Source organism: Micropterus salmoides, unplaced genomic scaffold (assembly GCF_014851395.1).
Source record: "Micropterus salmoides isolate LMB-PRFRI ecotype aquatic unplaced genomic scaffold, ASM1485139v1 Ms_hic_scaffold_2, whole genome shotgun sequence".
Classification (NCBI taxonomy): Eukaryota; Metazoa; Chordata; class Actinopteri; order Centrarchiformes; family Centrarchidae; genus Micropterus; species Micropterus salmoides.
Window position 1 is genome coordinate 26335640 of NW_024041150.1, and position 144179 is coordinate 26479818.

Consider the following 144179-nt stretch of genomic DNA (forward strand, 5'->3'; position numbering starts at 1 on the left):
GAAGAAACTGCATCATCAAAGACGAAAACGTTGCTCTTTCACCTCTTTCTGCTCTAAAACCACACCACTTGTCTCTTATCCTTTCACACATTTCCCCCAATGTAAGAGGCTACTACGTCCTGCTTGAAACAATCCAATCAAGTCAGCCTGAAGCTTATATTCCTCTCACCTCTAGCCAATCACTATTCACCAGCTGCCTTTATACCACTTAGCTGCACCTGCAGTGTGCAGCAACCAGCTCCTGATGGTGATGTCAACATCCAACTATAAAGGCAAAATAAAACATAACGCTACATGTATTTGTAGCATCCTATATATGTTTAGCTTATGTAGTGATGTATCATCTTATGCTGTGCTATAAATGTGGCTCCTCTATCATCACCAGCATCAAGAAGCACCATAATGTGTCACTGACAGGTGAGTAGGTTCAAAAACGTGTGCTCACTTTATTAAAGGTATCCTAGTGGTTTTTTGACCACTAGTAGCCTAGCGCTATGGGGCAATGCTTTTCATGTAATGGGTCCACGTTTTGTGCATGTGTGCAAGGATGAACACGCATGTGGGCAATGTGACGCACATTCTCAACGGTGAGTGACTTTGTGCTATTCTTATTCAGTAAACATGCCTTTTTCTTTTTTTACAAGAAAACTCCACAGGGCGCCTTTAACTGCCTTAATCATTTTTACTTGACTAAAGGTCAATATAAATGACATCCTTCTAAATTATGACACATTTAAAGGAAACTACACAGTCTGTACTCCCTGTATGTGTGAATGAAATGGTACCAGCACCATGTTGTCAATGTATTAAACGTGTAAAATAGGTTCTCCGCCAGATTGTAAAACCTTCGCCTCCATCTGGTCCTCCATTCATATTCGCAGAAGAGTCAGACCCTCTGCTCTGATTTGAAATGTAATTATTTAGCAACCCTACCTGTGAGCACAGTTAGTGTGATCACTTAGTACCTCTCAGGTAATCACTTTGAACTGCAACATTTGTCATATGAACATTTAACTGCTGGAGAGCCCGTGATAAATGTAGAGAATGTGCATCTTTTCCAATTGCAGTATGGCTGAAAAGCAGAAAATATTATCACAGTGATATTCTATCAGGATGTGAAGAAAACTCATATATATGTTCTTCTGTTTAGCATAAAAGCAATTCAGCTGTACACTGACTATAACATGGTTAGATTTAGATGGTAACTTGCCTTTAACAATGCAACTGATCATTTAAATACCTCCATTGTCACATCAGTGGTCGACATTAATTTGTTTTGACAGCCAAAATAATTGCAACTTCATTGTGCAAAATGCCTTAAGCATTAACTCATTAAGGACAGGCAGACATTTCTTCTCTCTGTCATATCTGACAAACATCTAAGTTTTACATTTTCCCTTCCTACATTTCATTAATGCTTCTAGACTGTCTATGGGGCAGGAGCAAAACAAGCAAAACTAAGACAGAGGTAAACATTTAAAGATGAGCAATCTGAAGCTATGTCATTTTGAAATCCAGTCATTACCTAACATTTGCATTTTTAAAATGCAATGATTCAGTCAGAAAATTACTGTTTTTGGGGTGTGTGTGTGTGTGTGTGGGGGGGGGGGGTGCTGAATGATGTATCATCGCTTATCAGAACTTGTTTTAATTTTGTGCCATCAGTCATTGTGTGGGAGTGTGAATCACTTTATTGAACATCTCGTTTTCAAAACACCTCGTTTTCACTGATGAGGTCATTTTGACAGCGTCGAGTGCTTTCCCCGGCATCATTTTAGACCACTCATCCACTTCAGAGCAAGATCGATGCTACACACTAAACTATGATAATGATTTTCAGTGATGATTTTGGCCTTGATCCTCATGGTTCTGATAGTAAACACTGTCTCTGAATCGCCTACAAGGTCAAGTCCACATTGTATCTGGTTATTCCAAAGGCCTTGGGACATACAGTTATTAATTATTGTTATTTCTTGTGAGTCTCCTTTGATCCAGTGTTTTCACGCTGGTTGTTGAATATGAGGCTGTTAAGAAAGAACTATGTGCTGAATGTGAATCTTTAGATGTTTGGATTTTATTTATTGACTTTAGGGTTGATTAGACTTGAACTCTAATAGACTATAATAAACTCTAGCTCTTTTTTAGCTGGATGTCACTATTTGTTATAATTTGTGTATCCTTTGTATTTTTTTATTTCATATGCACATCATTTTGTACACACAGCTGACAATTGTAAGGTAAACATTAGATTATTATGTCTAACACTGTGTGTAAGAGTAACCCATATTTCAAATTGGGTAACAACCCAAAAGTGATATAACACTGACACTGGGGTCAAAACAATCCACTGGTATGAGTAACCCAGTATTGAAAATTGCTACATTGTCCCAAATTGTGGTTGGTTTATGTCTATTATAACTGTATTCCTCGTGAATTATATTTGTAATGATGTTGGTTAAATTACATAACATTTTTATTATTCAGAGGAAAGGCTGATGAAAATTTTCTATTATAATTAGTGATAATTGAAACTTCTTCCCTACATACTAACCCACTATATATTACCTATAATAAACCATTATTGTTTATCTTGTTCTTATTACTATTTTGTATTACAAAGCTATTTTTTAGAGAAACGAATTGACTACATGATGAAAACAACACGTCTAACATGTACTAAGTGGATGAATTTACCCTCTCTCTGATGCACTCCTACAGCCTTTTCGGAGGGTTGATTTTAATTTGACGATAGAGGGCGCTAGTAAGCAAGGATAAAGCCACTGCTGGTATTCAGACAACCGTCTGAGAAAGATACAGCTGCTGAGACTGGCTGCCTCCCCTCCTCCTTCCTATCCCTCCCTCTGCCCCTCTCCGTCCCTCACTCTTTCACTCACTCATAACACTAATCCGCTGTGTAATTTCAGACACATCGCCGCACTGTCCCTATATTAAAACAGGAGAGCATCCCTAATTCAAAGTTAAAGGAGGATCCCCTCATGGACGCGGATTCAAGCACAAGACCCAGAGTTTCTTTTTTTTTTTTTTGCACTTAACACAGCAGTGCAAATGCGCATACGTGCTATAGTGAATGTACGCAATCACCACACATGTGCTCGTTTGCCTGCCGTACACTGTGCGCCCTTGGGAGAATTTAAGCATGGCCAACATCACACTAATGTTTGCTCAACACTGTACTCATCGCAAGTACTTGGATGGCAGCTGTGGTAGGACACACACCGCGCACGCTAATCTCAACACGGGGAGTATGTTTGCGCAGTGGCCAAATAAAAAACCCTTGTTCAGATCGTCTGAGGGGGCATAGAAGAAGGGATTGCTCTCTTTATTCCCCTTTGCGCAAATGAATTCATGGCCACAGTGTCAGATTCCTGGATACTGAGTGGACTGAACGGCGCACAGGCGAAAGACACCGAGCCTGCTGCGCCGGAGAGCACAGCCACTGGGACCACACGCATTCATATTAGTAACCAAGGGGAAACCACAGCAATGCGCACACAGCCAGCCCCGTCCCGTCTCACCTGTCCTGCAGCGGCGGTGTCGCGCGCTACTGGGCCGGGATTTGGAACAGTTTAATATCATATTTAAAAAAGAAAGGAAGACAACTTATGGTAACGTAAGTGTGCGTAAAAGTTACGCTTTGATTTTGCGTTTTCTTGTCACACATAAGGAATCTCTTGCGGCAAAAGCCAACATTCCCACATCACACTGCACCAGCTATTAAACGTAATAACACTACTATACAATTCCTATTATAATGTAAAAGACACTTAAAAAAATATTTCTTATCGTATATCTCGCCATATGGCCAACAGGAACATAAGGCATACGAAGCATCCGAACTGTGCTCATAAAGTGCCGAGACACGTTTCAAGAAAATAAGGCTGAAAACGACAGTATTAGAACATCTCCCTCCTCTGTCCCTTTTTGTCAAATATTGTCTGCCGGTGTCTGGACCCGACTATCAAGACCAAGTCCGACCCTGTTTACGTGTGCTGCTGGGGGAGAAGAAACCGGAGGGGGGTGGAGAGGGAGAGAGAGCAAGAGAGAGAGAGGGGGAGAGACAGACTGCAATATCATTTGTGAATCCCTCTCACAGTGCTGCAGATACGGGCTGCCAACACATGCGGCGCGTCTGCAGGTGAGGGAACAGGCTGAATGTGCTGGACACAACTGAGGAATTCAACCAACGTTTCCTAAAAACTGCGTCGGATATATGTTTTTAAATTCTTTTCGTTTGTTTTTTTCCTCTGTAAAAACACCGTTGCATTTCCAATAGGTTGTGCACTGTGGAGTTGGCTCTCAAAAAGAGAGAGAGAACTATACTGGCTGCTGGCTGCAAGTGACTTGGCGGAAGAGAGCAGAGTAGGCAGCCGGACAGGTAATTTGCTGCATATTCACATCCTCAAGATCGGAGAGTTGACGGGCTCCGCACATTCAACACTCGCCGTGTGACGAGTTTGGAAACTGCGCGGGCATTTAAATGATCCTCTGACATATGTGGACATATCCTCGGACAGAGGATTATAGCAGCCTCACCCAAAAAAAGGAGATTCTAAGCACAAACTGTGAGTAAAACGGCGGGATAAGGGCTAAATCTACTTTCTGGTGATATGATGCTCGGACAATAATATTTTTGGCGTTTACGCGCATGAAATTAAACATTTTTGGCACCGCCCGGAGCGCACGAAGCCTCTCTTGTGTGTTTTTGATATATGCATATTTTTATTTTTACTAAAACAAGGAAAGAGCAACTAACATCCAGGTGTCGGAGTAGAAAAAGCAGAGAAGAGAGAAAGCCCGTGCACTTGCTGCTTTTCACTGCAGCAGGAGCGATGTAGGAAGTCGTCCGGAGGATGAAGTCTAGCGCATCCCGCAACAGAGGGCTTTGCTCTTAATGAAAACGATTTTCTTTTCCATATTCGGACTTTCAAGCAAATTCTTTTTATGGACATTTTTTTCCAAATCTAAGAGGACATTTTTCAGGGGAGAACAATGAGGACTACTGGTGCAGTGGACTATTTGTACTATTGCATGCTCATTCTGCAGCTTCTGCATCAGCCCGCTGCCAAGCAAGTGCTCCGGTACCGTTTGGCTGAGGAGGGACCCGCCGATGTTAGAGTAGGGAACGTAGCCGGGGACCTGGGCATTGTTGCCGGGTCCGGCGAGGTGACATTCACGTTAGAATCAGGCTCAGATTTTTTCAAAATAGACAACATAACAGGTGAGCTCACCACCAATGAGAGGCGCATAGACCGTGAAAAATTACAGCAGTGCCAAATGATATTTGATGAAAATGAGTGTTTTATAGATTTTGAGGTGTCCGTGATTGGACCAGCCCAGAGCTGGGTCGACCTCTTTGAGGGAAAAGTCATCATATTAGATATAAATGATAACACACCGTCTTTCCCGTCCCCTGTCCTGACACTGTCTGTGGAGGAAAACAGACCAATTGGAACCCTTTATCTGCTGCCCACAGCCACAGACAGAGATTTTGGCAGAAATGGAATAGAGAGATATGAGCTTATCCAGGACAATGGGGAAAACTCAAGGCGCTTGGGCTCTTCTGGGGATTCATTCTCAGGGAAGAGGAGATTTGAGGAAGGCGCAACCAGGAGCAGCGTCTTTGAACTGCAAGTTGCTGACACTACTGATGGAGAGAAGCAGCCTCAACTCATCATTAAAGGGGCCCTTGATAGGGAACAGAGAGACTCCTATGAGCTCACACTGCGTGTTAGGGATGGAGGAGATCCCCCTCGCTCTTCCCAGGCCATTCTTAGGGTGATGATCACTGATGTGAATGACAACAGTCCTCGGTTTGAGAAGAGTGTGTATGAAGCTGACTTACCAGAAAATAGCTCCCCTGGTGCCCCCATACTACAGCTTAAAGCGGCTGATGCAGACGTGGGGGTTAATGGTCAAATAGAATATGTGTTTGGGGCAGCCACAGAATCAGTAAGGAGGTTACTGAGGTTGGATGAGAGCACAGGGTGGCTGAGTGTGTTGCACCGCATTGACCGTGAAGAAGTGAGCCAACTGAGGTTCACAGTAATGGCCCGTGACCGAGGCCAGCCACCGAAAATGGACAAGGCCACTGTGGTGTTGAACATCAAGGATGAGAATGACAACGTTCCTGCTATAGAGATACGGAAAATTGGACGCATTTTCTTAAAAGACGGGGTAGCCAACGTTGCTGAGGATGTAGTGGTGGACACACCCATTGCCTTAGTTCAGGTGTCAGACCGCGACCAGGGGGAAAACGGCATTGTGACCTGCACTGTCGTAGGGGATGTGCCCTTTCAGCTCAAACCAGCCAGTGAGATGGAGGGGGAGCAGAATAAAAAGAAATATTTCCTCCACACGTCTGCACCGCTGGACTATGAGGCCACACAGGAATATAATGTGGTCATAGTGGCTGTGGACTCTGGAAGCCCCAGTCTGGCAAGTAATAACTCTCTTATCGTCAAAGTGGGCGACACTAATGACAACCCTCCTGTCTTCAGCAAGAACGTAGTAGAGGTGTCGTTTCCAGAAAACAATGCCCCTGGCGAGAGGGTGACAACAGTGGCAGCCATCGACGCAGATAGTGGGAAGAACGCTGAAATAGCCTATTCCCTGGACTCATCAGTAAATGGGATTTTCTCTATCGATGCAGACAGTGGAGACATCCGAGTAAACACCATTCTGGATAGAGAGCAAACGGAGCGCTACGAATTCAAAGTGATAGCCAAAGATAAGGGCATAAACACCTTACAGGGCTCTGCAACAGTGGTTGTCCTTGTGGCCGATAAGAATGACAACGAACCAAAGTTCATGCAGGATGTGTTCACCTTCTATGTCAAAGAGAACCTTGAGCCAAACAGCCCAGTTGGCATGGTTACAGTAATTGATGCAGATAAAGGCCAAAATGCAGAGATGAGTCTTTTCATCGAGGAAGAGGAAGAGATCTTTTCTATTGAGAATGACACAGGGACTATTTTCTCCACCCTGTCCTTTGACCGAGAGCAGAAAACTACGTACACATTCCGTGTCAAAGCTGTGGACGGCGGCGACCCTCCCAGATCCGCCACCGCCACAGTTTCGCTCTTTGTCATGGATGAAAATGACAATGCACCAACAGTCACTTTCCCAATAAACAGCTCCTACACCCTTCTCCCTCCCTCCAGTAACATCAGAACAGTGGTCAGAACTGTCATAGCCACTGATACCGACACCGGCATCAACGCGGACCTGAACTATAGCATCATTGGGGGAAACCCCTTCAAGCTTTTCGAGATTGATGGGGGCACTGGGGTCATTTCACTTGTGGGGAAGGTGGAGCACAAGCACTATGGCCTCCACAGACTAGTGGTCCAGGTGAACGACAGTGGCCAGCCTTCACAGAGCACCACCACACTCGTCCATGTGTATGTCAACGAGACTCTTTCCAACTCCACAGTTGTGGAGGCCCAGGTGGCTAGAAGCCTGAGCACGTCTCTCAACACCAACATTGCCGGTGACCCCAACTACGATCTAAGCAAACAGCGGTTAAGCATTGTGATCGGAGTAGTTTCGGGCATCATGACAGTCATCCTCATTATTCTAGTTGTTGTCATGGCCCGTTACTGCCGTCCCAAGAATAAGAATGGTTATGAGGCCGGAAAGAAAGATCACGAAGACTTCTTTACCCCACAGCAGCATGATAAGTCCAAGAAGCCCAAGAAAGATAAGAAGAAACAGAAGTCCAAACAGCCACTCTATAGCAGTATTGTCACTGTAGAGGCCTCCAAACCCAACGGGCAGCGCTACGACGGTGTCAACGAGAAGCTTTCGGACAGTCCTGGCATGGGCCGCTACCGTTCAGTCAACGGAGGGCCGGGAAGCCCAGATCTGGCCCGGCACTACAAGTCCAGTTCACCGCTCCCTACTGTCCAGCTTCACCCGCAGTCGCCAACAGCTGGTAAAAAGCACCAGGCAGTTCAGGACTTGCCCCCTGCCAATACCTTTGTTGGCACCGGAGATAACATTTCCCTTGGATCTGACCACTGCTCTGAGTACAGCAGTCAAACTATCAACAAGTACAACAAACAGGTAAGAAGACAAGTCTCCATGTTCTTCTTTCCCCCTCCACCACTCTTAAATGTCTTCTGTTTCTTCCTCTTAGTGTTCTCTCTACCATAATGCTTTCTGACAGGGCTAGTCTCAGTAGTCTTGTTGCCTTTATGGTGCTAATGTGTGTCAAGTTAGCGGTATTGATCTGTTTGGTTTGGAGTGCCATTCACATGTAATATTGAAAAGGAAGAGAAAGGTTTAGATTAGCTTATGAAGGGATAATGTTACCACTCAACCAAACATGTCAAACTTTTCGCTTTCATCACGGCTTTCATTGAGGCTGCCTTTTCTGTCAGGGGTGTCACAACCACTAACCTTTGCAAATATGTGTCGGAGGGTTGTAGACAGCGCACATAAGGGTTTGGTTTGCAGTTATTTTATCCCCGAGGGGAGCGAGGCAGGGGCTGGCTACATTCCCCTTAGCAATGTCAAGCCCTGCCCTGCCCTCTGTCTGTGACAAGGCTGCCTTGTCTTCTTGTGAATGGGAGAAAAAAACACAAAGCAGGACAAGAAGGAAAGGTAGATGTAGTGTGAATGCAGCACAAACATGGCTTTGTCAGGTTTCTGAGTCATTTTTACAGTCTCGGCTTAAGTAGGAACATCTGGCCAGGAGGTCCTATTAACATTCTTCTGCACATCGGGGTCTGCATCAATTCATTGACCTAGCAGTGAAATTGGACATTTTAATATCACCTCCCCTATTGTGCCTAAGTTTCTTTTACTCCCTTATCTCCTCATGTCCTTATTTATAAATGTCTGCCATCTTCTCCCTGACTTTCTTCTCTTCCACTGCCATCCACCCTCCAGCTAGTCTTACCTCCCTTCTGCTTTTGCTTTTCTTCATATTTTTCCCAGCTCAGTAACTCTTTTCTTCCATTTGCAGATGCTGGAAAACGGTGTAGGTGGCATGATGTGATATTCAAATTCCAGGAAATGTGTGCTTTTATCACTTCAGTCTTTATATATTCTGGCTGTTTCTGCACTGTTATGTGCAACAGCGAGAAACAAAGTTAATACATAATGAAGTCACCTAATTTGTGTTTTCAGGAAAAAGAATACTATTGTTTTATGTGTTTTCATGGCAGTCTAATGACATATTGATCTTTATTTTACTTGGTGTCAGTACTACTTCTTTAGAATTCGGGAGTGCTGCAGAACACAGCTGGATTGTTTCTTATTTTCATGTTTTTTTCTAGATATCTCTTTGTTCATATTTTTATATTCTAAGCCCACTGTCGCCTTTTCTCCCTCAAACTCTCTTTTGGCCCTGTGCAGTGTATCCTTGCATGCCTTCACCCACCCGTGCTGCCTGTTTTCCCTCTGTATTCCTCTTTCTCTCTCAGTTTTTTTCAGCCTTCACCATATCATACCCCTTACAATGGTGCTGTCCGCCTTTTTTCTTGCAGTGGTTTCTTTTTAAATCTCCACTCTCATCTCTCTATATCCTTCTCCCCTCCCTCTTGCTACTTCTTCTCTCAAATCATTTCACTCCCCTTTTACTTCTAGCCCTTCTCTTCCCCTGCTCTGTCTCTAACAGCTTCTAATATGGTGTATTCACTGAGCTGCTTCCCAGAGTGTGAGGAGTGCTGTTGCTTTCAGATGTCTCCTGCATAATTAAAAGGGCACTCTATTTGCTGCTGCGGCAGCAGCATGTATTGTGTGTCACTATGCTCCACTTATATAATTATTTATTTACTCTCTACATTAATGCTGCGGTAACTTTTATGAACTGTGCATTTGTTATAATACAGTGTCATTGACAAAACCCTTTTCTATTTTCCTGTGATTCTTGGGCACTTAGTTTGGATACTTGCATTGTAACAGAATAGTAAAGAAAGTATTCATTGGTCTGTTGGGCAATATCATCCACGTATATTGTGTGGTGTAGCCTGTTAGGTATTTAATATACAATAGCTAGCAGATATTCAAAGTGCCTTTTATTTCCCATGGGCTTAGTAAATACTCACTGTTGATACATTTGGTTGCGGTGAATAGGGTGTAATTTAATGGCTGAACAAGAGAGCTAATTGAAGAGAAGGTGTGTGTTCATGTGCTCCAATTATAGCGTTTAACAGCCACCTCTATATTAGATTAAGTAGTGAAGCAGTCATGCTCTTGATTTTCGGGACGCTGCATCTAAAAATATTCAGTTTTCACACAAATGACATTACAGCTAAAGACATAATAAAGCACTCAACAACACTTGTGGGCTTCAGTTAAGGGAACAATTTGTGCAAGATCTAGATTAGTGGTAGAATTTTATGATTCAATGAATACCCAAAACATTGTATTTTTATTAAATTATATACATTTCAAATAAGGTATTACATATACAAATATGCTATTACTATTTTACTTTTTGAGCTGTATTCATATTCATATTTAATTTTTCACAATTGGCCACAAATTACTTTGAACCTGTTTAAGCTGTGGATGGTCAAGATTTATGATTAGTGATGATAAGCGATCTTTATCATTGTGTGTGTGTGTGTGTGTGCGTGTGTGTGTGTGTGTGTGTGTGTGTACACGCCCTTACCCAAAAACACTTCTCTTTCACCACTCCCTCTCTTTTTGTCTGTCTGTGGGGAAGAGATAGAGACAGGCACAAGAAAGACGGCCCTGTTAGTGGTACAGAGAATGGCCCCTACTGTTTCACAAGGGACTTGGGGTCGGGTGGATAGATGGGGAGGGAGAGAGAGAGAATAGTGCTGACCATTGACAGTAATCTCTGAGGTATCGGGTTCCGTCATTCTCTCTCCTCGCCTAGCTAATCTTACAATAACTGCACAGGCAACCTGCTCGGGCAGGTAACCAGGCAACTGAGGGAGTTTATCGGTGAGGCGAGCCTTTCTTCTTAGCCCATCAGACATTTAAACAGTCATTAAGCTGAGCTAACTGTGAGGGGAAAGCCAGCGTGTCACCCAGCAGCTGTTGAGGGCTTGAACAGGAGGGGCAACAGACCTGACATTTCATCTCTTCCTGTATCTCCATTGATCGTGGCTTATGTTATTCATATTTTATCCTGTTTTTTTTCCAGATACATTAGACTTGGTTTATCAACTCCTCACATACCTGTCCAGTCTTTGTATATCTGAAGGCTGATGAGGTGTGCGTGCACTTAACAGAACACTTAACTTTATTACTTTTGGCAGTAGCTTCTGTTCTATCCAGTGCCAGAAAATAATGCTGTCCAACCGTAATGTAGTGAGGAATGAAATCACTTAGCCATCGAATTAGCACAAGCCATCAGCTTTTGTTTTATCATTGCACTTCAAAGAGCCACTCGTGCCCAGGTGGATCACTTTTAATCAGTGGTGAGCCACAGCAGCTTGTATCCTGTGCTCTCGCAGCGTAGTCCCTCAGGGCAGGCAAGGCCCCGGTCCACACGCTCATACCAGGTTATCCCGCCTCAGGGCAAGCATAACTGGACATTGCCCTTAACCCAGGCCCCTGTGTTCACCTCCCGTACTCTGGCCAGCTGTTCCTCCTGTGCCTTTCTCGTAGCTGCAACGTCCCCCAGCACATGCTGAACGTGGCCGGGAAGCATCTGATTTGCATAGGGCAAATCCTCACCCCGCCGCACTCATATAGGACAAACAATATCACCATGCAAATATGGGTCACCTGAATGGTGTATGCAGCCACAACATAGAATGTGATTGCCCTTCAAGCTCTAGACAGATCAGGAAACCAATATGGAAATGCAATACTTTGCCTCTGGGCTTATTTGTTTGAACATACAAAATGTAGCTGCCTAAACACCTATGAAAAGCCACAACTGACTAAATTGAATCTTAACAAAAAGCCCCAGTGACCCTTTGTGGTGTCTTCAGTTTTATATGAACACCTGTATAGAGGACTAAGCAGTCACGCAACCATTGTCTAGAAGTTTGTGTATTTCTCTTTCACAGCAATCACCAAATACACTGCAAGCAACAACCTACCCCAGTGACTTTATCTGTGGAACTGTTTTCTGTAAGCTCAATAAGGTCAGCTTCTTTTTGGCGAAAGCAAAGCAAGTAGCTGTTGCTTCCCAACAATTTGTGCCATAAAGACAACTCTCAAACTTTCCTTCATTATCATTACATCTAAGCATAGTAACTTCAAGTCAGGATAGGGTGCCAAAAAACACAATTTGGAAATCTCGCATTTGGTATGAAATGAGATTATGTGCAATGAGCTGGTTTGTATATTGCCACATTGTTATTAGCGCTTGTCCTTTGTGTGGTGCCGTGTACCGCTGACTGTGGCTAATTTTATCAAAATTGTTTTGGATCTATTACGGCTTAATTCAATATATGGCTGCTCAGGCTTTTGTTGTTTATGTTAAGAAATGAAAATGGAAGGAATAAGAACGCACAGTAATACTCATGAAATTGCAGCGGGCAGCATTTTCTGGTATAATTTGGTTTGGTGATTTGAATGCATTAGCTCTAAGGCAATTACTAATCTAAGGATTAGACTTACCTGATATGCCGGCAGAAATGGTGGGGCAGAGAGAAAGTCAGAGTGATTGCTACAGCTGGTCTGCATACTATGTTAATGCTGAGGCCTTTTTTTTCACCTATAGGGGAAACCATCAAATGAATTGCTCCATTTCTTTGTCTTCTTCTCCTCTCCTCCTCTCTACATGCAATAAATGTGCCACTGAGCTCAGTTGTCTTCACATTAAAAATGAAGCTGAAGAAGATGATAGAAGATGATAAGAAGCCAGAATATAGGCGAGGGTGGAGGGACGAAACAGAGAAAGAAATTTAAGACGCATGCCACCTTGATTGCTCTCCACGCTGCTGATTGTAAGTGGCAGTGTCGGGGATGCCACCTTCTTCTCGCCGCTTCTTTCAATTTGATGTCATCGAAAATGGAATTTCATTTCATACTCGGCAGCGATCGCATTAGATAGGGCTCACCAGGATAAAGCCGATTCATTTTTGCAGATTTGCCTTTCCTGTGGCACTATCAATCATTGCATACTCACTATATTGCAGACTTGCTTTTCACGGCAACTGTTAGGAGGAGTTTGTACAGTAAATTGACTTTTACAAGGCTCCCAAGGTCTATGATATGCCATGCTAGCCTTGTTGTTTTCTCCATAGCTGTCCTCTGGTATCGACTGGAGAAGCTAGAACCAACTAAATGAGAACATCACTTATCTCCACTGCTATACAACCCCGGGGAATAGTTCTCTGTCGATGAGCTGGATCACAACACGGATCAGACGGGAGGTTTGTTGTTTGTGAGATTAATAGGCAAAACAATAGTGTTTTGTTTACTGTGACACTGTACCTCATCAAGATTGCAAACATGTCTGGCAGAATCAGTCCTGTAGTAATGTGACTTTTTGTTGTTGTTGTTCTGCAGGAAAGGTCATAGGCCATTTGTTCTCTTGATGTTGATTCAAACAGGTGGCAGAGGGGTATTTTGCTTTTGTGCTTTTTTTTGCTGGATTCTATGATGAGCAAAGTTTCTGTTCAGTGTACGTTTACGTGCATTCGCGCCTCTCTCCCTCCGTTCCTCCTTTGCTGTGGAGGAAACACGGTGATGAATCAGATGAATCACTGCCTGTCAGTGTTGCTCACACGGGTCCAGGGTGTCAAGGGAACTGCCAGTGGCCCCCCCTTTAGGGGGCGGAAATTTAAACCCCATCCAGCATCAGCCACGTTGTCACACACGGCCTTCGTGAAAATGAGTGTAAGAACCATGAAAGCCAGACATGTTGATCCATAATTTGCCCCTAAGTGCCGCCTTTTGCTCTGGCGGCCAACTGTAAATCTCCTTAGTGCAAAGTTAACTTGTTTATTAAGCGGAGCTGACGTGTGAAGAAAAAGACACTTTAACTGACACATTGCCTCCCAGACGGACAGAGGAAAGACGCTGGACTTAGTGAGACGAAGGCGAGGTGTGTGTGTCTACACAGCGGTGTTGACAGGGGAAAACTTAACAAGTTCAATGTTGTAATCGAAGTGTATTTAATAGGTACAGCCTTCACCCTGGGTTCAGGTTCACATTGATTTTTTTAAAGGCTCTGACAGACATACACCTGTTGTAATTCTCTTTCCCCGTACTTTGACCTTCCTCTTTTGGATTGAGAAGCTGCTAAAATATTAAGATGCACTGAGATCTCCTGCCTGCGTAAGACACATTAAGAATTGTCTGGGATAAATAATGCATCCGAAAGCTTTGCGTTTTTTTGTGTCAAAGGATATAGCTTTTTATTAACGGGCTGCAGTCATACATATTTGCTAAGCAGCAGAGTATAATGGATATGACTTGGGAAGGGGAGGAATAGGACAGCTTGACTTCTTCTATTAGCCCTATTTTGGTGTGGCTCCCACCATGTGGCCCCCAAATGAGATTATCTGTGTATGAAACAGGAGGTAGAGCACTCACCAACCATCCATCAAAGCCTGGGGGGACCCGTGTGAAAGTTTGTGCATGTGTACTCAGCAGGTACACACACTGTGTGGATGCGTGTAAGGGTGTGATAAAGTGTGTGGGTGTACAGTATGTTTGTGTGTGTGTGTGTGTTTGTGCATCCTGTGAGGGCTGGAGAGGGGCCTCCACAGTTCAGCCTCTCCATCATCCTGCACGCCAGGCACACGCACGGCGACATGCCTGAGAGGGTTTCAATATCCTGTGTGCGCATGTGTGTGTGTGTGTGTGTGTGTGTGTGTGGTGCCTGTGCTGCTGTGTTTACCCAAGGAATGCAGTTCATTATATTTGTATGTGTGTCTGGTTATTACATACACTCTCTACACACATGCGTACAGAGGCAGATGGAGCCTGGAGGCTAGAGCAATACTTTATCTTCAACTGTTAAAAATCCCATGACAAGCTGGAGTATTCTGAGTGGATGAGATGACTATGACCTGGATGACTGAGAATCTTCATAGGTGACGCCTCTCAGTAACCCCGAGTGCCCTCGAGCAAGGCACTGGGAGCTCCTCTGCCCCAAACGGAGTTACTTATAGGAAACTGCTGTGACTACTAATGTTTCAACCCTGTCCACATGCGTGTACCACCTATATTAAACTCTGCAGACGTACGCAAAGAAGCAGAAACATTCATTAGCAAAGCGGTCGCAGGGGCAGGAGAAGCCTTTGTATCGATGAGGCCTTACCTGGCAGGGAGCAGGCTATTAGCCAGGCCCGATAACTCTTGTCAGAGGCTGGGAGAGTCTGGCTGCCTGCTGAAGAATGAAGGTCACGGGGCAGTTGGAGTTACGAGCGGCCTCGCAAGGTAGCTGCTATCAAATCAGCTGAAATATGAAGTCCAGCCAGGCTTTTTTTTTTTTGAAAATGCAAATTTTTCAATTTGCCTCTTTCTCGGTGTGTACTTCCTTCTGCTCGCTCTTTCATCACGCTGCGTAAGGCGATGTAGGATTAAATTGGAATATGAATAAGGTTACAGCCTTGGTATAGTTTGTGGTCACCACAAGGCAGATGATGACAGATGTGCACTGGCAGTACATAGACTTTCTACATAACATTGTTGTATTGAATATTCCTAACACATTTTAAACGTCTTTGTTCCTCAGTTATTAATTAAATGTCACATAGATAGGGTGGAAAAAGAATCCTCTAGATCTCCTTAAAAGGACCTGGGGCAAACTGAATTAAAATGGCACCGTCAGTAAGTTGGGACAAATCCACCTTTTGTTCAATGCTGCAATCTTCCTGGCATATTTTCACAAGTAACAGTTCCCATCATTTGGTCTATCCACACAGCCTGAGCTGTGTTAGGTGAGGGATTCCCTACAAGGTAAACGAAAAAACATTACCACAGTCGAGCGCTAGCAGGGACCTAGCGTTTTTTAACGGCAGAAATACGGCAGCGGGTGCTGTATATGGATCGCAAGTGCCCAACACTTTCAATTTGTGTCCATATCTATCTTTTTCTTGAGTTGAGAGGTGATCCAAATAAAACTTAACGGCTTTTGTGGCGTCTCTACGAGGGACTTGCGGTGTGAGCCGCAAACAACGGTGTGTTGTTTTGCCCTCCAGGTCACGTGACTGAAAACTATGAATAGCAGAGCTCTGTGTTCTTCTGCCAGAAAAACTGTATATAGTCTGACCCTCATATGCTATGTATTCCCATGGGCCTGCCCTGTTGAAAACTGCAAAATAAAGTGGAGATGACTGTAATGCTGGCTTTAGTCAGACAAATTCTACTGTGGATTGAGGCGCTCCAGACATTTAATATGGTTTCAGGTATTGATTTGCGGCACCTTACCCTATAGCCTGTTTATTATCTAGCTTTGGTTTCACCTTTTACTCTTTTTCTTTGCAGTATCTCAGGAGATGGAGTCCTGCTCCTTATTTCTCCATCTCCCTTACTAACAACAACGTTCTCAGTAACTACTACAAATATTCAATCAATCTGGCCACCGGCAAAGAACATCCACCATTTTGGTTTGTGAATGAGTGGGTGAACGCAGGTGCTTGAATAACAACATGTTCTGAGCTTTTGCTCAGTTTGCTGCAATTATGGAAGGAGGGAAAGGGGGGAGGAGTGTAATCAAGACTTGAAAGACTGGTCTTTGACACGGTTCATTTACTCTGAGTTGGTCCGATGCAACACTTGGGACACAATAGCCAATTGTAAATTACAGAGTGGATTCAGTGGTGAGAAGTGCCTTGAGGGGGAGCTAGCCCACAGAGGCGGGGAAAACACAGAATGTTGTTACATTCGTTGCCGCTTTTTTTCTAGGCTGATGAGGTCTGGGATTGGGGGAAAGGCAAGGATATCAATCAAACTGACATGTCTGGGGGCGGTAAAATGATTAGAATAATGGTAAACAAAGCCGCTTAAACACGATCAGGTTTTTCATATTTTTTAACTCAACTTTATTTCAAACCCCGCCCTTGCTTGATAAGCTTCACTTAACGTCAGATTCATCACATTTAATCCGTCTATAATGATATATTAATAACAGACTTCAGCGGAAGGAGGCGAACTGCTGGGAACATAAGTGCATAAAGAAAGCCTATCACACAGTGAAGAGCTCTTATGAACTGGTGACACGAGGGGAGCTCATAGCGGTTTTGACAAGCAGCTAAGTGCCTACACCGGTGACATTTCCAAGTGTGTGGTGGAGATCCCCAGCCGGACTTACAGGGAAGACTGTTACTTTCTGTTTAATCGCCATCAGAATTCTGCGGGTGCTGCAGCAAATGTTTGAGTAGCGCAGATTACTGTCCCCCGTGAAGACAAGTGCGGGCGATTGTTTGATGTCAACATGCAAACCGCTTTTTCCTCCCCTTCCTTGCTCTGCACATTTGAAAGATTTACGTCAGGGCGTGTGCATGTGTGCGTCTACTCTTTTGAATCACTTTGAATAAGCTATTCTTTGCCGAGGCAGCCTCTTCTCTCAGTGAATCAGGGACATGACATGACAATTGGGGACCTTGTAATTTATGTTTAAAAATGCCAGCGTTATCTGTGCCAGCATGATTGTGTTTGAACAAGGAGGCACACTGGTGAGGGTCCTCAGTCACTGTTTAAACCGTATGCCTGTCTTTGCTCAGGAATCCTTGGTGGGTTATCCATTGTTACTATGGCAATATACCTCCGCCGCGGCTCGCCACCACCGACTGCAACTTCCCTCATGGCCGTATGCCTGGAGTTTTTAAAAGGTTTTCACTGCTCTCTCATCTTGCTTGTTACCAGTAATTCAGACACATCACTGCCAAAAGCCGAGCTCAGGGGCAATGCGCCCCCCAAAAAAGTCTAAAGTATTCTAATGCCGTTGGCCCGGAGTTGGGTGAGGCGTGGGAACGTCATGTTCCACTAAACTCTTTTGATAAAGCCACCTGGGCAAGCGAGGAGCAGTTCAAAGATGAAGGTCCCTGAACACTAAATTGGCAGCAGTTGCTTCACTACAATGGGCTCATCTCTTCCCTGTGTCACAGCTCCTTAGGGACCCATAATTTACTGGCCTACCCACTTTGAGTTCTTGATTCATGAGATCAAATTAGACAGTGAGAGAGCATTGGTGGCTGCACAATACTTTGCTCTTTAACTCAAGGCTTGTGCTTTGGCACCACCTCAAGTCTGTTTACTGGTTCACTATTTCCCACGTCTGTTCCTGCCTGGGAAACGTGCTTAACATTCTGAAACTGGACGGAAGAGACTTTAAATTCAATATGTGCGGCATTTTTTTTTGAGCCAGGAAAGAAGAATGAGCTTGATGTGGCTAAACAAAAGCATTAAAAAAGATTTGAGTCACACATCCGCTCCTTTTGAGAAAAGACAAGGTCAAGTCTATTGATGTGATGCACCGTGTAGGAATCAAGTGTTTTAATACATTCCAGAGTATCCAATAGCCATGAATCTTAAAGACAGATGAAACAAGTCCTCTATATTTCATCCCATATCTGAGGAGCATGACGGCTGAAAAGCAATGAATTCATTCAGACAGATTAAAGGAGCTGGTGTCAAGGATCAAAAAGGAGGAATGTTGAATAAATACTGTAAGTACTCTTATGCATAAGGAATAAACCAAATGACCAAGTGTGTGTGTGTTTAGATTGGGAGGCAGTGAAATGCAGAGCACCCTATCGTATTCAGAGGTATGCAGGCGACTCATCAACCCTGCAGCTTAAAACCAGAGGCTTGAATGAACACTGAGAAGTGTGTGTTTGTGTGACTGTGTGTGTTCAAATGTAGCCGGAGTGTGTCTCTTCACTGTGATGACTCTTGGAAAGCATGGCGCTTTATGAAGTGGGACTTTGTGTGACGACATGAATGTGTCTGATTGCAAGTTGCTGCACAATTGGCCCCGAGATTGCCGGTGGCATTTTAACGTGTTGTGTTCTGTGTATTTACACACCGTAGCCATTTATTAACAGGTGGGATTTCGGTGTCATGCTCAGGGATATAAATTTTTCAACAAATGACAATTTTAATCAAACATTGAAATATTAACCAGCGTATATGGACCTCATAAGGCTTTGCCAGGCTTCAGTAGCAGCCTAGAGAAAATTCTTCAACTACAATATTCCCCACTTTGTTCTAAAGCAGGGACAGGTTGCCTTTAGCGACACACCGGGGCTCCTGTTTGATTACTAGCCTCAGCGTCTCTGTAGACTTTGTGTCAAAGCTCATAATGAACACTATGGGCAGTGAATGCTGTGTACTTCAGTGTGTGATAAAACGAGGGAGGAAAAGAAGGTGTTGGTGCATGTGGGCATGTGTCTCCTTGTATGTGGGAGATACGTTTCTCAGGCGCCAACCCCACTAACAGTCGCTACTGACTAAATTTTTACCTGCCTGCCTACTGTGACCGGGTCTGTTTTACGGCTTAGCGCGTACATGCAGCTCACTGCTTTCTTTATCAGCCAGGAGCTGTAAAGAGGTTGAGACTGAGGAAGACAGAGGTTAAAAAAAAATAAATAAATGATGTGGATCAACAAACAACCAGCACCACCGTTGAACTGACAAGGCAATGTGTACAATTTCCACATCCTCTCCTTATGTATTGCTGCAGCCATCGCCGCTTATTTACTCAAGTCATATTTTCTAGCATTCATGTGATTTTTCAACACCCACTGAAATGTGCTGCGCGGATATTGCACGCTGTCAAAATGCTGGTGCGAGAAGAAGAATAAAAAACCACACTGTCCCTCCCACTGTAATGTTTGTCGCCATACAATGTGATCTGAGAGTGATGCATTGTGGGGGGAAATGGACGACACTCGCCTCACGTGTTTACCTCGTATTGGCACAATGACAACAACAAAAGCGACAGCACTAGGAGGAGGCCCTTTGTGCAGCACAAGCTGATACACCGAAAGGGAGTGACAGGTTTGAAAAATTGGCAAACAGTGTTTGCTGGAAGGCTTCCTTGGGGCTTGGGTACCTTTGGAATCATGTGCGAATGCAGAGGAGTGTGAATGAAAAATAGCTGTGTGATCCTGCCATGTTGCTTCTGTCAAGAATGCGGAATTTTTTTCCCCTCCCACCACTTGCTGTCATCCTCATCATCTGCCCCTCAAAGCTTGATTTTTCTCTCTCCGCTTCTCATCATCTCTGTTTTAACACTCATTCTCTCACCAGCACACCCTCCTCCATCTCTCCTCTGTGTTTTGCTCTCTCTCATTCTCATTCTTACACTCCTCTCCTACCCCTCCTCTGTTCTTCCAGCTTAGCGGACGTGGTTATTTAAGGCTTAGAATCCATAAAACCCGCCTTAGGTGTGTTTGCTTTTGTTGCTTTCCCAAAATGGTGCATTGACAGCTACATTGTTAGCTGTTGATCCTTGTTCAGCCACTGCCCGTCAGAGGGGAGTTTCATGTGGTTTAGTGGTGACTTAAGCCTGGGTGGAGCCCTGCGAGCCCATCAGCAGGTTTTAAGTAGTGTAGCTGCCACTTAGTGGGGAAGTCAGGAAGACATTCTCAGGATACCTGTTCCTTGCCTTCCTTTTCCCTGAAGATAAACTGGCAGGGACCCACCCTGCATGGCTGTGGACATAAGCTCATAACTGCTAAGAAATATATGTACAGCAATACATGCAGCTCTGAGGACAATATATAAGAGAAATTGACAACACTGCTCTCTATACAACACGCTTGAATTTCTTGTTTTGCTTTTGTGCACCATATTCAACATAAGCTCCTTAACTGCTCCTGCTACTCCAGACACAGCATGTATGTGTGTGTGTGCGCGCGCGCACAGGAAGTTGTTTGAAACAATTAGTTCTTTTTTGTCTTTCTGGAATTGCGGGAATGTTTTTTTTTGTCGCAGTGTGATCCCTCCTGCACAACATCTGTTGCAGATTGCTCTACCCTTCCTAATTAAACCCTGTTTACCTCAACATTCTTAAAGCAGACTACTGACTAATTATAAGGCACAATTATAAGACTCCTCGAAGCCCCTGTTTAAATCTTGCGCACTGATGAGTGCTGGTGTCATAGCTGGTGAACGAGCATTAGAAATTAGACAGGAAAACCTAACAACAGTGTTTCCCCTCGGGCGTCCCCTCTTTGTGTCCATGGCCTTGATGATGCCAACTCCTCATCAAAATGTATTGGTGTTTCACACTGAAAGAAAAAAAAAAACTTTAATTAAAGCCCGGGAAGGCTCTGAACAGAGCTTAAACATTGTTTTCGTACATTCAACAGAAGGCAGTATAAAAGGAGAGAAAAAAAGGAATCTAGAACTTGCGGCAATTTCCAATCATACATTTTTAATGTTTATTCCACTGTTTCTTAATTAAATCCATGCATCTGAATATAGTAAAAAGCCCAGTGTCAGAAGTGGGTTTGGGGGTGGAGAGGAGACAAATTTATAATGCATAATTTCCCTGGGAATGTCCATGAGGGATTTTAATAGATATCTTCTGAAAGAGAGTCTTATGACTTTTTAGTGGAGTTATATATTTGCCCTCTGGGTTTTGGTTTTGAACAGGCATAAGGCCTGGTGGATTGTGTGTGCACGCAATATTCCCAATCTGTCCACGTCTGAAATATATTGGATGGTTATCTGAAGCGAGGGTCAGCTCAGAAAAACACATTTTAACATTTTAACAATTTTAAACCTGGTTTTCCAGAAGCCTTGCACACATACCTCCACACACTCTCTCTTTCTCACAGACACACACACAGAATTATCCTGGGCAGCAGCCTGATTCAATTAGTAGGAGGTGAGGAGCAGAGAGATGAGGGTCACATTTGCCTTTCCAGCCCAAATGGAGAGGCTTCCTGGGAGACCCAGCTTGTCTCTAAATTTGGCAGCTCCTGGGTCATTGTTTCATCACAGCCCAGAATGGCTCTCGGGTTCCACTGCAACTCTAGTTTTTCTATCTATACATCTAAAATGTACATTTCAATTTAAAAGCTCCTTCTCCCTTTATGATGCTGTTTTTGCTCTGCATTGTTGCTGTCACAACCCAGGACCCCCTGCAGCGACTAGGCAATGTGATAGTTTCTATGCACTAGCATATAAATGAGGCTGGAATTTTAAATTTACAGAGCTACAAGTTATGCACATATATATGTAGGCTTGGATTTTACAACTGAGAAATTGCTTGCATCCCAAGATTCTGACTAAAGGGTTTAAAAAAAACAACAGATGGATGGATGGAAATAATATATACAAGAAAGAAAACAGCAACCTCTATACAATCACTTATCCTCACCTACCCCTGAAGGAATAATGATAACTGCCCATGCTGCTGCTCCTCTGTTATTCAAGTTTTAAAATGAGCATGCATAATAAGAAGGGTATTAGATATAGATTTCCTGTAATGGTAGTTACTGAGAACGGCTGGCCCTCCCATCGAGGTGTAATGGACGGAGGGGGGGATCAATGGTGGATAAACACCAGGCCTTCGTATTTGAAAGTTATTCAAACAAGCGTCAGTTCCAATCTCTAATGGGGGTGTTTATAAAGAGCACCTGGCTCTGCGGCGCCTCCCTGCCCCCCCCCCCCCCCCCCCCCCCCCACCCTTGTCTAGACATCGCCTGTACCTCGTGATGGCTACCACTTGGCTCTAGGGTCTGATAGGACAGCAAAATGGAAGAAAAACGGGAAAAAGTAATTCTTCTTGCTACATGGTCCTGCTCTCGCCCGTGCGGACCCGTCTACCACGTGTCTCAACAGCACTTTATCGTACAAGTTCTGCACCCTTGCTCATGTTTGCTTGCCCTATCTGTGCTTTTAAGGACTTTTCCTTTGCCTCACTTTGTTTGCGGTGAAACATTCCTGACCTTTTGGTGGACCATCAGTCCAAAAAAGCTTTTCTGTAGCATTGTTTTCTTTATGTTTCTGAGCGGATCTGGATTTAATAAACAATAACTCAGGCCAGAAACGTCTCCGGGGAGGCCGCCGTCTGAGTTATAGTAGTTTAGCTCAACTCTTACAAGATGAAAAGTGAGGAAGATCCTCCAGTGGCAGTAAAGATAGGAAAGGTGCAACATTCTTCGAGTTTTTAGAACGTTTTCCCTGTTGATTGTTTTAACTTGATCAAATATTCAATATTAAAAATATATAGTTGAACGCTTCTAATCAAAGCCTTTTTATATCATGCATCTTCAAGATTCCGTCCCTCTGTTTGTGTCACCTCTGAGAGCGATGTATCAAAAGCACAGAGACAATGGCCTTTGAACACTTTTGGAAGCTGCCCAGGTATTGCTCTGTTCAGGATGACAAAAAGAAGCAGTGAGACATCAACAGCACCCGCAGGAATTTAGTGCCTCATTCTTTCCACAGACACGTCGGCTTTTATTAATAGCAAACGTCGCAGGTTGTAAATACACGGGCCTGAGTATCCAAGAGTTAACATTGTCTGAAGTCAAGTGAGTTTGGATTCGGCTCTCGGCTCTGAATCAAATTGCGTGTGAGGCATCTTCCCCTCAGGGGAGAAGGGGAAGACGGAGAGAGAAGCGAGGAGCCAAACAAAAACATGTCTTACTGGTTATTTTTGATTCCTCTCAGTGATCACTAATTACAGACTGACAAGGCTCTTGTTAAAAATGTACAAAAGGAGGGGGAAAAAACATGAAAAAAACATTAAATACCCAGTGTAATTACATTTATTGTGATAAGTTGGAACAAACACACTCCTCTCATCCTCCAGGGACTTTGTGTGTGTGTGTGTCTGTGGGGGAGTGGGGGTGCAAATGAATCTCTCTTATTTTATTAAACAAACAGTGATAGCTGACTAATGTGCAATAGGTCTTTGAAGTGTCAAAGTTAAGAGTGTTGCTGGGAGTTTGCAGTAATTTCCGAACCCCACTCAAAGACGCATTAGCATGTGATTTTGGAAAGGCGCACTGCTAAGTATGATGGGAATAAACAAGGAGGCTTTCATGTTGACAGAAGGGTGCGCTGGTTGCTGACAAGGGCACCGGAGGCCCTAACTAGGCCAAGCTCATTGCCAGGTTGAGCGTTGGAACTTCATAACCGTTAAACCCCATCGCATGCTCCACTGCCAGAACGCATGTCTCAACATACCTAGCTAAACTGGAAAGTAAGAAGGTGACTCAAATCTTTGTCTCTCTTTCCTCAGTGGCTCAAGGCACATTATTACTGCAACGGTTGTGATGTAATTTGGATTAATAACATAATTATCTATTGGATTCTCCGGTGAAAGGGCATACAGCCCGGAAATAGTTGGCCGTCAAGTTAATAGTTTTGTGTCAAGTTAGCTTTTTTTTTCTTAAAATCAATTCTTTAAAAAATGAAAAGGCATTCACCTATGCTACTGTTTTTGTGTTTGAGAGGGAGTGTCCATCCTGTTTTTGTGTCTTGGCGTTTAGCGTTAATGATGTGCTGTCAAAATGGAATTTTGCCTCAGTTCCTGTGTTGTGGTCTGAAAGTATGTACATGCTTAGTCCTAGTTATTCAGATATTTCCTCGTTCAAACTCTCTCTGCACAGAGTGTGTGTGTGTGTGTGTGTGTGTGTGTGTGTGTGTGCATCTTGTTGATATGTCTTGCGTCGGTTGCTGCTGCGTGCAATTCTAAGAGCACTCCTTTCATGAGCGCAACAAAGTCACCGCACTCGGCAAAGTTATTCCACTTCTGAGCCGCAGTATTTCGAGTAACTAGAATCAGTGAGGAGTTGAAAGCCGAGGAGACAGAACAGGCTGGCTGCTCATATCACAGTCTTTTTTTTTATTCCAGACATTTCCTTCGCCTTTGTAAACGTTGCTTCAAAATAAAAGGTACAGTCACAAAAGGAGCGTGAGTCACCTATAAATTTTTGGTGCTGCATATATTAGGTGAATGAAAATAATAGTATGAAATGAGAGTCAGCTTCCATATCCAACATCTGGACGACATGATATTTACCCCTGCAAAATAATTGTCGTTTATTTCTTAGCAAACATTTTAGAGGTTTCTAATAAATACTTAGATAAGACTTTATACATGCATTCAAATTGCTACATTTAGAATAATAGTGACCTTGCATATCCTGCTAATGCCTGACTTGAGATTTCATCTAACAGTGGTTCCTCACATTGACTCCAGAAAAACTAGAAATGCCTTTTATGAACTTGTGCTGAATTCCTCCACTGCAGGCGAATCTTCTTTTCAGCTCGTATCCTTACATCTCTGAGGCCACCATGGCACTCGGCTACCTGTCATGCCCCCCCCCCCCCCCATTTATGTGATGCTACAAGGTAGATGTTGGCTACTATATACAGTAATAATTCAGTTTGTGTCTGGGGCTCAGAGAAGCACCCGTCTGTTGCTCACGTTTCTAGACCCCTGGATCATTAAAATGCCTCTGGCAAAGCACTCCTCATGTAAGCTGTTTCTTGTGTTACACTTAGCTCCAACATCTCATTTTGGCAGGGCACTGTCGGTTCACCACAGAAAAGTCCAAATAAGGTGTTTTCTACACAAACACCTTTTTTCTCTCTCCACTCCTGTTCTTGCTGCCCCTCATTTTTCTAAATCTGCATTCTCTATTAAAACAAAGCCAAACAAGGAGCTGTAAGCGAGGAAACAAACTTAGGAAATTCATTAGTCAGGGCGTTGTTTTCACAAATTAAACATTAACTTTTCTTTCTTCTAGTTTTTTTCCCCTTTCTCTGCGCCTCGCATGAGACACGGTTGCCCGGGTGTTGTTTGTAGCGGTTTCATTCGCCTAGGATAATGAGAAAATTCTGCATATCAATATTAGCCGAAGAAATCTCATATCCATACCAGGATGAGGTTGGTTAATTTGAAATTATACCACGGGTGTACAGTCTCTCTGTACTTTTCAAAGAGGAAGGCAAAAAGAAAGGAAAGGGAAGGGGAAAAAAGGTCTGGTTAACAAACTTTATCAATGAAGTCCACATGGTTGACAACCTTTTGATGGCTTTTTGCTCTCTGCCTGACCGTATAGGTTCGGTAAATAAATTATATTTAAGCTTGTTGGTAGATTTAGAAGGGGGAGCTGCTGTGTGCCCAGTCATGATGTTCTAAACCAGGCTGAAAGCAAAGGATAGAGCCTCAGTCTTTGTCCCTGTCATGTCTCAGAGGAAGGAAGCAGCTGCCACTGCTTTGTAGCTGGTCTCAGCCAGTATTGGGGCCACCAATCTGGATACAGGTAGCTATAATTCTGTCTGTTTTTGTGTGGTTGTTTTTTTTTTTTTACTGTGGGTAAAATCTTGGGGTGACGTAACCTGAACTTAAATTGAAATATAGTTGTAACACTAAAGATGGCTGACTGGGAGGACCTAGATCCTGCAGCAGAGCCAGAGCACGTAAAGAGAACCCCTCCCCACTTATTAAAAAATGTAGATCAAAAATAGAGTAAATAAACAACATAAATAAATAAAAATATGCATTGATTTCAGCTTGGACATGTTTTTCAGAGGCCATCTGAACCAATTAGAGAACTAAAATATGTTGTACTTAGAAGTTACTGACACATCTTAGCACCTTTAATTATTAATACACCATTTTTGTTATACATTAGTAATACTCAGAACATACTGTTCTGTAACTATACTGTACAACTACCAGTGTTCATTCTGTAAAGTATACCATTTAAAAAAAAAAGAAGAACTGTATTGATGTCTATGGTGATGCCATATATCACCTGGGAATCCTCTGGATTGGTTACTTGCATACCAAGAGCACTGACACGTTTATCGATCACATTAATATTGCTTTAAAGATCAACATAGATTCTGCTCAGAGGTGTATCTGAAAGGTCACAGGATGGACAGCCGAATTTAAGTGCTGCGCTTAGAAAGGACTGGCATACCCACATTAAACCGCATTATTCAGCAATACTGTTTACACGTCCTGAAGCCCTGCTCATGTACCATTAGGTCGAGGCGTGCCACCAGCCCTGGCCGTCTCTAGCAAACACATAAATTGTAGCCCATCAGTCAGCCCTCATTTTCACTTCATTACTAGAGGTAACTGAATACATTAAGTTACCTCCGCATGCGGAAAATGTGTTCGCCTCAGCATTTTAATCCATGGAAGGCCCTTTTAATGAGGGGTGGGGGATTTGATACTACAGTGCATTATTCAATTAGAAGGAGGAGTGAAGAAAGGTCTGCTATGAAAGACCCCACCATGGGACACTCGCCAGGTGGCTGCAGGATCAGAGAAGAAGAAAAGGGCTGAAGGGGAAAAGAGGAGCATGACGGAGATGGTGTGATGGAGGAAGGAAAGGCGGCGAGAGATAGAAGGAGAGAAAGTGAATGAGCCACGCAACACACAAAGCAGGTTGCGTGAATACATTCAGTCCCGGCCAGCTTAATAATGTGAGCCCACCTACACACACACACACACACACACACAGGCAGCCATAGCCTTGCCAGCGGCAGCCGCACCAACCTGCATACGAAAGCAGAATGATAATACAATTTTTTGGCTGGATTGGTTTAGCATGCATTACCACTGATGACAGTTGTTGAATTGCAAATGTCCTCGACAGCATGTTCTTGCTTCAGTGGATTATTAACCCAGTTATTTAGCATTTTACTCAATGTCTCAGAGTGAGAAGCAAAATATTGAAAACTAACACGTTCCTGCGTTTGTCACAGAAAGCTCAAGACCCATTTTCTGGCTTCTGTTTGAGCTTGAACGATGAGGAAAATTGAAGTATGCAACATAGGGGACGTTGTACCTTTATGTTTTAACGCGTGCCATGTTTGTGTTCGGCGCTGGCAGAAGCACATTAAAAAGCAGACAGGTGCACAAACAAACGGGAGCGGCATAGAACAACACTTGTCTACGGTTCCTTCCCACTCTGTCACTATGTGAGGCAATGAGCTCTGTTTCTCAGGGTCCCTGAACAAATGAGCACTGATTGGGCCTGATGTTTTCAAAATGCTTCGGTGATTTCTCTTTCTCTCTCTCTCTCTATACACACACACACACACACACACACACACACACACACACACACACACACACACATACATACAGAGACATACATACACACAAACAGGTACTCACATACAGCCAGAGTTCGGCAAGATTACCAGATTGACCCTAACCTCACACAATTGGAGGCAGAGTGGGGGGGGGGGATAGTGAAAATCAGCCAGATTTGCCTCTAAACAGGAGCTGCCAGTTGGTGTCTGCCCGGCAAGATTCGGTGCAATTGCTCTCCCAAAACAATAACCAGGAATTGGAAAGGCAAAAGCTGGGACACAATCTCGCTTAGCGGCCAGAGTGGGATAAAAATACAAATGCCCGTTTTGTATGTGGGAGAGAAAGCGAAGCAGGCTGGGATTGCACACAAAGTCCTTCAAATCCTCGGAGGCGCTAGGGGCCGTCATGTGCCGAGCGGTAAATTGATCATGACATAGCACCGCTGAAAAAAAGAACCCAGAACGTACAAGCGTGTCAAAGGCACAAAAGATGAGGCAGTGAATGCAAGGGGCCTGAGAGAAAGGGAACACACACAGACCGCATCACTTAAACATCTTCGCTGAAGAGTGGCAGCAGAGCTTATGTGTCCGTGTCTTTATATTGACACAGACACACATGCATTTGTGCATTCGCATATGCAAAGATGCTGCAGTACCACACATTGAAGAGAAAAATCACCCCTCGCAGTTCCTTGACAGCTGCGCATTCAGGTGCTCACCTTGCCTCCTCTTGCAGTTTGGAGTTGAATTTGGGTTCATCGCCAAACCCTAGGCTGTGCACGCAGAATCAGATATACACACTTTGAAACCATCCATTTTACTGAATTGCTATATTTTCTAGGCTAAACACACCCTTCCTTTGAAGTGAATTTCTCTGTCCCAGAGCATGCAAGTATTATGCTCACAACCTTGAAATATTAAAGGCAGAGTGCTGCAAAGATATCTGGGTGAACCCTCTCTTTGCCTTTTATTGCATTTTTGGACTGTCACATAGTGGATAGTGACCATCTGGATAAACCATGTAGGATTTAGTAATATATCCAAATGGCCAAAGAAAGTAAATCTACCAGTGAAGTATTAGGTGGGAGGTCGGACAAGTTGCTGGCTAAACCCAAACAATCTGGCGTTCCGAGTGTGAAGGCACTGTAGGAATGTGGCATTCAACCTGCCTGCATTTAATGCTAAAATATTAATTGTGAAATGTTTTATTGTCCAAGCTGCTTTGTTTTGGTTGAGTGAGAGCTAAGGCCTTGGCACGATGACAACAGGTTTTTATGTCAACACAGTTTTGTTTTTACACTGCGGTTTTAATAGTTAATCAGGGGCCTTGTCACGGATGGTGGTGGGGGGGTGGTCGCTTTATTTAGACTGGAATGTCAAAGCAATGCTAACGATCACTTACTACGAAGCTCTTTCACAACAATTGGAGTTGAGCTTTTTTCTCTGGAAAGAAATGTGTCCTTGAGTGAACTGAGATGTTTTCACTAGTGTCACTGCATAACTCTTGGATTGGATTGATTTGGATTGTGGTCTAAAATGAGCGACATAGATCAAAATGTTTTAGATTTCAAAAGTAAGAGGAATGCAATTCAGCTTTTAGTCAAACATTCTGTTATCAATAGGCTTCTTCGAGTATGTTGGTAGACTAGTTAAGTGCTCCCCTTCGCTAAGCCATAGTGTGGCTTCCATACAGCTGGGCTGCCCCTTTGAAGTGATGCTTACTCTGAGTTTGCCCTTTGATCTGCTCAACTTGAACCCTCCCTTGAACTCTTTACTCAATGGAGTCCTACACTGCCCACTACACATAACACTGGAATTAAAGAACAGGCTGAATGAACAGGGACAAATGGAGGCCATGATCCCATCATTGTTACTCCGAGGGGTGATGAAGCATTCGCAAAATATTTTTGAGGAGTTCTTTTGTAGGCAAAATTTTGTCTTGCACAAGAACCTCCTGCTGAGGTTTAGACGGACTTCCCCAAACAGGTGCCCTAACAAATGGAAAAAGCACCATTGTATTGCGAAGAGTAAGTGCCTCTTTCTCCTGGCACATTTTCCTTTTGACCACAGAATTATGTTGGAATATTTCTGTCTCCATTCAGAAGACAGTCTCCCCTGTTCTGAGCAAGTGATTTGGTTAACCATTGCACACCTAGTGTTGAGTTTTTGTGACTCACGCCAACATCTTTTTCCCTCATCGCAGTGGGTGGGCTAGCACTTTGTCTTTTATACACCGAACAACAATAGAAAGTGCCGTTCAGTTTTATTCCCCCTTTGACATCAATACCGTTTTAGAACTATGCTGTTGAGGCGCAGCTACTGTGCAGCGGCGCTGGCCTCTTTCTGCCTGGGGCTAGAGACAACGCGTGCAGCATACCTCAACAGCGCTACACAGCTGAAGAACCTTCGCCCGGGTCCCTTCTTGTCTCCAGTCCCCTTCTCCCCTACTCTCCCAGCCAGTTACCAATTCTCTTTTGAGATACAATGACATTGAGGTTTGACAGCTGAGGGTTTTTTTTGTTGTCATTCAACTTTTTTCTCCTCCCTTCTTTCTCTTTCACCCCTCTTTTTCTTTCTCTCTGTCTACTTTTGAAGGTCTTTAATCTCGGCTCAAAGACAGGTGGGGTGGTTGAGCTGAGCACTAAATGAAAGCCTGCAGAATTGTAGTTGCCTCCATGACCTCAGGTTCTCCTTCCTCGAGAGCGGGCCTCGTTACTGGCAGCGGGATGTCACCTCAGTGCGAGCCAGATCAAAAGCCGTGTGAAGTGCGTGCTCGCGCGCATACACACGTCTGTGTGCATCAGCCAGAATCCTATTAGAACACCTGATAATGTCAAAAACTGACGGGAAAAGAGATAAAAACCCTTGACATGGACACATTTTAACAAACTTTTCAGGGTTCAAACTTCTCTGACAGACCCAAAGTTTTAGCCGAGGGATCAAATTCCCCTTGGTTGTCATTCTGGTTCTCCCGATAACCATCTTCAATTTATAACCTAAAGGTCAAAGTCTGCATGAGGAAGACTGAAGCTAATCCATCTGCTGAGGATAACTCTTTTTTGATGACACTTTGTGATGAGTATAGTGACATCCTGGTTTTGGAGAAGATCTAATATTTGCAACATGCTGTGTTATTGAAAATGAGATTTTCCATTGTGGATTGAAAAAAAGCCTCAATAGACAATAAAATAGTTTAAAAATTATTTATAGTATTCTTCTCCCTTAGCTGTCTTGTACTTTTGATATGTGAAGCAGCATCTTTCTCTTTTACCTCCTCTCTTTCCCCTGTTTATTTAGTTTCCTCTTCAGCCCACTCATTCAATCTTTTTTGCAATCTGGTGTTTCTGTCTGCTGGTGTGGGAACAGGTCAAGGGCAGGAAAATGATAACATTCGCTCATTCTCTGGTCAAATTAGGAGTGGAGCAACCTGCGCCCAAACAGGCGCGCACACAAACACACCTCGATGATGGATGAAAGGTCTCACGCCAGGGTTGTAAACATGATTCATGGCTCCTTTGTGGGTATTAGTCCTACACACATGTATGTGCACACACACTCTCAACTGTACTTGTATTTCAGAAATGCACTCTTTTGTCAACACGTTTCTTTATAATGCCAGATGGATTCCACCTCTGGCACTTCACTTGCAACAAAACCTACTACACTGTTTGAATGTCAACAACAAGGAAGAAGCAGGGAGCATTCAACACACTGCCTCCAGTCAGTCACGGCAGGTGGAAGCAGGTTCAAGGAGGTGTGTTTATACCCAGACACACACACACACACACACACACACACTCAGACAGACATTGAATGCCTCAGATAGTATTAGCTTTGTTTGCGCATACAGTCACACACACTTCAAGCAAAGTGACGAGGCAACTCTTTGTTGATGAATGTTATTTTCCATGTCTTAAACAACATCAGTCTTCACAGTCACAAAGCTGAGTGGGAGGAAAAGAGACAGAAAGAGGGAGCAAGAAGTAGAAGTAGGGATGAAAGGTAAGAGGACAGATGAGGGAAGAAAGAAAGGGGCAGCAAGTTTAAGGTATTCAGTGAGCATACGCCAGCATATTTGCCTTTTGGGAATCACAAATTTGGCCATACCCTACTCTGCTCTCTGCAGAAATGTATGCAGGGAACACTGGATGCAATCAATTAGCACTGCAAACCAGACTAAGAGTGTACAGCCATGATAGCAGCTCTGTGATGCTGTACATTGGCACAGCAATGCTTGGAGCTAAATACTAACATCAGTGTGCTAACATGCTGCTGTTTAGCAGGTTGAACGTTTTGACAGCAGTTTTACCACTTTTACTTGTTAGTATGCACTTGCTAATTAGTCCTAAAGAAGCAGGCCTACAGGTTAGGCTGATGCGCATCTATGTTTTGCACGTATTTATTTATCATTTATTAATTATTGAACAAGTTGCAAATTCCACGGAAGTCAATTAAACAGTTCCCAAGATGTTTCACACAAAACCAAAAATGTCAACATCATGGTGGCACTAGAGGAATGTCAGATGATCACCAAAGTCAGTAGCCCTCTATAAATGAAGTTGTTTTTTAGTCCGAGCACAAGTGGTGGACTGACTGAGCAAGCTAGAGCCACTAGTGTGGCTTAAAAATTGGGGATAAGTCCCACTGGTAACACACACACTCTTAAGACACACATCGGTCTATAAGCTCTGTAAGCTCCTTGGTGTTCCTCTTCTTCCACATCCCATGCTTTTTCATCTACTTTCCATTTCTTATATCTCATTCTTTACACCTACTTTATTCTTCTCTGTATCACTTTAAAGTCACCCCTCCAACCCCCCCCCCCCCCCCACCCCACACACACACACACACACACACACACGCACACACATAGACACAGACAAAAGTATTTTTTCTTCTCTGTCCTCCATGTAGTTTTATGTTTACACAGTGCAGAAGATGTTTTTGGATGAGAAAATCTGACCCATTTTTGCTGAAAGGAGGCCAAGAAAATAATATAAAATCCTTGCCACGTTATTTATTGTGAGTCCCTGCGAAAATTCTCCCTGTGCAAGAATTATTTAAGATGTCTGACCAAGTTGATATGGATAAATGTTCCCATCGTTACAAAGTAAAGCCCACTGCTCGTCTGTGATTTGAGACATCACTGACAACACAGCTATTTCTCAAAATTAATTTAAGTTAATGCTCGTGTACTTTTTCATCATTTGTCGCTGCATATAACTTACTACACTTTGCTCTTGCTATTTCTCTGAAGCTTATTTCTCCCAATTTTAGTTGTCTGTGACCATGGGATGGCTCATGGCTCACCCATTGGGTGCTGTCCAACGGATTTGATCCCCTGCTTTGGCCATGGCCATCTGTGTCTGTTGGCGTTGTAATGAGAGAAAAACGCCCGCTGGTCTCTCCTCCAATCCCCAGCCTTAGGCCTTGTGCATGTGCATGAGCTCTGGACAACAGTAATTTGGTATCAGCCTTTCATACCTTCGACCTCGTAGCCCTGTCTCTGCGCATGCTGGAATAACCTTGTGGATGATGAAAACCGGATAAAAGGATAAATATATATTCAGAAATGGAAAATGAGCCAGGCACAAACAAGTGCTATTTTGCTGTCTCTCTGCGCACTAAGGCTAAACAGATATGGGAAACATTCTGCTTATCCCCTGAGCTAATCCCTTCAGACAAACGTCCAATCCCTCAAAGCATGGTGCTCATTGCACTAGCCAATGTACTGTATTGTCAAATGATGATTGTTTACAGCCCTATATTTAAATATTACATTCTTTTGTTTTGATAAATCTAGTTCTCCTATCGTTTTTTTTACATTCACTTTCTTTTCTTGCCACGGGGTTTTGGCTTTGGACTTTTTTGGGGGCATTAAAAAATGTCAGTTATGTTTGATTGGTACAAAAGGTCACAGTCTGTACGAGTTGAACGCATTTATGGAGCTACTGCCAATTCACTGTGAATCCTAAAGTCTTTCCAACAGTACAAATAATTAAATCTGCACAAGAGCAGCAAGGGTTGTTGCTGATAATTTTGATTCCATAAATCCATAAGTGATTTTCATCCAATCCCCTTATGTTGTCAACAAGCCCAATAACATTTCTATATTTATTTGAGGCAATACTTTTTGGGGTAAAATTTACTTACGTGTTGAGAGTTAGATGAGAAAAACGATACCACTCTCATGTTGGTCCATTAAGTGTTAGGCTACAACATCAGCCGGTTAGCTTAACTTAGCTTAGCCTGAAAGACTGAAAGTAGCAGGGAAACAGCTACCAGAATTAGAAGCTTACTTATTTGCATGTTATATAAAAATCAAAGTGTTAAAATGACAAGGTTTTTGTGGGGATATATATTTGAATATTTTTTGGCCGGGAATAGTAACTTCCGTCAGTGTTGTCGTCGCCGTGTGGTAGCTCAAGTTACTGCACAAACTAATGAGGCAGATTTTGCTACCTTCGGATAGAGCCAGGCTGTTTACCCCTGTGTCCCCCCCCCCCTTTATGCTAAGCTAAGCTAACATGCTGCTGGCTGTACAGCCCTGTATTTGGCAGACATATACTAGAGTGGTATTGATCTTATGTAATGTATTATTTTACTCTCGGCAAGAAAGTATTAATTCCTAAAATGTTGAACAATTCCTTTCATGATTAAGAGAATTTAGTTTCAAATGAAAAAATACCTCAACATGATTGATGAATGGTCCAGTGATATGTAGCCTCAAGTCTTTAAATTGACTTGTACATATGAGTGTGTGTGTGTTTGGCTCTAAATCCCATAGTGGGTGCCTCCCCATAATAATGATGCTATTAAACCCTACGCATAAGCTGACTTTGCTTTCCTTTTCCCTCCTTCTTGATCCCCCCACCCTCCTCCATCTCTCTCACTCTCTTCACACCTCCTGCCCCCCCCCCACACACACACACACACACACACACACACACACTGTCTGAACGCTCACTTGATACCCCCCCACAACTCTCACCACCACCAACCTCTCCACCCCACACGCCCAAACCCTCCGTTTCTTCCCCCGCTGCATTATTAGTGCGTATAGCTCTCTTCTGGCTCTGCAGAAGCCATTAGCTGAGATTAGCAGCGGAGGAGCCAGGCAGCTCTCTCTTTCTCTCACTCACTTTCTTTCTTTTCTTTTTTTCAGGCTAGCCGTAGCTGCCATGCTCGCTGAATGATTACCATCCATTATAGGGCCTTATTGTGCTGACAGAGGCAACTTCAGGCCCTGGCCCCAGTCGTAAAAAAAAAAAAAGATAAAAGAGAGAGACTCATAATCTTAGACACACTCCCTGTAAGTGTAATGTGTGTGCATGTGTGTGTCTGGGAGAGAGAGAAAGAGAGATAATGTGAGTGTAGAGAAAGGAGGGAGGCTGAAAGGATGAGGAGGAGAAGATAAGGCGAAAGGGAACCAGGATGTTAGCGTAAGGGATTTGGAAGCAGGAAGTGGCTGTGGGGTGTGCAGCTATGAATGCGAAACCGGGGATAAATTTGGCTGTGATTGGTGCGGTTTATTGCTTATTTGTTGAGGTCTGTCGGATGCTGTGGCGACGTACGGTGGATGCCGGAGCAGCCACGTGCACGGCCGCACACACACATACGCACATAGGGAGCGATGTTAACCTTCTCAGCGAGGTATGGGGCTCGTGTCCCCCCCGGCTATGATCCCTCAGTCAGAGGCATCCACTCTCTGTCACACAGGTGGCACCCTTTAGCTGCGGGAGCCACATACAAGCACAAAAGCACGCGCATACACCAGCTCTCTCACACACACACACACACACACACACACACACACACTGAAAATACAGCAGAGAGGGTGACAAATCAACTGTCATTTTTTATTTAGAATATAAAAAAAAAGAAATAAAAAACTTCCATCAAAACAAAACAGGCTCATTTCCTGGCTGCTGGCTCAGGTTGTTAGAGAGACAGAGAGAGACAGAAAAACACAGTGAGAGGAATTTTGTCACTTGACTGGAACAAGACGGGGACGGAATATCAATCATTTCCCTCATTTTCTACCCTTTTGTCACAACTTCCCTCTATGTATAAAAGCAGAGGATGCTCCCTGTCGACTGCTGTTTTGGCCCACCAGGCCTGTAGTGGATAATGTACAGCTCAAACCCCTATCATAAATCAGTTTCTTGGAGAGGTAGCCTACTTTAAAAAAGGTTGTATTGGTGGTTGGAGGGGGGTTAAACCGTACAAATCTTTGTGATTTTGTATAATGTGTAGAGGGATTTTCTTTCAAGCATTAACACTCCTTTCTCTATCTATCCGTCTTCGTCTCTCTCTCTCTCTCTGCTTCTTCTCTAGTGGTTTGCTGAGCTGCATTTCAATGAGTCTATCGCAAAACGCCCTGTCAATATTCCTGACAGATCTTTAAAGCCCGATACTGTAAATGTGCAGAGAAAGGATAAGTGCTGGTAGAGTTTCACTTGGGTTTAAATCTATATTATGGGTTTTTATTTATATTATTTTTTTCAGGGAAAAGCACAAAGAAGATGGAGAGAGAAGTGTGTGTGTTTGTGTGTGTAGACAATGTGCTTCTGCCATTCATCAGCTCATGGTCATGACCATGTCTGTTGCCCAACCCTGGCCCTCTTTACAAGGTCTGGATTAGCATACTCTCAAATGGGCTCCACCCCTCTCACTTCACCGGCGATGCCTGAAAACCTATGCTGTAAAACAGTGTGTTTGTGTATGTTCTTGTCAGCATGTGCAAGTAAGCCTACATGTGAGTTCATATACAGTATAAGGTGACATGTTGTCACTTGCATATGCGCCATCTCCGGCATTAGTAAACATGAACTTCCTATATTTATACCCATACATTAGCACCTTCTATGATTGCATCCCCTTCATCTCTCCTCCACCCTCCCTCCATCTCCAGACGCATCACTCTGAATCACATCTGTCTCTCCGGCGCTCTCCTCCCATCTTCCCCTTTCTTCAGCCCCTTCTTCATTTGTAATCTATTTTCTTTCCTTTACTGAACCTTTTTTTTCCTTGCCAATACCCTGCTATCTCTTCCACTTCTCCCTCTTTTACTACTTTCAATCTCTCCCCGCTCAGCCATGCTATTCTCTTTTTTGTTTTCCATCTCATCTCGCTTACTCTCTCTCTCTCTCTCTCTGTCTCTCTTTCTCTGCCTGTGTTTCTCACCAGTCAATAATGAAAATTGCTTGCTACCTTGAATGGATTATGGGTGTGCGCAGGGGCCCTAGGTAGTTTGTTTGAAGGCGCAGCGGTGTCAAATGAAAAGGCCCGGGCCATTTTCTACCTGCCACAGGCCCTCTGCCTCCATCACACCGTACACGCAAACAAACACACACTGGGACACACAGGTGCAGAGACATACAAATAGCCACATGAAACACACACACATATACACGCACACACACACCTGATCAATGACAGCGGATCAAGCATTACCACCCCTGCCTCCAGACTCAAATGCTCTCCTCTACCTTTCTTCTCTCTCTTCCTCTCTCCTCCCTTCCCTTCCTCCCTCTCTCCCTCCGGTCATGTATTATGAATGTTGCCTAATTACGCAGCCCAGAATTCCTCATACGGGCTGGCACATTTATTTGTTTGCTTTGTATCTCTTTGCCTTTCTCTTGTATGCAAAATCATTCTGTGATAGAGTTGTTTGTTCTTTGGCTCTGCCTCGCTGAGATCAAACAATGAGCAGATTGAACGGGGACGGTGTGCGATTGATGGTCAATCCTTGGGTTGATACACACCGAGAGGCAGGAGGAAGTGGTAAAACATGTTAGCGGGGGTCTACATGCCTCTCTGCTTCTTGTGGAATGCAATCCAAAGCACATATGCTTAGACCGAGAAGCTAATCTAAAAATATGTTTTGGTTTTCTGTTAGCATGCCATCTTATTTACGCTGCCCAGTTTTGCCGCAAGAACCTGATCTGAATGTGTACATCTGAGATGCAACATACTGCCTCACTTTAGTCTTATGTATGATTTGGTATGATCTTTTTTATCTTCCTAATTTGTATTTTTTTTTGTTCCTAATATCACAGTAATTGCTTCTAGCGGTGACTCATGACAGCTATAGAGTGGACCCAACGAGTGGGAGTATGTTTTGAAATTCGGTCAAGCTCTCACTGACAGCATGCTGTGTGTCGTTATAGAAAACAGCCACATAAAGCTTTGCATATTGCATCTTCCACCAGCAAGTGTAAAGTAGCCTAGCTGCATCTGTTTGACAAATATGTTAAGACATCTTTATTTCAACGTCGATGTGGAGAGCGAGAGAGACAGAGGGAGCGCGTGATTCTGAACCTGCCGCAATCTGAACGGAGCGGCCTGTTTTAATGTCACAACCATTTAAACGCCACGTCCGTCGGCTGCGGGCGCATGGATGGGATTCTGTGTATGGGGGTGTGTGTTTCTATGCGTGGATGTACGCTTTTATTAATGTACGAATGTTCATGGATGTGGGCTCTTTCTAAAGATTCCCTGCTTATGTGAGGGGTGGCTTGTTCCTGAGCTGGCCAAGCTTCTTTTTTTTTAGGATAACGAAGGATCAAATAAAAAAACACAGCTGAGAGATGGAACCAGGCCACAGCATTAGAAAGAGAACAGTATTACTGCAGCCTAACCACCTTGTGGGAGTTGAACTTGTACAATTTCCATTCATTGACTTTAATAGTGGATTTAAATGTACGGCAAATGTTCTCAGTCCGTGGCCATAGTCTGCATAGCCAATCAGGATTCCTCCAGTGCATTGAGTAAATTTGCGTGGGATAAAGAGAAGCCTCCTAATCTCTGGGAACATACTATATCGAACTACTTCTTTTCTCTTGCTTACAGTAACAGTCTGAGGTAGTGGGAGACATCCGTGTGCTTACAATATCCGGTTTTTGGACAGAATAGCACTTCTCTGCCTCGTCCGTCCCTGCTTTCACTCCAGTATACATTTTTTGTGCAAAACAGAAAAAAAAAAAACACTCTTAAAGAAAAGCAATGGTGCTTTCTGACAGAAGCCTGTGAATGCAGGAGAAGCTTCGGGGCTAAGATTTCACAGCCACTAATAAGCATTCAGCCTCATCTCCTCCTCTGCCTTGTGGTGACTTAGCTGCTAATGTGTGACTGACAAGCCTCGGCTTCTGTGTTGATTGGGGCAGGATTTTTTTTCAGGTTGGCTAAACACACGGCTGATGGACAGATCTGGGCTGCGTGTGGGATGGGTGTGTCTCGCCTGGCGCACACCGGATCGTACGCGCCTATATCAAAGTTTCATCTGGAGTTGGCTGCGTCCTTACAAAAAAAGGTGCACGCTCCGCTCTGTCATTTTAATTCTGCGCTCACTGGCATGCATTCTAAGGGTTTTTTTGAGACTGTAACTCTGAGAAAGATTCAGTGGATTTTAGCCATTTCTCTGTGTGATGGCCTTGGTTGGCTGGCTGCAGCGGGGAGCATTGGTTTTTATTTTGCCAGATTGCTGGGCTGCCTCTCTTGTTTGCCTGCTTAAATTAGCCCAGCAGGGACCTGTAGTTGCCAGAGTGATTTTTTTTTTGGTCGTATTTTAACATTAATTCTGTCCATATTTCTTTTTCACTCTCTCCACATACTCCCTTCCCCAACAACCGATCAATACTTATTAGTTCTAAGCGGGTTAGCAAACAGGAAGGTCACAAGGTCAGGTATTAGAGTGCATTGCAGGTCAGAGCTCTGGGTGGTCATTGCTAATAATCACTGGTCCCAAATGACCAATACAGACTGAACCCACGATAGCAGCCATGAAAAGCATTAAACAGACCTTAAATGAAAACACTGCTTATTGTTTAGTGCTCTATAAAAGCATGATGAGCCCTTCTCTGTGTTTATGTAAAGTCCACTCAGTATCTTAAGAAGATAAAGGCCTAGTGATCCTTTTAAATCCATTCCAGAGCTGCTGTGTTGACTTCCTAGTGGAAAGAACAGCAAATGGCTCATTGATCACATCACTTATCATGTCCTACATTTGAATGGCACAACAATGCAGAATGGCGAGGATTCCCTCCCTTTACATCTACTCACCATTGACACCATCTTGTTCCGGTGTTATCGTAGATGTCAACATTATAAGACTAAGCATCCTATTGTTAAGCCTCCCAATGCCGTGAGGCATAGGGGGGGTTTTATCAGAGATCTTGCAATGAGTGACGCATTGTTAATCCAGTTCAGACACTGTATCTAGGGTAAACCCCGCACAATCCAGCGCACACGTAGGCCCCACACAACACACACTTAAAGCGCCTACACAGATGTCCTTTGCTGAGCGTGCATGTAATTACATACAAATAGAAAGAAAAGGTACACACCCGCACATTCATTTTGAAAACGAACAAATACACATCTGTCTGCACAATGATAATATATAATTTTCTAAATCACACAAACTGGTGTAAATGCTACTATAATTAGCCATGGCTTGCAGTTCATAGTGTCTCCAGTAACCATGGCGATATCATGTCCTTAGTTTCCTAAACTAGGGATTTGTCCGACACCATAGAGAACAGCTGTGGTCACTTCTTATTTAGCTGTGCAACACTTTAAAACGCAGAATGTTATTTTATTAATGTGGATTCGAAAGGGTCTCTTTGCTAAATCTGCCTCTCTGACTCTATCTCGATCTCTCTCATCAACCACCACCACCCCTCTCGGTCACTCGCAGTGATTGTGCCGTAAGAACTTCACCGAGGGCTCAAATTAATTTCAACTTGTTAATTCCCTTTGAAAAAAGAAAAGAAGAAGAAGAAGGAGAATTAAAAAAAAGCAAGCCAGGTCGCTGTTTGAGTATCTAATTGCCAAGGCCGGAATGTGACCTACAGATGTGAAATTCCCCACTTGATGAAATATTAACTAGATTGGAGGGCTAGACGGAGATCAGCTGCACTGTATGGAGGGAGAGAGAGGGGAGAGAGACACTGGAAGAAGCAGAGAGACGGTGGCATTGCAACTCGACACTGCTGAGGTTGATAGGGTCGTGTAAAGGAATGTGGGAATGAAATGGAACTCATTAGTGGAGACAGGGAGGAATGACAGAGACCTTTATCCCGCGCGTGTGTGTGTGTGTGCTTACGCATGTGAGCGCAAAGACACCAGGAAGCTCCCCCAAGGTCTATCATAGACTAGAAACTGAAATGTGAAACATACCGCTCACCTTATCTGGGGATGTATGACCCAACAAACCATTCGTCTTTCTCTACCTTGTTAGTATTGCGTCTCAGCTCCAAAGTACTGAGATAAGCAGAGCGGGAGACGTGAGAATTAGGGAGTGGATTGAGTGTGATGGATGACTTGGTGGGTAATATTCTTGACAGATGGATGAGAAATGAAAAGTTGTTGGGGCTGAAAAAACAAACGAGCTAATGGTGATGATCACATCTGGACGGGCTGATACCTGACACACGTCAGTTATGAAAACACAAACCCTAAACATAAATAGCATACACAACTTCTGCTAGAACACCATCAGCATTGTGATAGATGGTCCCACCATGTACCTAAGCAAGTAAAAGAGGCCATTTGCTGTGTACATAAGTGTGTGTGAATCAGCTGCTACAGTTGTCTTCAGATGTTACAGCACGATTATAATACTACAGAAGAACCAAAAACACTCAGCAGATCCATCTTGGGAAAAAGGGACAGCCACCTCACACCCACCGCTCTTCAAACCCACTCCCTTGGGAGTGCATGTCAGCAGTTAGAATTACTACAAAGGCAGCGCGTGCATATTTCCAGCACCTGAAATAATATTCAAAGACACATTTTGCCTCACAGTGGAGTTGTGTTTCATGCTAACAACTACGGCCCCCACTTAGTTATGGGTGTATTATACTTAGCTTATTGAGTTGTCATTTACGCCTGACCTGCTTTTCATTCTGGCCGAAGAAGAGGACCAGCGGCGCAGTGATGGGAGGAGAGAGAGTTGGCGGGGGGGGGGGGGGCAATGGAGGCAAAGTAAATACATGGGGAATAACAGAAACTGTAGCCTTCTAAATAACTACTCTTCCAATGCCCCAAATTCATAATAATGTGGTCTGCAGATAAATAAAACAAACCCAATTTTCTTGTTAGCATAGAAATATGGGCCAGGCGGCTGTTGTTTTTTTTTTCTTCTTCTTCCTTTAGAGATCTGATTATTGTTTTAAGCTAGAGCTGCTTCAGCTTTAGATGAATTGCAGCCCCCACTCCAACTCCCCCGCATGACCTCTACCTCTCAATTTACACTGGGGGGTTAAATTAGCCAGCCTGATGAGGGCCATCATTAGTGCGATGGGGTGCTGTGCTATGCTGCTAGCAGTTGGCTTTTGCTTTATGAAGTGTGTGAATAGGGAGAAAAACCTGTTCGGCAGAAACTAGGTATTGCAGAGCGCCAGGGTTTGGAGGCAGCCCAGTCTGCGGCAAATCCTGGGCATTGTTCTTAGATCAAAGAGAGAGAAAGTGGCAATGTAATACGAGCTCAAATTAAATGGATGTTTTGTCTTTTTATGTGACAGCCTCAATTCTGGCCTTGAGTTTTGATGTTGGGTTGTTTTTTCCAAGCGGTTCTGTTGTGGCTGGGTGGCAAGAGGGAGGTAGATAGAGCAAGTGAAAGAGAGGGAAAAAAGAGAGGTGGGAGATGGCGACCTGCTTCCCTCTTGTGTTTCTACCTGAAAACCCACAAGGACGCAGGGAAGCCTTCATAGCAGTCACAAACACACATATCGTTAACCCGACTTCATGCCTCCATATTGATCTGGCCCTTGATGATGCTGCACGTGATGCACTGCGCCGTTCTTACCGCTCATTGCTATTATCTGTCACGCTGATGTCGCTTTAAATCAATAACCATCTAGGAGCCCCCCCCCCCCCCGCCACATACACATACTTACTCACCACCACCAACAGCAGCTCTTTCTTGGAGTCAGAGAGCAGAACCGGTGCCGTCACTGCAGAGTGTGTGTGTGTGTGTGTGTGTGTGTGTGTGTGTGTGTGTTTGCATGAGCGCAGTCTGATGTGTCCACACGTCAGCTATCTTTCTCCGCTAGCTTAGGTTACTTCAATAGCAGCCATTCTTTCTCTGTTCCCCCTCAAAGCACCGTGTCCTCTCATTTCTGTCCTTCTCTTGATTAGAAGCACAGAGAGGAGGGGGGGGGAGGGGTGAGGGGGGTCACGCATACAGTTAGGTGCTTTCACCTGCATGGTGGGGGGAAAGGGGGCGGGGTACAGGATCCGTTCCATCTGCTAGCCCTGCGCACAGCCGCCACACTCTCCCACCCACTGTCCTCCTTCATCCTCTGCCTCCGCTGGCCATCACACTGACGATTCTTTTATTCCTAGGATACCAGCTGCCGGTAAGGTGATAGGTGAAACGCACACACACACACACACACTCATGCAGACACACACACACATACTTGTAGGTGGCATTGGTACGCTGGTACACAGCTCACCAGAAAGCAGGCACAGGTGTCCAGTAATCATGCCTGTTTGACCTTTCTCTAACCTTTGATTAAGGTGAAAAAAAGACAATATTTTCTGCATTCTGCCTGTTTACTTAACATCTTAACAAAGAGCTTCATTGTTGGCAATCTCCTATGTAACCTGACCATGTTTTTCCCCCCTTCTTATTCAATAAGGGAGAACAGCTTGCAGCTTAGAGACGACAAAAACAGGCCCAAATTGAACTACACATGAATTTCTTTTGTACTCCTCCTCCAATGTTTTTCTGCATTATTTTGACTTACTGGGCAGAAACACCAGAGGGAACAAACAAGCTGCACTGTTAATTGTGTTTTTCGACACTCCTGTGCCCCCTTAACAAAGTGCCACGGCAAGCTGAGTGCCAGAGAGCTGTGACAGTGGGGACCAAAACAACCTGACGCCATTATCAAATTTCCCATTAGCTGCCCAAAATGGCTGCCCAGTCAACATCTGAGTAATGAGATCTAATAGGGCTGTAGCTGAAAATGAGACCTCAAGACATTGTGGATCTTCCCTGCCTTTTTCCCCCCAGTTCGCAGGGAGTAGAAAAAGCAAGAATGAGGAAAGGATCAGAGAGGAGAGACACAGTTAGCTAAGTGCACTGGAAGAAGTGCCTTGGAGGAGAGGACTATTTTACATGAGGATTAGTGTGCATATCGCCGTCATCAGACAGTGATATGGGGCCTTGATAGACTGTCTATCTTTGATGCCTTCTGAGGCACGGGGCCTTATCCCTTTCGCCTATCTTCTGTAACACGCTCCTCCAACACACACACACTGATCCAGCCCTTTAGAACTGCTGAGATGGGGAAGATTGGATTGTAAGATACATGTGCCTGCGTGTGTCACTTTTGTAAAGTATATCATATGCCTTTCAAAGTCAATGCAAATATCTGACTAGGCACATGTCAATATGCAAAAGATTTCACATGAACCTAAGCGAGCGCACACACACTCCTCCTCTACCTTTAAACATCACAGGTAAAGTTCAACATATTTCATCTTTAAACGCCACACACAAAGCCCCACAAGTGTCCATGTTTAATGTTTCCAACACATTCCCTCCTCTGCTCCTGAATGGCGGCACTGTGGTCTCCAGCTTCTTCATTTTGCATGCCTACGTCAGACAAAATGAACACTGTTGGCAGAAAAAAAGAAAAAGGCACCGCCATTCCACTTTCTTCCCTCAAACGCTATTAAGATTTTTGTTATGTTTTCCATTTTGGCCCCCCTGGTGGAAATAACACATGGGGATTGTCTGAGCCAAACACACATAAATTTCAATATTAATTTGGTCGGCACCTCTGCAGCCTCTCCCCAGCTTCCTAATCTCCCGCCGCATATCTTCATTATCTGAAAGTGTGCTTTCATCTTAATTCCATTTTCATCCATCAAACGTCGGGGAGGTTTGACCTTGCGTGATCTCGACAAAGATAGCAAGGTAGGGAGGGAGCTGGGCGAGAGTGACAGAGACGGAGATAGGGGAGAGAGGGAAAGAGGGAAGTTGGGCGATAAGGCGCCGAGTTGAGATGATGAACGAGGATGGAGGGATGGGGAACATGACAGGAAGAAATGTGGGTGGGGGAGAAATAACTTCACTGCCAAGTTCCGTGGGTTTGTTAAATGTGTGAGCATGTGTGTGAAGCTATTCCATTTCTTATAATCCTCATGTTTCGCCAGCAGAGTGTAGCATGTTAGCGACTACACATGTCTCTTTCCTATCCCGCCGCTCTTAATTCATTCCTTCCCCCACTTGCCTTGGGCTTTTTCCATCCTCCTTCATCCTCTCCCTTCTCACTGTCAGTTTATTTATCCTGACGTTGGAGTTTAATTACTTATTTGTAATAATTGTTTTCCTAATTGTTTGGATCGTAATTGTCCTATTCTTCTGTTGTCAGGAACAGGTGGTGGATGGGACCTGTAAAGGAAGTGTGTGTGTGTGTGTGTGTGTGTGTGTGTGTGAGTGATATGATCAGGACATACAGTTGGCATTCATTTCATCAAGGCAAGGACGCGCCACCTGGTGGTAATATCCTGATGAAATGAGGGAAGCGTGGGTATTTCTAAAGATGACACACACATAGAGAGGCGCGGACAGGCGCTACAAAAGCACACAAGGAGACACACACACTACTTATCCCACTTGAATGATACATGCCTGCATGATCATACTCAAATAGAACGCCTCATTAGCGGATAAGCTGGATATGCTCTCTAACCTCCTCCAATCTATCTCTCTCCTCTCTCTTTTGCCTGTTTGGATGGCAGCCCTGATCCCCTAAATGCAGGTTATCTGTCATCAGTGACTCAGGATGGAAAATAAAGAATCATTTATCAGCCTCAGTCTCTTTCTCTGTCTTTTTCTCCTTCCCTTATCTCAGTCTTTTCTTTCTTTATTCTTCTCTCCGCAATCTGTCTATCCCTCTAGATCCTATCAATGCATTTCCCCCCCCTCTCTTTGGTGACATTCATTTCTTTAAATTTAGCATTTGAAGGCTTCTGAATCTTCTACTTGTGCTTGTATGGGACAGGTAGCAAAATAAGTGAGCTGCTGTTTCTCATCTCCGTAGAAGAGAATGCTCAGCTCTGGCATTTGGCTGCTTTGCTCCAACTCCTGGCTTTGTTGATGCCATGTCATGCTTTCTGCTGACACCCAGGCCTGTGTCACAACAAGCTAACGTTAGCGCCAGCCCCAGGCTCGTCACAAACTGACAGTAGTAGGCCGTTGGTCAGATGCAGTGCTGCCAGTGCTGTGATGGATCCCCACACACGACACCTACACCCCCCCACCCAGATGCCACAACTGGGAACCTAAGCTGATGGCAGGGTGACATGTGAAATGACATGACAATGCCAAAGACACACACATACACATTGACTTGCACTCACCGATAGACAAGAGGCACTTGCACACCTGAGTACGCATGGAGTGATTTCACTTGATATGTGCGTACATGTGCTCACATGCACACGCACAGTGAATGGTATGCCATTCAGATATCAGTGTACAAACAAGGGCTGCATTCAAAAAAGTGGGATATGCGATCTCAAGATTTGCGGGCAGACTCTATGTAAGCAACACCAGGGTCAGGGTTTGGTTGACAGTCATTCCCAGTGTCTGCCAGAGCTTGTGTCAGCAGCGGTGGCTCTAACATGGCGACACAGGAGAAGGCCCCATACATTCATAATGAGAGGATGTAACATAATTCACGATGGACAGCCACGGATGTTGCTCTGGGACTCCGCAAAAAATTACCACAGTATAAATGGGAATACGTTAGTCAATTGGTCGACAACGACAAGCCTTCCTTTATGAATTATGAAAGTTTTATTTACCCCTTTTTACATTCAGCCTCATGCTATCAGCTACATGCCACTAGGCTTGCCATGATGGTGTTCCCGCAGCCCAGTAGAAAAGAAGCAGAGGGTGTTATTTGTCAGCTTGAAGCTAATCCACTGCCACTCAATGCCCCACCCCCCAACCCGTCTCAGCCCCCACTCCATCAACCCAAAAAAAAAAAAAAAATTCTCCTTTGCCATTCAGAGCAGGTCAGGGGTTGAGCTAAGCTTCTGAAGATGTTCAAACGCGTCCCCTCAGAATAGTATCTCTGTTACACCAGTGGCCTAATCCGCCACTTGAAGAGCAATTAAAAGTTTAGCTCAGACTTTAAGAAAGTAACCATGTGTGATCTTTTTTTTCTCTCAGTTTTTTTTCTTCCTGCGGGTCTGTCTCTCCGCCTGCGTGCATGGGGTGCATGCTAATAGGAAAGGGCTAGCTGTGGCACTCGTCCAAAGGCATTCCAAACACATTGGGAAAAGAAAGGACTAAAGGGGGGATGTGGATGAAGGAAGAAAATGGAGTTTGGGATGGAAGGATCACCCACTTTCTTGCTTCCTTATCATCTATTTCCCTTCCTTTCTATATTCTTTGTTCCTTTCTTGTACTCTCTCCAACTTTTGCATCTTTTTTTCCCACTTCAATTTCCACTTCCTTTTTCTGAATCCAAAGTGGTTCCCAAGGCACAAGCTCTGAGACTAAGAATTCATCCCCCCAGAGTTCCTTCGGAGGACTTTTTGTGCCTAGCAACAACTTTCTATGGCAAAACCCCAACCATACAACAGTTGGAAGCATCGGGGAGTTCATGTTTTGGGTTTCCTGCTGTCTTTTTGGATTTATTTAAGTAATCGTTTCTTACTGGAGCACATATATTTATACAGCAATTTCTTCTGCCACAGACTGCAATAAAGGGTCAGTAAAGACTCAAGAAAACACCAGTGGACAAGCACTGAAGGACGTTCAATTGATCGGTGTGCTGTCAGATCATAAAACGGACACATGGTAAAATGGAAGTGTAAAAAATACTCTCACGATTTCACAGATCGACAAGCGAGTGCTAATTGCCTCATCAACTCTTAACAAGACGGTGCGCTGTGTTTCCCATAATGTCTGCACCTTCTGTAAAAAAAATTTTTTAAAGGTGTTTAAAAATGTTTTTATCAAGCTTTGTACCCATCTGGACTGTATGACCTCTTAGCTCTCTGACAAAGTTTTAAATGAAAGATGGCATGCAAATCTGTCAGTGTAATCTAATCTAATATCTTATTGTTTGCAAAGCCATTATTTTGTGCACAGTTAAGGTGAGGAACCGGCAGCTGGGTGCCCTTATGTGGTTTTTTTCAAACCCAGCAGAGTAGAAAAAGATGAAGAAAAAAACACTCTTTGCATCTTTGTTGACTGAGAAGGTAACGTTGGAAAAATCAGACACTGAACTCGCAAACTGCTCTTTTATCTCAGCTTTGTTTTTCTTTTTTTTCTTCCTGGAGTCTTGGGTGTTCTTTGGAAATGTTACCCCGGTTTCTCCTCTTCATCCTGAGTGACCTGGGGGGAATGTGTGCGGAGGAGTGAAGTTTGAAGAAGACGGGGAATGTGAGGAAGTGAAGAGGAGCACTGGAGCTTGACAGGGCCAAAGCTTTCAGTCAGGCTAGAACATGATACCTGAGACCCTGCAGGCTGTTGCGCTAACAAAGCTGCAGCCAACTACACCAGAATTCCCACAACTTACTGGGCCCTTGCCAAAACCCTTTTTGAAATTCCCCCTGGTCACTTATGGGAGGCCTGACACACCTGAGAGACCATCTACATTCGGCCTACCCTCTTGTTTTTGACTACTGAGGCCAGTCAGCATCAGCCTTGTGTGCCTAGCTTAGCCTGTAACATAGTAATTAAGTGCAACTGCACCCAAATAAAACCTGAATCCACCCTGATCACATTCCAATTGATTTCCAGTCAGACATTCACCTTGAGGTCATTTGTCTCATTTATCGCTTCAGCATCAGTGTGTCTCATGATCTTTTTAATGCACAGTACTGGAATTACACCAAGATTCACCTGCATTTGAGCTTTGCGACGACAAGCAGTCGCAATTGGGCTAAGCCGATTGAAGATGCAAGCAACGGTGTTTTTTGGTGTACCATGGCTATTTGGCACTTTCTGTGCGTCTCAGGTGGCATATCACAAGTCACTGTCTGGTTGGCCATTAAAAATGAAACATGGCTTCTTAATTACAGACTGGCACTTTTGGCAATCATGGTCATACTCATGTGTCACTGCCTTCTCTCACTCTCTCCGAGTCTCTTTGTCTTCCACCCTGTTCAACTGGCCTCTTTATCTGTCTTTCCATCTCACTTACTTATACTCTCTCGTCTGTATCCCTCCATCTCTCTTGGTTGACTGCAATAAGACACTGGCCCTGCAGTTTATGTTTGCTCCCTTTGCCCCAAGCCCAGCTCAGCCACAATTACTTCCTGTGGTTCACGGTAGTGGGTCACTGCCATCCGCCAAAGGTATTTACAGCTGAAATTACACACACTGTGTTTTCCAACCAGGCCTACCTCCATCGCTCCATTATCCTTCACTCAGTCCAGAGGCTCTTGTGAAGGTGGGCTTGATTATAAATCCAGACATCAAGAGAGAACGGGCTCAAAGGTCCTCCGCAGTGGATGAGCAATCACAGTAGAGCTTAAACACAGTCACCATTGTGTGTTCTATACTTGTCCTGCATCACATAATGAGTGCATTAAGTAGCCAAATGGGAAGATGATTGGAGATCTGATGATGGAAACGTTTAAGAAAGTGCTTGACATTAATGCTACTATAAAGCCTTAAAGGAGACCTATTATACTTTTCCATATTTTATAACTCATCCATAATGTTACACTGTTAGATGTTCATGTTAAACATGGCCAAATCTTCAAATAATGAGTTGTGAGCCAAAACCTCAGATTTCCTCCTGTTCTGAACGCGCTGTTTTCAATAGCTTTTTCTACCAACGGCTCCGTTCTACGTCATATGGAGCCAGATGGAGCCAGACGGAGCCAGTGTTCTATATATGGTCATTTGCTCTGCACAGCAACGCTCAGTCTGCCTGTACCGCTCAGCAACAACAACCTGGTAACATGGGGGAGGGGGGGGGGGAGGCATCTACAGCTTGTTTTAGACAGGGGCTGAAATGAAGGCCTTCAATGAAGAGCCAGTGTAAGTTTTTTTGAACTTTGAATCATGCAAAGCTGCCATACAGGAGTCACAGAACTACAATATAGGACTGGAAAAGCAGTATATAAGTAATGTGCCTTGAGAAATAGTGTCACCGATCTGAACAACTCTGAGATTTCATGCAAAGACAGAGTGCTCTACTTCTAAACAATGTGTTACCCATTCTGGGAGAAGGCTCAAACAGAGTGCTGCTGACAGCGGTTCAACATTTAACTTGGGGGAGGAGGAAATGAAAATCAAATCCAAGAGGTCACACATTATTGACATGAGTGGCACAGGCCTGTTTTTATTGGCTCCAGCTCCTCTTCAGTCAGGCAGCCCATGTGTTTTCCCTTTAACATCCAGGAAATAGGCTGGGCCAAGCTTCGGCCACAGCTCCCAATAAACCTGTGGCTTGTTTGCATTGTTCATTTTTTGGGATGACGGATTTGCTCAATCACCCGTGGCTGTCACAGCTGGCTTTCAATCACAGGCACACCCCAAGAGGCCCTCCGCTGGCATCTGGTTAAAATAAAGCAAACCAGTGCTAACTTGTAATGAAAGCCATGCACTGAAAGCTTGGCCACTTTCTGGCAGGACACAGCATGAGGTGTAGCTATTTACTTTATGCATGGATGTACAATAAGTGTTAATTTGATGAGGTTTTGTTTTGTTATGATGTTTCATAAGATCTCTGAATCCAAGGCTTTAAAATCACCCATCACACAATAGACACTCAGCAAACTGGAATGGCTCCCAAGTAGGTGGCACGCCTTTAAAATGAAATACGTCTGGGGGACATGACATGTCAGTACGTTTGTGTATGTGTTTGTGCTAGTGTTTTCTGGTTCAGTCACTGTTAGATTGATTGGCAGCTGAGTGGACCATGAGGGCAGGAGGTTGGGTAGGAGGTAGAGGGACCGGTATCAAAGGGCATGTACTCAGTCAGGCTTAACAAACACACCGGGTCTGAAAATGGCCAGGTATCTGGTGAGAGGGGGTCAACTCTCTGCCATATAACACCATGGACAGACAGCTGAGGAACACCTTCACTGAAACGCCCACAGCCGGCTTTTATTTCTCACAATGTAACATCTCCCTTGCCATCGCTCATGCATTAAAGTATCTTTGGGGCAGCAAATCCCCAGCTGTCAACCCTGATTGTGTGTGTGTGGGTGCACGGCAGATAATTTTGTTCATTTTTCCCTGTGGTTTGGTCATGTGATGAGCCCCAAAATTGTCTTCCCTTTGAATACTTGAAAAGGAGAGAAAGAAATAGTATTGGTTGTGACAAGCCATATGTGATTTCACATGGCTTGCTTGACAATTTCCTCCCTGGCTACTACTGAGACACACACCAGGACATATGCACACAAACATAAGGAAAAAATTCATAAGAAAGAATCGCTCTTTATTTTATTCATTTATTTAAAAGACACAGAATGAAGGGAGCGAAGGTCGCTGTGCAGACGGTGGTTGCTGCAGATTCTAATCCAAAGCCTCCGGCGATCTCTGCATGAACTCCATTTCTGGTCTGCAAACAAATTAGCTTTTTTTTCTCTCTTCTATCTTGCTCTCCCTCCAGTGAAAATAAGGGGAAATTCAGGTGAATAAAATCTATTTGTTCATTTAACTTTTTTTTCCTTCCCGTCAGCTTCTTTTTTTTCTCCCAAACTCAATTTTGCCTCGGTGCGAGCTTGCTGGAGTGTTTCTTTTCTTTGTAACGGGCTCGCCAGCAATTCATTAGGCAACAGTCGTTTAATTTGTATCATTAGAAAACCGTGTTTCCCAAGGAGTATGGCACTCCACTAAATCTGATTCAGACAAAGTACTTTTTTTTGACCACACACAAGCTGTGGGACTTGTTAACACACACCTCACACCAAACAAGTGTTTCGGAGATCTACAGTAAAAACAAACAAACAACAAACAAAACAAAAAACATAAAAAAACACGATTTAATATCTTAACATCTCTTCAAGTGTTATTACACTTATAGAGAGCAGTTCTCCTTCTGGGCCCCCGGTTTTAATTATGCAACAAATGTTTGACTATCCAAGTGAAATTTGCATGAATATTTATACCAATTCATTTGTTGAGTGTTGATTGTAATTACATGGAAACATGATTTATTGCCAAGATTGCTGTGTTAGCCAGCCAGCCAGAGAAAGAGGGTGGAAATATATAAATAAATGCAAATCTTTTCCACACAGACACACACAGCAAAAGGAAGCCCTTTTTTTTCCCGGTGGCTTGTGAGAAATGTTATTATCAAAAAGAGAATCCTCCACAGTATGTGCCTGGCAGAGATTCAGAGATGTTTAGAGTGAGTGTCTCAGGATCACAAAGTAACAAAGAGGTTCACCTTTATAAGGTGACCTGTCAACACCTGCTGAGAATGTTCCCTATATCTGCCCGTTTGTGTCCGTTTGTGTGTTTAGGCTTCATTTGTCAGTCTTTTCCTAAAGAGGATCCTGAAGATTTCACACATACCGGATATTTGCCAACACAATATGAGTCTGACATGTCGTTTTGGCATCTGCCTGTCAGTTCAAATGATGTGACGTGTTCCATGGGTTGGCATGAGCAAGTTATGAAGTCCAGCAAGGGGCTAAAAGAGAATATGTGCAGCAACAGAAGCAAGCTCTGACTGTGTTTGTATCTAATTAATGAATAGCATTAGCCATTTGTTATGCCATTTATTCTGGTAATGACCAAGCCTGATCTTTCATTCCTCGCCTCATGCTCATTCTCCCTCTTTCATCCCTCCCTCTCTGCCATTACCTTTGTACAACGCTCAGACGGGGATTGAAAGATGTAAGGAGGAGGGGAAACGGACTAAAGACAGTAAGAAAGAGGCCTCGGCTTTAATGACATGCTCTGTTACTGCTTAACTCAGGACACTGCTCAATAATGTGTTAGAGCAGGCTACACATATTGATAGCGTGAGCCCACAGCTCATCTAGCAAAACCTTTTGTGTGTGTGCACGTGCTCACATGCAGTCGAGTCGGTGGTGCCTGTTTGTGTGCTCTCGTCTTTGCGTTTGTGATTTCGCTCTGTTCAGTCAGACCTCCTGCAGAGCCGAACGCTTGTTCACCTTGTCCTCTTTCTTAGTGGAATGAAGTGAATGAGGATGTTGCATTCCTCCCTCCTTAGTTGTATTTAACACACAGGTTTAGCCAGCTGCCGTGTCTGCTTGGTCCCCCAAGATTCAAGTGAGTTTGTGAAAGACTTCCATTGTACTGCCTCCTCCATGTCCCTATTAACGTCTTCCTAATGAAAGTTTTCAAGGGGAGAGAAAGGCAGGACCTTGTTTGCAGTGATAAAAGGTCTTTTGTGATAGAGCAGATTAGATTTTGAGTCTCATTTTTTTGGGTCAGGAAGGTGACATCACAGCTATTGTGGGCATTTAAGTTATCCCTAATAGTTTAAAGTTTGCACACTCCTACAACTCCTCCTGATTACTCCAATTAAGGCATAGACTTCTTACCCTTGCCCCCCTTTTTCCTAACCTATTTCTCTATCATCCTGCCCCGAAAATCCCTTTGAAAAAATCCAGAGGATCCAACTCCCTAGCTGTCGTCAAACAATGAGAAAAAAAACAAGAAAAACAGTCCCTTTTATAGTGACCCCCGGCCGTTTGGTTTGTCTTGTAGCCGTTTCGCCGAGTGACCTTCTCGGTGGTGAGCCAGCCCCAGGACCCTCACCAGCAAGGATCGCTGCAGAGCTGCTACGACAGCGGCCTGGACGAGTCGGAGACGCCCAGCAGCAAGAGTTCGTCGGGCCCCCGGCTGGGCGCCCTTCCCCTACCCGAGGACAGCTACGAGAGGACAACGCCGGATGGCAGTGTCGGTGAGGCAGAGCACATGGAAAATGGTAGGGGCAAACACTGAAAGGAGATTGAGAAAACGTTAAGATACAGGAAACACACACTCACATACTGCCTAAAGCATTCACGTAGCACGCCCGATGGTAGAAAGTCTCACAAACATACAATAACATGTGAGGTTCTGTCTTATAAGTTAGTTCTGTAGTGTATCAGGTGTGATGCGGTGTTGAGGCTGTGATGCAGTAGCAGTGGCAACTTTTATTAAAGCCAAAGCCCCTCCAGAAATGTATATCATGTGAAGACAAGGTCTCGGATTTATTAAAAAAAACCTATGGTTCTGTTTCAGGACCCTCAGGCTTATTTGATCAAAGGGGATACACGAGGGAATATATGTAACAGACATATTCTTTAAGTTCAAAACCTTTCAGATGTCTTCCTCCTTTTGGTTTGTAGCACTTTAGGGCTTCTCAACAATTCCTGTTGAATTACATTTGTCATCTAGACAATTGAACGGAGGATAGTGTTTGTTTTGTTTTTTGTTTTACAAGATCCGTATATCTTCCCTGTATTTCTTGAGATAAAGTAAAGGAGGAGTAACAATGGGGGCTAATACCCCACATGAATTGTTTAGAAGCTATACAGATAACTACTGTACTGATCAGCAATGTGTTTGGCTTGAGGCCCTTATGAAGGAGTTCATTTTTCTACAATTGGGAGATAGAACTGCTGTTCTGTAGGTTGAAATGTGAAAAGACAGCAGTCTAGAGAGAGTGAGTGGGAGCAATGGAAAGCAATGGAGCCTATTGTAAAGGCAGTCCCTAGGTACAGCACTGTATCTTCCCTTGCAGAACCTTCTCACAGCTAGCCTGAGCTAGTTTCCTACCAAGGCTAAAATATGTGTGAATGTGTGTGTGTCTGGGTGTGCAGTGAGAGATAGGGGTAATGGTCCCATTCATAGTCTAGGAGTCTGAGGCGATGCTTAACAAGGAGTAGCTGTCTTGAGAGTGCTAAGCCTAAGTGCAGAGGCTTCCCCACTGCAGCTTAGGATAAGGATATTCAAATGGCTTAAAGATTCACATCTCTCTTTTTAGATGGAGTTGTTTTACAGATGATGTCTTTACTTATGTCAAATCAATGCAGTCAATATATCCACAAGCCTGGGCACCAAGATGGCTTTACCTTGTGGGAATATCTGACAGGCTCAAATGATAGTTCTGCAATGAACCTAGACAAAAGGTCAGTCCAACCACACAGATCAAACAGACAGTTGCACAGGTGTCCACAGTGAGCTTCTTAAATTTCAGCCTTAATGCAGATTAAAAGGGATTTGAAACACGTTTAATGCAAGCTGATGGGGCTACTTTGTGGATATTCAAAATCTCCTTTTCCAGACAATAGACACCCATTTACTGGCCAAATTAGACCCAATTAAAAGTCTCATTTGAATTTGCTCTCAGTTTAAAGTAATTGGACAGGGACAGCCGATAGCAGACAACCCACTTAGATCAAATGTGTGATCAGCCTGTCAATAAAAATCACCTTGAGAGCACAAACAGCATAAATAGCGAAATAAATAAATCTAAAAATGGGATATTGAATAACAAAAAAGCTCATGCATCAAAACAGACTGTCCAATTTGAAATATTTTACAAGTAGCACATTATGCACAAAGTATATGGTAAAATAACACTCATAAATTTTGGTTTCAGCTCGGCACACATGTGTTGTTAATTCTCCTTCTCCAGAGTTTCAGAGGGTACTATTGCAAAGTATGCTGGAGCTTTAGATGAGATTTGTTGGAGGAACAGTCAAGGTCAATTCATGAATCAGTCTCCATCCAAGAGAAACAACATGCTCTGCTGCTGCTCGCTATCTTTAGTGAGATCAGCTGAACTGGTGTGTGTGTGTGTAGATGTAGGAAACCCAGCTGTACAAGTTAGAATGGTAGTAAGTGAGTGTATGTGAATATTTGCCTGTTTTGTTCAACATTGTTTTTTTCAGTCTCAAATTTCAAACTCTAAATCTCACATGTTTGCAGCATATTAATACACGTTCTTACAGTTTGTTCTCTAGTAGTCTATGCAGAGATATAATCAGGCAGCAGGGTTGGCCTTCTGGTCTGAGAGTCTGTCATTGGTATAGGTTCTGTCATTCAATCACAGACAAAAGCAGCTGTATGTTAGTGTCCTTGAGGAAGACAGTGGGCCCCCTACCCTACTCACTTATGCTAGGCCACTCTGGAAGGGCATCGGCTAAATACCTAAGTGTAAAATAAATGCAATCCTTTATGGTTAGGGCAAATATTGGCAAACTGCTCCGGCCTCTTGTGGGATGCTAACTCCGGTCATTAGCACTCCCCCTTGTGTTGTAGCCAGAGCACACACAGACACCATCAGCGCTGCATTTGCTCTATAAAGCCCCAGCCCCTTTTAGAAATGTAGGCAGTTATGAGGAAAGAGGGAGAACAAAAGTTAGCAGATGGCTTGCTGTGGTGCTCAGCACTGGCAAGGGCGTCATTAGTGACAGGTAATTGCAGGCATTTACGTGCGTAATGCGACAGTGATTCGTGGCGAGAGCATTTTTTTTTGTTCTGTGAACGACCAGAAGGAAGCTGCGAAAGGAGAAGAGAGCGGATTAGGTGTGTGTTGGTTTGATGTGTGTGTGTGTGTGTGTGTGTGTGGATTAAAGGAGTCGGCGGTTGGAGTAAATTCAAGACTATGTAAATCTCGACCTTGGTGCTAGAAGCAGAGGCTAGAGTCTCAGTTTGGAAACTTTGAATCTGAGGATTTGATTTTTGTTTTTCACTCGCCCTGTTGGCAATTCATCATGTTTAATTGCCACTGCTTTCAGCCAAGCTGAAACACGTACAAAAAGGCTAAAGTCCCTTTTTGTTTCCGTGTTTTGTTTTTTTTTCAGCTCTGACTCGCTTGTTGTCGATCGATGTTCACACAATGTGCAGGGACAATCGTCGTCCACGGCAGCTGCTTCTCTGTCTCACACACATGAATGTACGCACGCAAGTACTGACATCCAAACCCCACCCCCAGACACACACACATGTGCACACATAGGTGTGTGTGTGTCTGTGTTTGTCAGACAAACACACGTGGAGACAGCACACACACGCAGTCTCTTATTCACCCTCCCGCTCTTCATCCTTCCTTTCTGCCAGCCCTGCACATATGTGCCGGGGGACCGTGTTTTATTTTCCTCATCTCCTTCATCAAGGTTGAGTTTCAAACTTTATTATTTTCTACTGGTTGACTTCTTTCCATGGGGAGTGTCAAAAAAACAAGCTCTCCATCCAAGACAGATTCTTCCAGAACCAACTCAAAATAGGGAGTGTTAGGGTCACCGCGGGAATATGAACACATTCTTGACCCATTCCACACTGCACAAGCTATCAGACAAGCCTCCTCTGTAGTTTCATCTTCATAGACTTTATTTCAGCAGAGTAAAGGCAGTCCAAAGCTCCATGTCAGGAACCTATGAGAATTCTGCTGTATCTGTACATATGTTTCTGAATTTGTTCAGTTGCACAGTGCACAAAGGATTCAATTTGTAATCTTTGTTTACTTATCTTTTCAGAACAAGAAATCAGTTTTACCATAACTCCTGACCGGCACATAGCTCAAAATATTGCTCATCTATAGCATTTGGCAGATTCCATGAAGTCTTGATCTTTTTGATGCACAGCTGGGCCCCTCACTTATTCATAAGCTTACCCCGGCGCTCATCAGATATTCATAAACGCTGAGTGTTTGGAGTGAAACGGCCCTATTAGGCCGTTGTGGATGTCAAAGAGGCTTCCAGATGTACGGTGTTATCGGTGGGTCAAAGACTTGTGCTCTATTATTGATCTCCAAATCACTGGGCGAGGGTAGGGGGGTGTCGGGGTGCGGGCAGTGGATTTTACAGTTCAGTTACTGTGTTAGTTCAAGTACACCTTAAAAAAAACATGCTTCCACATTGCCCTTTCATCATGAGTGAGGTGTTTGAGGTGTGTAAAGTGTTTTCATGCAAAACCTCCGCGCAGATCTGAGCAGCTCCCGGCACTGAAGATGTAATATCATTGTTCAGTACATCAGTGCAGCTATGCTGTGTGCTGTCCTTGTTGCTGCAGGTTATGCTGCCAATGATGTATCCTATTTCATCCATTACATAGTAGCTTTTTAATAGACAAAATGGATTACTTTAACCCCTTACTTTACCTCTACTTTAGCTTTCTTGTATTCAACCCTGAATTAATACACTGTGTGCTTTGCTGCTAGTGGCTAATGCTATACACAGGTAAGCAAAACAAATGTATGCTATGTGGATATGAGTGTGTCAAAATAGTTTGCACAGATTATGAATTTTAGGGAGGAAAACTTTCCTGAAGAAAAGACAATTTCTTCCATATTGCAGGGGTCATTTGAGCCGTATGATGATCACCAACCGCCAGCAGGATATACATTTGTTTACTCTTTTGATTTGCCTCTACATCACTGAGTGCATCTCACAAAGGCTGATGTGTGATTTTGTTTATGCTGGCTGCTAGGACAGATGAATAGTGCAAACTTATTGTAGCGTCTAAGAGAGTAATAGCACGTCCTACTGGCTGAAAACGTTAGCATGCCTACCACGTTTCTGTGCTTTGGCTACCAGACAACCAGCCCCCAGCACACACACACACACACACACACACACACACACAAGAGACTATCTCTCTGCTGCCTCCCCTGCTGAGAAATCTTGGGGTACCGCCATTGGATTACAAACATCATCATTTAGTGCTGGCTAGCTGGCTCAATAGAGAGGACAGACAAGTGGCACATCACAGCAGTTATCAGTCAGGTAGTCGGTACAGACTGTCTGAGCCTTTGCTAACACACACACACACACACAAGTAAGTTTAAAAAAAAGACAGAAGGACTGAAATGCACAATTTTACAAAGGGAAATGCACACGTTAAGCAAGTGCCTGCATGCTCAGTCACATGAAAACAAATAAGCTCTAGCCATCTCTCTTACACACACATACACACAGACAAACACTTCTCATTCAGCACAATAAGGTAGTGCGTCATTTTCCAGCTCTGTGAAGCACCTCACTAGATCACTTCAATGTTGTTGCTCTCCATTTAAAAAGCTTCGCCCGTTGGAATGCTACTTAGCCTGGTTAATAATGTGCATGTGTGTTTGCGTGTGTTTGTGTGGAACTCTGTTCATTAGGCAAGCCCAATTGTAGAGCCAGATGGCAAAGGGAGTTTGTTTAATTAAAACCATTCATATTTCAAGAGAGAAGCGGCAGCAGCACTGATCTTAGGTCTGATTTCCCCCAACTTGGTAGAGCAATGGGAGTGTGTGTGTGTGTGTGTGTGTGTGTGTGTGTGTGTGTGTGTGTGTGTATGTGCACAGCGATGGAGAGCTGTGTAGTGAAAAATCACCCAGTGGAAGCACTCACGCTATCAATTCCCACACAATTGCCTTCCCCAAGGTCACCGTCCATGTGTCCATGAGTCCATGAGCTATGTCAGTGAATTAAAAACAAATAAAATCAGGACAGAAATGGAAGATATAATAATCAGTTACATCTAAAAACGTGTGTAAAAGATTTGGATGCTTGTATGTTTTGCAGCAGGGAGGGTATTGTGCGTGTGCCTGCAGTTCTCTGCCTTGTGTCTCGCATTCATTTCCATCTGTCCATTACTCGCCCCTGATATCGTTTCACAATGTCCTCTGCAGCAAGGGGGATAGAAAGAACAAGAGGGCCTGAGACGATGAGAGAAAAAGCATGAAGGGTTAGGTAAAGAAAGGGAAACATGGGAGAGGTAGAGTAAATGAGTAAACCACTGCACAGGAGCCCAGGAATGGATCGAAGGATGGGAGGCTGGAGAGAGACCAGGAGATAGAGAGAAAATTAATAAAATAAAAAAATCAGCAGAGAGCAATAGAGATGAGAAACAGAAGGAAAACGTGAGGGATGGGGTTACATGCGTGGAGAAGTTGCCAGCAGGGAGTGGCGCTTGACAGAGAGATGATTGATCACTGCTCAGCCGGCGCAGGCAGGTATTCAAATCATACCCCAGTGTCACATCCACAGGCCTGTCTTCCTCTCTGTCTCTCCACATGGGCACACATGGACTGTAGAGCCCACCCAGTGCAGTCTGCACTCCCGTTACAGCCCATGCTGACAGAATTAAGCCTAGATACCTGCTTTTAACATGAAGTGCAGCGACCCGAGGAATCTGTGGGAAAAGCACTGACCATATAGTTTTGATTTGATTTGCACAGATTTGGAGCCACCTCTGAGATTTCTGCAGCAATACAATGGAGATACTAACAGCGCTGAAAAAAATACATTTAAAAAATTCAGCAGCAGCATCTTTTTCTAGAAAGAATGTCCAGGTTACTCTGGATAATCCAAATACCTCACTGTGGACAGTTTTCATTGTTACTACGACAATGAACACTCTACCGAGAGAATAGTCTATTATAATAGCCTATTTCTGTGGATTATCTAGAGCTGTGGTTCCCAAACTGGGGCTCCGGAGCCTCCCCAAGTGGTCGCAAGATTAATGGGGTAGAACAGCAGAAAGAAAATCATATTTTGCCAAAACAACATTGATTCTTTTTAGATTTTCATTTTACACCTTCAGTCCTCTATAACCAAAACGAAATGATCTAAGAAGGAAAAATATATATCCATCACGCCTTGACATATGCAACCTGTGACAAGTAAACACACTTTGTTTTAAGGGATCACAAGTGAAGAAAGGTTTGGAAGCACTCAATTAGCGTAAGAGTAACTCTTTTAAGTTTTAATTTCTCAAGTTTAAGCATCACAAATAAAACTGTATTCACCGCCACTGTATTTGGGTGGAGGCAGAAATTTCACAGACAATTTGTAGCAATTTGGCAATGATCCGACCCTTTAAATCGGCCTAAGGAATAAACTAGAAGGAGGTAAAAAGACAAGTTGAAGAGGGATTTTTTAAGACTTGAAACAATTAATTTTCAAATTACAAATCTTAAAGAAAATAGGAATAGGGAATAGAGTTGTTGAAAAATGGTTGCTGTGCTTCAAGTGCTACACTCGCTGCAAAGTAAGTTAAAGAGGAGACTGAAAATGAACAAGAACTGATGTATATATGTGGTGCGCATACACAAACACACACACACATATTGTAGAGGTCTGAGTGTGGATAATGGAATTGTTGCTGTGGTGTTTTGTGTAGCTAGAGGCGGATTGACACCCACTCCTGAGAGAGATTAAAAAAGCCATTCAGCTTCCTTACAAACACTGATACACAGCGAAGCATCACACAGCCATGATGGCCATTTAGTTTGAGGGAGCAAAAAGTGCAGCCACTTTATATTGCGTTCGATACCTTGTATGTACAGAATATGAGCTATTCTTACTCAAAAAAAGGCAGCAAATGTGGTTTAATGGTGTTTTTGTCAAGCACTCGCAATAAAAGCCCCACTCAAGGAAGGCGGCCATATTGTAGTGGTGGGAATACGCGTCGGTTTTCACTTCAAAGATGGTTGTCTGTTGCATTTCTGCATTGTCTTCTGCAATCGGGATGCACAGTTGACAAAGCACTCGTATGAGAAAGAGAAGGCGAGCCGAATGGCTTTTCATGGCACTGCAGAGACATGACTGCATTTTCAATGAGGGCCTACAGTCATACACGCCGACATGTGCATTTTGTGCCTTTTTAGGTGCAACGAAGCGGTGACTAGCAATTTGGCTTGTCTCCAAATGGCACGGGCATTTGTTATGTTCAGAATAAAATCACTTTCTCCGACAGCTGTTAATTTGGAATGCACCCGACTTTTTTTTCTCTCTTCCCACACCTCTCTCACGATATCATCATTCCTTGGCTAGGGTATGTGTGTCAGGTGTAGCGTTTGGGGTGGTGGTGGGGGGGGGGTCTTCAATGAAGACAATTAAACACCTCCGAGGCACTCAGCCAAAGCCTCCCGCCCTCCACTCCCTCCCCTCTTCTGCCCCCCCCCCACCCCCCCTTGCTCCCACTCTGTCTTCTGTTTGTTTTCCCTCCTCCTCCCTGGATCTTCCCTACCTTCGACTCCTTCCGGCCTTCCTTCTTTTTCTAAATTTCCTCTCTTTTGTTGCAACAACCTGTTAGGATTCTGTGCATGTTTGTAAAGAAGATGAGGCAAACAGGTTGTGCGGCGCGAGGGATCACATTTGGTGGAACATCAGGTATGCTGCACTGGGACACAGTGGGTGCCATGTCTTTCCCAGTGTGAGGTCTACAGCATGGGAGGGGCTAGCTGCAAGGCACGCCAATAATCTCTCCTGCTCACAAGTGTTTATTTATTTTTTTGTATGTTTTCTGATACTTGAATGTGGGCTGAGCATCCAAAGAAGATTACACCAGGATAAGTGTGCTTATGTAAGTATATGTACTGTATGTGCATATGTTACAGCATGACAACTTCACACCCGGAGGAACCCTGACAAAGCCCAGAGAATGAAGGCATTCGTTTTATTTTTCTCACCTCGGGGAATTTGTCAAAAAAGCACAAACAGAATTCAGAAAAACACACTCAGGTGTTCACACATTCTGCGGGCCGACACCAAGCTGGGGCCGCTCATGCATTCATTCATGCGTTCGCCAAACATACTATACTTTATGTGCAAACACAGTCTCTCACTACCCCACTCCTCATATCTCACGGCGAAGGCACATACACAATCCCTGCATAATAACCCTGTTGGAACTCTTTTTTTTTCACAGCACATTCTTTCCACGCGTCTACAAAAAACTTGCAGGCAATTTAATTTTGCACACAAGGAATGCTGCGCTGATTATAAAACACATCATATTATATGATTACAGAACTTCCGAGAAAAACACAAAAGTGAACACGTTTTGCCAAACTGAGCTGAACCGAGTGGAACCAGATGTAACCTGCTTATAGGCCAATGTTCATAAATGTGACTTAATTTTAGTGAAGGTTTGCCAAAGTTGGTAAGAGATATCCTTGAGTGTGTGTGTGTGCTTCAGTTTAAATATAAGCAGTGACACTCTTTTTGACCTTTAAGGTAGGAATTGCAAATTGTGTACATTTTCTCTGGCTGTGTTTGTGCATAAGCTGACGCATGCATGTTATAGCCCTTTCTCTGTTTATCTTACACATTATTTATGTGCGGCATCTGGCCCAGCAGCAGCTTGACCTTTGAGAATTCTGATACTTCATATTGTGCTCTTCGACCGCCCACAACTGTCCCCAACACTGATTTAATGTGGTGAAAAATAATACACAAAAAATCTAAAAAAAGTCAACAAACTTTTTTTGTTTTGCTGTCTTTTGCCACCCTGTCTGGGTTCACCCACGTGTACCTACTTACGGAACAGCTTGCTGTGCCACATCTCCAGCAGGCATGGCTGTAAACTGGCATTCCTTCTGGGAAGGGATTTTGTCTGGAAACTCTTCACTCTGCCAGCAGCATCGGCTGCTACCGCTAATTGATACCAATTAGGTCGTATTATTTAGGAATTTGACATCATGTTCGTCTTTAATCGGGGTGGTTTGATGACTCAGAGACACAGATAAATGCTGTAAAACTGTCAAAACAAATGCTTGCTTGCTTCAGGCATTATGTATGCCAAAGATAATCTGTGTGTGTGTGTGTGTGTGTTTCAGTACGAGGAGACGGTGTCAGTGTGTTGCGTGGGCTATGTGGGGGGCATAGTAGCTTAAGATTCACTGTGAAACATTTCTGCACTACAGCTGCCTAACCAAACAGGGTCAAAGTCATTGTCCTCACACCAAACATATTTGCTTAGATTTTTTTATTTTTTGTCCAATCATTGCAGCTCTAAATGCATCTATGTCACTTTAACACAAGTGTTTCAGATGCTTCATAGATATAGAGATAAAGTTGTATTAATCAACACTCAAAAAATGTGTTTGTTATAAACATTAAACATACAAGTGTTTATAAACTACTTATAAATGCTAAATTGGTGGTTTGAAGTAAAGTGTTATCCTGTGCTATCAAGCACCTTACAGAAAGTGCTGTTGATCAATACTGACTGCTGTTCAAGCATGCATGTGCAGTGTATCTAGGTGTGTGTGTATGTGTGCACATGCCCGCACAGGAGTATAAATCCAAGCGGAGATGCATCATGCTCTCAGTGGTGCAACAAGACAACCGCGGCCCACCAGAACTTATTTTTACTCCCTTCCCTCCTCTCCCGCTCTCTCGCCCCTCCGACTTATAAAAATAGATGAAAGCGTGTAACAATGGAAGAAGGGGGTTATCCTCTATCCCTCACTCCCTTCTCCCTCGCCTTCTCTCTTTGAGGACACAGTTAATGCGTCTCATATGGAGGAAGGGCGGGGAGGGGGTGGAAGCAGTGGGGGGGAGGAAGAGAGGGAGGAAAATGAAATGAAAAGCTAACACAGTTTATAGAGGTAGGCTCTCCGAGCTGGGTTAGAGGTCTCTAAGTGGCACCCATCGCAACCTTTGACACCGGAGATGCTGGAGAGTTTCATAACATGCCACACACACACACACACACACACACACACACACACAGAACCTTCGAAACAGAAAAACAAATACAGAAGCCTTTGACAAACACAAAAGCATAAAAACCTCCTTATACAGCCATATGTATGCTTGCACACATGTGCACACTCCATTCACCTGAAGGGACAATATCCTCCTGAGTTCCTCTAGCTGAGGAATTTCATTATTTTCCTTTTGGCCGTTTTTTCAAGTAACAACGCTTATTGATACAGTTACTATGGGTCATATATGTATTAGTGAAAAAAAACTTCTAAAGTATATATATATATATGTACTGGGGGAGGGCTCATTATTTTTGTAACCCTGAACAGTCCTGCTGCGGTTCTCTCATAAGTCTGAAGAGAAGAGAGGGAAGGCTTTGTCCGAGCTGTCACAGAGCACTGTGAGGGACTTAATGCGTTTTCTGCGAGACTTTTTTTACAAAGCCTTGTCCATTTAGTCCATCGAACCGGTTTCCCTGGCGACTGCGATGCAAGAAACTCACATAACGGTCAGCATTAGCACCATGCATGTTTTATGACAGCAGAGAGCTCACCCTACTTAATACAAACACTCGGAGAACCATTCACACAGCTGTGAAATCGGTGTGGCGTGCGCGTGTGTGTGTTAAGAGGAGGAATTTGGGTATGTATGTATATGTGTGCTCTGAATATTCTCTTGAGTGAGTGAGAATCTGCTTGCTTTTTCATTGTGACCCATTTAAGGGCTTTAGCGTTATTATGCTGTCTCTCTCAGCTCACTATGTTGCACAGTTCATTCTGATACATACAGCACCTGCAGAAAGCCACAGAAAGAAGAAAAAATGCATGTAGATGTTTTTTTATCTAATAAAAAAATACACTTTTTTCATTATCTCCCTCGTTCTCTTTCTTTCGTCCTCTCTATCACCCTTTCAAAGAGCAGGGAACACATTGCTGGGGTTGGACGTGGAATAAAATGCCCAGCTGACAGCTCAGGAATGATTCTGGGGCACCATGCGCCATTTCCCCCTGACGCTGGGATGAATATGCATTGGCACCCAGTAATTGAAGTGCCACGTCAACTTGAGCCCGTGACTTGACAAATTTCACCTGAGTCTCTTTCCATCATCCCCCCTCTTGCCCGTTTGTAATTCCGGTGCACCTGGTCGTGAAGGCGATAAAGCGTGCATCCAAACATACGGCGACACGCAGATCTCACCCTTCCCTTCTCCTAGGTGTGGATTTTTTTTTCACCTCAAGGTCACAAAACAAGGAGCAAGAAAAAAAGAAAAAGAATTATCCCTCTCCTTTGTGTGCCATTCACCGTGGCAGCTGTCTTTTCAAGCCTTTAAAATGCAGCGATCACCTCACAAAGCTCTGGCTCAGCTATGCACATCTCTGATGACTCCGGTCCTAAGCACAACTTCCTGTGAGGGGATGGGGGAAAGCCAAAAGTGCCAGTCAAAAGTTTCTATTTAAGAAAAGCACCCAGGAGTCAAAACATTATCAGCGGACACAAGCGAAGTAACGTGACACTGAAAACAAACAATGGAGGTTAATGCGGTGGGGAATAGATGAGGGAAGGCCAGGTGAGTTGTTTTTTCTTTCCCCAGGGGTTTACAAAAAAGATTAACCCTTTGAACAATTGTAATAGGGGCACACCTGTTTCTGTGCAGTTGTGGTAAAGTGTGGGACTCTGTCTGCTTCCATCCCTTTTGTTTGCGGCCCTGCCCACAGACTAATGGCTACCTTTAAGGCTAAAACAATAGCATTTATCTTGTCTGTAGTTCAAACTAACCCTCAGGCAATCACTTTAGCAGAGGCTGTGAGTCTAGTCACAGAGGTGCCTCCACAGGGCACACAAGATTAGATTTAATTGGAGGGAAAACTAATGAGCAGTGGTCAACAGACAGCTGAAGTGTTTAAAGAAAAGTTGAAGGTGTTTGTTAATATTTTTGTGCCTATTTTGTACACAAAGTCTCAGCATCAAGCAACCCTTCAACTTTTATCAGGCATGAGGAGAGGAAGAGCAAATCCTAATCCATACGACGTGCCTGCAAGTCCACTCGCAATACCTGCAAAAGCACAGCACAACACATGCCTGCGCACTTTCAAGTATACACACATAAATACATATGTGCAGGGCCAGATTTAAACGCATGTAATAATCTCTCTCTATCGCTTGAAGCAAATGCCCTGAGATCAGCTTTTGGCAGCCTCGGCAGACGTTGTATCGCCTGCAACTCACTGTGAGTGAATGGGTTTGTGCAGTCGGGGTGCTGTTGGGAAGAGGCTTACCTCTGGCAAATCAAGAGCTCGTATACGAAGGAAGGAATCCTTTGTGCCGCAGGTGAAAGCTGCATGTGAAGTAGACAAAACAACTTAACACCAGTTCTGAGAGTGGGTTTTGGCTGCACCAGGCTACTCTATTCTTTACCGCATGTACACAGGGGCTGTGGGATGTAGAGAGGCACTGTTTAGCCCGCCTCCCACACACACAATATACGGCTTGGATTTGAAAATCTTCTGGAAGTGACAGATTGGGTTCACACACTGCGCAGGGAAACAAGTTACAGTCATTATCCAGTTATTGCTGTTATGATGAACTCGTTCTCAAACTACTCTTTGGATAGTTGTCTCATATCAGGACTGCCACACACACACACACACACACTCACAGTCTGGGGGTGTGAAGTCACATAGAAGAAGTGAGCTTACTAGACCGCTGTAGCTCGCTCCTCATCCTCCTCGTTAGCAGATTGTTGCGATGTTAGACTCCAATCAGACAGAAAGCACCACATAGCCTTTTTTTTGTTATGGCCTACAATAAAACCTATTGTTTTTTTTTTTTTAAATAGTTGCTAAGCTACCACTGAATCACCTGTACTTAGCTTAATTGTGATTCTGGAAAAAAAAACGCCAGGTGCTTTTTTGTTTCCACTTGAAGGCGTTCAGAGCAAAAGCCCGCTCCTAGCGTCTGAAACTCAAAGCACCCATGGTACATGAGCACCTCGCAAAATGCTTGCTGCCTGTAGAAAACAACTGGAAAAAGATGCCTCTCACTGCAAAAAACGTGCCCTGTCCGATTGGGGCCTAAGCCACTAACACCATCACATCCGAATATCACACTGAACTGTCATGGTCAATTGCACTGTGCTCTATGTAGGCGCCAAAATAAATATTTTTTTGTTCATGCTAAATACCAGACATGGTGAGAATTTCAACAAGAATCTAAACTTTTAGACAGTTGAGTTGCAGGAGAATGTAGTGTACGAATTTGATTGTTACTGACAGTGATAAAGAAAGAGAGAGAGAGGGAGAGAGAGATGAATGATTGTTCCATCACCCCACACGTTGTGAATCTGAAGTCCTGCCCGGGCTGAATAAATCATCTTAATCCCTGAGCGATTGCAGACGCCGCAAGGACACACGCGTGCACACTCACATATATGCATATATACATATACACACATATAAACACACACACACAAACACACCTCACCTTGTTCCAGAGCTCCCCAAATCACCGTTCAAATCACTCATCTTTATTAAAAAAAGAAAGAGGCTCTACTCCTTTAATAGCTCTGGGGGTTTGAGCAAGGTTTAATCTTAATCAAAAGCAACCGCAGATTATGAGCAGCAAGAACAGATGGTTTCGGAGTGAAAATTGCATTTTCCAGACAGTTCTTGATTGTTTGCTCTTTTCTACCTCCCTCATTGATGTTATTATTATTACTACCCCTGCTTTTTCTTTTTTGGTGATTTGATTTTGGGTCTTAAACGTATTATCTGGCCTTAAGACTCGCTGACCAATTCCAAAAATGCACCAGTCAGGACCTTTCAATAGCATCAAAGTCTTAATCCACCTCAATACATACACGCAGTAATCCTCCTCTCCTCTTGAAAAGACCATAGCTGTCAACACTCATGTTCTTTGGCTGAACTCTGCGCGGGGACAAAGCAATTTGTTTCTGAAGCGTCAGGGGAAGCGGGGGTGGGGGGTGGGGTCTTTGAGGAGGCAAATGTAAGAGCTGACGGCAGAGAGGTGAATGTGTATACAGTGTATAAACACTTTTTTCTTTGCAGAGACTGCAAGAATAAAGACAGTGAGCTCCTATTTGTGGTTTTGGGCTTTGATAGAAAGCCTGCAAGCCAAAGAGTTTATCCTCTGACAAAGGTGATGATGGGAGAGAGGAAGGAGCGAGACACAGAGAGAGCGAATGTGGGAGTGTGTAGACGCGATTGTATTCTGTTCAAGGTGTTATGCAACCCGAGCAGACTCTTCCCTTTTCTTGTCATTAATTGTGTGTGTGTGAGAGAGAGAGTGTGTGTACCCTCACACTCAGGCAATAGATTGTGTCAGTTTAATCTGAAGTGCTGATGATGTGAATAGGGCAAAAAATAATGAGAAACAAAGAATGCACAGTTAAGATCCAGAGAGCACTTCCCATAATGAAATGCAATGTCATTTTCATGCACACACACACACACACACACACTCTAAATGAGGCCTTATTCTCTGGAGCTGCAACAGATAAAATACTAAAGAAATCAATTGCATTCTCTTGCTAAATTTTGCCTCTTATAAATTGTGTTTGTGAAACTAATTCAGCAGGACCAGAGAACACTGTATATATTAAGGCAGGATTCAACACTAATCTGTATGTTGAAAACAGGAAGTTAAATGTGGTAGGTCTGGTGCCGAAATAGGCCAGAAAATACAGAGTTTCCCACTATTTCTAGCATGAAATCACTTGTTTATGTTGCAGTGGAAATGAGGCCACAGACTAATGTGTTCCCCTGAAAAAAATAGGCAGCAGGAATGCGAGAATAATCCACAACGAGTTGCTTCAAATCAGGCAAAAGGCAAATGTTCACAACCCACTTGGTGACACCAGGGTTTTGATTTTGCTGCGGGATGTGTGTGTGCTTATGCGTGTGTAGACTGTAAAGGTCCACTGGACAGGGCTCTCTTTACTCACCCTGACAGGCAGAGAGCTGTAAAAAATTGCACCATATTTCCTCTCAAGTCTCTTCTGATACTGAGAAGCAATGTTTTCACAGCTGCCTCACATTCGCTTTTCTCCTGCTTCCCACTGTGTGTGTGTACATATGTGTGTGAGTGCCTCTGCGTGTGTGTGTGTGTGTGTGCGTTTGCATGCTATCTTCCTCCCTTTTTTACCCAATGTGAGCAGAAATGAAAAACAAAAAAAGTAGGTGCCAACTGTTTGAGGCGCGCGGAGAGACAGAGAGGAGAGGGGCCCTCTTCTCAGACGCCTCGTAATCATCTGTTTATGCAAAACCCTCAGTATGATTCGCAGAGTAATCAGCTTGCCACCTTCCCAAGAAATGTTATCTCTGGCATTTTTTGGGGGCTTATTTAATTGAAAATATGATTCTCACCACTCAATGGCTGTTCCCAGCGTGTGAAACATGGATGCGGCCTCTTCGGTATCCAATTAGAAGCCAGACATCTATGATGACAGCGCTGCGTCGGCAGGGAGGGGAGGGGAGGGCTACTGCAACTAATAATAGACTAATAACTGTGACGATGTCTGGTAACAGCGCTATGTTGCCATGAGATGTTCAGCAATGTAGGAAAGTCCCATTTTTATTGCAAGTGCGTTTGGTTAAGATGCGTGTTTGTCTGTGTGTGCATACATAAGGCCACATGGATGATCTAAGAGAGTCACCAGCATGGAACAGCAGGGCAAATTATGTACACCAGCATATATAAATTTGCATTTATGTTGTTCTCCTTTAGAAGCCTGTCTCAGTTTAGCCCCTCTGCTATAAACACTAAATGAAGAGCTAACGCTCATCGTTATTCTGTTTATCAAGATTTTACTGTTGATCGAATCGAATCCAGCATCATATTGCTCTCCAACAGAAAAACAAGCTGCAAGTAGTTTAGATCTTTTCACTTCTTACTTCCAGAGTTGAAAATCCACAAGACTAAACCCCATGTCTCTTTCCACCGTTGAATATCCACTCTTTCTTTTCATTTTGGAAACACAGGTGAAATGCAAAGGGTCACTGCTTATGTTGCTCTGCAGCCAATGCACCCCGTGTTCCAGCAGCCAGTACTAGGAGAAATATCGATCTAGACGTTGCAGACAACCTTGGCTGTCGGAGAGCAGGTATTTGTTCTATACGTTGCTTGACCTAAAGTTGTCTCCGGCTGGCTGAATAGAAAAACAGAAAAGGCCATTAATGATGAATCTCCTCCTGCTGGAGCATACAGACATACTTGTTCGCGTCTAAATGTTTGTGAGCCAGTTAATTGTGTTTCCCTGGGAGAGCGGTGCAGGCAAGGCCGTCGCACCTGCGTGCAGAAGCCCCCACAAATGAAAATCAAAAAGGAGTGCCAGTAGCTGGAGAGCCCCCTCTCTAATAATAGAAGTTATGGTCTGGGAGCAAAGCAGAATGTGAGACGACGTGTTTGCATAATGGGAAAAGGAGTGTGTGTCACCGTCTGTCTGCGTGCGCACATCAGAAACTGAGGTAGGAAACACACTCTTTGTCTCAGTCTATTTCTATCTGTGTCACTAAACCCTTCACACACACACACACACACACACACTGTACTGTATATGACATTGGCTTAACTGTCACCCATATGCCGTGCCATGAGCAGCAGGACACAAAGCCACTGAATGGCTGCTGTGAGTCCAAAGGCTTTGGAACTTTAGTGTGTAAATGTCAACCTTTCTTAAACAAGTCTCTAACCTTGGCTGCCAAACTGCTCACCCCGTGAGGCCAGTGGATTAACACTGAACTGTCAGAGCTATGGACATTAAAGAATATTGTCCACTGGATCACTAAGGCTAATTTAAGTCACAGTATCAGTATTCAGTCCGTTGTGTAGTTACAAATATTGTCACTATCGCAGTATTTTCATTTTCTTAGTAATAGAAATTCATCCACGTTTAATTATTTAAAAAAAGAAAAAAATAAAAGACAAATTTGTGTTTGAAAACTCCCCAGTTTAACCCTCCTTTTGTGTTGTTTTTCTTTTCTACAACTTAGGCTCCTTCCTTAGAGGAACTCATAATCAGAGACTTCCCTCCATTTTTCCTACACATTTCTATGACAGGAAGTAATCTCTCAGCTGTCAGAGAAGGTCTCAATTACTGTGAACTACTATCATCAGTGCCCTCTTGCTGCAGGTAAAAATGTGGGTATGGTAAGTGAAAATATGTAGAAAAACGTGAGTCTTGTAACTACAGTTGATTAGAAGGTAGAAGCCTGAAGGTAAAATGATCAACATCACTAACGTAGCTGTAGCTGATTTCATAGAGGCCAGCCGTGTGTGTGCTTTGCTGACAGGGAGATGATATACTGGCTGTGGCAAGTGCTGTCTGACAGTAAATGTCTTCCCCCTCCTCCGTGTTTACAGTCATAAATGGATTATGGTCCATGGGCAGCTCCATGTTAGCCTGCACTCACGTCTGCTCCTCGGGTTTACATGCGCCTCTGTGATGGGAAAGAGAGCGCACTCCTAGCACCTTCACGAGCGCCAGTGTAGCCTCTGGTTTAACGCTGGCGTGTCACTAATCACGTTAGCATCGATCACGTGATTGCCCCGGCTTTGACCTTGCTGCATTGCATTCACTTTGAACTTAGATTGAGGTACACTGTGGCAGTAGCCAAGCTGCACCTCTTCACAGAGCTGCTACAAGCATAAGGCTAACACTGTCACTGCATTAAAGGAGGAAACCATGTAGGAGCTATCATTCAGCAGACTGTCTGAGCATTTGACTGTGGCTGTGACCGTGGAGTTGCGAGAGCTTACATGTTTTATCCCACGTGTCAGTGTGATGTGTGTGGGCTGCTGGCGCGGATACCCCTTTGTAATGCGCTAATATGCATTAGAATTAAGCTCATGCCTCTGAAATGAAAACACCGGAATTAGCCGTCAAAATGAGCCACGCTGAAGAGAACTGGAAAGAATGTGGGTTGCAGAGTGGTGTGGGGGGGTTGCTAATATTATGAATGTAATGTTTCTTTTCATAAAGTCGAGGATGAGGTCGCCACAAATGATTCCCCTCGACGTAAGTCCGGGAAATGAAGTTTGGTCTTTTCAGTGGGGATAATTAGCTGGGCTGACAGTCGATCCCCCATTTGTGACACAATTTTTTTTTTCCCTCTAGTTCGGGACTATAATCCCTCCTTTGAGGATGAGCAAGTGACAGAAGTATTTTTTTTGTCCTTCTAGAATATTCCAGCAATTAGAGCGGGTACAATAATACCCGTCAACTCCTTGTAATTAGCGAGAATTTGAGATGATGCTGAAGAGAAACTGAGAGCGCTCTTGACCTTGACAGGGGCAGAGCAGTGATACGTTTTGTGTCTTGCCGCGTGTTTGTGTGTCTCTGGGTCTTGGCATACACAAGGGAGTCAAGTTAGGATGAGTAAGCAGTGTGCCTCCGCCACGGCACAAAGTGTACCGGCGCGACCCTTCATTGAAACCGCAGATTCAGCATTAATGCGCACGCAGGCACATCTAGAGAACATCGTAGTGTGTGAGGTTGTAAGTAAAACCCAGGCGTGTGTGTGTGCCTTTGAAAAGTTCTCTTCACGTCTGTTGTTGTTTTCAGCTGCCAACTTGTTGTTGACTGTCTGTGTCCAGCGATGGTTATCACAGCTGATGATGCCCTTCTCTGTCAGGCCGTGACCCCTTCCTCCTACTGAATTATCATCTGTCAGAGACAGAGAGGAAGAGGGAGGGAGGGAGGGTACAGAGAAACAAGGGACAGAGGGAAGATTTGGCTGAGTGCCTCCGAGGTGTTTAATTGTCTTCATTGATGACCGCCCCACCTGCTCACTTGACACACTATTCCCAGCCAAGACATGTCACGCATAAACAAATAACTCATGCACTATGGGTGAGATTTATAGGGACCAGCCGAGCCCCATTCTCTCACAGAGACCCTTCCTTTAAAAGCTTAGTAAAGTCTGGGAGATTAGCTGAGGTTACAGCAAAGCAACTTCTTATCCAAATGAGGTAAAACTATTTTGACAATTAACAGATAGATTAAAAAGCCATGCCGTTGGTCAGATCAGCCTCCAAAAGCACCTGGTTTTGCACAATTGAGCACTGATGGACACCTCCCATCAAATGCAGATCAGTAATGCTCAGCAACACTAAAAACGTTCTATCCGCTATCGTCTTCAGGTTCTCCCTTTCCAGATTCCTCTCTCCTCCTGCTCCTTGTCTCAGTTGAATTATGGGACCTGTGGAATGAAAGAATTAGCATGCGGACACTTGGGGTCATTAAATTATGCAACACAAGGAGAAATGTGACATCTCTGGCCTTCGACCTTGGCCCTCTCTCCCGCTCCATTTCGGCAGCGTAAAAGCTAAGACACTTCAACCGATTTAGACAAGCGCTTGTGTCATTAAATTTAATTGCACAGCACAGGGAAAAGCGTGAGCTCCAAAAAACACCCTCACTCCCACTCTCGCACTTGCAGCAACCTAGATTTGAACATAAACACATTGCAAAAATTTTAAGTGTGTGTGTGTGAAAAAGAACAAGCAAAAACAGAACCTGCTCCTCTTTTCATTTCCCTTCCCTAGAGTTTATCTAAACTCCGAAAAAGAGTTGAAAAGTTTCAATTAGAAGGAGTTTTAGCCATAGCAGTTTTGCACCCCATCTCTCCCTCCCCCCTTCCTCTCTCTCTCCATTGCAGACAGTAGTTTGTAAAGGTCAGCGCTGTCTGTCGGCTTTATTTGAGGGTGTCTGAAGACCCATTTAAGACTGACTTTAACTTCAAATGTGCTGACCTAGACGGCGCTGATCTGCCTGAGCCCAGGGTAGCATACTGTGATTTCCCTCGCTTTCTCCAGCCATCTTTCTATATTAGTTTCTCTCGCCGCTTCATTCATTTAGACCTCTTTCTGAGAGAACTCTGAAAGCCCTTTTAAAAGCTGGAGCAGGCTAAATTCCACACGTGAAATTTGATTTATTTTATGGGACATTACACTGCATACAAACACAGCTGCACATTAGGTTAAATTGTTATATATGCATGTCAGCATTGCAGTGCATGCTCATTTAATTGATGCACTCTGTGAACCTGACATTTCTAAATCAGTTTATAGGTTTTGACACCCCATATTTTATTCCCATAAAGCCACCGTGCAAGGTGAGATTACAGTGTATTTATTTGAAAGCTATTGTAGGGCACTGAAAAGTACACTTCCCCCATGTTTTAACCTCATAGCCAGGTATGACACTAATCGTTTCAGACCAGGATGGAGGCACCAAGGGATGAAAAAGAGACGCGAGGGGGGTCGGGGTGGGTGTAATGGAAGGAAATGAGAGAGAGAGAGAGAGAGAGAGAGACGTAAAATGGCCGGAGGAGATGCTGTTGGCCAAAGTGGGCCATTTGAGTGTGCCTGTGTATTGCGTGGCTACGGTAAATAGATGTCAGGACCTATCATCCTTGCCGGCCTAACGAGCCATGGCACTCTCACTAGGTGAGGCCAGGAGGGCACACAGGTTAGAAGCTGTTACAGTGGCACACAAGCACACACACACACAGTCACAGAGATGTGTTGTAGCCTCTCTTGCTCATGCACGCACAAGCAAACACTTTGCCCCCATGCAGACATGCGTATAACATCAGGAAAACTAAATACATTTGTTGTCCGGTTCAGAAACTAGACTTGCCTGATAAAGCATGGGTGCAAAATTATTTTTAAACTTTCCAAAGTCTAAAATGCAACGACGGGAAGTACAGAACTCTCACATTTGTTAGTGTTTTGGCTCATAACCTCAGGCCCACTGGGTATCATTAAGCGCGGCTAAGAACATGTCCGGTTTGTTCCCTCCAAACGCAAAGAGCCCTTAAAAAACAGTTGAGAGCCACAGATGCTGCTTGCGCACATTCAGTCCGAGTCTGTGTGTTTTTGCGTGGAGGACACTGAAAATGTCCTGCCCCACTTCTCTCTCCTCGTTTCTTGGTGAGAGTGGAGACTCTGCTCTCCGTCCCTTTCTTTAAATAGCCTTTCCCTTGGGGGCACCATTGGACACATGCAAAGTCAACCCTGCTAACCCACCCACATTCTCCAGCCCATTTACCCTTCACAACACGGGAGACACTTTTACGAGTATTAGCTGTGTTAAACGCTGCCAGTTTGATACTAAATCCACACCTGTTCTCTTTTTCCACAAACCATCTTTTTACCATATGTCTCTCCCTCACGTATCCTCTCACTTGTCTCCCCGCCCTGCTACCTGTCCATCAAATCCTTCCGCCACTCGCTCATTCAACCCCCAACCCCCTCGCTGGCTCGCTCCACTCTCTCGTCAGAGCACATCCAATTTGCAGGGAGTTAGAAAGGGACGATATGAATCTTATCTCACCACTGCTTTAATTATTCTATCTTCAAGGTGCGTTACCTTTTTGAGGGGGCTGGGGTTATTAAATAGTGTCCATTTTAATCAAGGCATGCTATAGCCCCAAATTGGGCAAGTAATTAAAGTTGGAATAATCAAATTGAATTGGAGAGTCTACCACATTTACACTGCGTTTGGTTCATTTCGCGGTCGCCAATTGGTCCTCGCTGACAGGCAGTAGTCCCGTGAGACTGAACTGGATTAGTTTCTGAAGGGTCTCTCTCACACACATCTAGTCATTTTGTGCACCTTTTCTTCCTCAAACTCTACTCCTTCTCGTCCCTGTGTTTTGAGACAAATGGGCCACTAATGATCCCCCTTCATCGTCTACTTTCCTCCTGGTCTGTTCTCTTCTCCTCAGCGTCCTCAGTCTTTCTCCTGCACTTTGTAATGAAGCATTACTGTCTCTGTCTTCCAGGCAGACAGTGATAATTACCAGCAAAGTGAAGGAGACTGCAGTGCAGCAGCTTCATATACCACAAAGACACCTTTTTATGGGATTAGAGTGTCCCTTTTTATTGTGTAGCTGTCATGTGGAACAAGTGTGTATGTGTTTCGGTTTCCTTAGCAACGTGACAAATCACAGTGTCCAACAGAGTTTTGTTGGTTGTCATTCAATGTTCTGCTTGTTGTGTGCTACTTTGAGTATAAATAAAAGCTTTTAAATGGAGCCTCTCGGTTGATGCTTGCCAGCAAGTTACAGTAGGTGTGTAAATTGCCTGTTTCTTTCACTTATTTGTTTACTAGCCCCTAATTCTCACAGGGCAAGGTGTTTTCAAGAATAAAACATGTAATCCAGTCATGTTAAACTAACTAAATGACCTTGTAGTATGCACTACTTTAGGGTTCGACAATATGATGATATACAGCATATGGTGATATGATATAAATTTGTCAACCGTAAGGCCATTGCGGGAAATGTTGCAAATCAGAGATTGGGAATGTCTATGAAGATTCTCAGTCATCCAGGTCATAGTTATACGTTATACGTTTGTTGAGTTTCCTGGGAAGTGATGATCATCACTTCCCAGGAAACTCAACAAACGTAACCTATTGGCCTCAGGTGAAGATACCAACGATGGTCGTTCAGTCTTGGCCACAGGTAGTCTTAACGACTGTAACGACTGTAACGACTGTGGTCACAGCAACAAGGAACACTAACGAACCAGCGGTATCGATGACCCGGTGCCAACGACCCCACTGAGGTTAAATAGCTGAGTTTCCCTGCCAGTCAGTCAGAACTGAAGAAGTCCTTTGGATGAGGGACGAAACGTCTTCCGGTATCTTCAACCAAGTCCAGTTGCCCTTGATTTTAACCTTCGTTGGAGAGATTGGGAATGTTTTATAGCAATACTGGATTTTTAGAGATTTGCATCAATGCAATGAAGTACATTGAAACGTCAGGTAGGCCTATTTCATTTGCTGGATTAGCCAAATACTGACAATTATATTTAGTAGTATAGTAGTTTAGTAGTTATTCCGTAAACCATATAAGATTAGATATATCATGATAGAAGATTGCTCGATCCTAGAGCATTTAAATCACTTCCAACATTCTGTCTACTAGTACACTGATAAAAGTTGTATTTTTCTTGCAGTTGTATACAGTAGGTCACCCTCACTCTGGGACAAACTTTTTTTGTACAACTCTAGCAGGGTAAAATGTGACAAAAACTCCAGTGTTCTAGCTGCACTCCTGTCACTCAGATGTAAAAAGTCACCACCTAAAAGTGTAAACACACATCACTTCATCTTGTGACATCCGCGACTTTCTCCCACCAAGTGTGTGCACCTACTGCAGAAACACGGCCATTATTTCCTTCTTCCCTTCACCTCGTATGCCTCTTGGCTGGCTCCCTTCTTTGTGCCCCAAGGTACCCATGTGCCCTATCAACTGCAACTCCAAACAAACTGCCGCTGGATCAGTCAGGCTCCCGGGGATCCGCCTTGGGGAGGGAGAGGAAAAGGGAAGTAGGGAGGAGAGAAGAAAAAACGGGATTGAGGGGAGGAGGAGAAGTGAGACGCACAGGGAGGAATTGCAAAAATGACAAAAGGGGTGTTGGAGAAGGGGAAGCAACAGAGGCAGGGAGTTTCATATGAGAATGTGTGCATATGTGTGTGTGTGTGTGTGATATGCTTGGGGGATTGGGCTGCAGAGACAATGAGCTCATTAGTCCTTAGTGTACTGTAAAGTTCATCTGTCTTCCAGGTAAATACACTCAAAACAAGGTTATCTCACACCTTGGAGTGATGAGTAATATTTGTGTGTGTGTCTGCGCACATACACAAGTCCTGTGTGTTGTTTTCGATTTTACCGTCTCTATTTGCATATTCAGATTAATAGCCGCATGCATACGAAGTTGTTTGTTAGCAGCACCGTTAGGATGTGTGTGTGTGTGTGTGTATATTTGTCTGAAGCAAACAACGAGCAGCGGTTTGTGTGTGTGGGTAAGACGTTCTTCACAAGACCAAAGAACATGGGTGACTCTCACTCTCACTCCCGCTCTATTTCTGTTGGTGTCTTGGCAGGCCTAATGCAGAGCCTCTGTAAGCAGGTAATTAATGGGAGTGCACACTGCAGCTATGGATGGAGAGCAGAGGCGGGAGGGGCTAGTTTAGAGGAAAGCTGAAAAAATTCTGAGCAGTGGAGAGATTTTCAGTCTGTTGAGGAGAAAATAACGGCAGCCTCAACTTGACGCTGTGGATGTGAAATCAAAATGGCTGCCGTGGAAAAGGCTTTTATCCTCAGTGAATGTGCTGTTTGCTGAGTCACGGCTTAGCTCTTTAGCAACGCTTTATTACTCATTTCACACATTTGAGTTTTCCATCTGTCAAAGGCGGCGGAGAAAAGAATCAGGTCCACGGGGGAAGAGAGGCGGACGACACTGATTGACGTTTAACGCTGATGAGCAATCCTCGACTGAACGGTAGCAACCCCCTTCGTGTTAATACAGGTGGCTGCGCAATCAACCCCGGGAGCACAAATACAGTGGCGAGGAGCATCGCGCCACTGGAAGGACAAGTCATGTAAGCTTAATGATGCGACCGCACGCACCACCTGTGCAGAGACCAAGTTGGAAAACCCGAAGCTCACTTCTGTCTGTACGCTGGCATCATTAGCCGGCTTGTGTCCACTTCTTGAGTCAAGGGTCGCAATGACAATTCGCCAGTACCATATTTTGTAACATTACCACCATCACTCACGGCAGTAATGAGGGAGCAGCAGATGGATGCCATTCTAGAGACCGCTTTTAATGACCGAACAGGGGATTCGGCTCCCGTCTCCAATTGGACCCTGAAGACTCTCACTCTTAAAGGGCAACTGCCAGATATTCAAGCCAAAATGGAGGCAGGAGGGCTCATTTCTACCCTTTTCCCTCTTTTTCTTTTTTAGCTCAGTCTTGCTCTGGCGATTATGCTCTCCCTTGTGCTTGTGGCGAGTGGAAACAGTAGATGAGAGGGAGAGCATTATCCCCCATTTTTCATGTTTCTTTTTTTGCGCAGGCTCAGTGAAGCTGGATTTGCTTTTATCCAGTGACGGCCATTTGGGAGCGCCTTGTGTTGCCTTGCCTCCCTCAACCCCCCCCCCCCCCCCCTAATTCCCCCACAATCCTCTGTTTGGTAAATGGATGCTTGTGATGGCCGATCAATACTGGCAGATTAGGAATGGGATTTAGCATTACAAAGGTGGTCCCACAACATTGTAATCCCCCACCCCCTTGCCTCCCTCATACTTTTGTTAGTAGACAGAAAATACAGTATATAAATAGCTTATATCAACATAGACAAGCTTAAGAGCTATTTTCTCTGTCTTTTTTACTTTCGCCTCTCCTCCGCCACATTGATGCAGACTAATATTTCAGGTTTTAATTGCTGCATAGAGAGGCTGAGAGCTAGAGAGAAAAACAACATGCCTATTTTCTTCCTGCTTGCTCACCCTTGTGTGTTTTCAGCTAAACCTCACAACAGCCAGAGGACTGAAAAATAGCTGTTTAGAAACTTCCTGTAAACCGCGACCCTCCAGGGCGGAAGCGGGCGAGGGTTTGAAGCAGGCAGGGAATGGAGTCAGGGTGCTTCTCCAAGCCCCACGACGCTCTCTTGCTGTTACCTCATTTCCCCTGTTTGTAATTAGCGGTGTGTATTAGCAGTTGGGCGGCATAGATGAGGGCCTTTCAGGACATCCAGGAGACCACTAGGGGACCGCTGCAACAGGATGTCAGACCCTGTCTCTCTGGTCCCGCAGGGTGAACCAAGAAAACAGCTTAAGCAAACAGCCTCCCAGGTAGTGTCCTCATTAGTGCTATCATCGTTATTAACAGCATTAGTGCCAATGTTTTGATTGCCGTCATTATCATTAGCAGCTTGAGCAGCGCAGCTACCTACCAGGAAGGGGTTGGCAGTGGGGTATGACAGGTGTTTTAACTCAGCCCTTGTTGACAGCCCGAAGCCAACAGGTTGCTATTTGGAAGCAAACAAGACATTTTCTAGTTGTGTCACATTTTCTCCTTAAAAGGATAAGCACTGTTAAAATGTAAAGATCCTTCTATTTACAAGCTCCCTGACCTGTGCAGCTACTTCAATAAAGTTCCGTAGCAAACTCACCAAAAACCTGTTGTGTAAAAACTGTGGCAATGACAATGAGACAACACAAAAGGTTATTAACCTGTGGGTTGAGGTACTACAGCACTTTTTTTCTTTTAGAAGAACAGCATTAAGTGAAATCTCCAGGCAGCGTGTACTGGTCTCTTAACTGCTCTCGCCTTGTCTGTATTGGCTTGATTCATGAGGCCATTGAGCCTTGCCGCAGCAAATTGCTTTTTCTCCCATAATGCCCCGCTGGTAACTGTATGGCATTGTGGCCAGCGAAAATCTCATGCAGTCCTGATGTTCAAATATATCTAATGAGATTCAGGCTGCACATGTCACTGGCTTGCCTCTCTCCCTCCCTTGCTTCTGAGTTTTAAATCTTAAATAAAATGGCAGTGTGTCTTCTAAACAATTATCTGCTGGCACCCAATATAGTAGGTACTTGCTTTTTACAAGTACCCTCTTGTGAAAGAGGGATTATACTATGTTCCAGGAGGAGGGTGAACAAGGACGTTGCACAAGGAGTGTCAGGAAGAGGCAAAGGTGGCGCGGATGGAGAGCAGTGGAGGTAGAGAAGAGGTGATAGTGGGAAGAAGGAGTGCCTACAGCTGCACAGAGGATTTGTATTGTTTCCAGGTAGTTGCTGTACTGAAGCACACATTTCCCAGGTCATTGTGATTGGCAGCTTTGGTATCAGCGAGGGAATGTGTGCATGGGTGAACGGGTGTGCTTGCACACATGTGCAAGTGTGCATTCCCCCGTTAATGTCGTCTGTTTTGTTGCTGACCCCGATGTGCTGTGTGCACGGTTGGCCAGAGACAGCCACCTGGGAAAGGAGAGGAAGTAGGAGAGTGAGGATAGAAAGAAAGAAACAAAAATGGTAGAAAAGGAAAACATCCAGGTCTGTTACATGCCCCCCCCCCCCTCGCCCCATCAGCCAATTCACACAGAGGGACTCAAAGATTGCGACAGAGACGGAGAGAGCAGAGAAATAGAAAAATAAGTCAGAAAGACAGCCAAGTGCACCGAGTAGCAACTTACATGAACAGCTTTTGAGACCAACAGAGCAATGCTGACGTACAAACAGAGTGAGGGGTATGTTGCAGGGGAGCATTTCAAATGAAGGTGTGATATTACTTCTGCAAAGGGCCAATTCAGTTTGTCTCTTCTTCCCCTTTTCCTCGTTATTACATACTCACATCTTGAATAATCATGTAACATATATGAGAGCTACAGGGGAACGGAAACAAGAGAGATAAAAGAATGCATCAAAGATGGCAGCCATTCTCCTGCTCATCTCTGTCTTTCGCTCACATTTTAAATGGTCCTTTTGTACGCGCTGTGGCATCTCCCACTCTGGGCCTATGATCAGGTGGTGGCACTAACAAGCGTTCAACAGGGGGAGATTAAACACGCGACTGTCAGACGCCACACCCGACGCAGTAAATTACTGCTGCTTACATGTGACATTAAGAAACCTGCCAGTATTAGACACATCAACAAAAGAGATACAGCAAGTGAAAGAGAGGGGAGGGTGATAGGCGCTGGATGTGATGTCGGGAGAAATTAAAGCCTTTCAACTACTTATTGACTATTATTCTAGACTCAGAGAGGGAAAGAAAAGAATGTAATGTTAAAACAGTGACTGCTTCCGACCTCTTTATAGAAAGTAACTTTTGTTTGGAGTGCGCATGCATGTGTAACGCCAAGGCAGTTTTGGTTCTTTGTCTGTCACTGGCAGCCTTTAATACTGTTTACTCGTCCAGAACGACATAATGAGACAAATCTAATCCATTTTTTTCCTATTGCAGTGCTTGTTATACACATTTACATCAGACCTAAATTATTAACATTACATTTACAGGTAAGTAAACCTGTCGAATATGGAACTTTAACAATATTTAAATGCCACAATGCATTAAATCCCAAATATCTGGTACTCGGAGCAAATAAAAGAAAACATATTTGCAAATGCTGGCCTGAGTCTAATTGTATCTACCTTTTCTGTAGAGCAGATGCTGACATTTGTACACTGTACGCACAGGGAGCGGGTCTGAAAATAAATATTGGCATCAACCCAGGATACCAAGATCTTTACAGTCTAATCCTTCATTGAGGCCATTGTCAAAGCCACGGGGGTGATATCGATTGTAATCTGAAAAGAGAGAAATCTATGGTTTTTACACACTGAATGGCTGCCTCCCTGGTGCCTAACATTGGAGATGAATCACGCTCCCCTTAAGGCCCATTATTCAGCCATTATTGGCAAGTACTTCTGCTCACTTAATTGGACAACTTGTCTGCAACTGCCAACCCCCTGGGCTGGCCAAGACAGAGCCTAAGCCAATCAGCCTAATTGATCCCAGCAAATGGTATTAGTCACCGCACATGGTTGCTGATAGTGGAATCATTTTTTTGGAGAGCTGACGTTTAATCTGTAGTAGCTGGGACGAAGGAGAATGTTTGAGAATGTTGGCAAATTTCAAAATTATGTTTTAATACCAACAGAAACCAAAGGAATTATTTATGTACTTATTTATTTGGCAACACATTCCCAAGGAACCAGTTCTTGCTAATTTTAATGCCACAATCACTGCCCACTGAGAAACAAATCCTCAAATGAATCTGTAAAACATTTGATCAATTTCAGAAGTTTGGATATCTAATCAGCAAATGCTATTAGCACTGGAAAGACGACCGGTGATGAATATCTTAATCCCAAAGGGCAATGTAGGCCACCCAAGCAGAGATGTCCTCTTCTTGGCATGACAGAAGACAAAAGAGGGACTCCTCCTAAGTGATTTAGTTTGGTCTCTGTCAGCAAACATCATTCCATGTCAGTAGCTTCCAAAGCTAATACGCCTCAATAGTTTGGAGAATTACAATGTTCAAACACTGCCAAAGACAGAGCTGTTATTTCCAACTCGTTTCATTTCTGTGGTGCAAAAAAGAGGTGAGAGTCATGGGTACATGTGAGGGCGGGGAGGGGTGGGGGGCAAGGAAAGAGACTTGCCCCAGAGCTCAAACTTCCAAGGCTCCGTCTTTCTTTTTCTTTTTTGTTAAAGTGCTCGCAGCGAAGAATGATGCACTATTCATGGGTCCTAAAGGAGAAGAAAGGCTTTGGCCCAAATAGAAATAAATAGCACAAGGAATGAAATGCATTAAGAACGGAGTATTCAGATAAAATGAGCTCATCTTCTTTGTAAGATATAAGAGAGGTACAAGCAAATTGTTGTGTGATAAGGTATTATCTAATGGGTACGGGGATAGAGGCAGGAGTGTGCAGCAAATGGGTTCAATCAGCTGAACTAGAGTCCTAATGTTGTGTCTTCTGCATATACATCAGCAACAAAGTCAGGGAAATGAAAGAGGAGTAGAGAGGGAGACAGATAGAGGGCACTCAGCGGGCATTTTAAACACTTTGGTGTTAAGCAGACACATACTGATTCTGGTCCTATCACTCCAGCTGGAGCCAAAGACACATTTAAATTCAAATGCTGATTAGAAACATAAAGAAGAGTGTCGGAAAAATCTGTCGAGTTTGCGATTTCTAATCACACACTTGCTTTTTTTTGTGAGCATACCTCTTCAAGTGGAGAAGTTTGTGATAGAGAAAAAGGGTCCATTTGAAGTTGATGTGCTTTTGATCCAATCTGGCAACTCCCAAATATATCGGGGGCGGAGGGGGGTTGTGTGTAAAGAAAGGGACACAGAAATAAATAAATAAAAGGCATTAGAGGAGCCGGGCTTGTGTGTGGACGCCTGCTGTCAGGTCCTTCTGTCAGTGTGAAATATTGCTGATCCCACCACACTTCCAGTGGGGAGGTGCTTGTAATGATTCAGTCCTTGCGGGGGTTCAAAATGTCATCTGTCTCCCCTACCTCTGAGTGTACCCGTGCCCTCTAAGTACAGACTTCTACAACATAGGGGTAGTTGTTTAAAGGGATAAGGGTATAGGGAATTATTATTATATAGGGAGGTATTTAAAGCTAATACTATTATTAGCACTGTTAATGAGCTAACAAGCTAGTACAATATCTATCAAAAGCATTAAGTGTGACCACCTACCTGGCTTTGCACTGCAACGTTCAGCTGCTAGACTGACACATTTTGCAGAATAAATCAATTCTTTAAGTGCTCGTGGATGTAAGACCATTCCCTTATAAAAGCAAAATTTTGCCCTTGCAACAGACCTTTTCAATCCAAAGAGACATTGACTGCAATTCACGCGTTAATTACTGGTGTCAGGGATCCCGCCTGTGCTTTGCCTTTGCAACGGGCCACATTCCAACTCTTCTCGCTTGCACGCTTGACCCCGCACGCACCCCTGCTGCTCCTCCTCAAGCTAATCGATAACCCGCCCTGATGAGTGGAGACTCCCTGTCACCAGCTCCTCAGCCAATGGAAATCAATAAAAAACAATACCCATCTACATCCATGAGCTCAGTGGCCATTTGTTTTTCCTGTTTACCAGTGGCGGGTGCTACTCTATCAAAATACCTTCAAACTGAGGAGAGAAAAAGTAGGAGAGTTGGGAAGAAGCAAACAAAAACAGAATATGAAGAGAAATGCCATTATTTCAGCATCTGTTGGGGAGAGTTCAGTGCACAGATGGGAACAATTTAATGTCTGTTGGTGTTAAAACTCGAACGTTACAATGTATTCAGCGAGACAACAAATGCATTAATCGACACGGTCACAAAGAAAATATAACAAAGGCATTTTCATTAAATCAACCTCACTTCTCAGCATTGACAAAAAGAATAACCTCTAAATCTGGTGATCTTTAACTGAGCAGCCTTATTTGCGTCGGTATTGTTGATTTTGCCTTTTTGCAACAAATGTCACAGCCACAGCCATTCCGAACCTCCATATAGTCTAATTTAACATTCATATGCTGGCACTGAGCAATGTGTATCTCGGTAATATGCTCCCTAGCTTGTTTGTGTCAGTAAATATGCGCTCACTTTCAGGAAGATGGCCTAATCCATACTCAGCTGTTAGCGGCTGATATGTTTGTTGTGTATTAAATATTTGGTGGATTTCCCTGCCTTGCTATGATATCCACAGCTCCAATCGATTGGTGGAGATTTAGCACCCAGAATGCTTCTGTGTCTGAATTACAAAATCTGTGCATAGTGTTGGAGATTGGATACCGCATCCGCATATCATTGGACTCCCACACATGCAAACACACAAACAGACAAAAGCTTTGTTTCAGGCAATTTTAAGGATGACAAAATATGCTTTATGTAATGCACAGAAGAGCAAAAAGACAGATAAATGAGCTTGTACAGTATGTACAGGTGGTGTGTGCTGACTGGGAAGAAATGCTTGTCTTCCTTTTCTTTTTCTTCTTTTTAACCATGGACATCAAGGCCTTTCATATGACACAAAACCATTTCAAAAGCACACTATAGCAGCATATTTATTTATGCTACGCAAGCAACACAGTAACTCCCAAAAATATAGGACGAACACAATTCAAGAATAGATGGCGTTTCATAGCCTAAGCTCATTCCTTTAATTCCTGCCGAGGCTACAAAATCCAATGAAAATATGATTTATTCTCCCCTTCCCTTTTCTAATTTATTTCACAAGCGTCACACCAGACAACTTGTCTCAGAGCTTTAAGCAAGGTGAAAATCAGGTTGCATGGAATATTTGGTGATGAGGGGGGATAAATAGTTTTGACATATCAATGACTACACCTCCCTAGCCCTGAAATGGCCAGACTGACCGGCAGAAACAAACCAAGCTGTCATTATCTCCAGAGACCAGAGTCGGCTTTTTCCCCCGTTAGACTGTGTCAGATTCACATCCATTTAGAATTCTACCGCCGGCGCTCACATAGTATCCCTGTTTCTTCTGGACAGGTTTGAAGACTAATCTCATACTTTAGTCCTAATACAATTAAATGGTATTGAACCGATGCGTAGCTCCATACATCAGTTCCCATCCAGTGAGTGATGGAGCTCGCTGTTTGCCGCAGGCCTGGGAGAGACATATGAGCTGGGGTGAAAAGGTTATGTTTGTGGCTTGGGGTAGGGCCAAGAAATGAATCTTGCGGCGCTCCAATGTAAAAATCCCAAGACCATTATAGAGTCTGTGTATATTACATTTGTCTGCTGGTAACAATCTTATATTTTCATGTCTCCCCTTGTAATTTGAAGACTGATGTTGGAAATTCATCTGGTGAAACCATGTAAAAAAAAGTGTCTCATAAAGTAAAAAATAAATGAGTTACATGCTGTGGCTCAACAGAGATCCAGCAGTGTTTTGTCTTGTGTAGCCGAGTTAAAAGGCAAATACATAATATATTTGTGGGCCATTGAATTAAACACAGTCAATGTGTCAAAGCAGACATAGATAGTGAGGTAGAGAGACACAGCCAGAATTAGTTTGCAATGGGCTTTTTGATTGATAAACAAGGTGCAACGTGAGTTATTAAAACACATAGTGTGTGGATTTGTGACACTACCCAACTTTGTTGTCAAGACAATACAAAATAAACATACCGGTAATCATAAGTCAGCATAAGTAAGGAGACATGCTACGCAGCACTGATTTAAAATGAGGTTCACTCACCACGATAGGAAAAAGGAGTGTGATGTTAATGGTACAGTGTTGCAGGTTCAGGTGGCATTGTGCAGGTTGATCAGGTGGTAGTTTGCTCTTCTTTGTCCTTTCCACACCCTTGGTCAGAATCATGTGGCCTCGTGTTGAAAGCTCTGTACCAAAGCAGGTATTCATAAAGGAGCGTTCACAGTAGTTTGAAAGATTTAAAATATGACTTAGAGTGCACAAACGTGGTCTTAGTCTCTTTTCAAGGTCTGGCCACAGGTCTAGCAGGTGATTTTTAGCCGTTGGCAACACCATGCACAGACCCTCCATCATTTTGTGTCCGCTGTCAGTGAGAGGCTACACACTGTGCCCTGTCAAGACAGAGAACATTCATAAAGTTCCTGCAACGTCTCAGCAACCTTGACAGAATGTGTGTGTATGTGAGTGTGTGTGTGTGTGTGTTCCCCCCCCCAAACTTATCTCCAGAGGCAGAAGTTGAGGGGAGTTCTGCTGTTCACAACTAGCCTAAGAGCACCTGCCACATTCGTGGCGCAAAGACGTCAATAAATCTGGCTGCTAATGTACCGCACAATCTTTTTCTCTCACTCGCTCTCTCTTCCTCTGCCTCTAATATTAATGAATGTCAGCCGAATGCTGCCGTGGGCAAAGATAGAAACATGTTCTTTTCACTATGCTAACATGAACAAGGTTATAGCTTCTTCCTTATTCTGAGAGGGAATTGGAAAAGAGTGCACTTGGCTAGCAAAGGTTTATTGCAGAGCCATGGGTAACCATTAGTCAAATGATAGGCAGGAATTAATGACTTTATCCATTCAGGATGGTTATTATTGAAAGCTGAGCCAATGAACTTCCCAGCATTCTCGGCTAAATCATTAAAAGCTGTAATGAAAAGAAATAGTCCACATAGTGGTTGAATAATAACGAGCAAAGCCAGAATAAAAATATACTTTTCCACTTCTCCCACCTAGTATGAGAGGAAATGGGTTTACGGCACACGAAAACCTTGAGGCTATTTTTAGAGGCCGCCTTTGCCTGCAACTCAGCAGTTGTAGCAATGAAAGAAACTCTCTCTTCTGTATTCTTCCCCCAAAAGAAATTGTGATAATGAGGCTTCACCAGCGACCATTAATATTTGATGCATCTGAACACACACACACACACACAGCCCCTTCAAATGCTGTACACAACATATAGAATTACGTAAAATGTCACAGTTGTCACATCTAAGATGTTGAATAGTGGGTCCTCTTCCCTCATTGCTCATTTCCCGACACTCCATCTCTCTTTAAGAAGGACCGTCAAATCATGAGGGAGTGTGCGCCTTGATATACTTGGCCTATATCCTGTTGTGATAGTCACATGGCTTCTCCGGGACAGCAGTCATTTGTTACTGTCCTTTTAATCATGCTAATGCAACCTCTTACTCGCTCTCTCTGCTCACGCTCACACACATATATATAAATCGGCGTGAACACACACCCGCGCGCACACAGACGTTAAAGTAAAAAAAAAAGGAATGGAGAGCCCAAAGTCTCCTAAGGCATATGAATATCTTAAGTAGAGAATTCTATAACTCTGTATCTTTGCATGCCTGTGGGGCACACTTTACACACAGTCGTACACATATTCACACAAATTGACTCACACATTCGTGCACACAAACACAAGACGGATAGAAAACGGAGATGCTACAGTATTGAATCAAATTAAGTGGTAATTTTGTTGCACCAGAACGCCGCCACTGTCTTTTCCCCACTCCTTTTTTCTCGAGTGCTGCACTTTATTAGTATTCCGCTCACACGTGACTCCGCTTTCTTCTCCCTCTCCCCTGCTCTCCCATAGCCTCTCTCTCTCCTCCTGGGAGTGGAGCCCAGTGCATGTTAAGTGACAGCGCTTCAGAGTCTTACCGGTGGGGGCGTGGGTGCCACGTAGTGCACTGTGTAGGAGAAGGAGAGAGGGGTCCTTTTAGTAAATCCACCCACCCGTGTTAAAATGATCAATCTCATGAATTTGCCAATAGGGAGTCGTTGGCCGATCAGCAGAGACAGAGGCAGATAATGAGAGAAGTGGGGGGCGGGGGTGAGGGTGAGGGTAAGAGAGGGGAGAAGAGAAAGAATGACTATGGGGACAACAAGGAGGAAATATTCAAAGGTATTGAAGGAATAAAAAATGGAGAAAGACTGAGCAAGCGTGAGAGAACGGATTAGGGAAGACAAAAGAGCAGGTGAGCCTTGATAGACAGAGTTGCCATGAAAGAAAGAATGTGAACATCAATGTCTGCTCGGATAGGAAAGATAGGAAGGAGGCAGGGTGGAAGGGGAGAAATGGGCCATGCCCCCCCACCCTTTGCGCTTTGTGTCCCCCATCTAAAAACTAGCAGCCCGTTTTGGCAGCAGTGGAGCGAGGTACATGTTTGGGGTTCTTTTTGTCAAGCGTGAGCAGGTCCTGGTGAGGTAGTGACAAGAAGGGTGGGGGCGCTGAAAAAGTGCCTGTCCCAAATCCAAGGCCTGGTACAGCCTAAGGGTGATTCCTACACCAGGCAGAGTGGTATGTAAATGTCATAGAGTATCAACAGAGTGAGAGGTTGTCTTTCGCTGTTTGTTAGACGGGACATGACAGGTCAGGGGGAGCATTTCCCAGCTGTCTTGGTGTCAACAGGAACACATTGGATTTGACATACATGAGTAGGGTTGCACTTCAATGCAACTCAGGCAAACTCGGGAAAAGTAATAAGGGATATTTGCAAACATAGAATCAAATCATTCCTGATAGTATTCATATGTTTATGTTGTAAAAGAACTACAGTGTATGGGAAAAAAGTATGTGGACACCTGAGCCACTAAGTTAATTTAAGTCCAGACAGCCAGAAGGAAAGAAGGAAAGTGGTAAAGTGAGCCTAATAATATGAGACTACTACTCAACATTGGGCGCTCAATATTGATGCCACAATATATAATGATATTTTAGACAACGGTGTGCTTTCAAGGGGAAGGCCTCTCCCTGTTTCAACATGACAGTGAATAACATGACCTCCATAAAGGAATGTTTTTTTTTTACCTGAGTTTGGTGTGGAAAACCTTGACTGACCTTCACAGAGCCCGACTTTAACACTATCAAACACCTTTTGTGATAAATGGGAACATCTACAGCGTCGCTCAACATCAACAAGGCCATTGTGGAACAAACCCCTTGTTCCAGAGCCTTCCCAGAAAGAATGCCGGCTGTTATAGTAGTATATAATGCCCATGGTTTGGGAATAAGGTGGGTGTCTACATACGTTTGGCATACAGTGTATCAACCTACAGTACAGTTAATCTAATACAATAGTACAATAATCTCTGCCTCTCGCTGGAATAGTGCTTCTTGCTCTTCGGTGAGGTTTACCATTCATAGAGGCAAAGCTGTGGTACCGTGACAAGTCTTACAGCAATTTTCTGTGCATTCAACATGGCTGGTCAGGCTTAAATGCAAACATGCACAAAAACACAAACAGGAATTCTTGTAAAAGCACTGCCCATGTCCAGTAACAATTCGATGAATAAAGCTGACATTATTCAACTGTAGTCTGAATACGTGTGCAGCGTGTGTGTGTGACCTTAAAGAGGGGAGGTTTGGAGAATCGCAGCATAAGGAGAAGAAAGTGAATAATTCTTTAAAGTGTAGCCTGGGGCACATTAGCATGTGCGCTAGCAATGGCGGCGGCGCGTGGCTGTTTTATTTATTTATTTATTTATTTTTTCCCACAGCGCTTTTAGCACACCCCGTTTGTCAGACGGAGGCATCATCCTTTATCGGCACATTTCATGTTTCCCAGAGGACTCTGTGAAGCGGGTGATATTATTGAGGAGCGCTGAGCCTTATTAAATTCCCAAGCATATTACCAGTCTCTCTCTCGCTCATACACACTTGTATCTCTCACTCTCTCTCTCTCTCCTTCTACCACTCACTGATTATGTTTCTCTCTCTCTCTTAATTTGGTTGCACACTCCACCGTAGCTCAGCCCTCAGCCCCTTCCCGTTGGCCTCTCAAGAGGAAACAAAGGAAGCAAATACATATTATTACTTTTTGTCTTTTCAAGTGACGCTCATCAGGTGTTGCCGTCCACAGCACCGGGCCCTCATATGACTCACTCGCTCACTGTATATGTTATAGTGTAGTCACAACTGTTCTGTCCTATTCTTGGTGAATTATTTTCATCAAAAGGACAGAGATAATGCTAATCTTTCAACCAGTGAACTGGATCGAAAGCAAATACTCTGTCAGCTTTGCCAGGATTAAGTTGGTAGTCATCAAAAGGACTTTTAGCTTCTTTTTTTTTTTGCTCTAGCTCTGTGCATAGAAAGTGATAAATCCAGTACTATAAGTTTAATATCATTTTACAACTACTACTCCTTGAAAGCTTTCTCCATGAGAACAGTTTTAATGGGGCCTGAAATGAGTTGCAGGCCTGTTTCTGGTCTCCACACATGACAAGAGAACACAGGAGCGTGTACTGTAAGTGAGATAATGAGGGTGAAGTGACCAGTGTGAGTGTACATCTTCATGGCTGAAACCTCCAGAGCTCTCCATTTTCCCCACAGACATTAGGCCAAGTGAATGCGTGCGATTGTGCACCACGCGTATATATCAAACATGGCTTTTGCCATTCTTCAGATGCTGACACGGATGGTGATGCCTCTGTCTCCCTTTGCTGCAAGCAAAGCCTATTTACATATGACCTTGCATGCCACAATTGGTGGAGCGGGGATTCGCAGAGTTTTTATTTTGCGGGATGATTTGACAGCAGAATATGAATATGAAAATGTGAAGCAGTTGAGTCAGATTGGGTCGTGATATTTATGAGGATTAGACATAATGTGTTTACTAGCTGGGCTGCTAACTGTACATAAGGTCAATAGGCTGTACTTTACTGTGTATGGGCTGGTCCCCATTTTTGTACATCCATGCGTTGCTCATTTTATACCAGTCATATTGTTCTCCGGGCATAAAGGACAGCCTGTCACTACATACCAGGGCAGCTCGACATCAATTTTCTGCCAATATTGTGAAAATAATAATTAATCCTCACTGGGGCACAATTCACATTTCTATTTGTTTTTTTGTGTATGTGCAGACAGGAGCGCTAGTAAACAGTGATGTTGGTGTACGTGTGCGTCTGGGGAATAGCACACATTCGGCCCTTGAGGGAAACTGTCTATGAACCATGGCACGAAACCCTGTCTGCATCCCTCATACAAAAGCCATACTGCATTCAGTCAGAGAGAAAGGCAGAGATACACAGGCTTTAAGAACTTCATCATTGTTACGTGTGAGTGTGTAAGATGGGGCTGTCAAGACTGCCTGATGGTATGAAAATTTGATGCGGAAAATATCCTGTCGGCGCTGCATTTTTAATGGAGACCACGCAGATGCAGGAGTTATCATCGGAGCGCTCCCTCTAGGCCTCAGTACCGCGTCTTGCACAGCACCCAAACAACTTTGCACCTCCAGGCCGAAGTTAGTGTCTGGAGCTGCTATTTCAATCACTCGTAGAAAAGTTCTATTTGTCTCTTAACACATTGCGTCTGAGCAGCGACAGCTGATAGGACGCATCACAGAATACAGAAACACTCCATCATGGGCCAGACTATTGGTGTCTGCTGTATATTTTTTTCGGTTCTCCATTCTCTAGGAAAATTAGTCTGGCCTTTGGGGCTTTATTGCCCTAATCTGCAGTCTAGGCCGCACTTCTCCCACTGGTGATTGATATTTGGAGACATCGGTGGGACAAAAACAGTTTGAGTTCTGACGCTCATGAAAGACCCATCAGCTTTGTCGTCGATCAATGTGAATAAATATTTCCCACAACCCAGAAGCATTAGAATCAAGGATGGGGAGAAAAAAAAGGCAGACAGCGGAAAGAGGAAAAATCAATTGGTCGAGAGCTTTGCTAAAAAGGGGGTGGGGGTAGAGTGGGGTGGAAGGAGGGAAAAATAGGCCTGTCAAGCTGGGTGAATAATGAAGCATGTTTTCTGTGCTTCAAAGGCAAAGCAGAAAAGGCACAGTGAAGTTATGTTACGCACTCTGTGTCATCTAATGTCAAATTAATTTGAGTATCATATGAGCCAGAAATAATGTGCAGAAAGCTGAGGCGAACATGGGGCTTTTGAACTCTTCAAGTATTAATTTACTATCTACAAGTGTCTTTTAGGTGCAATCAGTATGTGCACCAAATATCAGCAGGGTTTCTCAAGTATTGCTGATCAATGCCAGGTTAGTGCTGCAGTACAACTTCTGGCTGCTGAGAACAAACGTTTTTGAAACAGGCAGCCTTAACCAGCTCTGTGTATGTTCTTCTAGTTCGTGACTAAATAGTGCCCTCTGAACTAGCCACAGGTCAGTTATTTGCAAGCATAAAAAAGATGTAGCTAATGTTATGCTAACAGCTAATGTTTGTTGTTCATGTAACATAGCAAATGCTCGCTTGCAACATTGCATTAGCTAACATTTAGCAAACACCCAATGGTACTCTCATTGCATCCTTTTTTTGCTAGCTCTTCATCCATTTCTATAAGGCTGAGATGAAACATGCTTACTTTAGTTACTGCTGGCTTGTCGGTCTGAAAAACTGAAATACTGAAACATTGTAAGCTTTAATTCAATTAAATTTGTATCTGACTTAATGACACATATGTAATGTGTGTGATGTGTCTTGCATAAAAACAGCTGAGCAACTAAACTATTTGTACCAGACACTGAGTTTTTACACACTAGGTCTGACTGTATACACCATTTAGCTGAAATGTGAATTCTACTCTAATACAGTGATGCCATTTATGTCCTACAGCCTATCCAACCATTTTCAGTCAACACAAGAGAGGCTGAGTGTCCATATTCCCTAGTTACTGCCCACCTGTCGAAATCTCACCCACCCACGATATGAATCTCTTTTTTCCCCATCTATCTCCCTCACTCACTCTCGTTATTTTGATAGGGGATCCGTTTGGTTTAAATTGACTCATTTTGTCAGAGGGAATCAGAGCAGGGAAACTGAAGAGGGAGAAACGGGCAAGGCTGCTGCTACTTTGATCCCTCCGACAGGCAGCGTGAAAAGTGCATTTCATAAAGGATGTTCGCCTGTGATGAGCCCGCCAGAGTGACAAATTGGGCCCCTGGTGCTTTAAATAATACACTGTGTATGGCTGTAGCCATGGTGCTGTACTTCTATATTGCTAAACTGGCCTGTTAAAAAGGGTGTGTGTTGTGGGTTGAAAGACGGGCATGGTTAGTGACTTGAATTGAGGGCTGCTTTCACTTCCAGTCATCTCCCTTTCTTTTTCATCCGTGTGATACGTGCGGATGTTAACGTGGAACTTGTTTCCCTGTTTCCACTTGGATTCAAATCTAGATTTGGAGCTTCAAGGAGAGGAGGCAATTTTTTGAGCAAGGGCTAAAAAGAGCCTTGTTGTCTCCCTGTGGCGTTTGTAGCTGGAAACAGAATCATCACTGATGAATGTTTAATATGTGGTGTGACACTGTCGTTGACACCCCCTTAGCTGGTGAAACATGTACATATATGTAACAGAAAAATGTGTACATGCATTATTATTTGTTCTTATTAATGCTGTCAACGTCAAAACACATGATGGAGCCATGAAAAGTACGAATAAGGTTACAAAGTATAATGTGCAGAGGATAAGAGAAAAATCTAGGACGACAGGCGTCACTAGGTCTCATCCATCAGAAACCCTCTTTGTGAGCCTTTTCATTCTACAAATGTTCAGCTGCAGATGGCCCTCCTTGCACCACGCAGCAGAGATCCCCAGGCTCACATACACCTCCTCCTCCCCCTTACGGGTGCATCCCATACCGGAGGAATCATCAGAGAAAATCTGGAGGTGGCGTGACCTACAGTTGAGTCTCAAGTCAAAGATAGAGAGTGAATAAGGAAGGTGACAGCACAGTGCCTCTCTGCAGCAGCAAATCCAATATACTGCTCGGGGAGGGTACAAACTGCGGCCTATCTGCGAGATAGTCTATAATCCAGGACACCTTGGCGTTATCAGGCTGTATCGCTCTGAGCTTCTGCCTGAGCAAGAGTGGGGCTGGATAGTGTTTAAGGCACTCAAGAAATCAAAGATCACAGTTCTCTCCAAGCTCCCAGGCCTTTTCTAGTGGGAATGAGCCCAATATATGATGACATTTTGTTATCATGCAGTATATCTGGACGTTTTGGTACATATGACTAGTATGCAAACTTAGGTAACCGAGACTCATTAACCAGATGTCGGCTTCGTAGGATAAGGCCTTCATGCTGTCACAGAAGCCTTTGCTTCCATTTTTGAACACTCAAACTCTGTGGGAGGTTGTACACAGCAGAGGCACCCTGGTCAGACTCAAGGATACATTAAAGAGGTGCTGTAGAACCTATTTGCTGACTGGCACATCCTTTTAGCACTTTCATCAAGGGGCTGCACTGTGCAGAGCCGTTTGATGCAGTTTGTTTTTACCCGTCCCTGTAGGTGTTCTGTCTGTTCTTAAGGGAGAATTTTCCGAAACCTGTCTGATGACTTGTTTGGTTACCATGGTCATTACACCGTAAAGCCTGGGAGTGTGTCTTAATCTGAATCTAATCTAAGCTTGTGAGTTAAAAGTCACCATAACAGAACAGACACGAAAGATTAGTAAAAGGTTAAAGGCAGCATTTTCATCTTGAATCCACAGTCCAGCTAGATGATTATTACATTTTTGATAGACTACATATTGTTAAAGGAGATTTTAAATATGCCAGTATTTTAATGTGCATAATGTTCTCCCATGTTTTTTTCAAATTTAAGTAAAGGTAGAATTTGCAATAAGTCAGTAAGGAAGCTTCAACCTCCACCTCAATCAGCTCAGTTTCCCTGAGCGTTTTAAGGTAAAACACGAGAGTCCTTTGTGAACCTGCTGAATCACAGAAAACGAATCCCTCTGGAAAACATGGTCCCCCGAATAATCTGCCTTTTCTGCCCTGGAGTGGAGCTCACTGTGCCTGTTTATGAGCCCACACGCTGAAAAACTGAAAGCCTGTCCCTTGAGGTCAGCATAATTACCCCCACCACATTTCCACCACTAGCTTTCCATTAAGGTCGTGACTCACCAGGCCTAGCTCGCTCTGGCCTAGAATGTGCTAGCAGCTGAGAGCTACTTGCTGCACTCAGGATGACAAGCATGGTAGATAGTGGGTGTTATCTGGCTGACTCACAAGGTAGCTAGCTAGCCCGCCACTGCTAACTACTTATCACAAGTGGAACCATTATTTTAGACATCAAGTGCTGGGGGAGTGCATTATGTATTGGGAGGACAGACTGTTGGATTATTTACTTTTATTTTGTCGATTTTTTTTTATTGCAAATACAAAAATATGGAGTTGGTTTATTTTTAGCTCTTTCAATTTTGAAATAGAGATGATGCAATGCATGAATACAACATTTTTTTTTGTGATATGTAGGTCATACTAAATTTAAGACACATAATGAAATTCTGCTGCAGATCTACTGCTAGTGTCTTTGCCAAGTGGTAAATACTTCTTGTAAAAGCTTCATATTTCACATGATTCTTAGGGCTGAACATGTGCTAAACTTGAACTATGTTCTGGGCAGTCACCATTCATTTTAACAGCATCAGATAAAACAAAATCCACCAAAGCCTCAGTTGCTATCATATTTTTTAAACTACCCTGAGCAATCTACAAAACTCTTACTTCTTGTTATGCCTAACAATGAAAATGTTTTCTCTGATTAGTACGATCGGTAAAAAGCACAAATCACGGATTCTTTCTTTCTGTCTCTTATTTTATTTTAGGGAGGATTTAATCAAAATTATATTTTGACAAATAACCATTTAATGGTGTAAAACTGGCTATTGTGTGAGTGTGCCTGGGAGTGTGCGATAAGAGTAACAGTGGAGAAGAAGCAATGACACTTCTTTTTCTAAAGACTGAGAGAGAGAGGGAGAGAGAGGGAAAGATGGTGTGTATGTGTGTGAGAGAGAAAGAATTTAGAGGAAAAATAAACAGTAAAAAAAACAAACACATTTTTTACTGATTTAACCCCTTGCTCACACACTCACAGTAGCTCAGTAAGCCCTACCATTTTCTACACACCCACCACCCCTTCATCCGTATTCTGTGTTTGTCTTATCAAATAATGCTGTGTGCTTTTCTTCTTGTCTGGCTGGGAATGCAGAGCATCCACACACACACACACACACACACACACACACACACATAAGCTTCACACACACTGCATGGTTAATGTAAGGTTTGCTACAACCACGCAGTGTCTGTGTTGTGTGAAAATGAGCTGAGACTGCCATATTGTTTTATCGGTTGCCAGCAGTGTTGCATGAGTGCACCATAGCAGAGCGGCTAATGCTAATCCTTACAGGTCTTCCAGAGTATTCTGTATAAGCTCAGTGCCATGCCGAAGAAAACAAGACACAGTGCTTTATTTTATACTGTAATTGGGTATTTTTTTCAGTCATAAATGAATTACTTATACAAAACTGTGAACTGTTGCAGCTAGTAAAGGTCATTAGGCTTCAAGGATAATGTGAAAAACCTGATGAGAAAATCAATTTTTTATGGATTTCAGAAATTTTTTAGGAGGTATTTTTGAGATAGGCGTTGTTTCTGTAGTGTTGCGTGTGTGGCAGGAAGCCAGCACCATCATTCTTATTAGCAGAGTGGATGAGTCACTCCGCTTCTCCCCTCTCCACATCATCCTGCTGTTGTTCTACTTATAGATGAGGTCAGAGGGTGAGAAGTGCTCTAAGGACAGTCTGTAGTGTCTGCATTTATGTGTGCATACCTGAAAGAGAGCGACGAAACATGTTTCCGGTAAACACGACAAGCACCTGCTGTATGTGAAGCTTCGCCTGCACATGCATGTGAGCATGCATATGCATGCAATATGAATGAGGGAGCATGACATGCCAGGACAGTTTACTTATGGGCTTGAGTGCTGACTGTTTGGAATGGGTAGAGAGAGGTAGAGACCCAGAGAGAGAGAGGACATGCGCAAAGGGGCGGGAGAGTGCAAGCCGCATTTGGTAATTGGCTGACAGATCGTCACCAGAATTAAATTATGCTAGTTAATCTCTCCTCAATTAATTACCTCAGGAGCAGTCCGCACTACATTCATTATTCCAGAAAGAGTACTGACCCTGCTGGAAGAGAAAAACAGCCATATCATACCTATAATGCCTACCTGCAGTGTTATTGTAATGCTCTCAGCGTTTGGGCAGCAGCAGAAGCTAAGAAGGGAAGAACAAAAAGGAAGTGACGTCATCGTACCTACACTTAGCCTAAAAAATGTCTCCTATAAGTACTGGAGGGCCTTGTGTATTTTTTATGTGTGTGTTCACACAGAGGTTGGGCATCTCGAAAAGCGAGGCAAAAGGACGTGACAGCTCATTACAAAACTCGATCAGGGCTCTGTATCTTTTCTCTCACTCACTCAACTTCTCCTTTCTGTTTTTTCTCTGCGCCCGTCCTGCACTTCTCGAGGCATGGCGTGGGTTCCAGATTATTCCCTTAGTTGCATTGCCAGGCAGCAAATACTTCAAGAAGCTCAGAAGGCAGAGAATAGATCACCTGCTGCCACTTTTAACAGCATTCCTCCAGCTGGCCTATAAGCAGCACTGCTAAAGCCAAAAGGTTACGCGGAAAAGATGCCAGCGTTGAAAAGGGGTATGGTGTAAAAAGGGCAAATGTGGGTTACGTAGGCTCATGATCAGGGTGTGATTTGTATGAAAGCATTAAGGATGAACTGAATTTTTTAAGTATAGAATTGAAATTAAGATAGAAACTGCATTACTTTCTGCTCCTTGGGTTAAAATTAGCTTAACTGGACCAACAAGGGTGTTACATGTTTGAGGTTTGGATTTTACTTAATGTGCCGCTGAAAAAGTCTCCACTGCTGACGTTAATGTCATCAATTAATGCCATAGCTAGCGGTGCGCGCCATGACTTGCGTTTTCAAAGGTCATCGCTCCCCAGGACTCCCCTTTTGTTCTCATTTTCCCCTGCGCCACTGCATATCTTTCTCTCCTCCGTCCCTCCTTAATTGTCTGGCAAACATCTCAGCAAGAGAAAGACAAATATCTCTTTTTCCTGTGGATATTGTTCTGTCTGAACTCGCTGTCACGGCGTTAATAATTTAGCACCTATTCTTTTTCTTCGCCGCGCCTTTCTCCAGGAACACGTCCTCCCTCACCTTATTATCTCCTCTCAGACCGTTCTCCCGCTTTCTTTCTTTTCTCTCGGTCTCTACATTTCCTTCCTTTCGTCCCCCACAGCCACCTTCAGTTGTGTGTGCGAGAGTCTGTCTGCCTGTCTGTCTTTGATGCTGAGGACCTCTCAGCTGCGAGCAATGCCGCAGGGGCCCTGCAAAAGCGAGACAGACAAACACGGGGAGACTCACCCTTGCACCATAATTAGTCGGCAAGTTTCCCCTAATTAAGTGGGACCCCATTAGAGGCGAGAACGAGTAGAAAGGGAGAAAGAATAAAGACAGCTGCAGAGAGAACGCTCGCTCGCTTTGCCGTTGTTGTTGGTTTCAGTTCCAGTCCTATCTCAGGTCTCTTGTCGCTGCCATCTCCTTGTATCACTTTTCATTTGTCTCCTTCTTTTCTCCTCTCCTATATTGTCACAAAGGCCTGACTATTTCCAACAGCCAGTTTTTCAGGATAAATATTTCATTTTCCCTCCCTCAGCCGCACGTAGTAATCTGTATGACACCCAGCAATGTACACTGTCATCTTCACGCTGATTGCTCTGCTGTACGAAATAGATCTGTTCATACAAGGAGGCCTTTGATGAGGGGTGCAAGGCAATCACAAGCCCATTTCCAAGCTAGACCCACTGTTCTCACACAGGCGCCCTCTCGTGCCTTTTTTGCCCGAGCCCTGGCAAATCGTCTTTTCCCTTGTCTTGATTGAGAAGATGTTCCATTTTGGGCTTCAAATTGGAACCATGTGGATGGCTGACTCAAACGACATTATGTTAAAGTGTTTTCTTAATGTAGAGAATGTGATGGAAGAATATTAGATTGAGTTACTTGAGAGATGAGTGGCGCCTGGCATCTACCTGCACACAGGATGTCATTGTTAGAGAGATAATTTGAAACCTTAAGCAGGCTGAGTTAATCAGAGCACATGTTACCAGGAATTATTTACAGTACAACCTCTGTTATCAAAGTTCCCTTCATTGTCACTATTTCTCCTCCTGTGATACTCTTGTGTATTTTCTTCCTCTCCTCTCCTCTTGTCTTTGCTAATGTCCTCAATTCTTTCTCCTCTCCTCCTGTCTCCTACGCTGTCCTCTCCTCTCCTCTCCACTGCTCTCTTTGGCAGTGTGTTTGGCCTGTGACGGCCCAGAGGCAGCCATGCTGTCTTCTCCACTCAATCTGCTGTTTCCCTTCTCCCAGGCCCTGACCCTGCTATACTCAGCACATACACTCTCCTCTCTCACTCTCTCCTTTATTCTCTTTCTATCCATCCTTCCCTCTCTTCATCATCCCTGTCTTCATCCTCTCCCACGTGCCCTCCTCCTCCCTTTCTGTGCTGACCCCTATCTGCTGTCCAGCCAACTGCAATGTCTGTCAAAGACACAGCGCAGACACACATACACAAAAAAATGCACACAGGCACATCACCTCTGTTTTGTCCTCTTCCCTCTCATTCTTTTTTTCTCCCCATCTCTCCCTCCTATCCCTTCCTCAGCTGTTTGGGTTGAATCTGCCAGCCAGAAAAAAAGAGGGCAAAAAGTCACAGAGCTTCAGTCTGTGTAGCGGTGGGTCATAGCGAGCGGAAGGAGAGGAAGAAGTGATGGTGACGTAGATGAGTGCGGACTGGCAAGTGGACTTTGCTGACATGCCACAGTGAAAACACAGTGTACTGTACTATGACACAAACAAACACTAAACTGTAATTGCCCAGAAATGCCCACGCAACAGACATTAGCATGCACATGCCCAGAAGCGATGACAGTCTAACCCTCCGTTTTTTTCTTACCACTGTAATTTCTTAGCGAGCGCTAAAGACACTGCATCAAATCGCTACTGTACACCAGCACCGGAGGTTCTTTGAAATATCCCACAGTGTAAGCTAGTCAGCTGGTAGGGTGGCTGACTGAAGCCAGCTAAGAAAAGCCACAGCTCAACCAGTGCAGCCACTGGCCCACTTTCAGCCTGCACAAAATGAAGAAAGTTTGAATAGACACAGCATGAGGCACAAATATCTCAGAGCACTGCTCTAGAGTGGCGTCTCACTGGGTAATCGTCACTTCAGCAGCGCACGACTTTTGTCCATGTGGAATTACATCTCAGGGAAAGCTGCTGCTCTTCCCGTTCTGCCCATCGCCCCTCAAACTCATCTGCCAATCACTCCCCCATCCACCTCTCTCTCTCATCCGGAAGCCGCCTTTGAGTGAATGTAAAAGGGGGCTAATGGCTTGCATTGTGGGCCATTATAGGCAGACCAGCTTGGCTGAAAGCTCCCCTCTCTCCCAGCAACAGAGATAGCGGGCCCTGCCCGTGGCACCCAGACAGTGCCACTGTTTTTTGGCTCTGGATCCCCAAATAACAAGGCCTGAGCCCCGGGGACATAACCTGGGATGGAGGGCCTCCTTGTTCAACTCTCAGTGTTGCACAGCAGAGTGACCCACTTGTATTGTGTGATGCTGTGGTTGATAGTATGTGCTCGCAGGAGGTTTGTGAATATGTTACAAAAGCCTGCTACAGTGCTGTGTGTGCTCTAAGGGCTTTTCTTTGAAGATACATCCTGATTCCTGAATTGGGTCTTGAAAGGGCCCGTGGACATGTTTAGAAGCAATGTTGCGTGCCTTCTCCATAGAAATACTGGAAACAATTACAAGTAATTATTTTCCAGCCAAGTTGTAACACATTTGCTTTTAGTCTGCCGCCTTACATTTTTAGATTTGTTGTAAAGTTTGAATCAAAGCCAGCAAGAAAAGTGGAGAAGAGAGAAGTGTGATGTTTCTTTCTATTCTTCGTTTTTATTCTTTCTAGAATAAATAATAAAGTAATAAATAATAAATATGATGAAATTGGATATATAAATAGTATATTTCCCGGTGGTGAATTGAACAAATAAATTAATTACATTAAAATTAATTTAGCATTACCCACAGCTACTCCTAAACAATCAGGTAAAAGTATTAGTCCAGACTGAATCTGACTCTAGCCTACTTATTGTCCAGAGCAACAGGGCAGATTTAAGTGGTTTTAAAGTACTTGTATTGGTGGCCAAACCTCAAGGGGAGGTGACAGGAAAGAAAAAAAACTGAGCACTTTTGCTTTGAAATAGCAGCCCAATTCATTAGCTCAGCAAGAGACGTCTTCATCTTGAGCAAGCCTGCAGAGTCAATCGACCATGGCTAGGAAATAATCAGCCTCTTTTCGGTACACACAACACACCGTGCGGGGCAGAGGTCCTCCCTGCTGATTTTTTCCCTAGTTTGATTTGGGTGAGGAGGCAATCTGATGAGCATTCAGGAGCAGGACGCGGAGGTCTCGCGAGAGCCACTGCGCATTGTGGGTAGCCTGATGGCTCAATCGTAGGTGTAAATGAGCAATTCAATCAGTACCTGGTATCTGCTCGTCTCTTTGATGGCTTTGTTTGTTGAGCTGAGACAGAGGAAAAGGAGGGAGGGGTAGACAAAGACGTCTCTTCTTCCATGCCATGATCCATAGTCACCATTGTTATCATTTTCAACGCATCAGCTGGCATGTCAACTATTTGCGATTGCCATTTCATCTCTATTTTGTTTTATTTTCTTGAATTACTTCTCATGGAGTTAGCCCTTTACATATCATTAAAAAGAACTGCTCAGTTGTAATGACAAAAAGTTAGATTTTTCTATCAAGTGGCAGTTGCTCCCTGATCTATTGACTGGCAATCATTAGTTGATGCTTTGCAAAGGTAATTTGGGACATGAAAATAGACTTTAATAGGTATTTAGTAGAAATAAGATTTCGGCAGCACAGGAATGGCACTCTTGAAGTAATAGCCAAAGTTTTGCTGAAAGGCATTCATAATTCATAGTTCATGTGTTGATTAAATATTCAAATCAGTAGGACTACTCCATTCTGTTTTTCCTGTCTCCTCTTTCTTTGCTGTCGGCTGTATTGTGTCCTCAGTCATGTGTCTGCTCTGCATAACACTGTTTTGGTGATGTTGTGTCTTTTAGTTCCAGTATCAATGCTGCTTAAGGGTTCTCATACAGTATAATATATCTATATATTATTGCAGAAGTGCAAAACATAAAGAGTGATTTCTGTTCTATTTTTTCTTTTACAGGAGAAAAAGAGCATTAAAAGTAAGCCATGGTCCAAACTCTTTTGTTTTTCTTTTTTTTTTTTACTATGGGCAAAGGCATGCTTGGTTTGCACTCACCCTCGCTTTTGCTTGATTTTGGTTTTCCATACTTCGCATCAGGTCATGAAGAAATTACATCTAACATAGCATCTCTATAACATTGGCACTCTATTAACTCTGGCACTGTGCATTTGGTCAGGGCTTTGGAGTAGACTCCTTCCTTCACTCCTTACTATTTTTGTGTGATACTGAGCCAGCCAACCAGCTTTGGTTTGCTGTATTTGGGATAATTATCTTTCACATATTGCACTGGTATAAACTCTTGCACTGTCTTACAGTAGTCTGTAGGGTATCTGTCAAACCTGTTGTCCTTGTGTAGCATTGTAAGAACATAATTTGCTTTCCACAATAATACAGTAGACGTAGTTAATCTGAGGCCAGCTCCCAGCTAGGTAATTGGTTAAGACCCCTATTAGTGGATTTTAAGAGGATATCAGGGCGCTTTAGCCACACAAAGCTATTAAGCTACTTAGATCAGAATGTGATTGCCGTCTGTCAATCACCAGATAAGAAAATACGGTGTTGTTGGTGCTCCGATCTCACAAATATCCTCACAATACAGACACGCAAACACACACAGAAGCAGGCCCTAATTGTGCATCTTAAATTTTAGATTAGGGCAAACTGAAAAACACAAACTGATCTCCTCCCTACTCTCTCCATCGCTGCCCCTGCCTTTCCGTTCCCCTCTCAGCACAAACATGTTTTGAAGCATGACATTATTTCAACTCTGATTCACGCCACTGTGTTTTAGTTTGAGGCTGTTGTCGTAGCCAGTGGAGTCTTCTTTTCATTGTTGTTTTCTGTTACTGTTTGTGTCATGTGGTATGGGTTCTGCATGTAAACATGCAATTTTAGCCGCACAAGTTTGATACTATCCACTAATGATACAACTCAGAACCTACAACAGATGTGACAATAGATCCCTGGTAATCATCATGACCAGTTTTTATTGTTTTTCACCTTCTCCATTAACATTCAGATGCGGTGATGACATCATTAGGGAGAAAATACAGATTCACGCATCTAATGAAGGAACTCATAATAGCCAAGTCATGTGACACATACCACACCAAACACTTAGTGCTGGGAAATGTATGTAGTCAAAAGTGTTAGTTTACCATTAAATATCCCGCTTCAGTGAAACAAACAGTATCATTTACTTTTATTTTTCTCCTTCTGCTCCCTCTAGACGCCCGGCCCTTGCCTGACGTAGCCATGACTGGCAAGTGCACCCGGGAATGCGACGAGTACGGCCACTCGGACTCCTGCTGGATGCCTGTGCGCACGTCGCCTGAGCGAAGGCCATCCAAGTCAACCACCATCCCCCAACAACCAAAGCTTTCCACTTTCATGAGCGGCAACGGCAGCGGCAGCAGCAGTGCAGAGCAGCCCGGCAGCCAAGAGACCCTCGCCATGGCCGCCATGGCCAACGGAGACCCCACCGCCGCTCACATGATGGGCGACCGCAATCGCAACCTGCTCAACAAGAAGATGGCTTCCTCCTCCTCCTCCTACGAGGCCTTCGGCTCGCCTTCCTACGGCTCGCCAGGAAGTGGGGAGGAGGCGCTGGGCCACCCCACCGAGGAGATCCCTCTGGCACCCACTGGGGAGTACAAGCCGACGTCCTGTGGTACTCTGACGCGGCGGGAGGTGTACCTGTGAGCTGGGAGGGTTAGACACACCTGCTGTGCCACAACATATGGCATTCTAATACAACACTAAGCATAGTTGCTTGCCCACCACCGTTACAGTTCTAGAGCTATTAGCAACCCTTGTTCCATGCAAGGTAGGACTAAATTTTCTCCAAAGACTTTTACGACAGCTCCTTAATGAAAAATCAAAGTGGATATATAAACATAGTACCATTTTTAAAGTGCTAATTCCGGCCATGACCTGGGAGAAAGGAGGAGGAGGAAGAACTGTTGCGGGAATTAATGGACTTGTTCTACTGGCGTTGGGCTCTTGGGACATAATCTGCTGCCTGACAGTCAATCTGTACAATAATCAACTCATTTTACATATACAGTACATGCATGCATTACCCCCTGTCCCCCGTGAAGGCCACATTCCCCGAAGATGACACTGTACAAAAAGAGATCAATTCTTTTTCAGTTTATGTTTTTTCTAGAAACGAAGCTGTACATGTGGACTATTTTGACTTCACAGTGTGTATGGTTATGCCTTTTTTTATTCAGAACAGTGCAACACTGTGGTCATGATGTTCAGTGGCTGCAACAATGTATTGGACATAATGGTCTCTATCATACCGAGCTGTCATCTTGACTGTTTGTGATAAAAGTTGCTCAACAGCAGACCAAAACTTGACCTTATTCTAATCTTATGAAGACGGGAAAGACTAAGCTTTAAATACTCACACAGAAAGCAACACTTGTCTCAGTCCTCTCTTGAAATGAAGATTCTCAGACAGACAAAGGAGGCAATGGAATTTGCTGCAACAACCCCTTGCTTCAGACTACAAAGTCGCTGGTATACTATGATGAATACATGATGACTGATTCCAACTTACCAGTGCATACGCTCTTCACAAGTGGAAAAGTCACTCATTGTACATAAACATTGGACCATAGCAACAACGCTATCTGCTCTCATTCCCTTTTGTCTTGCTACCTTTCCTCAGTCTCTCGTTCTTTGTCTTTGACCAAACCCTCTTAAGAGATGCAAAATCTTAGAGCCATGACCTATTGCTGCATCGGCTGGAAAAGCATGTGTGTAGGTGGTTGTGCATATTCAGATCACCTCAGTAGGATTCTACTGTTTATATAAAGTTCTACCCTGTTTTTCTCAATCACACATGCAGACACACATACACAGAAGCAGAAAAGCTGATTCATCTAACCAAGGCCAGTGGCAATGCTGTACTGACTGAAAGTCCTGGGTAAGCACAGTGTGTGGCATGCCGAGATTAAAATGATGGAGGTGCAATTGAAATTGTATGTGTGTATGGGCCAGATATGCAGTATATAGTGTGTGTGTTTTGGCTATATTTAGTGTATACTGTAGATGTACACAGATAATATGCTTAGGAGGGTGTAAACATGGCCAAGCTGGTCCAACAAACAGCTGCAAAGACAGCTTTTTCCTGTTATTTCTTTTTTGTTGTGTTATAGACTGAGCAATAAATATCATAATGTACATCTGACCAACAAGCATCAACTTCTTTTTCACTTCTTCTCAAGCCTTCAAGGTAACATTAACCCACACATGGCAGTCCCAGAGTCCTTTTTAGCGCTAGTAGATGTTGCTTTCCATAGCACATGGCGATGGCATCTTTGAGCACGAATGTAAGAATCAGCTCACTGGCGATAAATCAAAAGGCAATGTCTGTATACATGCAGATAACAGATTTTTGGATTACATGCTGAGAAAAATAGTGTCAAAGTGAAACCAAAGCTTCGCAAACAGGATGAAGCATTCCCCGTATTCCACACACACAAATAGCTTTCTTGGAAACTCTGCTTTAAGTACACGTTACATGAAGCCTTTTTTAATGAAGGATTGAGACTGAATGATAAGAATGTGATGTCTCAACAAAACGTCCATCAATTACCATCCTCAGAGCTGACGCTTAATGACCACATACACACAGACACAAGACAATGTTGAGATGCTGTGCCTCCCTGTCTACAGTGATGTTTCTTTTTCGCAGCTACAGAGGCGCAAAATTTCATGACTGTAATGAAGCAAAAGAATATCAGATGCAATGGAACTTTTTTGTATGTTAGCAAAACCCCTTTGGTTTGACCGGAGCTGCTTTTTCTGCATTCCGGCAATCTATAGTCTGTAAGTACTACTCGTTGTTCGAAAGAAAGTGCTCCTATACTTATCAACTGTATACATAAATATTTACTTTTTACTGCACGTTTAATGGGAACTTACTTCACTTACTGAGAAGGAAGAAGAAAAAAACTGTAAAACAAAATGTACAAAAAAATGTTTTCCCTGTAAACATGGAAATCCACCTTGTTGCTTGCGTTTGTTATACCTGAAGAAACATGTAGTACAACTTAGTACATGAGTTAAGACCATACAGTTGATTTTGATTTTTTAAAACATTTTTCATACTTAATCAAATATCATCATTGTCTCTTATATCACCCCACGAATACAAATCTTTCATGTTTCATTTACTTCAACTTTATACCATGAAATTTGCAATTTTTTATCTTCATCTTGTATTTTACTTTGTAATCCCATACGTTGATTTGTTACATGATAACAGTCAAAACCGTGGAAATGATCATGACAATGTAGTATGTGTTTTACTTTTTTTCTTTATCTGGTGCCACTTTGTATATTTAGAGTGCTTCTGAAAAAAGAAAAAAACAACCATAAAAAATACTAGAGTGAATGCAAATATGCAATTGTGCCTTTTTATACCAATTGGTATGATTTAAATGTTGGTTTGGAATGGTGCATAAACAATTATGTTGACATGCTTACAAAAGTAGATGGGGTGGCATTTAAGAATGGACTGAAATACATTTGCATATCTTAGATGAAATCCCATGATGTCAAAGGCTTCTTGGAAGACAACCAGTCAAATGTCAGTGAGCCTGTAAGTCTAATATTCAAATGACTATTGTTCAGTGGGTTCAATTATCTTGTTGAAATATCCATTCCTAGCATAGTGCATTACCGAATGAGTACAGGTACATTAAAAAGTTGCTTGTTGGTAGTAATAATAATGATATAATGGATTTTTTTGTCGTGTTCCACTCATGTACATGTATGACATCAGAGGTTAAGTAACCCTCTCTGTGCATGAAACAAGCTCTAGGACTGATATAGAATCATAGAAAGAAGGAGGGCGGAAAAAAAGAAAAAAAAATGCTTGGAGACATTTGACTGCTGAGAGTTGATTGAGCCTAGAGATAAAAATGCTAATGTGACGGTTTACTAGGAGGAGTGGAAGTGTGGGATGAAAAAAAAAAAAGCTGCAAGGGAGAGGAGCTGACAGAACACACACCTCAGGATGTGCCGAGCCACACAAAGCTCGTACACAGATTTACAGTATATGCATATCAGTAGGTGATGAAACCCTGTCCTACAAATAAGTGCAGTGTGATGTTTGCCATTATATTTCAAGGTGATGCTTTGAATTTCTAGATCAGATGAAGTGGAAACAAAGACTCTGCAGCGTGAACCTCAGACAAAACGGGAAGTCATTAAAATGCCGTACATTGGCAACTAGTGTACACTGAATACAGTGTACGCTAGTACACTAGTTCATTTCTGACAGACATTTTTTTTCCCTGGTATTTACTGAGGTAACTTGCTGCAGAAATCTGGACGACGTGGTATTATGATGGAATTTGACATTTGACAGGAAACATGAAGTACGGAACACGTGCCATCAAATTGTTTGGATTTTGCTGCCCGAGGTGTGTGTTCAGTATGCGCTGTCCTCTATTCATATAGCCTTCACAGTGTGTAATGAGATTTGTAATATTAACCATTACTATTTGTCCTGCGACTTGGATGTTGATATAGAAATTGAGGAACAAAATTATCATCGTTTTAATATGAGTCACTATGCACGCAGCTTAGCTGAACATGGCAAAGTGTATTGAACGCAAGTCCACTTCTATTTATGAGATATTTTACATAATTTAATTTGCTTTTGTACAGGTTTGTGTAAATAAATTGCTTGTCATTTTTGTCTCTGCAGAAATTAAAATATAACATGGTAAAACAAATTCTGTCTTTCCAGTCTATTTGGTTTCATTGCTTTTGGAATAAAAAATATAAATTTAAGAGCCTTTAATTGCTCAAAGAGCAATACCATAATACATAATGCTAGTACTAAAGCACTTCTCTAATTACTTGCCTTTTAAAGTCATTGGTGGTCACTACACTTATCTGACTGAACTCCAACAATTACTGCTTGTCATATTATTGTACATGCAAAGACTGTATTCCAGTCACTTACATGCAGCATCAATCCCAGTATGTTAAACAAACTAGTTTAATTTCATGAAATATACAGTATTACAGAATACTAATATTATTCTGATATTGTAGAATATTAATCTATATTCTCCATATGACTGTTATTTAAAATTGCATTAATTGAGTTTTTGGCAGCAAAGCAAGCTAAAAGTCAGACATCAATTAATAAGTTAGTTATGGGTAACATGTTAGCTGAGGCTTCCCTTTTTACACAAAGCAGACATGGAGCAACATTGATTTGAAGTCATGTTTGTTCCCACCTAAGTCTAATATTCACTCAATTTTTAGCTCTGTTTTGGTCTCAACCAACTCAAAAAAAAATGTTTTCCTACCTAGAGCTTTTTCTCTGGCTGCCTGCTGTGGCTGAAAACAAGGTTGATCAGAAGTAGAATTTGGGGGCAGGAAAATCAAAACAATGGGGTGAAAGAGGGTAAAAGCAGTAGAGCTGAGGTTTAAGCACAGAATTAGGTAATAACTTTCTGTGGGTTTTTCACCATGAGCAACATTTTTTTTTAATAACACATTGTCATTTGAACCAATGATAATGTAAAAGTGTTTGATTACAACATGTTTGAGGACTGAATGAACCATGTGTTGTAACAATGAAAACAAAAATGATTTTAGATGTAGGCCTTTACTCCCAACATGTCATTTGAATGTGTGTGTAAAGCCTACTGTATGTCTTTATGTGTGAGTTTCTGAGTGCATTTCCTATCTTGCCTGTATGTCTGAGTGGTGTATTAAGTGATTACAGTCTAGGTGATTAGAGATCCATTCCACTCCTTTCCCTTCGCTCTGATTAACCGCACACCGCAGCCTCTCCAACACCCTTAATCTGCTAATGGAGTCTTAATAGAAAACTAAAATGCACTGTAAAATATTCCATTTCCATAGTTGAATAATTAGGAGAAAGTTTTCCTCTGAACTGTCACAGGAATATAGTAAGAACACTGGGCAGTGTGTGTCATATCATCCCCAGGATGATTAACTGCAGAGAAATATGGCCAGGAAGTTTTGTTAATGTACAATTTCAACTGGAAATTTAAAAGTGTGACTGTTTTTTTCCTGTATGTTTGTCTTCAATACATGCCACTTCTAAGAAACACTAGATTTGAATAATGTTGACGTGCAAATGGTCTCGCTCATTTTCTTGTCCTCTTGAATTGCCTGGCATGGAATAACCAGTGGCTAGTATAAATTTGTCTGTTGAGAGACAAGGAAATTAAGACAAATTAGAATGAATATGAATGTAATTAATGTTTAGGCTATGAATACCAATGCATTGTTGTTAGATATTTTTTTTTTATGAATAACAGAGTGACTTAATACTATCAATACCATAAATAAGATGAAGTGCCATTGTCAAAAATTACTAGGTATATTGATATCACTGGATAGTAGGAGGAGCCAGCAACAGTAAGAAAAAAAAAAGCAGTTTATGTACAAATTCTTAAAGAGTAAATACAATTTTTGGTACTAATTGTGATAACAGTTATTTTACTTGTGTGACGGGTTATGGGTTACCTGCAGTGGAAAGAAGGTAACATTTTGCTATAATGGTTGTTTCTTAAAGTAGTTTATTCCCCAGGGACCCTGGTAAACTAGTCCTTCTATGTTAAATATGTTGGCAAGATGAGGGTTAAAGTGGTTGTGATTGTGTGGGTGTTGAGGAGTGTTTTTCTTATTGTATCACTACAAAGTGCTGCACAACAGGTTCACAAGCACCTGCTACTTTTTCATTGGCAGCAACAAACACCCTCTGGCAGCTATCACCCGCAATCATACCTAACATTGCCCTGTTATCAACTGTCTCAATGCAAAGTTGGAAGCAGGCTCCCACGCGCAAAACGGTCCGTCCACGCACTGACCTCCCATACAGGCTTCGCTGCGAGAATACGAGCCCTAAAAGAGGCATAGGTGAGGCCTTGATAATAATCGGGCATTCACCTGAATCAAAGGTCTATTCTGCAGTGGTGTCGTGTTCAACCAGCCTATGAGGAAAGATAGTGTGGGACAGACAGGCAGATAAAACTGCAGGCGCAGGAGGAAGGAGGGGGAACAGCCTCAGTATGATGTGCTATAGGGCTGGAGAGAGATGGAGAGAATATCAAAGGTACTATTCCCCAAGCGCAAATATGTAAAGCTAATTAATGAAATCATTGATCACTTCTCCAACATCAAACATGAAATATTCCATTTTAATATAAATTCCATTCCCATTTATGCTCACTGGTGCGAAATAACGGCTCAAAATCACATCAGCGAGGGGAATTTGAACCATAAACCTTAGAGGAAGCTATTTGATATCCACAATTTATGACTTTTTTATTGTCTTTGAATTTTATTTTTCTAGCGCAACCGCGGGAAATGGCATCCAAGGAATAGCAGTTAGGGCTTTGTTAAATTGATTTCTATTTCATATTTATTTTACGAATGCACTGAGGGATTAAGGGCTAACTTTTTTATGTGTTGTGGATGGAACAAATAAACAAGTTCATAAGGAAACTCCTGCAATAACTTAGATTTAATTGTGATCACAAATTCCATCAGTGTTTATTTTGCTGGCCATCACACCCCTGAGGATGATGTCATTACAGTTAATTTTATTGCTTTCACAGCGGAGATGGACACACACAGAGAAAGTGCAGTCACTGCCTCATCCCGTGATCACATTTAATCTGCTAAAGTCAATGGAAGTCTGATGGAAATCCTTCCATTTAAGTAAATTTGTTGCAATTGCTTTGCAATGTCGTAATTTCAATTATGGCGGACTTGTTATTGCCTGAACAATGCACTACAGAAGCAATAAAGATTAGAAAAAAAGATTTAAAGTTTTTAGGCTTGACAGCAATCAGTAAAGACAGACAAGGCTTTTTATTTTACGCAAAAATTAATTGCCACATAACCCTAAAAAATACCTTAATTTTCACAGGATTCTCAGAGAAACCTTCAGTATCCATCCTACCCAGAAAATGTATGGGTCAGTAGTGCAAGCAGCTTATTATGACCCATTTTTACGTTTATTGTTAGGTGACCTTTAGTGGCTGTATGATATAAAAACATGCATAAACGGTATAAAAGAAGTGGTCGAAGTCACCTTGAACACTGGTTTGTGGACTACTGTTTTGAAGCCTCAAATTTGTCATCTTGGTTTTTTGGAACCAGAAGTGACCATATTCAGACAAAATCATACTTTCAAGTTATCACCTACTGCTAACTAGCTAGCTTGGTTAGCACCGTGCATCCATTGTTGACGTCAACTGTGATATTAATTGGGATGCTAATTTTGGCAGGTGAAAATCAGGCTTAATGCAAAATGTACTTAAAAATGAACACCTGACTGACACCTGAGAGTGTCTTTTAGTAAAGTTAAATGCTGAACAAGACATGTTTTAGGTAACCAGAATGTTCCAATTAACTTTCAGGAACTGAAAACATCCTGTGAAAGCGTCAAAGTTCTTAGACAAAACACACAGGCAGCACCCAAAAGCAAGTTGACGGCAAGTTGAATGTACACACACAGGGCAGTCGATATGATTCGCCTCTCTCCACATTGACAGGTCACCGTGGTAGCGACAACATAGCTACGGCCTAAATCATTCCCTGCTTTGTCATGTATTTTACTCTAAATGGGACCATAATTTACAAAATGATCTACATGCTGTGAGTTAAGTCACGTAAGTCAAGTCAGGCGAGTTAAGTCAGGTGAGCCTAAGATCCAGTATGCCTGTCATTGGACTGGTACTTTTCAACGGTAAGCCTAGTGGTTTTGTGGAACAGTCATATACACTCACCTAAAGGATTATTAGGAACACCATACTAATACTGTGTTTGACCCCCTTTCGCCTTCAGAACTGCCTTAATTCTACGTGGCATTGATTCAACAAGGTGCTGAAAGCATTCTTTACAAATGTTGGCCCATATTGATAGGATAGTATCTTGCAGTTGATGGAGATTTGTGGGATGCACATCCAGGGCACGAAGCTCCCGTTCCACCACATCCCAAAGATGCTCTATTGGGTTGAGATCTGGTGACTGTGGGGGCCATTTTAGTACAGTGAACTCATTGTCATGTTCAAGAAACCAATTTGAAATGATTCGAGCTTTGTGACATGGTGCATTATCCTGCTGGAAGTAGCCATCAGAGGATGGGTACATGGTGGCCATAAAGGGATGGACATGGTCAGAAACAATGCTCAGGTAGGCCGTGGCATTTAAACGATGCCCAATTGGCACTAAGGGGCCCAAAGTGTGCCAAGAAAACATCCCCCACACCATTACACCACCACCACCAGCCTGCACAGTGGTAACAAGGCATGATGGATCCATGTTCTCATTCTGTTTACGCCAAATTCTGACTCTACCATCTGAATGTCTCAACAGAAATCGAGACTCATCAGACCAGGCAACATTTTTCCAGTCTTCAACTGTCCAATTTTGGTGAGCTCTTGCAAATTGTAGCCTCTTTTTCCTATTTGTAGTGGAGATGAGTGGTACCTGGTGGGGTCTTCTGCTGTTGTAGCCCATCCGCCTCAAGGTTGTGCGTGTTGTGGCTTCACAAATGCTTTGCTGCATACCTCGGTTGTAACAAGTGGTTATTTCAGTCAAAGTTGCTCTTCTATCAGCTTGAATCAGTCGGCCCATTCTCCTCTGACCTCTAGCATCAACAAGGCATTTTCGCTCAAAATTGCTTAAATCAACTTTCTTTCCCATTCTGACATTCAGTTTGGAGTTCAGGAGATTGTCTTGACCAGGACCACACCCCTAAATGCATTGAAGCAACTGCCATGTGATTGGTTGATTAGATAATTGCATTAATGAGAAATTGAACAGGTGTTCCTAATAATCCTTTAGGTGAGTGTATGTCGTTTTGGGAGTCATTAACAATATAGCCAATTTTGTCATTTAGACATGAGGACGGATGTTTTGTTCTCTCAGCCTTCTCATCCAAATAAACTAGTTTGTTAAATATTCTTTTTACTATTTTTAGGTCTACAGTGTTTTTTCTATTTGTCTAAGTACTATTAAAATGTATATTGAAATCAATACATTAAATTGATTTACAATTTAATTTGACATTAAGATAACCTATGTGATTTAAATCAATGAAATCCACTAGGGTCAAATAATAAGATGGCACCTACTGAGATCTGCTAAGCCTGCTACCATTAGCATGCATTTAGCCTGAATTTACCCTGCATTTAATTAAGTTTAAAAATAAACCAAATAACTAAAATTTAAGTTCATCAAAGGTATATTTTTTATTTACAGATAACAACCAGGGTAAAATCAATAACTAAACTCAGCTTTATTGTTAGCTAAGGCTAGCCGCAGCTATAAGATAGCTTGATATAGACCTTTTCCTATAGCTGCAGACAAATACCTACTGCAGTTTTCAGGTCATTAGTTTTTCCCCACCATACTCACTTTACCACCTGCTGTCACATGATAGATTTCCTACAATGACCTGCATCCACAACAGAGTTCACTTCATGTGATCTCCCACCAAAAATGAGGTATGATTGTTACTTGCTGTGAGGCCAAAAAGTGGAACAGGCAAATGTACTCACAACCATTAATCACACATCAGTTGTGAGTTGAATGCACACAAATTTATATGTGCTAGATTTATGTGGCAGAAGCAATTTGACAAAAATCCATAAAAGCCTTAGTAGTTGAAGCCGAGCTGTGATTAATGAGAACTACTTACATAAGAGAATGTGAGCGGTTGAGAAGAAAAGGGGAGACAGAGCTAGAGGAGGCAGAGAAATGACAAATAGACAGCAGTAGACTGTGGGGGAAAGGGATTGAGAAAAAGAGACTTGAGTTGATTGCCTATCTGACACCCCTGCCCCCTGACACCTTACATCCAGACTTTATGTTGTAAAAAATAAGCTTTGACAAATGACAGATACATTTATTTATTGCAGCCTAACTCTCACTTCAGAATTTGCTTACTTCTGGAAGTTGTGGAAAAGAAAACTCCTCATTAGAAAGCCCAAAGTCCTCAATTTACTCTCAAACACAAAAACCTTGTCAAAGAAATTTTAAATTTTACTTAGCAGTGACTCAATGGAGCAACTTTTCATAAAAGGTATAATAGCTTCTTCTCTGACAAGGCATGTGGCATAACATTCTGTGTTTGAGGCCCTTAATCAAAAACTCTTGAGAATTGTGTGATTATAAATATGCTCAACATGACCCCGGGTATTCTAAAAAGGGAAAATAATCAGTAGAAAATGTGGTGAGTGAGAGTTTTCAGATGCAGAAGCAGAATTTGCAATCTTAATACAAGGTTTCTGAATTAAGTAGAGTTTCCAATCTGGAGTGTCAAACCTGAATAGAGTAGTGGAGAAGAGCGTTTCAATCCTGGCTGTCACAGTAAAATGATTGACAGCAAAAAATCATAATCATCCTGAAAGATTATTTCATTTATTTTATGTTTCATGTTTTCACTCCACATTTTGGAGTAGCTACAACTCTTCAGGTAAGAGCTCTTTAGATTGGGGTCTTTACAGTAGGTTGTTGTGCAGATGCAGATCTTTTTCACATTCAAAGCAATCACAGGCTTTGCTGCTTTTCTTAGTGTCATGTAATGTGATTTAAAGCAAGTTCAGGTTAATTTATACACTAATTAACCTTCAACATATTAAATGCCAATTTATTAAAAGGTAACCTGTGGAGTTTTCTTTTAAATAAAGGGTTTACATTCAGTGTTTCTTCCTTAAATGTATTGTGCAAATCGTTGTGGCCTAACAAACACGCTGAATAAATTTCCAGCTTGCAGTCTACTTCTTCCTTGCCTTTGTTGGCTCATTGTTGGTGTGTTGAAGCCACCAAGTGTTAATTGTGAAATAGAGTTCAATGCAAGCCCTACAGACAAAATTGGGATTAAACCTAACCCTTTATGGTCTGCTGTTGATTGACATTTAGCCTGTTTAGTTCTCCTTCTGCATTGAACACTCACGGGTGATTTACAATCCTGGAGATCAGCTCATTTATTTCTCCACAAGACCTCTGCACTTAAGGTTAAGACAATTATACACACTAAGAATGAGCCCCATCGATAGTCATGAAGCTGTCACAAAGCCACACACCACTGAGAAATTAAATAAGTTTTCATCCAAACTGAACGCAAATTTTGATGAATTTGTAGATAATCTGAAACAGAAAAAGTTCCCCTCCAATTATGAATCATATGAGCATATCCTACATTTGTGAACTTCGTTTCCCTACCAGACCTACAGTTGAGAGACCAAGTATTTGATGCACTGCTGATTTTGCAGGTTTTCCTACTTACAAAGCATGTAGAGGTCTGTAATTTTTATCATAGGTACACTTAAACTGCGAGAGACGGAATCTAAACAAAACAACAAAAATCCAGAAAATCACACTGTATGATTTTAAATGAATTAATTTGCATTTTATTGCATGACATAAGTATCTGATCACCTACCAACCAGTAAGAATTCCGGCTCTCACAGACCTGTTAGTTCTTCTTTAAAGAGGTGGTATTGTGCTTTTTGGCTTTTCCACTCTCCTTTATTGAGTTATATATCTTTTTTGTGCATGTAACAGGTTTGCAAAGTGAAAAAGCCCAAAGTCCAGCCCAAAGGGAGTTCCCATCTCCCACAGAAAACTCTGCTCTGAACCACTTGAAAACAGCTCATTTGTAGTCCAGCCCTTCACTTCCTTTACTTGTGACGTCACAATGAAAACGCGTCATAAGGCTCACCTCACCTCCGTTGAGGTTCCAAGCAAACTGAGGGATACTAAAATGTAACGTGAAAACATCACAGACTGCTGATTGATCAGAGAGAATATTCACTATTCACTGCATCATCATTACCTGCGCCAGACAGAGGCCAGCAACAGAAAGTTTTATATTTTACAGTTTTTGTATGGAATTTCATCACTAAATCCACTTCTGAGAAGTTTTGAGGTGAGAAATCAACTGTGTAGATTTCCAATATTGACAGTTTTACGAGAAGTGATGGCGGAACAAAAATGTGTTTGAATATTTTTGGAGTTGAGGAGCTCCGCAAGTGGCTGCGGGGGATGCCTGTGCCAACCCGCGGGAGGAGCGTGTGAGGCCGGCCAGCTGCCCGCTCACAGAGCCCTCCGCTCCCGCCGTCACACAGACTGGAAGGTTTTCATACCGCTTATCTGTCTTTACATTCTGAGTAATGCTGAAACATTTTAACTTGAAAAAGTTAAAGCTGTTTGGATCGCTGGTGTGTGTGTGTGTCGCATTGAACATTACGTCACGGCAGTTGTGTGTGGCGTCGCTAAGACGACAAGCTACGTACTATCTCTGGGTACTATCTGCAATGGAAAACGGAGCAGGGCCGAGTAGAGTCGAGTCTATCGATTTGCGCAAGGCAGCATAGATCGTCAGAACACCGGCAACAGTTCAAGGTTTAGTCCTGATGGTAAGATGTGGAACAATGATGTTGTGTGGTTGTGGACTTGTGAGTAACTTATACCATCTGCTAGGTTACAGTCGCAGTCTGAAGGGGCTTTGATTTGGATCACACTACCTTGTTTCATTCTGTAGCTCAAGAGCGGAGTGTACAACACATAGGGTAAAAAGAGGAAAAATATGGTGTTTTTTTAAATTTAAACCATGTAAATCTGTTCTGGTACAACCCCTAATTAAGAATTTGAACCTGAAATTGAGCATAATACCACCTCTTTAAGAAGCCCTCCTGTTCTTCATTCATTACCTGTATTTGTTATATTGTTATTATTGTTATTATTATTATTCAGACATTACATTGTCTTGTTACCTAAATCACATGGTGTAAAAACATGGAGACCGCAGGGACACAAAGGAGGGGAACCCTATTTGCTAGCACATTTGCAGTAATAATGTGGAAGATTTGTGCAGCTGTTGGGTTCAAGTGTTCGACATCATAGACGGTATATAATAAGTGGACGTCATCGTGATGTCACCAATTGGTTTGTGGACTGCTGTTCTCAAGTGGGTTTATTGCCAAGTTCAAACTTACAAGTAATTTTCTTTGGTATATTGGTGCATAAATAATAATTATATAAAATAAAAGCAACAGAAAGCAAGTATTGTAACCACAACTGTACACTAACAATGTAATGTCTGAATAATAACAATAACAATGATTAAAAAAGTAACGACAGTCCCCTTTTGATAATATTTCTCTTGTTAATTTATTTTTTTAAGTTTCACAAGCCAAGAATTTTCTGTACATCAAGAGCCAGATGTCTCTTCATTTAATTTAAATTACTGTAATGTAATGACAGCAGTACGAACATTAAAACTGTCTTGCAGCTGTGTTTTGCTCTGCTGCTGTTGCTGGGTCTGCTGCTGCGTTCAAGACTGACGGGTGGCTGCAGCGATACCCGACTCTCTGAGCTGGCTGCAGAGGTCTGTGTGACTGTGGGAGCAGAGATCTCTGTGAGCGGACAGTTTGCCGGCCTGGCTAGCTCCTCCGGGGGGGGGGGGTTGCACGAGCTTCCCACGCCGCCACTTGCAGAGCTGAGTAGGAGTAGGATATAACTTACACAAGTTTGTTAAAAACGCAAGTTAGGTAATTTAATCAAAAAAACAAAGAAATCTTGTTTTACATATTAACCGAATACTGACCTCCTGAACGAAAAACGGGTAAATTGCTATCTATGTCGGTGCTTTCAGGCAGAGGGGACCCAAACGCAGATCAGAGTTTAAACTGTTTATTCAGGGAAGAGTAAGCGGAAAGACGGAGGTTCAGGACAGTGGCTCCCTCCCAGGTTTGGGGTAGGAGGGAGGCATTGTACGGCCACTAGAAGCCGCTGCCACAATAAACGGAAACATGAGTCATAATGTTGTGCGGCTGAAAAGACCAAATGGACATTCTGTTCTGGACAGGCTTGTTATATTAGTTGTACATGTTTTTAGATAAACATTTGGGGTGTCATTTATAAACGGTGCATATGTACAAAACAGGGCTGGAAACGTGCGTACGCCACTTCTCAAGCAACGGTTGTGATCTATAAAAAACAAATTTGACCGGAAAATGTGCGGTCCTGTAAGTAACTCTGACCAGTGCGTACGCACATAAAGAGGAGAAATGAGAAACAGCGACTCACATGGCAGAAGGATGAAACTGTTTGAAATTAATAGGCCAACTATTGTGTAAAATATATCGAAATATTACCACTCAGTAGTATAGGCTTAAAGACTTTCTAAATAATCATACACTCGTTTGATTGATTTTCCCTTAAGTGCGCAATAAAAAAACATAATTTAAGATAATTTGTGGCGCACAAAAAGAACCATGAGTGAGGATAATAAACACAAACGGAGATATCTGTATCTGCAAAAGAACACCTCAAATATGTTGGACAGTTTAATCAGGAATCTTAATAATTAATTAATAGGCCTACTTGCGTGCATTGAAATTTATTCTCATAAATAAGGTGAACAGGAGGACAAATTATATTTAAATTGATGCCGTTTTCAATGCGTCAGTCGAGCAAATACGAGAGCATAGTTTCATGTATTGTTATCACATGTTCGTTGCCTTTTCGAGCCAAACGCTATGCGCCAGCGTGTGGATGTGAAGCGCTGGTTGTAAAAACACATTATGGAAAAATAACACTATTTATATTGCCTTTTCTATTTAACTCATTGCCAGTCTCCTTAAGTGAGTTGGCTGTAAATCAGTGTTTAAACACAGGTGGAATGCATTTGTTTTACTCTCTTTTCAAACGGGGGGATCCAAATTAATACCTGGGTCATCCCGTCTGGCGTGTGTGTCCCCCTCCGGTCAGTGACATCACTACTCAAGAGGGATACCCCTTCCTGCAGATTGATTGTAAAGGGGTGGAGGTCCGGTGCCCCTTTTCCTCCGGTGCACAAGTATTGCATGAAAGTGCGTTTTTTACCCACCAAACAACATGCTTCAGCTTCACCAAAAGGAACATCAGTGTCACGCTGAGTTAAATTTCTTTTTATAGCTTCTCTGTCAGAATTTGCCTCCTTTTCTTCCTGCAGTCAGGACGTATTAATATTAATGAGGGGCGTTTCACTGACCGTTTATAGGAAACCATGGGCGTTTGAAGGGTCGGACATGGAGCTCCCTCACATGCGCCACATTTCAAGTTCATTGTGATTTATAAAGGGAACTTGCTTACAAGTGTGCGTACGCACGGTTTTAAAAGTCTGAATATTTTTTGGCGTACGCCATTTTTGGCTTTTGGGTGCACGTACACTTTTAGTGAGGTTTCTACGCACAGTTTTATAAATGAGACCCTTGGTAATGCAACTTCTTCAGTCCAGTGTCATTAAATAATTGTAGAAGACGACGGTGCAAGAAGATGATGTTATTAAAAGAACATCAGACAAACCTTAAACGGTGGAAAACTATGCGGAAGACATGAAGAAAAAATAGCATTTATGTGTGCTTGGTATGCTAATATAGAACAAGGTTACAGTCTAAAAACAGCTGCAAAGAAATCCACTATTGATTTATTATGCGAAAGAAATTCCAGTGGGCTTGGAGGTCTTGTTCTCAACAGAATATGGGCTGTGATATCATTTTTTTTAAAACCAGAAATCTCAGAATTTGGCCAAAACAATCTTAAATATCAGTGGAATTCATTTTTAGCTTTAGCAGCCCTCTGCAGGCGAAACAGGGCTGTAAATACTTCAACGTCTGTGACTGTTTTTACAAAACCTACAGCTACAATGTACAGCACACATTATGGTAATTTTGTGTTGCGTTTAGCTCAAGCACTTACACAGGCAAACAGGGGATTTGGACCCAGGCACAGAACACCGGACAGAATAGATGAGAGTTTATTGACAATAGGTGGAACTCACAGGCAGGCAGTCCAAAACAAGGGAACATAAATCGTGAATAGTATAGGCAAAAATCCATAAATCCAAAAACACAGTCCAAGAGGTAGAGTCTCCAAAAACACAAGGAAACATTAGGAAGTATGAAGACACGAAACACTCGGAAGACAAATACTTATATACAAGGACACAAGAGGGACACATGTGGAAACACTGAGAAAAATAAGACAGGTAGCAAAATTTTGTTCCATTAAATAGTAAAAAAAAACCTTTGTAATGTTTAAAGTACACTCTACGTATTTGTATGTGCAATTTGTGTCTTTCCCTACTATGTCATGAAATAAACGGTCTTAATTTATCTAAATAATCAGAACTTAAAAAGACTTTAGTCTTACGGCATTCATAATACTCATATTTTTAAATTGATCAAATACTGCTGCACATTAGTTTGGGGAAAAGCTACCACATATTATTTCTCACTTACAGAAAACACCGTGAAGAGGATCATCTTTGACATTTGAATCATGGGGTGATATCATGCAAAACTAGCCTGGGTGGTAATGTTTCGCTGCTTACACTTTGGCACTGGGAGTCACGTCTCATCCACAGCATTCATGTTGAAGATTCACACATTACCATTGTGTACAGTAGCTCCTCTTCTCCCATGTTTTACTTTAACATTAAGCCTCGCCTTAAGTCCGACAGTGATTCAGGTGCCAGAGACCACATGACTGAACATGACCCTGCTGTCAAGCTGCAGAGGTGCCACATCTGGTCTTTTTCTTTAACTCTTTTGTTTTCCCGCCTTCTCTTCCCCTGTTCCCCGTCTGAGGGCTTCTCATGCATTTTCTACACATGCTCTAATTTTTGCATTGAGAAAAGCCAAAGGGAAAGAGAGAGTGACAGAGAAAAGAAAAGAAAAAAGATGGAGCGAGAGAGGCGCGTGGAGGGAGAGTTGGTTTTGCCCCTCGCCTCATGCTGTTAACATGCACAGGGCACCAGCCATGAAAACGCTGCAGATCTCTTTTTCTAAGAGAATGATCTTAGTGATCTCATTATTCCCCATGTGGATAGATGTATAATGTAGGGAGCAGCTGTGTGTGAGGGCCAGAACACACACATGCAAGTGCACTCTTGTGTGTGTCTTAAGAGCCCTCTAGCCTCAGAATTAATCCTTTCTCAAGTTGTATCTGTTGTCTTTCTCTCTGGATCTCTGTTTCTCTCACTAAGACGCACTCGCTCACACTCCGATGCCAGATCACGAATATGGGGGTTGACTCAGCAGTGATTGTATTGACCTTACTGTGTAGGTAGGTGTGTGTCACAGTGTGTGTGTGTTGAATGCTTGACTCACCCTGTGGCTCAAGGCCAGAGTGCAGCACAGCTATATTCCATTTTGACACTTTGATAGACACCAGGCCATTTCCATCCCACTGTGCCCCGCTAGCTCTGCCACTCTGCTGCACTTCTCATTACAGTCAGACCAAAGGAAATAACCAAAAGGCGTGCGGATTGTGGAAATGACATGTATAGAAGGAGTGCTATTCCCACAAACTTTACATTACGTGGCCCTTTTTAATTATTAGTTTGCTTTATGTCAAACATAAAAAAATCATCAAGATATCTTCTGGTAACACATATACAAAGCTATAAGGGACAAAGCAATCATAGTTGAGAAACCGCAAGGCCCATTTGGTAGGTGATCTGGAGCTTTTAATTTTATAACATGATCTTCCTCATGTTCCTCATGTGTTCGGAAATAGAAATTTTAAATTAATAATTTTAATAACCTAAAGAGTAACTTAAAACCCTCTGAAAATCTTCTTTTTGCTGACCTACAGCAGTTTGATGTTGATCCAGATGTGCAGGTGTACTCCAGGACTCCGTGACATCACTGTTGGGTGTAGTTGTGCAACAAACCACATCCACCAGTGATGCTCAGTTGTTAAGTTAAACTGACTAAGCAGCAAAACACTGTTTTTCAGCCTGGTCTACAGTTACTCTTGAAATGATCAATTGCCAAATGACCAAAAAATAATTAATTAATACATTTTTCTTTGAGAATATGGTTGCCAACCATTCAGATAATTTTGATCTAACTTGCCCAGGTTTTAAGGTATTCGACTTTTAGATCTCTGATGGCACCGGATTTAGTTTGTTGTTCACAGCATTGAAAAAATTATATTTTAATAATGAAACAGCAACATATTTTTCTCAGAAACAGTGCCACTGTTATTGTGGATAATCCACGAATCACTCCGTCAACAGTCAGTCAGTTTTTGAGACTATTTCTTCTCTAGAAAGTTTGCCTCTGGCCAGGGACCACTGACCTCTGAACACCACAAACAAAATTCCATTCACCTCCATGGTATTAGGATGGAGGCAGTAAGCAGGCCAAAACCCCCAGCATTATCAATATATATTTATATGACCCTTCAAGGTGTTTCCATTTTTTTCTGGCTTATTAGATCTCTATTCATCAGTCCAAAAATCTATGGACCAATATGATTGATAAAAGGTTAAGTTATCCTCTCTAACAGGTGCCAACAGGAGAGCCAGGGAGATGTCAGTCAAGTCCAGTTTGTAAGCGCCCACACTGTCATGAGAGGAGGTTCTAATTAGGGAACATAAGTGGTTGGACAATTAGGGACTTTAACTGTGGAAAGCCAACTCAGTCTTTGTGCTTCATTCATCTATAAAAAAAAGAAACAGAAAATTATTCATAATAACACATTATGTCAAAACATAATTTTTATTCTATCTGTGTGCATTTCCATTGACAATGCTGACTTTTTTTTAAATTCCACTCCAGCCCACATCGCTGACTAATTTCTCACATGTACAGCATCTGACATGAGCGTATGTACATACATACATGAACTAATGCATTCGCTTCAAACCATTCAACTATTGATCTCTCAGTGATCTTTTAAACCGACCACTGGTCCAACACGCTGCTGTCTATTTACATATCTCATTTGCATAACAAAGTAACACTACCCGTGACACTTGCTCATGAATAATTCATCAGAGGTATACTTAATAACGTACAGAACCCAGCCTCAACCTGTAATCTCCACAGGCATGAGAGCGATTTCCGGATGGGACTTTGTTTTGTGGATGACTTTTGCATCAAGCGTCCTGTCTGCTCATCCCCCACACTAATTAATTAGCTAATTTCAGCCTCTGCCAGGATCAATGGATTTGGCTATCCGTGTGGGCTAATACAATTCACAGAATGAGGGTCGGGAGAAGAAACTGAGATCTGTAGGCTAATTCTCCAGGGAGAGTGGCCTCTTGCTTGCTGCTTATTTTGCTTAGTGCATCCCCGCAACAGCAGCAAACAAAATACTCTTGTGATATATATAAAATATCTGTTTATGCATGCATTATTCTGACAAGGACAGCACTTTGTCTTTGATGTTTTATGGTAGATAGGCTTCCTTGTATGCACATTTTGCATGCATGTCTTTGCATAATTATCCCACATATCTGATTGTGCTAAGACACTGCAAAGTTGTGGGGGTAAAAAAAATGTAATCAGTCAAGCATGCACGCATGTTTTATTTACTCATTTGCATAAATGATTGCTCTATTAACAGGGTGGCTTTTTTGGGGAAGTATTTAGGTTAGACGATTCGTGTGAGAACAATATCAGTAGTTGCATTGTGCTACATCAAAGGATGTTAGCATGTAATGATCACAGCTAGGTTTTTTGCTCTTGCTTGATGCATTGAGGTTGCAGGACTTCTTTGCACTAGAAATGTGACGCTGTACATGCTAATTTCCTCCATGTGGACTCAAAGTCAATCTTATGACGCGGTGGTTAATTTTAGGTTACCTAGCATCTTCAATCCCCTAGATCTAACTTTGCGTCCTCTCTTTCTCACACACGCTCACACAATCCAAGTGTGTGGTCTCTATGGTCACCTTGTTTACTTCCTGCCTCTCTCCCTTTCTTGCTGCACCCAATGGGATAAGGAGAGCAGGGTAGGGATGGGGGTGGGTTGGGAGCTACAGTGTGTATCTCATGAGAGGCCATGTGTCTGGACCCTTCACTAAAACCTCTGCCGGCTGCTTTCCTCCCTCAAGGAGAAAATATTTGTGTGTTGTGCAACAGCTACAGTTAATTAGCCCATTGCACATAAGCACACACACACACACACAAGTGCACACGATGTGTATACAAATTCGTTCTTGCATGTATGGCAATGCAACACACACCTACAAATATACACACACACACGATAAATCCACATGGATTTGATGACGCTAAGCAGCAGGAACCCAAGGGAGCAGTCTGTCTTGACAAAACAAAACAGATGTTTATGTGCACAATGTCACCCTAATGTCAGCAGCCATGTTCCTATCCTCTTTATTAATCACGTGGTTCTTGTATGCAGGCTTCAATTTCTGTTTTGATCTAACATTTCTATCTCTGCTGCCTTTAGGGGCATGTGTGATAGAATGTGCGATAAAACCAAGTGTGTCACCGCTGGGCTGTTCAGGATTTATGCAGTCAGGTTTCATCATCTATTTCAACGCTTGCTCATACAGCGGGAGGATCTACTACTCCTTCGACAGCTGCTGCCAGTGTGCCCTTGAGCAAGACCTTTAACCTCCCTCTGCTGCATGATTACCAAGGATTGGGAAGACTGGGCTTGAGTTTGACTGAGTCTACGGCACTGGCTGCATGTGAAGTATAGCTGAAGGGGAAAAAAAGAACATATAACTTGGTAAAGCCTTCCGGAATAACAAGTGTCTTATATAGTGCTTCCTAAATGATTCAAGGAAGAGGGATGGCGTGAGGGCGGTATGCATGATTGGGGTGAGTGAAACTGCATTGACTTTAAGAACTGTGGCTGTTATTACCAAAGTGCAGTGGTAGCGCTGGAAATAGCTGAGGAAAATATTTAATTCATGTGCCGATTTTTTTTCAACTCAGAAAATCACCAGGCTCCCTCTAGTATGTGAAGTGTGACTGCCATTTTACCTGGGAAAATATAAGCGCACGCTCATGCAGGGAAAAGCCAATGGCATAAGTGTGTTTTCCCAAGCCTCTTGCCAGATAGAACATTGATACTGGATGATTCTGTAAAACCCCGGCTTACTTTCAATTACATTTTTGAATGTTTAAAGATTAGGGGATGCAAAACTCTATTATATTTATATTTAGCCAAAACCATAATCTTTCTCTTACCCTAACCTAAAGTGTTTTAGTAGTCTAAACTCAGGATGCCCACCTCCGTCTCCAATGTCCAAGTCTTATGCTTTGTACACTCACCATCCACTCTGGCATCTTCTCTACAATTTCTGCATAATGCAAGAATTTAATACTTAGTGGACCGGGGAAAAAACACTGCTGGTGAACATAATTCAGACAGTAATGTTTCCCCCAGAACGTATGTGGTAAAATCACCTAGTAGTATATAAACATCATTTATAAGAAACAGGGTTGCTAATGCTCATGCTGCAGAAACATCCAAAATGGATGTAATCCCCTGTGATGCTGTCCCTGTTTTGCTCAAGACAAAAATGTGCCCTTCACTTTCTATTGAACTTGTGACCCTCTGGACATCCTTGTCGTCTGTCAGAGCACTGCCTCCTCTGTGTAAGGCTCCTGCATAAACTGCTCAGTCCCTCAGTGTCATTTATTGAGTCTACTGACTCACTGCAGCGGCATTACTTTGGTGAGAGTAACTTGTTTATCTGTGGACATGATAGCAGCCCCTGCGATGCCTCCAACCTGGCACATGAGATTAGTGTCTGCTCTCACTGCTGCCATGCCAATCAGTGCAACGGAGATGGAGGGATGGCAGCCCACCCACAAACGCACATGCAAACACCACGCAGACACTCACACACACACACAGAGCCGCCACTCCCCTCTGAGATGATGGCACAGGACTGGAGCACTGGTGACAGTTTTTCTTGCGAGTCAACATGAGGAATACAATGGAGTGTGTTTAGCTGGAGGGTTGAGGGGACAGAGGCATGGGGGGGGGGGGGGGGTGTATTGTACACACAGAAGACGTTGCAGATGTCTCCTCTACCCATCTGCTGTGCTGTGAGAGAAGAAGTTTCTTCTTTTACACACCGTCAGTCAGGTTGCGCGTGGAGAAGCATTTTGATGACTGATTCACAGTACTGGTATGTGGACTGTTAGGGTATAAGAACAGCCTGCACATGGTGAACATGCTGCAGGATACCCACATTCACATTGATATTTCATAATCATTCGATGCAGAGAATGTATCTGAATGTATGCTGCAAAGTGTAGTAAATACTTTTGGTGTATTTTTTTTACATGCTACATTGATACTAATGATGATAAACACTTTTTGTTTTTATGGACAGAAAGTGAACAGAAGTGATTCTTTTTTTGCTGGATAGGGCAAAACATTCCTTTAAAGGAAAATCCCAGTACAAGCGTTTGAGATGGTTTATTTGTAAAGCTGTAGGAGGCTTGCGCCGCTTGCCCCGATATACATTGTTTATACGGGTCCTCGTACCCAAGTACGCTAGTTCAATGTTAGCTTGACCCATAGAGTGACAATGGCCACATTTATGCGAGATATTGAGTTATTCAAATATGAGAAATAAGAAAGGTTAATTACCAACTATAACCAAGTTTTTTTTAGCCAAGCTAGCTGTTTCCTTTTGCTTCCTGTCTTTATGCTAAGCTAATTGCCTGCTGGATCAAACTTAATATTTAGCAGATATGCACATTTTTCAACATGTTGAACCAACGTGATTTCACAGGAACAAAGTATAGCAAAATAGAAGTTAATTTACTTATTAACATCTGACTTAACATTAACACCTGACTGAACATTTATGGAGCTGCCATTCCAAGGAAGAACTTCAATCTTGCATGTCCGACCTGGATGCTTCCCCTCCACTCTGTGTTTGTTCATGTGTACGAGCCAGGTGAAGAAGTATGTGAACTTCTTCTACTGTGTTTAAGAGTGATTGAGGCAGGAGTGGAAACACTGGGGCATCTATATTGCTCACCGTAAGCATTTGTGCCTGACTTAACAGTTTATTTGTCATCCCATTGACACCTCTGATCACAGAGAAAGGTCGGCAGTCTATCATTTTACATTATTTCTCTCTCCTCCCCTGTATTGACACAAGTGGACTGGTGAAGGTGGGAGCAGGTGTCTTGTTTGCAGTGTGTCTCATAATGGAGTGCAGATGAAATATTTGCATTTTTCACTCAGCGCTGGCCAAGCAGACAGTTAGTCACTGCAGATATGAACTAATGATAAAATGACACAGAGAGATGTGATGACGCGCAAAAAAACAATTGGGGGGGGGCTGGACAACCGTGTGGAGAAGTGCATGAGTCGGTTCTTGTTTGTCATTCTGGCTTAAAATGCATTTGGATAAAATCCTCATGCTTCTGTGTTTGCAAAGATACACACATTGGTGCACAGAGGAAGGACTTTCTGGAAACATTCCACAACCATTTGTGCACATATCTGTCTCTGTGTGTCCCTTCGTGCCCACCCGTCAACTGTGCTTTGCTTCTTGCCATTTGCCAGGCGCTCCATCTCCTGTATTTACAATATTTTGCATGTCGACGCTAACCCTCCTTCCGTGTCTCCTTTTTCTTATCTCTCCTTCCTCCCTGGTCTCCTCCCTGCGGGTCCTTTCCCTTCGCCTGGCCCGACACAGTACAGCACAGCGATGATAATGAGCGCTCGTTGGTATTCCCACGGCGCCTGCTCCTCTACTATGCTGCCTTGCTTCCTCTCTGACATTTTATGTTTTCAATTAGGCACTCCTCTGACGAGCCCTGTGCCCCTCCACCTTAACCTCTACATTAAAAAAACTTTAAAAGAAGAAAAAAAAAGATAGATTATCTGGAAAATCCCCTGGGAATGTTTCCAAAATATTGTGAGAAACAGCCAGGTGATGATGGCAGAGGATACTGTGCATTTAAAGCAGTGTGGGGCTCTCCTGCTGAAATACATTTTAAATGGCACATCTTCTACAAAATGACTCTGACATTCACACCAACTGGGGCAAATACAGCAAGCTCCCTGTCGATTTTCCATTTGGTTTCCTTTTGTAGGCGGGAGGGGGCTCAGGCTTGATCTACTCTGCATTTCCGTCTCTTTACATAATGTTGTGTATTGCAGGAGAAGTGTAATTGTTTGTTTTGGGGCTTGGCAGTGGTCAATCCTCTTCCACTGTCAGTTTGAGAGCTAAGAAATATTTCCTCAGGAGTTCTGTAATCTGCTCCGCATCCTGCCGCGTCTGTGACGGACTCGCCCCACCCCCCTCCTTCACTCACTTATCCAGCAGCCCGTGTGTGTGTGTGTGTGTGCTTTTCTCACCGTCACACATGTACTTCTCCTCCTCTCCCCCATGGCACGCTGTGCGGAGGTGTAGTGATGACGACTGAAAGGAAAAAGAAGGAGGAGAGAGGTTTGGCTGACTATTTGACTTTCCAGTCTTGTCCCCCTTTCTTCAGGCATGGGGTGGGGGGGAGTTAGGGTTGAGCCTGCAATTAAGATTCTGCTCAGCCAGCCTACTCCAATGGCTCAATGGGGCGCGAATAAGCAAGCCCACTGGTGATAAATGGCCCACATCGCTGCCCATGTCCTTCCAATATAACCTGGGCATTAATTACACCAATTGGTATTGCACTGTCATCAATATCCATCTGTGCTGTAGCCTATATGCATAAGAGTGTGTATATGTGTGTGTGCATTTGTTGAATGCATCACTCTGACCAGTCAGATAGTCAAGTGCTTGCATTGCACAGGAACACAGCAGAATGACTTCATCTTTAAAGCAAACTTTGCCAATAAAATGCACTTAGCTTGTTTGAAAGTGCGAGAGTGTTCAATACGGATATGCGCTGTGAGTTTTCACTGTGACCATTTGCTTTAAAGACACTGCCCTCCCATTTACTGCATCTTAAGCACCTTGCCAACATGATTATGGGTTTTTCACAACCTGTCTAGACTGTCCTTCTCTGCATTATCACGTGCGGGTGTCTGTATATCTTCCCTGTGGTTAGACAACTCTGTTTTCAAGCCATTTAGTTTCTCAACAGTGAGAAAAACACAGTGGACAAACACAAAACTTCCAGAAACGTAATCAATTTTACTTTAGGTAATCCATCACAGTGGGCGCAAAGCCTTTGATTATTTTTGACAGAGTTACTTCTTACAACTGCATCCTCTGCCGTCAATCAAAACACATCAGAGGAGAGAAACAACAGTTATAAATCTGCAAGAAAATAATCCTGGAGGACAGGACGGTGTTATTATGTTCTAAGCAACCATGATTCATAATCAGGGGCTTCACTGCTGGCTAAGCCTGCAGGGGGTTTAGGCTTCAGTTATTACCTTAATGTTTGTCGAAAAAGTGGGAAATTACATAAATGTTAACAGATTGAACAGACATGCTGGAAAATAGCTTAGGATAATGTAAAAGAGGCATATTGCGTAAACACAGTCTTCCAATGTGAGACACTATAACAATGAGACCGGTTCTGAAGGGCAGGTATTTTTTAAAATCAAATGGACAAATTGTACACTGGTGAAATCTTACTGAGTAGATTAACAGGTGTTGTATTTTGAGGTACTTTTACTGTCTATTTTTTGCTGCTCTTCTGTAGTTTAGAGGAAAATAGTGTACTCTAACTCCACTACATTTATATGAAAACTCTCAAACTAGGATTTTACATAAACCCTATACATAAAAGCTGTCTCTAGTTGGGGCCCCTTGTTACGTTTAAGATGGCTATGACTTATTACCAGTTCCACCAAAGAGACATTTCAGCTCTAAACGTCTTGAATTGTTTGACTTAGGTTACTGTTAAGAGGTCAGATTATGCAATATTTCATCCCCAGATTTATTTTGTGACCCTTTGGAGTGAGCCCGACCTCTATATAAAGCAGTTAAAACTATTGTAGCTATACCTTCACCAGCTACAATTGTGCTAACTCTGATGTCAGTCAGTGTAACAATATAAATATGTCTTATATTATAATACAGCAGTCACAGGAGCCTTTAAGCTGGATTTTAAATACGTTATTAACAATGCTGTACTGGTACTTTTATGTATGAATCGATGTACCTTAAGAACCCTAACCCTTCCACCTTAAAAAGTGTACAATCCAGTATTTGCTGATCAGATTTTGCTTTATTTGCCTATTCAGCAACTGCAGTACAGTGTAGCCAGAGGAAGGTGAAAAGAGTGCAACTAGCTAAAGTGACTTTGGTCCAAAACTCAGACCATCTGGCCTGTCACTTAACCTGCACCTTTATGTTCGCTCCTTGTCCCTCGAAACTTTACTGTACCACTTTCATCCTCTCTTAATTAGCAGAAGTAGATTTCAAGATGGAGTTACAGTTGGCATTGGAGTTATCAGGACAGGTATGACAGACTGGAAACTTTTGAGAAGCATATGGTGAGCAAAGCCGATGCCATTCTAAAGTCTTCGGGTTGTTTACTTAAAGAGGGCAAGCTGAGCTGATGCCTTTTGCGTCAAATAGATACTTTATTGGATGAATAAATCATCAAAAGATGTATTATTTAATGCCTGTATTAAAACTTTATAATCCTTGTCTAATTCAGTTGATGTTTTTCCCTTTGGTATGTGTTCTTTTATATCCCTTGTATCTAGTAAATCTAAAAAAATTTAATAAATTTAAAAAAAAGATCTCATCAGACAATTAATTTCTGGGGGAATATTAAACTGAAAATGTCAGCTGCATGCATTGACTTCTGCACTGCGGTTGCAATTGTAGTGATTTGAGAATAGGGATTTACAGGTATAACAACCTGGTTTTGGTGATTGGTTTCTGCAAACATAAAAGCAATTTGGTTTGTATGTGTCGTCTTTTGTGAGCTCAGGCAACATTCAGGTTAACCAAAGTCAGACACAGTAAGCTAATCAGCGAGCTCTGAGGCCGCAGAGCTGTGAAATGTGTGTACCACATCATGCATATTGTGGTGAGCCAAGAGGCCATTTGTCAAGATTTATGTGTGACAGAAATGCACACAAAAGCACGAGCTCAACAAACTGCTAATCAACTGTTATAAGGTTCCGGAGTTATGAGTCGTCAAGATCAAGGAAAACAAACCACTGACATCATCAAATTTCATTGGCTGGGCTGGATAAAAGACATTTTGGGAGCAGTCATTAAACACAGAAAGTCGTCAAGAAGGACAGATGTTTGTTAAGTTGAAGCAAAACGAACAGTGCCTCTAACATATTCTTTCATTTATTATTTGAAATTTTGTGGAGGGAAAAAAAAAAGACAGCCTTTATTGTTTAGACACTTGTCACATACAAGCTTGACTGGGATTGCCAACACCAAAGTAGCTGCTAATTTGACTATGTTTAATGAAGCCTGTGAAACAGTCAGCATGTTTGTGGAACATACAACAAGGTGTGGTAGATCCAAAACAAAAACATATGCATGAATTTATAATTTACCTCCCACTATCTCACACATTCAACCTGACCTGCAGTATTATTTTGTAGTAAATCAGGTCTTTCATTTAACATTAACAGGCAAGCATGCACTCAGTAGCATATGGACACTAACCGGTTTGTCTTTTAAGACATGATCTTTTTAAATATGGGAATAACGGAGCAAATATTTCGACAGTCTCTCCTAAAATGAATTCATAGTGTTATCTTTCCTTGAAAAGTAACAGAAATTGTCGGACATAGCCCCCCAAATCTTCCATTGGACAGGTGTTGGGGGAAAGAGGGTTCTGAAGATTTTTAGTGGCGCGACAAGCTGTTCTGACAGGGTTTGCTGGCGCCGTTAGGGTTGTTTTTCTGCTCAACCCAATGTTGTTGATGGTCCCTCATTAGAAAGCACTGGACTGAGAGCTCATATTATCTTTTTGAGTCAATTTCCTGTTTGGCTGTTAGGAGTTTTTGAGAGCACAGCTTGGGATGGAAATAACCATGTCATTCTACTCTTTAATATGACCTCAAAAACACACACAAGAAAGCACACCACGTTTGTCTTTCATACTCATGCACAAATATACAAATCCTCTCGCCCCTCTCTCTGAAGCTACCCTTCCACCTCAGAGGTCACTGAAATTAGGCCTGTGGACAGAAATATCTCCTTTTGCCTGAGCAGCAGTGGACGGTTTGTCTTCCAAACTATATTTATGAGATCTCATTATTTTCATTTCCTATCCTGTCACTTAGTATTAGGTTTCTTCCGTTCACTGCACACAGGAATAGCTCCAGTCTTGATACAAAGCCAGGGTCTTCTGAAAGAGATGCATTTCAATAACAAAGGGATATATCACTAAGGATTGGCGGTTTAGTACCGTAAAATATCATTGATTTTGTTCAAATGCTTCAATCTTTTACTGTGCCGGGATGTACTCAGCTGAACTGGAATGGGAATCATAAAATGGGCCACTTATTACAAGCGGGATGGGTCTCTTTTTTAGTCCCTCCCTCATAATATTGCAAATGAAATTACAAACCGTTGTGTTTTCCCAGCACCATGAAAAAATGGAAATGCACAGCGTTAATTCATGCATGAAAGCACTGTTGGTGCTGTTGAAAAATTCCACTGATTCCAGACGCCGGAATCCACCATGGTATTATTCATTAAGACAAGTGAAACGTTGGGAGTCTGCAAGTGTATCTCAAAACAGGGCCAACCATATGTTTAGTGTCAATATGACTTCACGGTTGCCCATGTGGAAAATAGCTGCGGGCCACAGAATGCACACTTGCACAGTGCTGTGTTTAGATAAATAATCTTGAACTGTGAAATGCGAAATAGGAAACGAGCGCCATGTCTAAAAATACTTTCCATCTAGCTCTTTTTTAATTGTGAAGTAAATGGTTGATTATGAAGAACTCAGGTCTGTTTTTGGGAGAGGGAAGAGTCGTCTGATTGTTTTCAATGCCCTTGGTGATTCTCCAAGGACTGGCCTGGCATGAAATTGGCAGAAGCAGGGACCGGAGCAAGGAGAGAAGAAGAAAGCAAGAAAATAATGTGCAAGCGAGAACAGATATAACTGTGGGTAAAATGTCCAAGAGTAAAGGAATGGTGTGCAAGAGAGCTGAAATGATGAAAAGACCCTGAAAAAGGAGGAGGATAATTTGAGGTCTGCTGGGTTTCCTCCCAGCCATATACACTCCAAAAACTTTGTGGTAAAAAACTCAAAGTCCAACACGAATGACCAGGAGCCTTTAGCAAGAGTCAGACACGGTAAAGCTTCTCATTAGTAGGAGTATTCGCACCAAACATAGCCCCGCACTTATATACCATACACTTCTGTGTGTTATATTAATACCTTTACCCCCAGTTCTTCCACGGTGCTTCCACTGATTTAAAAATAATTCTGGTTTATTACAATTTTGTCTCATTTTCACTGTTTTGGTCATCATTTCTATCTGTACTGATAGTGCTGTAAGATTGTGCTCACCAAGGGTACTTCACCAAATTGGTGAATTCGGCAACCATCAGGCTGTGATCAGGGGTAAATTAGCGAACGATCAGCAGTCGCCAGTCGTTATGTGTGAACTACACAACGACGCATCAAAACAGCTCCCTGATTCATCACTGACACCAGCCAGATATCTAGCATTCTAAATATCTGTAGGAGTCGGCCGACTCAACATCCACATCCAGCCAATGAAACACTTTTTACTCACCTCCAGCTTTCTCTGTAGCTCGAACAATCCCTGCTACCTGTGTGTGCTAATCCATTCTTTCACCCATATTCTTAGCCTTTATAATTGCTATCTTTATAATAACAAACAACAGCTTTTTCGTGTGTAGGTTCGCGCCATTTCCCATTCCACATTTCACGTGCCACAGCTGCTGTCAGCTCGTGTAGTGTGTCACCGATCAGTCACGTAGTGTGAACGCCCCAACGACTTCAAGACTCCCGTCACAAGACGACAAGTTGTGTAGTGTGAATGGCACGGTCATCGGCTGACGCTGAAAGTCATGTAGTCTGCACGAGCCTTCAGTCTACCCATTTTTAACAGAAAGCCTGTACAACAAACTGAGTTTGAGGGATCTCAACATTTACTTTGGTAAATGTAACGATATCAAACACATACTCACTCCCAACTCATCACATATGAACTCTTGGTCAAGACCCCTTAGCATTGCTTTTTAACACCCAGAGTCCCCCTTTAGCGTCATTTTTCAATATTTAAGGCTCTGTAGTCAAGTTAGCAATGAATAATATACAACATCCATGCAACTTAGCGAAAATAAATATGCAACGTCCAGTTACATTTTTAAAAGTACTTGCTAGCATTGTAAAACGTCAGAGTTTGGTTAAGTTTAGATCATGCGTCCATATTTGATGACTTGTGAGTAAGAACGGGTTATGCTATCCAAAATTGAAGGAAATGATTCCAAGACTACAACATCACAGTTGTGATTAAAACAAATGTAAATTTAACATCTAGCTTTGTTTGATGACACCAAATACTTCTGGTAATTAAATCAGAAACAACCTCCATACTCCAAGCTTTATTATATCGACGCATTTATCCCTTAAAATATTCAAATCCACTCCTTAGATGCATACTTTTTTCTTGTTAATTAGAATTGTTTGTTAATTTGTGGTGTCTCCATGTCAGTACCATCATGAAGGTAATTATTATTATTATTATTGATACTGCTGGATCTTTCAAGCACCACCCATCACCACTGACAATGATCCTTGTCAGTGGTGATGGGTGGTTCTTTCTGTTCCCCTTCCCAGGAGACCCCATGCCACTGTGTGCTTGTGTTCCACATGGCCTCTCTCCCGGCCCCCTGCTGTTTTTATGGATCTGTTTTATTAGCCACCTAGCTCGAATTGTCCCAGAGGAAAGCCAGAGGGCCGCACTGTTTATAAATGTGCCTTTTACTGCACATCATACTTGTAAAAGATGCAAAAACCTCTATTTAGGAAGAGGGAGCAAACCGAGAACGTGATAATTGGATTGGCATTTCACAAAAGGCAGATTTGACTTCATGCTAATGTGATTGTGCTTTTCCTCTCTCTATGCTCAGAAACCAGAATGAGGTGGGTGATCTTCAGAAGAAAGTAAGCATGTGGTTTGTGCTGAGAGGAGTTTAAAAGAGGGTTTTTTTCCAAGGACAGATGTGCTTACTTTTGAAAACACTGGCCAGTCTTTTTGTTTTGGCTTTTTTTTCATTGAGAGTGTCTTTAAATAAAAGCTTTCATAAGTAAAAAAAAAAAATACAGTTGCATATATACTTCACTAATCTACTCACTCTTCTTCAACTGAAATGCCTACATGCAACATGCTGTTGTTGTTCAAATAATAATAATCCTATTTTCTGTGTGTATGTTACCATACTCAATCATTCACTTTATTCCAATGCAGCCAGCATGCTTGTTCTTGCTTAACTGATTCGAAGTGACTATTTTGCAAGCATTATAGTCATAACACTGATATTGAATTTTTCAGTGTCACTGATCAACTTTGGATCCCCTTCTGGAGTTCATCTCATCTCTGCCTGATTCTTATAAAGCCCTCCACTGCCCTCCAATGCTGTACAACTAATCAACCTTATCAGTTGCTTGAGTCTTGAGCACTACCCAATTACAGCCTCAGTGGAGCTCAAGATGCTGACGAGTGTGAGGGTATTACTGTCCAATCACATACCCCGGCAGTGACACTGCATCGGACTCATCGACCCAGCCTCCTAATCCTGCTCCAAGAATGAGCCTGAGATGCAGATGGAGTTGATTCCAAGTGTCTATATTTGTTTTTCTGCAGCGGCTGATGTATAGACCCAGGCTCTCTCGCCCTTTCTCTCTCTCCGCTGATTAAGACTGATCCTCCGACCGGGCCACACCAAAGCTAAATTAATCATCCCAGAAATGGGTTACATGTCAATTTTGTGGTGATAAGTGTTGAGCTGGATAATAGTTGTCACGCTATGTTGGATGAGAGGAAAACAGAGAACGTAAGGGATGACTTTTATGCTGATGCAACCAATATGGATTTCAGTTGTATGGATTGTGCACTGTGTTATTTATCTAAAGGAATATGGGAAGCATTTTTTTATGTTTTAAAGTAGGAAAATGGCACTTTAGTCAGATAAGTCAGTAATATTAAAAAATAAAACTGTTTCAACTGGTTTCTTGGCATCTAAAACTCAGCCAGAGCAGGGGGGAGAGTGTGGTTCTGCACATAAACAACCCCAAAAGGAAAGTGAGGGCAAGAGAGTTGTTTTCATCTTGTAGTAAACAAAACATTCCCCTGCGGGGTGAAATCTCCTCGAACATCTGGCCCTATTATAGGCCCCTGTCCAGTCTGCACTCGCTGTAGAAGCTAATTAGAAAGATAGAGCAGATGAGGGGAAAGAGCGAGGGCAGAGAGAGGAAGCCCCAAGATAGAGCTCCAGATTTTTTGGCCAGTAATACTCGACCCACATTTTCTTTAAATCCACTCTGAGGCTTCATGCAGGCAACAAGGCCAACAGATGAGAGAAAAGTGAGTAAACAGTATAGGTCTGACCCTCCTTTGATATTTTTGACATCAGCAAGTGGTTCAGTCATTGACTATCAAAAATGATTTCAACAATTGTTACTTAATTTTTGACACTAGTCAATGGATTCCTATAAAATCGAATTTTTCCCTTGACTTCCTTCATGACATTTGGTACAAACATTCATGTTTCCCATCAGAACGAATTGTAACAACTTGTGTGTGAAATGTTGATGCTTCATCTTGTGCCATCATCAGATAAAAGTTATTGTCCAAAACTTTATGGCCAAATATCTGCTATATATAATAAATATCTAATAACATTCCCATCAGCCTCAACGTTGTGTTTAGCGCTAATTAGCATGCTAACATACTAAACTAAGATATTTATCAAAGGTAATCAACATGGCGTCATTGTCTTTACACGCATTTTGCAATGCTATGCTATAATACAGAGTGGTGCTTTTAAGCTACAGGCAACAGTGCAGTCTCACAGAGAAGCTAGTATGGCTGTAAACTCAGCTTGCTGGTCAGAGTAAAAGGAACTATTCCGTCCTGTTGATAAAACTTAAAGGGCTGTTGTTAACCTGCTATTCATCCATTAAGTCTTCAGCCACTCTGAGAAAGCTCGACTTTTGATCACAGAGCCAAAGTCACAATACAAAACCATCATTTCATTTTCAAAACCCCAAAACTGCAGCCTTTGTCATCACACCATTGTAAACAAGTCTGCTAGGACTTGTTTACTGTCTGCTTAGGACTTGTTTACTCCACCTATCCTTCCTGAAAAGCAGGATATGGTAGCAGCACAGCCAACATATGCAGCCTTACTAGCACTGTAAGAATATAGTCAGCGCACCCATGGGCAAGTACTCAACAGAAAGTATAAAGACCCCAGTATGTGACTGAACGGGTGTGACAGTCAGAAAATAATCAACTTGAAGTGTGAGATAAGGGGTGAGGTGGTGTATGCATTCAGGTCTATTCTCTACTTTGTCTAGTTCACAGATCCTTTATAAGTACAACTATTGAATGCTGAGAAATATTAAAAAGAACACAACCGGTTTGAAATGAGTCACCACTCATCACATACATTTATATCTCTGCTATTAAGGAAGAGGGAGAATCCTTTACACGATTCTCCTTCATACGCTGTATGTACTCCATTTGCTTAAGACTGAGAGAGAATGAGCAACAAAGGCAGGTGGCCTCCCAATTGTCATGTCATGCTATCACGCAGGAGTGGCTGAGATTATGGAGGTTTATCCTCTCCACATAACAGAGAACAAGCTGCTGTGGGTACTGCAGCCATGAGCTTCTCAATAACATGTCAACGCATGTCACACAGAAGACATATGATGGATCTCTTCTTTTTCTCCCCCGTGGGATGAGGACTGAATGAACCCTGAACTGGCATAAAGGTTCAGTCGTGAGAGGGGCACCTCTTTGGTCCCTTCTGATAAGTATGCAGCTCAAGCGGACCAAAAGTGCACACAAACTGCTGTCTTAATTGACAACAACCTGAAAGAGATCTGCCCATTGGGCTTGAGATGCTCTGTTGAAAGGGCCTTTGACAGAACCACGGGCTGTTCCCGCTGAGGAGCAGAGAAGTGCATCACCACACATTTCCGCCTCATGCCTTGTTGGAAAATCTTCAGGAGAGGATGTTAAAAACCAATCTTTCCCCAAAGCCTTCATGACAAGCAGAGATTGCTGACGCGTACGCTTTGATAGTTGAATGTGACAGAGCCCTCTCCAGCAGAAGCTGCAGGAAAGACAGCACGCTGTTGAGCAGCTCACCAAATCAGCTTCTCTCGCATTGTATCACTTTAGAAAGCTCAACAGTTTACCTTGTAAGCAGAATGGCACTGCGCATGTGCATTCTGCAGAGTCTACATCACAGCATCATAAAATCCAAGAGACACCATCCTGTGCTCGACATTTGCAAAAATATTCCCATTAGCCTGCGTTGATGCTCCCCAGTACTGGGGGACTGGTCAAGGCGGCAACTTAGCAGCTGTCCTTTTTGTATACATATGCAGAGTTACCGTGCAATCTGGGGAAACCATTATGGATATCAACCTCTCATGTCACTGACAAAAATCTCCTTGTGTGACTGTTGGATATTGGTGCAAAAGTAAATTTACAAAAGAAGTTCTTTCTCTTCACTTTTTAGTAGTTGACTCCAAAATCTAATATTCCATTAACTTGAAAGTAACCCCCCTCTAGGCAGCATGACGGCAAGTAATGTGACAAATCTAAGCTAGTCCCAAGAGTGGGATATATTGATTCAAAAGCCTGTGTGATAAAGTGAAGGTATACATAACATAATAAACGCTACCACTATATGTGCATTAAATATTAAGCATGTGGCAGATTTTACAGAGAAGTGAATGCCACATACAATGCTGTAAAAATATAATAAAACCAAAGTAATTATAATACATTTGACAATCACTGGTGGTCAGCATTGTAAAATTAACTGCTAAAAATTAAGAATATATTTGATGACTAAAGAGCACCTGTGTAATGCAATTTTCCAACTTTAATTTATGGAAATAGTCATTAGCAAAACTACTCAGGTGAAAACGGTCTTAAAGCTTTTCTTACAAACAGTATGGATGAAGCAGTCATTCAGTTAGTTGTACCATCTAAACTTGGGTTCAGGCAGAACATGAAGCAAAATTTAGAGGGCCAAATGTATACTTCAACATCACAAGAAAAAATGTGACTAAGGGAAACAGAAAAACGAAGAGAGGTGAAGATGCATCTGCACAGGTTGAAAATTAATTACATAGAATGTACATCTGACCCAAGCAAAAGTACCTCTATATTAATGTAAAACTACTCCAGAACACGTAAAAGTCCTGCATTCAAAACGCAAGAAAAGTACATAAGTATTGTCAGCAAAATGTGCTTATAGTGTCAAAAGTACTTGTTACATGGAAAAATGGCCCCTGTGACTGATATGACATTATTAGACTGTCAATACTGATGCAAACAATTTGAGCTTGTTTAACTACTGTATATACATTAAAGTAGTTTAGATCACTAGTTCCAAAACTAGGGGTTGGGCTCTCTCCTATGGGTCACAACATAAATCTGAGGGGTAGCGAGATGATTAATCAGAATCAGAAATACTTTATTGATTCCCAAGAGGAAATTGTGTTACAGTTGCACACATTACACATCTAGGAAAAGAAATTATAATAGAAGCTGGTAGGTAAAGAATATATAAAGCGCCACAGGCAGGAATGACTTCCTGTGGCGCTCTATGTTGCATTTTGGGGGGATGAGTCTTACACTGAAAGTGCTCCTGTGTTGGACCAGCACATCATGGAGTGGGTGGGAAACATTGTCCAAGATGACATGTAGCTTAGACAGCATCCTCCTCTCTGACACCACCGAGTCCATCTCTACTCCCACAACGTCACTGGCCCATCCCCACTGGCGGATGAGTTTGTTGAGTCTGTTAGCATCCGCTACCCTCAACCTGCTGCCCCAGCATGCAACAGAAAACAGGATAGCACTGGCCACCACAGACTCATAAAACATCCTCAGCATTGTCCGGCAGATGTTGAAGGATCTCAGCCTCCTCCGAAAATAGAGGCGGTAATGGTTTGTGACAAGGGGCCCAACTATACACTGTTACAATGAGAGAGGCAAAGTTGGCAAAGGTACATAATCACTTTTCAACCGTTATTTGGAAAATTAGTCTAAATGTAGACTGGGAGTAGATAAAAAATGCACACAACTTTTTGTTATCGGCATTCTTACTCATCAGACGTCCTCCTCACATTTGTTTGGGGCCATATTGTTATAGCTCACTCATATTTAGGCAAGCTGCTACCTGTGAGCTACACGATAAACAATAGCTACTTGCTAACCTCCTACTGTAATTCTGCCCATTGAATCGCAGCTTGGATTCATCCTGTGGCCCTAACCTTTCCCTCTCGCTGTGGAGAGAGCAATTTGCCTGATTCTGTCGCCGCCGTGGGTGGCTCTCCTCCCGATGACATCTCCTGCTGTGCGCCCAGCATTGGAGGCCAGCGCGCTCCCTCAGGGGTGATCAAGATGCCAGGGAAAAAAACACTCACTAACACCTGCCACCGAGAGCATTGTGCTGATTAAGGGAGAACTTTGACTCTCCGCCGACAAGAGCAGAAGGAGAGGGGGAGTGAGGGAGGAAGACAGCGAGGGACGGAGGAGGCTAGCGGGCGCGTTGGGGGTCAGGGGCAACAATCTTGTTATGCTGACATGATCGTCAGAGTCACGACACTCCGCTGCTTCATTCAAGTGTTCCATTTGCATGAACCGGCAACATCTTGTGCTTATATCAGTGGATACAGTCTATCCCCAGCTCTCAGTTCTTCGAACAACTGTGTGATGCACTGGGGTTGAGGATTTGAGGGCCCGTCCATGAGCTGCTCTAGTTCACACTCATTGGCCCATAATCCCTGTGAGGACATGCTTCAGCTGCTTGTACATCAAGACAGTGTCTTTTGTGTGCTTATAAGGGAGTCTCCTCCAGATGATATTCTTAATGAGCTCCGGAGGAGGCCCCTGTCATCATCAGAAGGCCCCTGGGGAAGCTTCCCACTTGATCCCGCCCCTCCGTTGGATAGACAGAGGGGAAGAAGTGGGGTGGCCAATAAGGCTGCAGAGTGGCAGAGAGTACACGGGACAAAGTGTTGACCCTGTCAGCGGTGACCAAACCCTAACTGACCACATGCAGAGATAATCTGTTGACCCCATTATGGCGTTGATGATGAAGATAGAGAGAGAGAGAGAGGAGGGAGCCTTTGAGACAATCTGAATGACCTTTGTTCAAGGCTATCCTTTTACACTGGCTTTTGTTTTCCTTCAGCATTTCCTCTATTGCTGTTCAGGCAGGAGAAGAGTGTCTGTAAGCAGTCAGTTGCGAGTAGTTAGCTGAGCCAGTATAAACAGAAAATTATTCCATTATTTTGGCTCAGTCAATTTCAAAGTGTAATCTGCAAAGTTAGAACGTGGCAATTATTTTCTGTAACTGAAATGAGTATTAATGAATATTAAATATTTCTTGTTCTTTCATGACCACCGTGTAACCCACTGTGATTCCCTGTTCTTAATTAACCCCTTCCTCTACTGAATCAATCCCCTTTTCCTTTACAGGATTACAATTACATACTAATCACTGTTTGCAGCCTTTTAGTGTGTTTGTGTAAGCTTCTAATCACTGTGTTCAGCTTTTTGGGGGACTCCATGCTGGGTTTCATTAAGGAACAGCGCTCCCCCACCTCCAACCTCTGAACCAAACAGGCTCTGGGATGCTACTGGGAGGTTGCTGGCAAGATCTGTTGATTGTAAGTCATTAAGCTGAGGTAATTAGGGCCTGTGAGATAGTTTATTGGGATTTGGTGACATTTTTCACACATTGCTGTTGTGAAGATACCAACATTTGAAATAACCATTAACGGTAATTACGCCACGGTACAAAACACAAAGGCCTATACTGACAAGATGTTACACAACTATCTTAGAGACATCTAAGCCAAGTGATGTCTCTCCCTTCAATAGCATGAAAGTAGCAGCCTATAGTTGTATATGTATAGTTTTTTTTAAGTATCCAACGCAACTTAATATGCTTGAAGTCAAGGGTAAGAATACACCATGATTGGAAACTAATGTAACATGCTTAACAAAAGTGCATTTACAGTGTAATTATTCTATAGAGTAAGTCACCATTTTCTTTGACAGTCCATCACAAGGGCTTGCTTTCAGCAAGTTGCACAACCCCTTGGATTAAATGATTCTGCTGTGCAAAGTTGATAGAAATAACCCATTTTCACTTACTTAAACGGGCTATGCATGAAATGAAACAAAGTCTCCTACCATTTAAATAGACTTGCTAGTGATTATATTGCCAAATGGAATGCGTTTTATACTCCAGTAACTTGAATTCCACAGTTTTGGGCTATACATGGTCAGGAGAGGTTGCAGGGAAAACATAATTACAAAAGCTAGTCAAGCCTAACAAAACAGTGCTCAGAGCCTGTATGACTATTGCTGCTGAGCGGCCCTTTTTGTCCCTCCCATTATTCACAGTCTGTGCGAAACACGCAGGAATTAGTTTATTGTAATTCTAGAAGAGAGTAATGCGGGGGAATAGATATAAGAGTACAAATCGGTGACTGAGATGAAGGGAACCCTAATTGAGAAGGAGCAAGGTTAGAATCTGCAATACCCCCTCTGCTCGTTTTGTTCCAATTGGCTAAGAGTTTTCCCTCTTAACCGTACAAAGATCATTACAGCTTAAGTATGGCTTCAGCATATTTATGTCATCCATCTAACAAAGGTGTGTATCAATAGGCACAGAGGGCCCATACACCTACTGGAGGTAATATACCATTTCAATCAATGTTGGACTTTATGGGGTGACGTCTGCTGAGGTGACATTCAACTTGAATAGCTACCACAACTTAAATGATTCGTTTAATCCATAGTGTGTAATTGCGAGAGGCAATGGTAATATTAGATGAATGTAATTTAGATCTCTATTACCCTTAATGTCCTAATTTCCGAGATTAGAAAGAGTTAAGGACTCCAGATGGAATACAGGTGCCA

At 42.9% G+C, this 144179-nt stretch overlaps 1 protein-coding gene across 5 annotated transcripts; it reads left to right on the forward strand.

The window, feature by feature from the left end:
• Positions 1 to 4074: 4074 nt before the first annotated feature.
• pcdh7b (protocadherin 7b) lies at positions 4075 to 109024 on the forward strand. 5 transcript variants are annotated; one of them, XM_038731699.1, is made up of 4 exons: positions 4076 to 8085; positions 53621 to 53840; positions 103227 to 103245; positions 104497 to 104635. In XM_038731699.1, the coding sequence occupies exons 1-3, from the start codon at positions 5011 to 5013 to the stop codon at positions 103241 to 103243; spliced, it is 3312 nt and encodes a 1103-aa protein (XP_038587627.1). In that variant the 5' UTR covers positions 4076 to 5010; the 3' UTR covers positions 103244 to 103245; positions 104497 to 104635. The 5 variants fall into 5 exon arrangements, with proteins under 5 accessions (XP_038587626.1, XP_038587628.1, XP_038587627.1 ...); XM_038731698.1 differs by lacking the exon at positions 53621 to 53840 and having other exon boundaries at positions 4075 to 8085; positions 104497 to 109024; XM_038731696.1 differs by lacking the exon at positions 103227 to 103245 and having other exon boundaries at positions 53621 to 53816; positions 104497 to 109024.
• The last annotated feature ends 35155 nt before the right edge of the window (positions 109025 to 144179 follow it).

What these genes read in the sequence shown, in the direction of transcription:
- pcdh7b (XM_038731695.1), top strand. Translation starts at nt 5,011, where the DNA reads ATGAGGACTACTGGTGCAGTGGACTATTTGTACTATTGCATGCTCATT. An exon ending in TCAACAAGTACAACAAACAG is followed by an intron (nt 8,086 to 53,620) that starts GTAAGAAGACAA and finishes TTTGTCTTGTAG; the next exon opens with CCGTTTCGCCGAGTGACCTT. An exon ending in GGCAGAGCACATGGAAAATG is followed by an intron (nt 53,841 to 104,496) that starts GTAGGGGCAAAC and finishes TGCTCCCTCTAG; the next exon opens with ACGCCCGGCCCTTGCCTGAC.